The sequence below is a fragment of the Pelophylax lessonae genome (assembly GCF_965119305.1).
Source record: "Pelophylax lessonae genome assembly, chromosome: 2".
NCBI lineage: Eukaryota > Metazoa > Chordata > Amphibia > Anura > Ranidae > Pelophylax > Pelophylax lessonae.
In genome coordinates, this window is record NC_138769.1 from 363,451,640 (window position 1) to 363,595,818 (window position 144,179).

Here is a 144,179-nt window from a genome sequence, read left to right on the forward strand (position 1 = left end):
ATGTGAAAGAGGCCTTAGACTGGTGCTAAAGCTTTGTGAATTTGTGCCTCTTGGGTGGAGCTTTTCACAAAACCAACTTTTGCGATATGAGGGCAACACTTGTCTTTGGCACCACATAACCACCACAAGATACAAACTAAATACATAAAGTTGAATTTTTGCAGGAATGCAGAAAAAAATTAATTGGGGCATTAATAACAACACAAAGGACAGCATGAAAATACAAAGAAGCAAACAAAAAACAGACAACATACAAGCAGGAAAATACAAACTATAAGCACAGCATACATAAGGAAAAGCGCAAACCATAAAAAGTGTGTGGATAACTATAAATCATCTGGTATTTGCACCAAATTGATTGCATCATCTACACACAAGATACAGTATGTTTAACAAGGAAAAACAAGACACATTTAACAGGGACGTGACACACAGTATAACAAAATAAACAGAACAGACAACACATACTACACCCTAAACACACAAGACTGTTATTTTAAGCATAGGCAGACAGTATGTTAATGCTTTTACTACTAACAGGATATACAAAACACAACACAGAAACATAAGGGGCATGTACAATACAACAGGATCTTATTTAATAAGGGCATGTACAATACAACAGGATCTTATTTAATAATACAGAGCAAAGGGATATAATACACTGTAAGCTATAGCAAACAACCAGATGTTAACGTTCAATAGTTGAACTGTACAATACTGATAAATACAGATATCTGATTGGTTGCTAATTTTCTGCCCACTATAGCTCTGTGTTATCAAATATAGACATGTGCAGCTCAAGAACAAAAAAATGTAATACATACTTTACAAACAGGACATACTGTACATTTCAAGATGGAGATGGCAAGAACACACATCAGCCAAGAAATGGTAATACTTAAGTGTAAGGTTGACATGAACGCATATCACATTACATGGTAACAAAATAAGCACAAACCTCTGACTATAAAGTAAAAGGGCCAAACATAACACAAAAAATGAAGTTGCTACCATACACTTAGAACAGAAATGCATACAAGTAAAATGTGTATGTTATTACAGGGACATGGATAAAGCATCATTGATAAAATATATCATTGAAAAATTTTAAAACCTAATAGCTTGGGATTAACCTCTCCCTTGCTTGAAACAGATTGGCTCGGTCCAGATATACTAAAGTGCAAAGGGAGGTGATGTGTGTGAAGTTAAGTGTTCACGCCAACCATCCAATCACGTGCATAAGATTTATACAAAAAAATTGTGCATCCCCGAGTGGATGCTTGAAGTGCACCCATATGTACTTCGCTACAGTGTACTTCAATTCACTTTGCTAATTAGGCCTATTAATTTCAATTTGCAGTAAATTAGACATTTGACAAGGTACTGAGCTATTAAAATATTCCTGTATAGCGAAGGATGGAAAGTGCACATGCAAACAAGAAGCTCAGACAACACTAATCAAAGCAATATGATCACCTGTCTGTTATAGGTTTAAATATCTAGAAAAGCAAAGAAGCACAGTGATGAGGGACAAGACAACATGACATCAAGAACAGATAGAACTCACACATAGCACTAGCAGGATAGAAGGCAATAGTGACACATGTCAATCTCCTCTGGGAATATATATTTTTGATTCACAGTTTGGCAAATATACAAAGCATCCTCTGCTAAAGACATGAAAGAGAAAAATAATTCAATTCATATCCACCAATTAGACAAGTATTGGTTTCATTTTCAAACCTGCACTAGGAAAATGTCAATTTCTGATTACTTGTAGAATGATAAAAGCTCTTGTTGTTCTAAATTCTAATAATACTGATGACACATTATGCCCATCACCAAATATATTATTTGATAATGTAGTACAAATAGCATTGATGCATAATAACTTTTAGCAACTTATCAGAAATTGTCTTTCAGCATTTTTTTGTAGTTGAACAAATGAAAAATGAATTCTGCCTGGTTGCTGTGGGTTCTGCTCTTTATATTGATAATATAAAAACATATTAGTTTGTTCAGGATCTGTGCAAAATGCAAACAAGTATATCTATTGTCATCTTTTTTTAAGATTGTGGGTCCCTTAAAAGGAGCTTTAAACCTTGGTCGATGGTTTATACATTATTAAAGACAAAATATGTCCTGTGTGTGTTAGCACTGTCAATGATTGTTACAGACTAGGTCATCACCAACAACAAATATTGCATAGTAATTATGGTTATCCAGATGCCAAGATTTGCTACAAAGTATCTGGAATCATAATACATCATAGGACAGATCTTTATTACTCTATGTGGACCCAAACCTGTATTTACAAAAAGCAAGATTGACCCAACAGTCAATATTTTAGGTTTGTAACTTAGCCACCCAGAATCAAATTACACAGAATTTATCTTTTTCTGACAACTATCTTTCTGGTCTTCCGTGACAGTTCCAGGACTTTTTGTAGATATTTTGACAATCTATAATATGACTGTGTAGAATATGGCTTCACATGTCAGACATGGGTTCTGATTTTTGGACAATATATTCTTCCAGGGCGATCAGGTGATTTTGCCAAAATTAAGTATATGAGAAAGGATGGTGTTAAGGTCAGTGTTTAGGAGGAGAGTGGTTGATTGCACACTGCCGACAATTTATGATGGCTTTTCTGAGTGTAAGAACATTTATATTTTGTTCCTCCATTGGTCATGCCAAAGTTGATGGTTATATAATTCCCAATAACTTCCTTTGTATCAGAAGGACCCTTAGAATGGTGTACTTGGGGTGTGGGCCCTTACAGCAAGGAATAGGTTCCTTTTGATGTTGTTTTTCATTATTCAGTCTTTTTGTCCTAGAAGTATTTGATGGGATCAGTGGGATTTTTAACCTTTGATGGCACCGGGTTCAGTCAGAGAAGCTGGAGCATAAGCAGATGCTGCCAAACATGCTGCTGCCTCACAAAATCCCGGGAGACCTGCTGGACCAGGCAACCCAGGTCTGCCAGCCTCTCCTGCTGATCCCTCTGGACCTCTTTCTCCATCTTTTCCCTCAATGGCTTGACCAGGAATACCAGGGAGACCTGATGACAAAACACATATATTAGTTGACATTACAGATAATGACGTGGTTAGCTTAAACGCTCCTAGTTTTACAATTTGTATATTTGTAAGTGAGTACAGTATGACAGTTGACTCATGGGGGGATTTACTAAAACTGAGGAATGGAAAATTTGGTGCAGCTTTGCATAGAAACCAATCAGCTTCTAGGTTTTATTGTGAAAGCTTAATTGAAGAAACTGAAGTTAGAAGCCGATTGGCTACTATGCACAGCTGCACCAAATTCTGAGTGTTCCAGTTTTAGTAAATCTCCCCTATGCGGTCAGCCAGAAAGGTGTATGGTTTAATGAATAGGTAACAATGTAAATTATACTAAAAGGCTGCTTGATTACTCTGAAGGTCAAATGCAAACAGTGCTATAATCTGGAAAGAATGAAGACCCTACAAGCCATCCAAAGCTTTTTATAGAGTTGTAGGAGTAACTAAAACTTTCAGTAACAAAAATAATATCTTGACTATAGCCCAGTGTCTTTATTAAACTCACCTGTAATACCAGGGGGTCCAGGCATACCCTGGTGGCCACGTCCTGTCTCGCCACGATCTCCCTTTTCTCCTCGTCTTCCTGTTAATAAGAAAGAATCACATACAGTATAAAATTGTACACTAGAGATACTCAGAATGCTTTTGTTTAATGCCATTCCTCTAAACCATAAAGCTGAACCCCTGGCAGATATACTTTAAATGACACAGATGTTTGCACTTCGGTATTTTGTAATACATCGTCGTTACATTTATTTATTTTTTAGTGCTACTAGGGGAAGTACCTCAATTTGACTTGGAATTAGCCCCTTGCAGTCCCTGTACAGCAGAGCATGACTAGAAAAGAGATAAGTAGCAGAATTCATCTGTATTGCAGTCCTCATGTGTTAACAAATAGCATATTGATAGAAGAGAGCAAAGTGACAGAAAAAAAAATCCCATCATTCTGCTGCTTCTCCTTCCACTGTCTGGTCACAAACTGGGGGAGGGACGGAACCTGTAGGTGTTACTCAAATGCAGCTAAAAAAGTAGCGTCTTCTGCTCTACCAGACAAGATTTTCTGTGTGACAGAGCTGTGCAAATCTTAGAACTGGATGGAAAAGTACAGATCCTTTGGCATGTAAAAGAACTCTCTTATAAGTATTTCATCTGTGTATTTCGCTCTTGTCTGGAGTTCAAGTGTATATAGAGCTAATATTTATGTGTACATCTAAAAAAGTGACTGAAACGTACCATGTTTTTGATGGTGGTATCTACATTAGGTGCAAATGATGCAACTCCTCCCAGCCTAGGAGGTAACTTATTTTCTCCTTTTCAATCTGCATAGTAAAGCATCTTTTGTTTCCTTAAAAGCATTTAAAGCATTCTGTTTTTTGCCCACCAAGCCAGTTCTAATAAAATCTATTGGGCCGGTGGTCCTGAATAGAGATACTTCACTATCCAGATATGGACTAGAGAGGGATCTGCAGTCAGTAACACATGCTGGGCGAAATATAGATACCTTATTCTGACCTGAAATCACAGTTCCAGCACCAACTTTCTTTGTGGCTCTAATATACCATGTGTTTAAATGCCGAGAGCTGCAAAGGAGGCTAGAAGGTGAAAAGGTGTGTCACAATAAACCACATAATTTAGGACCACCCATTTTTTACCATACCCACTAACCAATAAGGCATAATTGTAAACTCCACTTAGGCCAAAAAAGCTGTCCCTATCATGAAATAGCCCCAGGCTCCCAGGTTCCCAGTCTGCCTCTGCATCTCTTTAATGGAGATACTAGCCCCCTAGTCTGGTGTGCAGGGCAAGGAGTGGAGTAAAAGCCATATTTAAAACTTACTGTAAATGTGATATTCCAGCTTTTTACCAACTGTCACATACGCCTAAATAGGGTAAATGTGGTTGTAGAATTTCAGTTTAATATCAGAGGGGTGAAATGCCAAAAAGCATTTCTGGCAAAGCTTTTATAAATATACCCCATTGATTTTGTTACCTGGAATTTCCCAATTCCACTTTATGTCTTTAGAGGGACACTCGGGTACTAATATATTGGTAATGCAATGTTAATGCAATGTTAATGCCTTCTGAACTGTCAATGAATCCTTATAGTGTGCTGAAAATGCCTGTACAAATCACATGATGTTCAATTAACCAGTTCCGGACTGCCCACCACATATATACTGCGGCAGGGCGGCTCGGCTGTGCAGTCATCAGGGCCGTTTGAAGGAATTTGGGGGCCCCAAGCAAAATGGACATAGAGGCCCCCCCGCACACACGCAAAGCCAGTCAGAGGCTGTGCGGACATGGTACAGGACATGTCAGAGGCTGTGCGGACATGGTACAGGACATGTCAGAGGCTGTGCGGACATGGTACAGGACATGTCAGGGGCTGTGCGGACATGGTACAGGAGATGTCAGAGGCTGTGCGGACATGGTACAGGAGATGTCAGAGGCTGTGCGGACATGGTACAGGAGATGTCAGAGGCTGTGCGGACATGGTACAGGAGATGTCAGGGGCTGTGCGGACATGGTACAGGAGATGTCAGAGGCTGTGCGGACATGGTACAGGAGATGTCAGAGGCTGTGCGGACATGGTACTGGAGATGTCAGAGGCTGTGCGGACATGGTACTGGAGATGTCAGAGGCTGTGCGCACATGGTACAGGAGATGTCAGGTGCTGTGCGGACATGGTACAGGAGATATTCCAAAAAAGATAAGTGCTGGACAGCACTCCCTTTTCCTGCGCTCGGAACCTGGTCCTCAGGCTGTTACAATCCTGGAACTCGTACTGGTATTAGGCATCCATGATGGCTAGGCTTTGCTGCCCCTTACGACCAGGGTGGTCGACCAGACACTGAAAATACAAAGCAAAAAAGGGCGCACCAGCCTAGCGCATTATCCTTGGCAAGTTTATTTGGATAAAATTGTTTAAAATCAAATACTCACAAACAAACAAGAAGTTTCAGGCACATCAATTCCATACACCTGCCTCCTACCAGAGGATCAACGTCTTTACTGGAAGCAGAGGGCTGACGCGTTTCGAGGCTGTGCCTCTTCCTCAGAGCCTGGAGGCCATGGTCAAGTCCATAGTTTAAATATAGTATGTAGGGCCAGGCCTCCATATGACCCCTGGGAGATGTGGGAGGAGATATCGCCCAAATGGGCGTGGCTACACAGCCATTTACCCAAAAGCTATTGCAAGTCACAAGTGTAGTCACATTTACATTTTGGTTGGCAAAGCCCCACGTGACCATTTGTTCCATTGGTGAGCTATCCAAAACACTTCCCAGCTCATCGTGGACTCCATTTCACAGAAAATAATAATAATAATCATAATCATATAAAATAATAATAATATAAGAATAATAACTGATATGGTAGACTGACCTGTACGTGTCGTGGTCCTGAACCAAGTAGGGCATCGTGCTGAGACCATCGTGTTGGTTGATAGTCCACTAACTCATACTGGGCATATTGGGCATATTCCCTGGTGGTCCAATGGTGTTCACTGTAAGATAGGCTACCAGGATATTTGGGATGGTATAATATGGCAGCAGGGTGGCGGTGGAACGCACGCCGCTCATCCCGGAACTAGCGTGCGCACCACCGCATAGCGTCACTTCCGCCCATCCAGGTCGTGACGGCTTCCGGTTTCCATATACATGGGCGGCGGGACAGCGGTGGAACGCACGCCGCTCGACCCGGAACTGGCGTGCGCATCACCGCGTAACGTCACTTCCGCCCATCCAAACAACAACAACCTCCGTCCTCAGCAAGCCGTTCCTATGGAGACCGCAAAGGGGAGGACACAAGTATGCCCCGCTGATGTGATATATACACCGGACCAAGTCCAGGGGCACTACATTAAGATGCACCATACGGAGTCGACTCTGGTGGGAGTTGATTGGAGCGCCCACCAAGTTTGGAAAAAGATGGTCGCACATATTTAAAAAAAAACAGTGAAATATTGTACATCAGATAGAACAACCCAAACCAATAAAATTAAATTAAAATTGACATTAACACTAATAATATTAATGATGGGTACCTGTGTACTAATAATGTAACTTGCTAAGCCTGAATGAGAATCACATGTATAAAAGAATGAATCAATGGATAAAAGATTATTCAATTTTCAATTAAATTATATAACTGTGAATAAGTATATACACATATATAAAAAATTAATTAAAAAAATTATACATACCATGCACATATAAATATACATGTATATACAGACACCTATATATACATGCTGAACCATAATGATTCATTATATAAAATCCATATTAAAACCATCTAAAAATATGTGTACATATAGTGTGACTCGTTAGATATGGCATGTAGAACTTCGGACACCAATTTGCGCGTGCCATACCTCCTCTATAAACATACCTTGGAGAGCTTGAAAAACTAAACTCGGTAAGCCAAATGCAAAATGCAAAAAACTATAGGTGTGGGACCTATACTAAGGAACTATACGCTTCAAATTAAATTGAGGGGAAGGAAAAGGGAAAGGGAGGATGGTGTACAAGCAGTGTGTGTATATGTGCGTGCATAGGCTACGCTCACACATATCCACACAATTGAGGAGACGGGGAGGGGGGAGGGGCACACACATGCACATACGTCAGCCTGAACATATACACCAGCGTATGCGTGTAGACCCCAAAAAGAAAATAGAAAGTGGTGTGGTACTAGGATGGGCCAGGGGGGACAGAGACACATACGGAAGGGGGGAGAAAACAGAAATGCACTGCAGAAACTACAGTACACTCTGGATTTCAAGATCTTCATTCAAACCCCCAGGGGCCATAGACCCTAGGGTGAAGATCCAGTAAGACTCCCTTCTGCACAGCCTCTGGAATCTAGCCCCCTCGTCAGGGTCCTTAGCTATTTGCTCAATGCCAAAGACCCGTAGGCCCGTTGGATCCCCATTATGGTGCTGCTCAAAGTGGCGAGGTATGGAGTAGCTGTTGCGGTCCTTAACTCAAGCCTTCGTTTTCCTGTTCAATATGCTGCACTTATGTTCACTGAACCTTACTCTAAGGGGCCGTATTGGCAGGTGTATGGAATTGATGTGCCTGAAACTTCTTGTTTGTTTGTGAGTATTTGATTTTAAACAATTTTATCCAAATAAACTTGCCAAGGATAATGCGCTAGGCTGGTGCGCCCTTTTTTGCTTTGTATTTTCAGTTCATGGTACAGGAGATGTCAGGGGCTGTGCGGACATGGTACAGGAGATGTCAGGTGCTGTGCGGACATGGTACAAGAGATGTCAGAGGCTGTGCAGACATGGTACAGGAGATGTCAGGGGCTGTGCGGACATGGTACAGGAGATGTCAGGGGCTGTGCGGACATGGTACAGGAGATGTCAGGGGCTGTGCGGACATGGTACAGGACATGTCAGGGGCTGTGCGGGCATGGCACAGGAAATGTCAGGGGCTGTGAGGACATGGTACAGGACATGTCAGGGGCTGTGCGGACATAGTACAGGAGATGTCAGGGGCTGTGCGGACATGGTACAGGAAATGTCAGGGGCTCTGCGGACATGGTACAGGAGATGTCGGCGGCTGTGCGGACATGGTACAGGAAGTGCCAGAGGCCGTGTGGACATGGTACAGGAGATGCCAGAATTATCAGGGGCCCTAATACAATGCTGATCCCCCCTCCCCCTAATACAATGCTGCTCCCCTCCTCCTAATACAGTGCTAACCCCCCTCCCCCTAATACAATGCTGTTTCTCCTCCCTCCCCCTAAAATTTGGGGGGGGGGATCAGCATTGTATTAGGAGGAGGGGGCCCCAGGGGGGATGGCATTGGCAGATAAGCATTGTATGAGGGGGGGGCGGGTCAGCATTGTATTAGGGGGAGGGGGGGGTTAGCATTGTAGTACTAGTAGGGGCCCTAAAATATGCTGATCCCCCCAAATGCAAGAGGTCCAGGTCCCCCAGGCCCCAGCCCATTAACTCTTGCCTGGCTCAGCTGGCTGTCTCGGGCTCTGCTCTGCTCCGCTCCTTCAGACTGAAAGCTTCAGTCAGTCTCAGTCAGACAGACTCCTGCGAATCGATCATGCTGCTGCTGGCTTCTGTGTGCTGTGGAAGGGATCGGCGCCGACGCGCCGTGACCGTCTTGCGGAGTTGCAGCCAGTCAGACTGTCAGATGAATGAACAACCGCCGCACAGCTGCTCCCGCTGGATGTGACATCATGCCGCTCATAGCGGCTGACGTAGCAGGAAAGATCCATCACTGTCACTGGAGCACAGCGGGGGCCGGGGCTGCAGCCGGCCCTGATGATAATGTCAGTCGTCTGTGTCGGGTCTTGGGGCCCCAGGCCAGCTCGGGGCCCCAAGCAATTGCTTCGTTTGCCTGCCTTGACGCGACGGCCCTGGCAGTCATGTATAGGTACGTAATGCGCGCTCATGGGTCAGGGGCGTGCGCGCCGTTACCGCAGTGACCTGATTCAGTTCAGATCAGTCATCGGGTGCAGGTCATTAATTTGTGGCCTGGACCTTGTGATCAGTTTTGACCAATTGCAGAACGTCCTGTGTCTGTGTAATGTAAACACAGGCACAGGAAATTATGCAATATTCTCTGCTGGAGCCCTTTTCGGTTCCAGCATGAGAGAAGAAAGCATCACAGTGAGTACACAAGCACTACACTGATACCAGTACATATAAGCACACATTTAACCCCCTGATCACCCCTAGTTAACCCTTTCACTCCCTGTCACAGTGTCACTATATACAGTATACAGATAATTTACTTATCACTGTATTAGTGTCACTGGTGACACCAGTTAGCACCAGTGGAAGTCCCAGACAGGTTTAGGGTACCCGCCATATATCCTCTACTAAAGGTTTAACCCCTTGATCACCCCCAGTTAATCCCTTCACTGCCCTGTCACAGTGTCACTGCATACAGTATACAGATAAGTTACGGATCACTGTATTAGTGTCACGGGTAACGCTAGTAAGCTAGCATCAGTGTCAGTCTTAGTATAGCGTCAGGGTCCCACAACATTTTTTATAATAAAGTTTTAACCCCCTGATCCCCCCCCCAGTTAACCCTTTTACTCCCTTTCACAGTGTTACTAGTAAAGTGTACAGATCTTTTTTTCTGATCACTGTATTAGTGTCACCGGTGACACCAGTTAGATAGCGTCAACATTAGCGTCAGTTAGGGTCAATCCCAGATAGCATCAGATTTTAACCCTTTGATTGCCAGTAACACTAACACACACACACTATACAGTATACCTCCATTACTAGTATAGTGTCTGAACGGATCAATATCTTTGATCTGATCAGAACTATGCTAGCATCTACAATAGTTTAGTGTTCCCAAAAATGCAGCATTAGCAGGAACAGCCCTGACACCTGCCAGCTCTTGCGTTTAGCCCCAGACCCCAAGAAGTGCAGTATCAATAGATCACTGTCACTTCCAAAACACAGCACACAAAACCAGAGCATTAGCAGAGTCAGGCCTGATCTCTACTAGCACTAGCAGTTATTTATTTTTTTTGTAGTGGTTCAAACAGTCCTTGACAACCAGGTGCTTTCTTACCTGTGAGTCACCTGTAAATTTATTGGCCAAAATGTCAAACAAAAGGTACACTAGTGAAGTGGCCTACAGGATACTGAGCATGACAGATGAGAGCGGTAGGGAATCCTCACTGTCAGAATCAGACTCAGTATACGAATCTGTAGAGGGCAGTGGCACCCTGACAGATAGCTCTGACGATGGAGTAGAGTTCCCTGCTATGGTCAGGCTTACCCAACCCCGTTCTACTGTCGCTGAGGTGCAACAACCGCATGATTCTCATATGCAGCAGAGTGTCGGTAGTAGTGCCTCTCAACCTTCTGGTGAACTGGCAAGCACCTGCGGCCTAGTACACCCTGGTTGTAGACAAACCAGCACTGCAGTATCACTTGGTGAAGTGGCAAGTCCCATAAGTGCAGTTCAAGCTGGTGGGGTGGCTAGGACAAGTAGTGGCCCGCAACCACCAAGAATAAAACGTAGGCCCGTAGAGCCCATAGTGCCCTTCCTGATGCGTTTGCAAATCCTGATTGGCATCCCACAGATTCTGCAGTGCCCATACTTCCCCCATTTACTGGCCAACCCGGATTTTGGTGGGAACAGCCAGCTTTAGTGCCTTTGATTATTTTTAGCTGTTTTTCACTGAAGATCTGTACGGATCTATTGTGGACTAAAGCAGTTTGCATGCTAATCAATTTATTGCCACAAATCCAAATTTGACCCTTCCCAGACAATTTGGCTGGAAACCTATAAAGGTTCCTGAGTTTAAAACTTTTCTTGGTTAATCCCTCAACATGGGCATTACTAAAAAGAGTGAGTTGCGGTCATATTTGTCCACTGACCCCATTCCTCATATGCCCGTGTTCTCTGCTGCCATGGCCAGGGCTTGATATGAGCAAATATTGTGATTCATGCACTTCAGTGACAATGAACTCTCGTCCTCGGGGTGACCCTGGATATTACTGGCTCCACAAAATTCGGCCCCTCGTAAACCACTTCAATCAAAGATTTGCAGGTCACCTTGCTTTCAAACAGTTTCTCCCCAGCAAGCATGCCAGATATGGGGTCAAGATGTATAATCTCTGTGATAGGGCAACAGGCTATACATGTAGTTTTATGGTTTACAAGGAAAAAGATAGCAGTGTGGAGCCCCCCCCCCCCCCCAACTGCCCAGACTACATAGGGAGCAGTGGCAAGATTGTTTGGGACTTTGTGTCACCCTTATTCGGAAAGGGGTATCTTTATACGTCAACAACTTTTATACAAGCGTGACACTTTTTAGACACCTCTTTAAATTAGGAATTGGCACATGTGGCACTGTGGAATCTAATCGCCGGGGCTTCCCCCAATGGCTTGTAAATGCTGCACTTAGTCAGGGGGAGAGAGCCTGCTTGAGGTGCAATGAATTGCAGTGAAGTGGAGGGACAAACTCCATTCACGCAGTCACAGCAATCCAAATTACAACGGCGACTGGTGTTGTTGAGAATCCCCTCTGTGTCCACGACTACAACCATAGTGGACTTCAACGACCAGATGATGGGCCATACATAATTGCCTGTAAGGCCAGACGCTGGTACAAGAAAGTGTCTGTATATTTATTCCAATTGGCTCTTTTCAATGCTTATGTACTATACAAAGCATCTGGAAGAAGTGGATCCTTCCTAAAATTCCACAAAGAGATTATCACAGCCCCGACGTCCCCCCCCCCCCCCACCTTCCATGGTTTTCTTGGGCTCTCCTGTCCCACTGGGGAACTGGAGAATATAGCCCGTGGTTTCGCCAGCTGACCACATGGACTCTTCACCATGGAGTCCTTTTTGTTTGCATGATGCACTTGAGTCCAGCATTTTGACTTCAAGCATTAGAGGAGGACGGCTCATCCCTGGTTGGATGCATTCAGAGGGCATCTATCCTAATCCTGTCTCATAAAGGCTCTTACTGACCCCCTATAATTTGAGGGTCTACCTTCTCTGGTAAGAGGCTTGACCCACCGGGTGATCTGTGTGTATGGTGAAGGTGTCTTTACTTCAACAAGTCCAGATCAGGATCCCTCTGATTTTCCATTCATTGGATGGTGTTTTATGGACTATCTTTGTCTCATTCAATATTGCTGTTGGGACTTTATACACACAATTTATCTGCACAATTTTTGATATTTTGCACAATTTATATTATATTGGTGTATCACTGCATAATTTATTTTTAATTAATTCATTTATTATTCGATATATTTAATTTTGATCCGTTAGAAGCCACTTATTGAGGCCTAATTTTTTGATAATTTATCTGCATTTAATTTAAGGTGGCACTTAGAGATAAGTGAAAAAATTACACATTGGGAATTGAATTATCCACCAAATTCACTTGATTGTTATTAGTTTAATAAGATTTAGGGCTTTAATTTATTTATGAGAATTATTCACAGGAGAGTGCGGCTATTATATATTTATATATAATTTATGCATTGTTTGCGTATTTCTCACATTTACGCTGCGGCTCCCATTCCTTTTGATTTCCACTCACTGGGGATCATTTGGATTAATTTTGCTCTAATTTTCATTGCGCATAACGGTTGGTGCTTAACACCAATCACCATTCTTTCACATTCAATGGGCTAAACATGCCTCTCAGCAAATTCCTTGAGGTGTCTACTTTCCAAAAACAGGGTTATTTTTGGGGGGGTTGTACTGCCCTGACATTTTAGCACCTCAAGAAATGAGATAGGCAGTCATAAACTAAAAGCTGCGTTCATTCTAGTAAATGTACCATAGTTTGTAGACACTATAACTTTTGTGCAAACCAATAAATATACGCTTTTTTAATTTTTTTTTTACCCGAAACATGTGGCTGAATAGTGAAAAAATAAAACTAGTGCACTCAAAATGAATAACATGGAAGTGAACACATCCAATGAATAATAAGAACAAAACAAACTAAGAAAAGTGTAAAAAAAAATATATGTGCAATTTCTCAGTGCTGGAGAGTGATGACATGCACTATAATAAAAAAAAAAAACAATATATGCAATCCCAGTTGACGCCTTCTGAGGGGAAACGCATCAGACAGTAGAAGCCGCACCGTCACATCAGGCGGCCGTGATCATCGATATTCCTACAAGCGATTTCTATCCTAAGGAATGTAAGTGTTCATTTTAATTTTAATAAACGGTTCTATTGGGGCAATGCAATCGGCTCTTCCTTTCTTTGTGTGGAGCATAACATCTAGCGCCTCTGAAACTTTCTTTGTGGAGCAGCATTTGTTTTTGTGAAAGAGTCCCTGTGATACCTCCTATGTGGATAGTAACAGTTTCACACAACCATCCATCCCTACGGTTCTACTGTGGTCCTTCTATGGGCATATCATTCCAAGCCTTCTTATACTGATTTCTGGTAAGAGGGAAATTCAATTATTAACACGTGGTGTTACACTTTGTGTGGGGATGACACGGTGGCTCGTGGACCTTTTTTCCAGTGATCTGATGTCGTTTTATATGCTACTTTTCTATGGAAAGTCGGTAAGGGGCCATCTTATTGCAGTGTTGGGGTCACGATTATGTCACATGGGATGATTGGAAACTTTTGACCTTTGAGAAAGGACATTCACAATATCCGGAGCACCTCAGTGAAGATTCACGTGTTATATATAATCTATTTTTGGACTCATTCACGTTATATATTATATTTCATTATAGTGCATGTCATCACTTGGCCAAAATGTATGACAAAAATTTTTTTCATTTTTATTGCAAAAAAATAAAAATCCCAGTGGTGATCAAATACCACCAGAAAAAATCTCTATTTGCGGGGAAATAGGGATGCAAATTTTGTTTGGGTACAGCGTTGCATGAACGCACAATTACCAGTTAAATCAGCACAGTGCCAAATTGCAAAAAGTGCTCTGGTCAGGAAGGGGGTAAAACCTTCTGGAGCTAAAGTGTGTAAACAATTTCTGTTTTGCTCTGAACTATCAAAAAGATTATTGCAACTTTGATGCTGCTCAGTGGATGATGGTATCCAGCTAACTTTTTCTGTCTTTAAATAGAATTTAAAGTAAAGCTAGAATTAATTCAATAAGGCTTATTAAATTGGTAGCTCATATCATAGAGGGTACACTTTCATCGTTTTATAATAAATAGGAGTATTGGAAACATATAGAAATATCAGCATGACTTGGTTCTTATTGTTTTACTTCAATGTATCTGATGGATTTACTCCCTATATTACATCTTATTGCTAACCCCTGGTTGTACAATGATTTGAAACATTGTGCTACTACAGATATTTGTCTTTGTTTGCCCTTATATTGGATTTCTACTGTATAATGAAGCATTATTTGTTGGCAATCTCTGTAGATTATCCCTGTATTATTATTGTAATTATTTTTATAGCGCAAAATTACACAGCACTTTTATATCAGTCCCTGTTACTAAGATTCCTATCTCGTACACACCCGATATAAGAATTCATTGGCAGTTCAGAGCATGCAAACTTCATGCAGATATGGTCCTAACCAGGATTTGAACTGGGAACCCCAGTGTTGCAAGGTATCTGTGCTAACCATTAAGCTGCCCCTTGTGCTGTTTTAATATTAGCTACAGCAAGAAAACATGTTGCATTGCATTATATTGTATGGGGGACTGGCTAAGCTGGTAGTAGCAATGGTAAACTATGCATGTCAGAGGGGCACTCAGAAACTATTTAAATAGGTTTGTCCTGCAATTTTTTTCAGCAAGGAAATAAATATAGTTTAGTGCAGGAGGATGTTGTACAGCAAGTAGAGAGCATAAAGCAAACAAAACATCTGCTCGACGGAGCCAATAAATAAACTTATGACAGTTCCTGACTAACAGAGTGCCTCTCTAATAACAGGTAGCACATGTACCTGTTAGTGTTCTGTCAGCATTCACCTTATCACTTAACAGCAGGCGCTCACAGCATATAGCAAGAGAGCCCTGGAGCCTCAGTCACAGATTAAAGAAATTAAAAGGTCTGGATTAATAGGTAAAATGTGAACCTAGCACTAAAGGCTTAAACCCACCCAAAGCCTTCAGGCTCCAGGACCTAGAATAAAACTTATTAAGATCTGAAAAAACAAAAAGTTTGTTTGCTCCATAAAAGATGCAAGAAGAAGAAATGATGTAAAGTAGAAATTCTTTCAAAAATGTATATTTACATTTTTGTTTATTTTTATCAATTTTACATTGCACAGTGAGGGAACCTAAGAAAAATCTAAATCAAATCAATATTTGGTGTGATTACCCTTTTGCTTCATGCCAGTATCAACTTTTTCATTGCACACTTTGTTCACTTGCACAAAGTCATGGAATTTGTAGGAGTCAGGTGTATGATTAATCTATTGTACTAAGCAGGTGCTAATGATCATCAATTTCATATGTAGGTTGAAACAGCCATTAAATAAAACCGAAACAGCTGTGTAAGATGTTCAAAACTGAATAAGGAACAGCCAAACTCTTATACTAAGGTGAGGTTGTAGAAGTTTAATGTCACAGGTCAAACACCATGGCAAGGCTGAGCACAGCAACAAGGCCCATGGTAGTTCTACTGCATCAAAAAGGTCTCTCCCAGGCAATGATTTCCAATCAGACTGGGGTTTCAAGATGTGCTGTTCAAGCTCTATTGAAGAAGCACAACAAAATGGGCAACATTGAGGACCGTAGACCCTGTGGTCGGTCAAGGACACTTAATGCTGCAGATGAAAGACACATCCTGCTTACTTCCTTTCAACATCAGAAGATGTCCAGCAGTGCCATCAGCAACGGGACCCAGGTACACCCATCTACTGTCTGGAGAAGTGTGGCCAGAATTGTCTTTCAAGGAAAAATTGTGGCCAAAAGCCATACCTCCTATGTGGAAACAAAGCTAAGCAACTCAACTATGCATAAAAACATAAGAACTGAAGTGCAGAAAAATGGCAGCAGGTGCTCTAAACTGGTGAGTCAAAATTTTAAATATTTTGTCAGGATCAATGATGTCCTCAATGCTGAAAAATGTAGACAGATACTTATCCATCATGCCATACCATCAGGAAGGCATGTGATTGGCATGCCATACCATCAGGAAGGCATGTGATTGGACCCAAATTTATTCTGTAACCAGACAATGACCCCAAACATACAGCCAATGTCATTAAGAACTATCTTCCCACCCACCACCACCACCACCCACCAAAACCCCCCCAAAAAAAGAACTATCTTTAGTATAAAGAAGAACAAGGAGTCCTAGAAGTGATGGTTTGGCCCCCACAGAGCCCTGATCTCCCCATCATTGAGTCTGTCTGGGTATACATGAACAGACAGAAATATTTGAGGCAGCCTACATCCACAGAGGATCTGTGGTTAGTTCTCCAATATGTTTGGAACAAGCTAAGTTCCTTCAAAAACTATGTGCAAGTGTACCTAGAAGACTTGATGCTGTTTTAAAGGCAAAGGGTGGTCACACATAATATTGATTTGAATTCGATTTATTTTATGTCATTTGCTTTCCATTTTGTTAATTGATAAAAAAAAAAACAACTTTTAACACTTCTAGTTCTGAAAGCATTCTTATTGTACACCATTTTTTTCACACATGCCTAAAACGTTTGCCCAGTAGTGTATATATATATATATATATATATATATATATATATATATATATATACAGTATATATTCAGCCATAACTACAATGGCATATCATCTATGTGTGAAGTGTGTGCTAGGGACACGGGCCCTGAGGGAAGAAGGGCCCACTGTGCCCTGATACCCACTGCACACATGGAGTAAATAAAGTACTGTATGTTGATAATATACCCCTGTGCCCCATTATTTCATTAGATGTACCCAAGAGGAGGTAGCAGTCATGACACTCTTTTCCTATTTTTGCCTGGCAGCGAAAGCCAAAAGCCATTCTAGATCTGGCTCCCCACTGCCACTGGCTGTCTGGTAGAGTGATATAGTGATAAAGCTGCCTCACTCCGTCCTGCTTCCTCAGTAACTCCTGAGGGTGGGGTTCTGTCTGAGAGCAGCAAAGTGAGCTTGCCTGAGAGTCGGGCTGTATCTGCTCTGGCTCCCATCCTAAGTATACACTTGGATTACAGAATTTTGTGGAAAAGCTAATTTAAATAAAAACCTGATATGGCTCAACCACCTTTGAAAAAGATAAATCAATATATGCATCAACTCACTGGGCCAAGTAGAATAATAATTTTATTGCTTGTATCAAATGTGTAAATATGTATACTTTCAAAATGACACCTTACCAGACTTCTATACACACCTAAAAACATACATCCACCTCACTCGCATAGATATAACTATAAATTGTACCCATACTAGTAAATATGCCCACATGACAATATAATTTATAGCAAGTAGATAAAGTGTATATGGACCAGTGATTCCAGAATTGGTCAGAAACGGTCTCTAAGTTCCCCAGGGATAAAGCCTGTATTGACATTTGACACAGATGATAAAAACATGCATGAGCGCATGTCCATCAGATTTAAGTAGACAAACATTCCAAGGGTTGTGGTGGTAGGTATGGAAAGAGTCTTAAACTGTAATGTACTGGTTGTGCCTCCAAGGTAACACTCAAGGGGCACTGTGGTCCAAGTACTACAAGTACTGTGGTACTTGTTCAAGGCTTACATCTATCTCTTAGCTTCATAAGCAGGGATCCATACCCATATTGAATAGCCAAAATGTATACATGAACATTATAAAGACCTCCCTCGCACATCAATGAAGTCCAATCCACATGTAGTGAGCACATTCAGCCTACCACCCTGAAGACTGATACTCAGTGCCCTTAGTTACATAGAGTGCAATGTCCATACATTTCATATAGCCAAATGAGGTTGTTAATGCATTCCATGAGTGAGCTCCCAGCTCATGGTGTGAAGAAAAGATAGGTACATGGTATACTTATTGGTCCTCGATGCATATATGGGCTTAGATCCAAGTCCCAGTTGGAAGGGAAGCATGTTTCTGTATATTAGGCATCCTAATCCCTATTGGGTCACCACCAAGCAAAAAAGTGAGGAGGTGGACTGTTTAATAGGCCTGACCAGTTTTGCAGGATACAGACTTGCTGCTTTGGAGGAAAATGGAGGCCACCCAGGTCACCATGTGCCTAAATGGTGTTTGTAAATGGCCACTAAACCACTCTAGGCTCTATGTTTTGTCAGTAAAAAATGTTGTAGGGGGTTGGCAACCCTGCTCACTGCCCACTGCAGCATTCCAGCCTGTCTGGTGTTGGCGGGTCTTGGAATTAGACGGGGCATGATCTCATGACTACACTTTATAAGTCATCTCAAACTCTATTAAACCACACAACTTTAAGCTACGCCCAATATTCAGTTCAATTTAAACTATACCCACTTTTTTCCGTTATACGCATCACACTTACTTTTCCTCCAAGTCTAGGGCCCAATTTATGTTCTTGCACGCAGGCCCACTGATTTCATAAAACCCCTGCATAACTAATAGAATTGTTGTAGGTAAAATGTTCTGACTTTGCCATCTGCATGCTTGTTCCAAATCAGGGATTGGGAAAATATTGATAACAAAGACAGCCAAACAACTAGCCTTTTCAGAAGAAGGTCAGAGATAGCAGCTGTCGCATTTTTAACAGGACCTAATAATATCTACCAAGATTCACTATTGACTCATGTGTAGTTGACTTCTGACCTCACAAACTTGTCTGAGAATGAGAAGGTTTATAGAAAAATAAGGCCCGATCTCATCCATTTAGACTTCACTATAAGTGTTGTCAAAATTAACATTTATTTTACTGTTGACTGTGGGTAGCGAGCTTACATTTTTCCCTCAATAGCAATCATCAAAAAAAGACCTAAACCTGTAGCTGTATACAAGGCCAATTGATATATCTGTGTACATTTTATATAACCAAGTTCACCAACCTTTGGGTCCTGTGTTTCCAATTTGACCCATTACTCCAATAATTCCAGGGATGCCACGTGGTCCATGGTGTCCATGGGGTCCTTGCTCTCCAGGAGGTCCTGGTGGTCCTGGAGGTCCTGGAGGTCCCACAACGCCAGCTCCTCCTAGGGCAGCTCTCTTAGCACTGACAGCCACCTCTGCTAGTTGCTCTTTTGTAGAAATTAGTAGCAAATTGTAAAAGATATACATGAAAAAGAAATATGACAATAAACCAAATTAAACCAGTAATGCATTCTACTTATAATATAAAAATTGGTAAAATTCTCAAAGCATGAAATACGCTAGTATACATAGATGTAGGCTGTTTGCTTCTGACACTTTTTTATATAGCAGAATATTCATCAGTCTCCTACTTTAGTGATTTTGGCACGCAGCTGTCATTTGCAGCTATGTGTAATGCTAAATTCAACATATACTGTGAAGTAACAAAGCTTTAATAACTCTTCTTTACAGTGATATCCATTTTTGTAATTACTTATGTTGCAATCATGCAATATAGTATAAACTGCTAAAAGTGATCATTAAAGCTACAAAAGCACCTATATGCCAGAACAGCCGATTTCTGGTTTATATGCAAGAAGCAATTTACAGTAAATTATTATTAATATTATCATACACGATTTATATAGCCCCAACAGTTTGAGCAGTGCTTTACAACGTTAGGGTAGACAGTACAGTTACAATAGCAACTGCATTTTGCTGAGTGCAATAACACTTGTAAAGTGCACAGTCTATTTGCCTTTGGTAAATCACCCCTTTAATGTCTGTGCCATGCAGAGTTTATTTTTTATGTTATAGAACCACTTCTTTCCAGAGTTGAGGTGTGTTTAAATTTTAAGATGCAGATGCATAACCTGTCATTGGCCACCAATGTTAAGTACTATATACAGTCTATATCCAAGTCTAATATTCAGGTGACCACTTATCTTTCCAGGTTATTTTAATAGTCTTCAGTCAAATTTGCTGTAGAGCTGTGATTAGTAACTCCTAAAAGTCTTGTCTAGCATGAAGTATAACATCCAAAACTTCATGTACTGACAGAGGTAAAAAAAACATGATGCTGCTTCTATTCTCTGGAAATGAATACTTGCCAACTGATTAGAGTCTCTGGCAGTAATAAAAATACAATCCAAACACCAAAACAGAAATAGAAGGGGGTACATTACATCTGATACAACCCTTTGGGGTACAAATGTAGTCTAAAAATGTTTTTTGCCATACCTTTTTTATTTCTTTGCAAGAGTCTGCAAAAAAAAAATTGTTCACTTATCTACGCCACTAAGAAAGTGGCCATTGTAAATGACCCACTGCTTCACTTGGCTGTCAAAGTAGACAAGCACATTATTCCAATCCCATGCCTAAAAGAAAAGCTCCTCACTTTTCTACAATAAAAAAAACTGCTCAAGATAATACAGTAATATTTCCTGTTAACTGTATATGTTCATTTAGGATTTCTCACCTTGCAACATTTTCAGAACCACCTCAATAATGTGTTGATCTCCAGGATCTCTGCCCTGCAAATAAAAAACATTGTCATGTGTCACTGTGCATGAATCATAAATACTTTAAGGTTAATGCTGAATTCACTTTTTGGAACATATATTACATTGTGCTAGCAAAAATGCATTCCTTTATTATTTAAACTGATTCGGTAAACTTGCTAATGCATTCAAATATTACATACTGGAACTCCTGGTCGTCCTGGCATTCCAGGGACTCCCCTCTCTCCATTATGACCTCTTGGTCCAGGTAGCCCTGCTAGTCCTTGTACTCCAGGCTGGCCAGGATCTCCGGTTGGGCCTGTGTAGCCCAGTTCTCCATGCACGCCTTGCTATGAATGAAAGAAGAAGCTTTGTTAATAAAAACATACAGATAAAAAGTTGTATATGAATCTTCACATAAAATAATATTAATCTTACCTGTCCTTTAGGACCTGGCTCACCAGAATCCCCCTGTAGAATAGAAAATATATTTTTTTAGCATTATGCACTTTTCTTTGTAACCTCTAAGCCGAAACTAAACACAATTTCCTTTCTTTTTTTTTTTTTCTATAAAAATGGTAAACCTTTTTAGTACTTCACTTTTCATTGCTATTTGTGCCCCTGTAAGAGAAATTTCCTCTTATTTTCACAGTGTCACAGAGGCCAAAAGTAATAAGAAAATTCTCTAAGGAACACAGAGACTTAGAATAGAGATTATTTTTGCCCATCCATAAAATTCATCAGATATAGTAACTAAGAGGGTAAGGGTAGAGGTGCCAAACTCAAATAGGAATCATATCAATGCCAATGATTTTATAATGGGATAGCTAACAAGCTAACACAGGTGTGATGGTCAAGTTGTCTGTAAAGTTTTGTAAAGTATGTGTATTGGTTCTTTATTTGAGATCCTGGTAATTTTTTAAAACAATTAAAATAAAGACTACACATTTTACCAACACTATTGCTAAACCTCTAACAAATTACAAAAAAGCCATTGGGCAATCCTAAAACTTTAAACATATGCTGACCCTTAAAATCTAAATTCCGAGTTTCATGTTCAGAATTCTGAGATTTAAAAGGTCAGAATTCTGAGATTCAAAGTCGATTTCTAAGATTCAAAGTCAGAATTATGAGTTTTAAAGTCAGAATTCTGTGATCAAAAATTAGAATTCTTAGCTCATAAATCAGAATTATGTGATCAAAACTTAGAAGTCTAAGATTAAAAATGAAAATTTTGAGTTTCCAAGTCAGACATTTAGGGCCTGATTCATAGTACGGAGAATTGGCGTTTCGGCTGGATTTTGCGAACCGGTGAATTTTTAAGTCTGAAATTGGTATTCAAAGAACGGCGGGCGGAAAATAAAGCCAACTGTGAGATTCATTAAGATCAACTAATGTCAGGACTGGACTTAAAAACAGTCCAGGTAAAAGGTGGACTAATTTTTTCAAAATCACAAAATATGGCAGGAAAAAAATAAAAAATGTGTGGGAAAGATGTGTTATATGATTTTGAGCTAAACTGCTTTTAAACTGTGTGAAAATGTTAAGTAGAAAAAAAGATATTAATAAAAGTGTAAATTGCAAAAATAGCTCCAGAGTCAATTTCTGGCAGATAGCTCATGTGAGCATGCTCCAAACCAAAAACTAGGCTGAAAATAACGTTTTTGAAAACGTTAGTGGGAGTTTTATTGAATTTGCGGCAAATACCGCCGCAAATTCGCGGTAAAACGGCGCTATTCCGGCGCTAATAAATTTTTTTTTTTTTTTTTTTTTTTTATTTTTTTTTTTTATTTTTATTTTTTATTTTTTTTTGCACATATCTATGTATGTCTATATATATATATATGAATCACAAAAATAAATATATATATATATATATATAGATATATATGTGTGTGTGTGTATGTGTATATATATATGTATATATATATATATATATATATATATATATATATATATATACCCAAAAAATAATTATATGTGTATGTATATATATATATATATATATATATATATATGTTTTTTATTTATTGATTTGCCTATGTGTATGTATGTGTATATATATATATATATATATATATATATATATATATATATGAAAAGGAACACTAACACGGCTCCTCCCCGAAAATTAAACATTGTATATGTGTGAAATTAATATATTTTTGGGTTGGTTAGATATAGAAAGTAACAATAATATATGTTTTTTTGCATATGTATATATATATATATATGTATATATATATATATATATATATATGCAAAAAACAATATATTATTGTTACTTCCTATATCTAACCAACCCCAAAAATATATTAATTTCACACATATACAATATTTCATTTTTGGGGAGAAGCCGTATTAGTGTTGCTTGTCATATATAACAACATACAGTTGTAGGTAGTTCAGGGATTCGAACACCCAAATACACTGTTGCAAGGCAGCGGTGCTAACCACTTAACTACCTAAAGCTAATGACATTTTTTTTCAAAGCATGTGTGATTTGTACTTTAAAAAAAAAAATAATGATATATATATATATATAAATATATATATATATATATATTCTATTTAGACCCAATTCAAGCTCAAATAATTTTTATTTATTAAAATTTTTTGATGGACTAATTTAATCAAACTATATTAATTTTTAGAGCCCATTCACATTAGCGCGACTTGTCAGGCGACTTGTCAGCCTGACAAGTCGCGGTATGTCACGGTCCATTGAGTAGTACAGGACCCGTTCTAATAGGAGCGACACAAGTCACTCCGACTTAGAAAAAGGGTCCTGTACTACTTTGGGGCGACCTCGGAGCGACTTGCATAGACTTCCAGTATGTGAAGTCTCTGCAAGTCGCGGTGCACAGCGGTGCACGCGACTTCACAGGTCACCCCCCGAAGTCGTGTCGCCTCAATGTGAATGGGCTCTTAAGGTGCCAGTGCATGTATGCTCGGTATAAAGATAACAAGAAACAAAAAAAAAACAAAAAACCTCAGAGACCACAATTCCCAAATAATTAACCTAGTTTGGTAAAACTGTATATAATCAACAAATTTTTAAAAATAATCCTGCATGCTGGAAATTATATATAGGTGTTTAAAACATTTATTTCTGTGAAAAATTAGTATTTTAAACTTAAATTGATAGGCTAAGAAACTATCAGTGGCATATATTATGAAATAAATGTAACAAAGTGATTATGTTTGTGTAAATTGTGTTTTGCAAAAATGTTGCAAATATGTATTGAGCTTGAGCTTGATTAAATAAACTGACCAAAATATCCAAGTGGTTAGCACAGCTGCCATGCAACAATGTATTTGGGTGTTCAAATCCCTGAACTACCTACAACTGTCTGTTGTTATATATGACAAGCAACGCCCCAAAAATAAAACATTGTATATGTGTGAAATTATTATATTTGTTGAGTGGGGGGCCATATTACTGTTGCTTCCTATATAGAGCCACATTACACTCTGAAAAATAGCAGTGTTTGAGCTTGCAAATCTGAGAATTTGCAAATTGATTGAACATATGCAGTGCAACCCCAGAACTCAGAATTCAACAACCCAAAAAAAGATATATAGATATATATATAAAAAAATTACTACATCAAGTCAACACACATAGGAAATGCTTTCAGTAATCTCAGAATGAGCACAAAGTGGCTTTTTCATTTAGACTAATGGGCCATACACACTATAAGATTTTCTGAAGATTTTCTCCTTTAGATTTACCAAAACCAGATAATATGAGGTCAAACCTAAACACTTTCAATTTGTATGCAATCTGGCAGGCCCTTGCACTACATAGAAAAGGTAAATCTGAAGGAAAAAGTCTTCAGAAAACCTTATAGTGTGTATGGCCATACATGATCCAATTTTCTTACAATTTTCTGTCCAATTTTCTTGAAATTTACCTTCAAGTATGTAGTACAAAGGCCTGCCTAATTGGATAAGTGAAAGTGTTGTTTAGCTTTGACATCACATTATGTGGTTTGTGGTTAATCTATCAGAAAATTGTACAACAAAAATTGAACATGTATGGCCATACACACTATAAGATTTTCCGTAGACTTTTTCCTTCAGATTTACCTTTTCTATGTAGTGCAAGGGCCTGCCAGATTGCATACAAATTGAAAGTGTTTAGGTTTGACCTCATATTATCTGGTTTTGGTAAATCTAAAGGAAAAAGTCTTCAGAAAATCTTAAGCCCCGTACACACGTACTGATCGTCGGCCGAACGATCGGCTGTCTTTTGTCCAGGGCTGTCCTGTCTGTTGAAAACTGCAAAAGACTGCACACGAATTTTGTTGGCCAACAACAGACGACTGCAGAAGTGATGTCATGTGATGGTTAACTTTCCCTGTGTTTTTTCTTTTCTGAGCATGCCCAGTCTTGCAAATCAGCCGATTGTCGGCCGAATTCTGTACTGACTGGCGAACAATCGGCCGTTCTGGTGTTGGCCAACAAAAATTTTAATGCCTGCACGACAGATTCTGTTCGGCCGAAAATGCGCTGTCGGCTGTCGGAAGCATCATACTAACAAGCCTACAATCGGCCGATCGGTCGTCGGCTGAATATTTACGGCCGAAGATCGGTACGTGTGTACGAGGCATTATAGTGTGTATGGCCCATTAAGCTGGCCATACATGTTCAACTTTTGTTGTACAATTTTCTGGTAGATCTACCACAAACCACATAATGTGAGGTCAAAGCTAAAAAAACACATTCACTTGTATCTAATTAGGCAGGCCTTTGTACTACATACTTGAAGGTAAATTTCAAGAAAATTGGACAGAAAATTGTAAGAAAATTGGAACATGTATGGCCAGCCTTAAGCCTCGTACACACGTACCGATTGTCGGCCGTAAATATTCGGCCGACGACCGATCGGCCGATTGTAGGCTTGTTAGTATGATGCTTTCGACAGCCGACATTGCATTTTCGGCCGAACAGAATCTGTCGTGCAGGCATTAAAATTTTTGTTGGCCAACACCAGAACGGCCGATTGTTCGCCAGTCAGTACAGAATTCGGCCGACAATCAGCAGATTTGCAAGACTGAGCATGCTCAGAAAAGAAAAAACACACGGAAAGTTAACCATCACATGACATCACTTCTGCAGTCGTCTGTTGTTGGCCGACAAAATTCGTGTGCAGTCTTTTGCAGTTTTCAACAGACAGGACAGCCCTGGACAAAAGACGGCCGATCGGTCGGCCGACGATCAGTACGTGTGTACGAGGCATTAGTCTAAATGAAAAAGCCACTTTGTGCTCATGCTGAGATTATTGAAAGCATTTCTTATGTGTGTTGACTTGTAAGAAACTTTGATCATGGATGGCCAGCCAAACACTCATTCATTAGTGAACTGGTGATTTTGGTTTAGGAACCAACAGACCCAATTAATTACTTTGCTGGGCGTTTCCTATACTGGGTGGGTGTAGTTTAACCAAGGTTATATAAAGGGATGTATGAGATCATATCATTTGGCCTGTGGAAGGGCCACAGGTCTTTATGTCCGAATTTGCTTTTGGTGGGGGGGTTTGCTGGCATGCCTAAAGATCCATATTGCAGTAAGTGTATTCTGTTGGATGAATACTTTTCATGCTCTAACTGTTTGGTATAGTTTTTGCAAAGTGTGTCTTTATGTACTCTATACATGTTTTTTTTTTATTTTCATGCCTCTGTGTAGCTGTATGTTCTACTGATTTGATGGTATTTAAATGAAAAGGCAGGCTCATGCAAACAATTAACATAAAAGTATGTTGGGTATGTTTTATGCTTAATACTAAGGTGTCTACAACTTATTTTGCTTGACTTTTGGATATTGTAAGCTCTATCTATCCATCATATGTTGTATCTTTGCACTGTAATTTGAATAAAAATTACTTGATTTGGGGGTTTTGGGGGGGGGGGGGGGACATTTCACATTTCACATTTCACATGCTTGCTTGAGTGATTACTGATGTTTTATACATGTTTAATAAAGCTTATTCATTTGTACACAGCTCCTGGTTTTTTGTTTTCCTTTCTTCATATTTGTCTAGATGTAATTCAGATATCTTTTGTGTCTGTTGAATGTAATCCATTTCTTGTATTTTTTGTGTGTGTGCAATGGCAGTACAGTATGAACTTGGGTAGGGTTTCTCCATTTACTCCAGCGAAGTGTGTGTGTGTGTGTGGTGTGTGTGTGTGTGTGGGGGGGGGGTGGTGTGTGTGTGGGGGGGGGGGGTGGTGTGTGTGTGGTGTGTGTGTGTGTGTGGGGGGGGGGGTGGTGTGTGTGTGGGGGGGGGGTGGTGTGTGTGTGGGGGGGGGGGTGTGTGTGTGTGTGGTGTGTGTGTGGGGGGGGGGTGGTGTGTGTGTGGTGTGTGTGTGGGGGGGGGGGGTGGTGTGTGTGTGGTGTGTGTGTGGGGGGGGGGGGGGTGGTGTGTGTGTGTGTGTGGGGGGGGGGGGTGGTGTGTGTGTGTGTGTGTGGGGGGGGGGGGGTGGTGTGTGTGTGTGTGTGTGTGTGTGTGTGTGTGGGGTGGTGTGTGTGTGTGTGTGGGGGGGGGGGTTGTGTGTGTGTGTGTGTGTGTGTGTGTGTGTGTGTGTGTGTGTGTGTGTGTGTGTGTGTGTGTGTGGGGGGGGGGGTGGTGTGTGTGTGGGCTAAATTGTAAGAAAAAATTAAAGTGTTTATGTATATATTTAGCTAAAAATAAATAAATTAAGGAATAATACAAAATTTCCATTCAGTCGCTGTGGATGAATGTAACCAAAACATTTAATAAAAAAATCACTAAAAATGATTACTAAATAAAAGATTGCTACAGCGCTCACTCACCTTTTTAGTTGGCTTAGGTCAGTGATGAACCTTGGCAACACAGGTGTTTTGTAACATTTCCCATGATGCTCACCTACACTGCAGAGTACATGAGCATTTTGGGAAATGTAGGGCAAAAACATCTTGGGGGGGGGGGGGGGTTAAGGGTTACCATCACTGGCCTAGGTAAAACATTTCCAATACATTTTAGTTGTCTGTGTGCGCCATTTTTAAAATAAAGCAAAATCTCTTTACAATAAATTGCAAATGGCACATTGGCGTTCGCCCAGGACCAGAAATGACACCAAATTGGCTTGCACACATTCCAGCAAGTGGTCACAATCAACTGGCTAATCATGGTGAGGGCCACTTTCAGCTGTGAAGAAATGGCATTCATATGCAAAGTAAGTGTGTGTGTGTGGGGGGGGGGGGGGGTCTGTGCTTGTAATCAGAGCATTGATTACCAGTGCAGACCCTTGGGGGATGCCACTAGAGCCACCAGGGATGCCCACCCATGCCACCATTGATGCCAATCAGTGCTCAGGGAACCTGTTAGTGCCCTCCTCATCAGTGCTGCCCATCATTACCATCTTTCAGTGCTGCCCACCAGTGCCAATCATTGCCCATCAGTGCCACCTATCAATGCTGCATATCAGTGCCACCTATCTATCTATCTATCAGTGCTGCATATTAGTGTCTCATCAGTGCCTGCCAGCGCAGCCTCATCAATGCTCGTCAGTGCAACAAAAAACATATTGATTTACCAAATTTTATTACATAAACAAAAACACATTATTTTAGGGGTCAAACATTTAGGTCTTCTTTTTGCCAATAGAAAAAAAACCTTGCAGTGATCAAATACCACCAAAAGAAAGCACTATTTTTTATGAAAATACTGTCATACATTTGTGTTAGGTACAGGGTTGCATGACCGCACAATTGTCATTCAAAATGCAACAGTATAAAAAGCTGAAAATTGGCCTGGGCAGGAAGGGGTGTAACTGCCCTGTAAGGAAGTGGTTAACTATTGAAACATGGGAATAAATATTCCAGGGGTAATCATGCTCAGCTCAATGGTTTAGTGGTTAGTGTTCCTGGCTATAAACACTGAGAGCATGAGTTCAAATCCCAAGTGTGCCATCACCTTCTTAAATTTTAGACAGCTATAAATAAATACTGAAACTTGGCAAATGCATAATTGCACATATGCATGTTTGTTTCTTGAATATACAAGGCCATTGACATGCAATTTTAGGTGATGTAGCCAATGTATTACTATGTGGCCAAAAAATAATTATGGCACACAGGGTGTTATCATGGTTGGGCCTTGAACTCATGACCTAGCAATCTTTAGCTGTGAGCTTAGCCCACTACACCAAAGTGCTGAATACAATCAGATATGCCTGAAAGTTTCAGATGAATAAAGAATGAAGACTGCTAATTAGACAGCTGTGTAGTCTGCTATTAGAAAATCTAAAGGTTAAAACACATAAGATACATAACTATACCTTAAAATTAAAATAAACCATAATAAATGACATTGCTGTGTAATAGTGATTCAGAATAGACAAATTTCCTTTTATGAAAAACACAAAGGGAATTTGGCTAACTCCAAACTCAAATTCAGCCTAAGTTAACTCCAAACCCGAATTCAGTCTAAGTTAACTCCAACTCCGAATTCATTAAAGCATCTAGTTGATGGTTTAACTCCAGCCACTTACCTAATTAGGATGCAATGAGTTTAGGCTGGAGTTATTTCTGGAGAAGTGAGCAGCTCTACTCCAAACTTATACTGAATTAGGCCCTTAATCTCAGAGTTCTGACTTAGATCTCAGAATTTTGTTTCAAAAAATTATTTTAGGATGGTCCCAGGCCTCTTCCATAACTAAATAACTTCCCCCTACAGCAATAAAAGCCTATTAGAGTTTCCTCCCTTCCCCACTACAGCCATATAAAAAAAATCATGATTAACTTTGATGCATAATTATAAAAATGTGTCAGATACATGTATGTGATGACTTGATGACTGTGTAATTGTTAAGAACTAATTTAATTTTTTTCTTATTATTTACTTATTGCATTTTCCTAAAGTGAACCTGTAGTCAGGCTTTGAATATATTTGAATATTCTTAGTAGTAAGTGAGCTTTGAAACCTAATTTACCTCTGGAGCTACAGGCACTTTGGATCAATTCATTCTCAAAAATTACAGCAGAAGCACGGAAATTATGGATTAGGATTATGAAAAGTCATTCTTTCAGCAGCTCAGCTCACCCAGCTTTCCCCTCCAAGCAGAAAATTAACAGCTGTCTAATCTCTGTTAAGACAGAGGGAGCCAGTTTAACCACTTGCCTACTGGGCACTTTCACCCCCTCCCTGACTTTGAATGGCAATTGTGCCCTCATGCAACTCTGTACCCATATTAAATTGTCTTTTGGTGGTATTTAATCACCACTTGTTTTTTGTTTTTTTTTTCTGCTAAACAGGTTGAGTGGAAGAGGACTCCAGTGGCAACCTGTGAAGCTCTGGTTAACTCCATGCCCAAGGGGGTAAAGGCAGTGATGGAAAATAATAGTCGCCACACAAAATATTGACACTTTGGGCCCAATTTGGACATTGTCACTTAGGGCTGTGCTCACTTTTGTTGCCGGCGGTTTAGACATTAATGACTGTGTGTTGAGTTATTTTGAGGGGACAGCAAATGTACACTGTTATACAAGCTGTACACTCACTACTTTACATTGTAGCAAAGTGTAATTTCTTCAGTGTTTTCACATAAAAAGATATAATAAAACAATTTTCAAAAATGTGAGGGGTGTACTCACTTTTGTGAGATACTGTATATCTTTATTTACATTTTGGTTCTTCCTAACTAAAAGCAAATCTAGTCCTGCAGCTACTCTCTGAGAAACTAGACAGTGTCTCTCCCTCAAACAGATCTAGCCCTGATGAAAAGAAGCCTCAGCCCTCTAGTACTAGGAAGAAGCTTGAACCTGCTGAAAGATATGATTTGCAACTGTGCTAGACTAGTGCTGGACTAGCAAGGTTTCGTGAATAGGTTAAATTCCAGGACTGAAACTATTTACTGACAGTGAACAAGAACAAAACACATTAATTGATAAAAATGCCACTGTAAATGTAACACAAGACAGGATGACACCAATACCCCACAAGAAATGTATGAAACCTTTTCTGAGAGAACGAAATATATTCTGTAAGGACTTTGATGAAGATCTACCAACCTTTTCTCCTTTCTCCCCAGCCAAACCTTCAACTCCTGGGTCACCCTGAAAAAGAGACAATGCATTGTCAGTAGGTGTGTTTAGGTAAAGATAAAAAAAGGATATAGTGATTTAAGAAAGGTGTAAACCCCTTACCACGTCACCTTTTCCTCCAACCTTGCCTGGGAAACCCTGTAAAGAGAAGAGGGATATATGAGTAAGTCTAGTGTAGGTGAAAAAAGCATCCATATGCTGCATAAGATAAAAAAGTATCAACCAAAGCTTACATTTCAGCAAATGTTATACATTATGAGCTATAGCAACATTTGGTATGGTTTACATGTGCTGTTTCATCAATGCATTGATTCAGTTTACAGCTGATGACAGAGACTACAGCAGTGAACTATTGTGCTAGAACGTATGGCCAATAGTCAGGTCCAATCCTGGTTTCCTATAAATTGCACATAAACTGAAAAATGGCAACACCCATGTTACCCAGGCCAGGAACTCAGACTAGAGCCTCGTTTCCACTGAGTAGTACGGTACGGTTCGGTTCAATACGGTACGGTTCGGAACGGTACACATTGCGTTTCCACTGCCAATAGTACCCATTCATGATAGGCGTGGTCTAGCAGGAAAGCTGTGATAGACGATTCTCTGTCAACCAATCAAAGTTCTGCAGAGTGTAGCTCCACCCTGTTGGTACGGTACTAATGTGTTGGTACCCCAACGAAAGGGTACCAAAAAGTGGTACGGTACGGTTCGGTTAGGAATTAGGGTACCATTCATAATGGAAACGGCATAAATAGCGTACCGTACCAAACCTAACCGTACCAGAAAGCTCAGTGGAAACGAGCCATAAAGAGACCATCTTCTGTTCAACCTACTGAGAAGTTTGTGACTGAACAATCTTTTCAGATGCAATGATACTTTAATTCGTACCATTATATTTAAGGTACACTTTGGTCTACTGAGCAATAAAACAATAGTTGTACTGGGGTCCTAGTGCTATTGTTTAGAATAGCTGATAAATAAAGCAGATACAAAAAGAGTCTTTTCCGTATTTGCACAGCTACCCAAAAGTTTGAGTCAAATGACTCATTGAAAACAATGCATTACTTATGTAGCTGTTAAAAGATAAGTAGAGTATTTGCATACTGTCACTTAGTGCTCCCTGTAGTTATTAATCTATCCTCTATATTTATGACAAAACAAAACTGTGAAAGAACACACTTAAAAAAAAAAGCTACAAACTATGTTAAAACACACTAAAACACTGCAATAATAATTTAAAGGGCACATAACCCCTTGTATAATAATTTAAAGAGTGTATAATCCCAAGGACAAAAATGAAGTAATGATAATTTGCAGTTTTCCAGTTCTAAGATGTGGTGCTGCAATGGTTTCCTTTTTTGCAGACCTTTTTTCCTTTATTTTCACCTAGTAATCCTGCTGGTAACACACTTCCTGTCTCATGGTGACAACACTCATCGTACTTTATCTATAGAAAAGTTGTATTGCCACCTTGAGACAGGATCGCAGAACACCTTACCCTCTTCTCTTACATATCATAAGCAATAGGTGTTTTGTAGTCCACGGAGGGATCTGTGAATAATGCCAATAAAAGCACAGTACAAGCAAAGAACACAGGAAATGATTAGCTCACAAGAATTGGGCAGGATCAAAAAACATTTTTTCTTACACTAATCAAGGGGATACAAAAAAAAAAAAATCAAAATTTCAATAACCTATTTAACAGACCAAAAGAAAGCATATAAAAGAAGTTGTATGAATTTTCATACAGTTTAAAATATGTGCTCCCTGAAATACTCAATTCTTTCCCTTCAAATAAATTTTGACTACATAACAATACAATAAAATATGATTCTGAATAATACCAAATTATCATGACATTACCTTGTCTCCTTTTACTCCAGGAATACCCTGTGGTCCTGGTACTCCAGGAGGTCCTTGCTCACCCTTTACTCCCTATATGAGAGAAAAATAGTTTTCATGTGAAATCTAATAAGTTATACTGATTTTAATTATCCTTTAAAGCACAATATTTCCAATCCACTGAACAGTGAAAAATCAGTAATCTATAAAATGAATACAAAAAAACCTGTCTCCACTTCTCTTCTAGATGTTCTCTAGTCTGTTTGGCAACACATATACATCTTTAGAGATTCAGTCATTTTGAGCACCTATGAAGACTATGACGTAAATAATAAAATACTTAAAATACTGGGAAAAGCATGTCCAATGCTAAAAATATTAAAAAGAAACAAAAAATATGCAGAGAGTAAAATACAAAAAATATAGGCATATGGTTTAAAAAGGGAAGTGTTCACTGTACTTGTCAGGGTACTGAATATACTAATACATGCTATGTTATTTATGTAGGGAAATGTGACAAAAGGAATTAAAAGAAATAAACTGAATAAACTAAATTAAAGGTTTGGGGCACAAATTGTGAATTGTCACAATCATTTAAGCAGGATACACACTATACAATTCTCTTTAGATTTTTTTTCCTTTATATTTACCAAAACCATACAGTATAATATGAGGTCAAACCTAAACAAATTCAATTTGTATGTAATCAGGCAGGCCCTTCCACTAACTATATAGTGGAATGTAAATCTAAAGGAAATCGAACAACAAAAGTTGTATAGTGTGTATCCAGCTTTAGGTGGAGTTCTGGATGTTTATCAGTCTGGAAGAGTGACAGAAGCTCAGCAGTCCAGAGTAAGTTTTGTGAGAGTGGTCACCAGCCAGGAAGGAGTTATCAGTTTACCTCAGTCTGCAGATTTCATCAACATAGGGATTAGGGGGCTGGAAACAGTGGCGGAGCCAGAGGGCTAGCTGGGGTGGCATTTGCCACCCCAGGCAAAGTCCTCGCCACCCCTGTTGCCACCCCGCTCGCTCGCGCTGCGCTCCTAAATAACGAGTGGGCGGCAGCCCGGCTGCACCTAGCTTTCTCGAGAGGAGATGGATGACTCAGATGAGGAGACTGACTGTGAATCAGAGGCAGAGCGCGCAGCGCGGTGAGCAGCAGCAGCAGCGGGCGCCGCCGGGAGCCACTGCACAGCTAACCAATCAAGCGTGCCTGCACACCGGGCCGGCATGTTACGTGGTGGGTGGACACTGACTGGACCATGGATTTCTTCTTCACCCTGACCTCGAGTCTTGTCTTCTACCAGCAGCTGCAGTACCACCTAAGCCTGACCTCCTGCTGCTGTAATCGTCCATTAGGTAAGTCTCTCTGGTGGTCTCAGGTCTCTGGATTCTGGAATGGATGTACTAGTCTTCTTCTAATTAATACTATAGCTCATGATGGATGGGCCAATTTGAAATGATAAAGTCACTGAGTGTCACTGTCAGATCAAATGTCAGAGTGAGAAATGACTGCCAGTCATTTCTCACTCTGACATTTGATATATCTGACACTCAGTGACTTTATCATTTCAAATTGGCCCATCCATCATGAGCTATAGTATTAATTAGCAGACTATCATCCATTCCAGGGACCACCTGACCAGTGACCACCAGTCATTGACTGGTGGTCAGGTGGTCTCTGGAATGGATGATAGTCTTCTAATTAATACTATAGCTCATGATGGGCGGCTGGGCCAATGTGAAATGATAAAGTCACTGAGTGTCAGATATATCACATGTCAGAGTGAGAAATGACTGGTGGTGGTCACTGGAATGGACGAACTCTTCTAATTAATACTATAGCTCATGATTTGCCAATTTGAAATTATAAAGTCAGATATATCAAATGTCAGAGTGAGAAATGTGTATTTGCAGACTGACTGAGGAGCTTCTTCTGTTTGAATGAAAGTTCATGCAGACTTGATAGCAAAGCCTACTAGCCTAGAAGAAAATCAAGCATTGACCTGATCCTGCCATAGCTGCACACTTCTGCTTAACATGATAAGTCAAAAGGAGATTTTACTTTTGAAGGCCTATTTTTAAAGTGACACTAAACTCGGTGTAAAAAAAAGATTACATTCTATTCAAGGGTGTTTTCAGAAAAAGTACATTTTCTCTGCCCCCTCCAAATCTCCAGGCTCCATTTTTTTTCTTTTCCTGTGGGTTGCAATGTTCATTCTCCATCATGGCCCCATATTGTATGCAGGAACATAGCCACAGTCTCTCCTGCTTGCTCCCAAGATGGACAATGGACGATGACATCTGTAGTGAATGTAGAGCAGTGCACAAGACTGCAACTAATGCGTCCTGCTTGTTCCAAACAAATGGAAGTGGGGGGGGGGGGGGGGTTGTAATCTGAGAGAGGTGGCAAAAAAACCCATAGTAAAACCAATTTCATGAAAAAATAGAATAAACGGCCATTAAGAAGTGGATATGTTTGATATTTTTGGAGAATAAAGATCCCCTCCCTCCACAGCCTCTGTAACATTTAAAATAGGTGTGGCACCCAGCCGTGCCTTTTATTTATAGAGGTCTGTGAATGAAACTACAAGTCCCATTTCCACCACGACAGATGGACTTGTAGTTCCAATGGACTGTGAGTGTGCTGATCAGCAACGTTCTCATATTCCATTCCCACTTCCAACAGCTCTGAAGCTGAAAGCCCGTACAGAAGTACGAGCACAGAGCTGTAGGCAGTGTCTGCAAGAGCCCCCAAAATAATACCTTGCCACCCCTTTGCCACCCCTGTTTTAAAAGTCTAGCTCCGCCACTGGCTGGAAAGTCATCAGTCCAATTGAAATAATTAGGTAACCATTAAGCACGCTATACACCAGGAGAAATGTGGTTGAAAATGTTTGTTTTTATAATGTTCATTTGAATTTCGAATGGTTGGTGGGGTCAAACTGACGCTCATTTTCAACTATAGTGACAAGAAATTTCGAATTTTTCTCCAAAGAGCTTTTAAATCCTATGTTTTTATAGACCAGCATATGCTAGCAAAAACATGCTTGTAAAGAATAGAGATGGGTTTTAGGTTCGGGCTGAGAGTGAGTTTGGTCCAAACTCTAGCTGTTCAAGGTTCAGCAGCAGGCAAACAAACACAGTATATACCACCAATAAATGAATAACTTTCTGCCTGCTTTCTGTTTTACAAGGATAACAAGCTGGTGTGTGCAGGCATACTGACTGATGCCATTGACCAAATATTGTCATGGTCATACTTGGTAAATAACATCAGCCAGCAACCCAGCTGGTTTGCTTACATTTAGCAGCTGGGTGGGGAGCTGTCATTCGGGGGCCAGAATACTATTGGGAGAGGATCATCATGGGACATTGAAACATTATATCTCTGACATTGAGGGACATTGTTTTTTAGACATTAGGGGATATCTCTGTGTGTGTCTATATATTTACTATGTATCTTTTGTGTATCTAAGGGTACTAAGTACCCCTTAATCATTTACATGGGTGGGCTGGATATCTGAGGGCCCCCTTATTCTAACAGAAGCTTCAAGATTCCAATAGGCCCCCCAAAGATGCCCACGTCCACAAGGCCAGGGATGTGGGGAAGAGGCCCTTGTCCCCATTAACATGGGAACAACGTGCTAAGAGCATGTGGCCTGATAAGGTTCTAGATAGAGAGGCATACGTTCACTGCCCCTCCTTTTCTGGCCACCAGGCAACATGTTCCCAACATGGCAAGGGTACCTTCTCAGGGGTTGCCCTGGCAAAGCACCTTATCCCCATGTCACAGATTTCAGAGGGGGTTTGGTGAACGTCCAGCAAATCGAACCCAGGCCAGTACACTCATCACTAGTAAAGTATCCTACAGAGGTCTCCTAACATCTTATGTTGGTTTAAGGCATTTTTGTTTTTAAATGTGCCCTCTAGTGCTATCAACAGCATCAAGTACTTCAATAATCCAATTTGAACTTTACTGTCTGTTAGTAAAGTTTTGTTGTTGTGGTTTTTTTTTTTGTTTTTATTTTTTTCTTTTTATAATTAAGTCTTTGTTAAAGTAATACAGGAAAAGAGGATCATCTTTAAATTTTGTCACGATCTAAAAATGTCATCCTGTTCTATTTCTACTCACCGCTCTTCCTTCAACACCACCTGGTCCAACCTGTCCTCTTTCACCACGATCCCCCTATAATAAAAAAAATACATTATTACCTTTTGTATCAGTAATTATAAAGAATACTGAAAAGTTTAAAGGATAAAACTTAGCATATCAGCTATGTTTCATACACTCATAGTATAATGCTAGGAAGCACAGATCAACATGGAAATTCTTAATTATAAGAAATATTATACAGAGTCAAATGAAAAACATACTTACTTTTATACCTACAATACCCCTGGGGCCAATTTCTCCTGGTGGACCCCTCTCTCCCTGAAAGACAACAATATTACTTACAGGAAGAGAAAAATACCATATGAAAACAGCATTGAGACATGCTTGTATATTTTGCCTCCTTCCTATTTTAGTTGTAGCAGTTTTAGTAAAGCAAATAATGTAATACAGATAATTCCGAATTTTGTAGCCAATCTAATCCAATAAAAACAGTGAACATAGTCACGCTAAATTTAAGTTTTTTTCAATTAATTTTTCAAGCTATTTTCATAGTGACTAACATGTTGTATACAGTGTGATTCACTTTTCAAGCATAACATACCATATGTTCTACCTTTATAGAAAATAACTTTGGTGCACTCGTACATATATATATACATATAGTTTCATCCCAACAGTCAGTATAAATAAACAGCTAAAGCCTGGTTCATTTTTTTCGCAGGGTAGAATGATAAAAAAAACTGTCAGCTCCGGACAGGGCCACTATACTACCTATGCGAAGTTCAGCGCTTTTTGCCATTGGTTATAAGCGCTGATCGGTAGTTGATTGGCTGCTGGTTTCAAACCATGCATGTCCATCACAAGCTGGCCAAATAGCCAGACCAACATACACATGGGCCGAACTGGCAAATGTCTCCTGACATTTGGCCCATGTGTACCCAGCTTAAAGCTCTTAGGTCAGAATTATCATACTAAGTTTAACAATACAGAAGTTACTTAAATCAACTCCATCTTCAACATTGAACTTTAATAGGCTGAATACACAACTAGGCTAGCTTCTCATATCACTTAGTGTTGTGAGCCCTGGTTCACACTGGTGCGGCTTTGAAATTATGCCACTTCAGCGCCATTTCAAAGCCGCACATCAGTGAAATTTGCAATGCCAATTTCATTGCATCTTGCAACTTAATTTAATGGAAGTCTACAAAAGTCACAATGAAATCGGTAAAAAGTAGAGTAGAATTGTTTTTTATGTTCGCAGTGACATGTCGCAGCGATATGAACGGTTCCTTTGCTCGCAATAGGTGCGACTTGTCATGTGTTTTGGAACTGTCAACTCGCATGACAAGTCATACCGGTGTGAATGGGGGCTAAAGGTTAAATTTTCTCACAGTAGTTTATATATTCACATCCTCTCACAAGACCATAATGAATGTGTCACTGAAACTGGATTCCCAACAATTTTATTTTATGTTATGAAGAATCCACTGGAGGAACAATAGACACGTTTCTGGCTCTGTAAAGGCAGCATGTCATGTTTCAAAAGTTGAAATATTGATTTTAGATGTGGATGGCCTTTAAGCTGTACTGGTGCAAAAATATGTATAATAAGAATATTTTTGTAAAAGACTTACTTGTTTTCCTGGAGCTCCAGAGAATCCTGGCTCTCCACGTGAACCTGGTTCACCCTAAAAGAAGATGACAAGATAATTATTGAAATGTTGATAGTTCAAATATGCAAGTATGTTGTCATATATTACCTGTATTTAAAATAAGTGTCTTAAGGTCCTAAGTTTCTAAGCTGCAGTGTATGTGGGTATTGTACATGCATAGGTATGGATAGACCCACAGAGTTTCTCCTTATAAAATGAAGTGCAGTGCATGGATGTGAATCAGCTACATAGGAAAGAATGAGATTGCTACTTGAATCACTTTTACATGCAGTAAAATTATTGTCCTTTATTGCAGGAAAAATTTAGGTGGAAACTGGCTCAAAGCAGTCACAGTTCTAAGATTAAAGTAATAATAAACCCTTACATATACCCACTGAAGTGACTAGTCTCCGGTGATAGTGATGCACAGTGAGGAATTAAATCCTCCTGAAAAAGCTGTATCTGTTTATCTTCAGCCCTCTCTTCTCTACAGTTTCTTAAAGTACAGAATTTGGACAGCATCTCTTAGCTCCAGGAGGCAGGGGGCACATACTGCACAGCACAAAACTAAGTATAATCTGAGACCTGAGTGGACATAAAAGACACGCCCCTATCTACATGTCTCATGGCGAAACATGCAGAGACGAGGCTTTGGACCTGGCACCTGATGTGTGCTGGAGGGGGAAGGGGCCACCTCCTGGGATTGCCTAGATCAGGAGTGTCCAACCTTTTGACCTTCCTGGGTCACATTGGAAGAGGAATTGTCTTGGGCCATACATAAAATAAACTAACAATAAGGATAACTAATATGCAGAATATGTCAGGCAGATCACAAGTTAATGAGCACTGATATAGGTAATGTACCTATCTGAGTAAAATAACTTTATTGTTTTGTAATTTTTTTATTATAAAAGTAAAAGAGGCCAACATAAAACTATTGCGATGTTTGACACATCAAAATCTGGTTGGATTAATGTAGTAGCAATTCTCAATGAATTCTCAAGTTGCTCATCAGACAAATTGGAACTAATTTTGCCCTTCGTGTGCTTCACCTTGAAAGTAGTTGCTCACAAATATAGGTGCTGTTGAAAACTGATGACATAAATAAGGCGTGATTGTGAAAAGTGCACACAAATTTTGTCGGCCAACAACAGCCGACTGCAAAAGTGATGTCATGTTATGGTTAACTTTCCGTGTCTTTTTTCTTTTCTGAGCATGCCCAGTCTTGCAAATCTGCTGATTGTCGACCGAATTCTGTACTGACTGGCGAACAATCGCCGTTCTGGTGACGGCCAACAAAAATTTTAAAGTCTGCACGCCAGATTCTGTTCGGCCTAAAATTCACTGTCGGTTGTCGGAAGCATCATACTAACAAGCCGACAATCGGCCGATCGGATGGCAGCCGAATATTTACGGCCGACAATCGCTACGTGTGTACGGGGCTTTAGTTTTGGATATATTGTAGGATAAAAACCCCTGGCAGGATTTAACTGTTTGTGTCTCTGCTAGAAAAATTCACCTTCTTCATTGTCACCAGGACAGAGAGAGATGGAAAATCCAAATTGTAGAGTTGTCACAAGAACAAAAGGTGAGGAAAAATCTTCCAATGGGGACACCTATTGTAGTGATAGCTTTTTAGAAAGGGAGTTCTCTACACTTTTTGAAAATGTCTTCTCTTCCCATTGTCTCTGGACAGGAGGTGAAGGGAAATCTTCCAAACAGGAAACAGACAGAAAAAAAAATTGATCTGACAGGAGTTTTATTTTTTCCCTACTCTATCCAAAACTCAAAGATTGGGTTATTCATATATATACACTTTATCTTCATTTATAAGGACACACAAGGTATTTAGGAAATGTTTATATTATATGGAAACATTCATTTTTTTTTTTTTTATGTGACTAACTACATATACGTGTTGATGTAGGCCTGGCTGCACATGTGCATTCTGGTTAAGGTCACGTCACCACTGCCTTCCAAGGAAACCTCACCTGATCCTGCTCATACACCATTTGAGATCGGGGCGGCTTGTTATAAAAGAATACCAAGCTGTGCCAGATCACATACACAGTATATGCCATATGTATTTTGGGTCGGCTTGGTATTGAACAATATCATGCTATGCCAGATCACGCACAGTGTATGCGCCACATCTTCTATGGCACATGCACCGTACATGAACTGGCACGGCTTGTTATTCTTTGATAACAGGCTGTCCCAATCTTATAAAATACATGTGTAAGAGCAGGGTCAACATCATGAGTTGGCTGGCAAAGAGCAAGGTAGAAGAAACGGCCATTGATGACGTTATTTTTTAAAATGGCGACATGGGATATGAGGAGGAGGAAGATCCTTTCTTTTTATGATTTAGTTTTCCAAAAATGTTTTATTTTTTAAGAAATCCATAGACAAAATACCTAGCATAACTAAAAAGCACACTATTTTCTACACTGATCAGTGTTAAAAAAATAGTGTTACTTTAAATAAAAGCATAAATTTTAATTTTTATTTGTCCTATTTAAAATTACACTAAAAGTATGGTTTTAATACAAAGCATTGCAAAGTTATTTACAATTATAATAAACACTTTCTTTTTCTTTAAATTTTGCATTTTTTAATGTAACACTAGAAAAATGGACAAAAGTAAGAAAAGTAAAACTAAAAATATTTTTTTTTTTGTTTGTGTTAGATAGAGTAGAGAGGGTTATACCCCTGTCAGAGTTTTTTTTTCCATCTGCCTTCCATTGCCAAAACAGGAAGTGATAGGGAATCCCAACAAACTAAGGAAAACCCTTTTGGGCCCCCTAGGTCACCAGAACTAGTGTCCCCATTGGAAGATTTCCCCTCTATTACTTTTCTGGGAACAACACAAAATCTGGGATTTTCTTTTACCTTCACTCAAAATGATAATGAAAACAGGACAAATAGCGAGGGTAAATCTCCCTTACACAGTCAAAGACAACAATAAAAACGTAATAGGTGTTCTAATCCATCTCCACTCTGTCCACCAGTAAATAAAACGTTTTGCCTTTGGTTATAGATTATTATTAAAGTTATAAATATAGAAATAAAAAAAATATCAGCATGTAAATAATAGTTAAATTGGTTGTAAAGTTGAAACATTTTTTACCCTAATACATTTCCTGCATTAAAGTAAAAGTAAAGTCCACTTTTTACCTTGTACATACAGGTAAGCCTATTATAAGAACACACACAGCCAAGCTCGGCATGTGTTCCCCCATAGCAAGAGGCTTGCTATAGGGACACATGCAGGAAAGGAGAAGCAGACCGGCGGTGGGACCCCACAAAAGAAGGTGAGGGACCACTCTGTGCAATACTATTGCACAGAACAGGTAAGTATAACGTGTATAATTTTAATTACAATAAAAATAGGCTTTACAACCTCTTTAAAGGAGGTGTAAAGGAAGAAGGTTTTTTTTATTTAATGGATTCTATGCATTAAGATAAAATGCAATGTGTGCAGCAGCCCCCCTCAGCCCCCCTAACAGTTAACTGAGGTCCCTCTCTGTCCAGCGATGTCCACAATTGTCTCAGCCATCCGAGATTCTCCCATTGGCTGCAGCTGCTGTCAATCAAAGTCAGCGAGCCATTTAGAGGAGAGAGGAGGCGGGGCTGGGTCAGGGCTCGGTGTCTGAATGGATACAAAGAGCTGTGACTCGGCTCGGGTGACCCCATAGCAAGCTGCTTTCTGTGGTGGAACTCAACAGGAGGGAGGGGCCAGGATCACAGAAGAGGGACCCGAGTAGAGGAGGATCCAGGATGCTCTGTGCAAAACCAAATGCATAGAGCAGATAAGTATAACATGTTTGTTATTTTTATAGGGAAACGAAAAAAGAACAGGCTGCTTGTACTGAAGTTGATTGATAGATCATCTTCAGTACAACCAGCCTGCCCATAGATCAAAATTTGTCCAGTTCAGCAGGAACTGGCCAAATTTCAGTTCATCCATAGCCAGCTTTAGAAGCACCCCCTTCCTTATATCTTTCATTCTTGTTACCTATAACTCAAGAGGGGGACCTTGATGTAAGGGGGGGGGGCTATAGGGACCTGATGTAACTAGGGAAACACTGGGGACTCTCCTTTAAGGGAGTGACTCTAGGGACCCTGATTTATGGAGGGGGGGACTCTGGGGACCCTGGTGTAAGAAAAGTTGACTCTGGGGACCCTGACATAAGGGGGAGGGGTGACTCTAGGGACCCTGATGTTAGTGGAGTGACTCTGGGGATCCTGATGTAAGGTGGCTGGTTTTTGGGACCCTAATGTAAGAGGATGACTTATATCAGGGGGGACCCTGATATAAGAGGGGGCTCTAGGGACCCTGAGGTAAGGCTGAGGCACCCTGGAGACCCTGGCGTATGGGGGGACTCTAAGTGCTCTGATGTTGGGAGGGACTCTAAGTACTCTGATGTTAGAAGGGTGACTTTGGGGACTCTGACATAAAGTGGTGACTCTAGGGACTCACATATTAGGGGGAGGACTCTGGCCACCCTGATGTAAGGGGAGGGGGACTCTGTTTGAGGAGGAACTCTGATGGGAATTCTTGAATGTAAGTGGGGAATCTGGTATGAACAGTTGGGCTTGTCCTGATGCTGCACTCTATATGTTGTTTTGATGTTACTTTCTCCTGACCCCTGCACTCTATATCAAAGAGTTCATTATCCCAACAGTTGCTGGCTTTAATCTTCTTCTTTAAGGTAGACTCAGACAGGCAAGGTAATCACTTTTAGATTGCAGAAAAGCACATGTAATAGACATGTTTAAATGATCCTTTGTTCTGAGGTGTATGTGTATCTGTGAGACTATCACTTGTGATATAGTAAGTAGTATTTTGTGGGTACAAGGCCTGTTGTATATGTGTGCAAACTATACAGTGACTAGTCACAGATTCTGTTTAATCATTCCCATTAAAGCTCCTTCCACTGTTAGGCAAAATCTGTCATCTGTGTCACTTGCTACTGACCCTAAACTCTGCCTTACTACTGACCTCTGAACTTTGCCTCAGTTACTACTGACGTCTGTCTCATATACTACTGACCTTTAAACTTTGCATCACTTACTACTGACCCCTGTCCTCTGCCATGGTTACCCCATTCACTGCCCTACTGACCCTCTGTACACTGCTCTGGTGACCTCCCATCCTTTGCTCCCCTGACATTTTTTACTGCACCCCCACATTAGACAGGCTACATTTGGCCCTGGCTGTATCCATCTGCAACTCTTCTCTCCCCTCACTTCCCAGTCTCACAGGCTTCCCTGGGGCAGCCATTGGCTCTCTCTGCTGTCAATTGAAGCCAGTGATGAGGGAGCAGGGGGTGGGGCCAAGTCCTTCTGTCTGTGTCTAATAATGCAGACAGTGAGGCTTGGAAATAAGCCCACACAAGTGCCCCCCTAGAAATCGATTTCTATGGTGGCACTTGCCAGAGAGGAGGATCCAGGAGCAGAGGCGGGGGACACAAGAAAAGAAGGTTCAGGGCAGCTCTGTGCAATTCCATGGCACAAAGCAGGTAATTATAAAACTGTTTGTTTTTTTTTTGTTTTGTTTTTTTTAGAGCCGGTCCACACTAGCGCGACTTGTCAGGTGACTTTTCAGCCGACGTAGAAAAAGGGTCCTGTACTACTTCGGGGTGACCTCGTAGCGACTTGCATAGACTTCCATTATGTGAAGTCCCTGCAAGTCGCTCCGAAGTCATGGTGCATGCCAATGCACAAGTTGCCCCCGAAGTAGTACAGAGTCGTGTCGCCTTAGTGTGAACCGACTCTTAATATATGAATGAAAAAGAGTATATACAAAAGTAACTGTGATTTTGTATCCCTTGATCTAACATCTGAGCAGTGTTTACAAACAGGGTGGCAGATTTGACAGTAAAAGCTTCTACAACTGCTGTATTTACACAGCAATTCCAGGCTACTATTTTCACAGTCAGGATCTGTCAGCAATTGCAAGGGGTGAGCGATAGTGGGGCTGAAGGCTACAGACAAGGTTTTTTTGGGCATGTGTAGTTTGCCCTGTGCTCACAAGGGGTTAAACATTTTTGTGTGTATTACTTGTAATAATACATATGTAAATGTGGTTAGCAATATTTTCTGGTTACTTTATCTAACAGCCAAACAACCAGCTTTTCCAAAAGGAAAGCTTTGTAATAGCAATTTATCTGCTTTTCAGAATCTTTCCTTTTAGATGGCCACACGAGTTACAGTGGAGTTCAATATACAGTATGTGAAGTCATAAAAGATCCAATTCATTAAGAAAAACTGGACGAGGGTGAATGAAAGTGTTCGGATGGCCTGGATTTTTTTTCATTAGATCATTAGATTGTAATATGTGTGAGAAGATAGTACAAAATGTTTTTTTAGAGCAGTAAGTGGGACTGCTCAATCAGAATATTTGTTTGTGTGGAAAGTAACCCTGCAAATTCTTTCTTACCATTTCTTACCATCAACTGATTAATGTTGTGTTTCTTACACTGTTTAATTAATATGTACAACGTCTGAGACTTACTGTGTTGGAAGCAATTTCACACTTCCCTTCAAGCAGCATAAAAGCTATAAACACCTCTGAGAATACATCTGGTTACATTAAGAATTATCAAAAAATCCATGATTACTAGCATTGGAATATCTATATGGTCAAGTTAAATATTTTCATCAAATACATACCTTTTGACCAATACCTCCTTTGGTGCCTGGTTGTCCAGGTAACCCCTAAAAAAGAATAAGAAAGTCAGGATTTGTAGATGACATTTAAAATAGATTGCAAATAAATGCATCCTCATTAATGCATCAGCGAGTACTGGGGAAAGATTCCATTAGTGGCCAAACATTATTTTCAACAGAAATAGATGATTAAAGAAATACTCCACTAAGCTTTTGTGTATTTAAACTGAATACATGAGTTAGACCTAGGGATCTTAACAACTATTTGACGCTATGCATACATTTTTACTTACGAGTTATAGAATAACCTGCATTTTCTATATAGAAGATATTGCAAACATTTTATTATGTCGACATTTGATAAAAAAGTAAATAAGTTAAATAGACTCTACGTAATACCCTTAGAAGTTTAACAACTATTGTAAGTTTTGCTTTCAAACAATTCACATAAATCTGCAAAGTCAAGATATGAAAGAGAATCTGTGATCTGCCACTTATACAGTGTGTCTAGAAGGACAACTTATAGAGATACCCATGATAGTAAAATGTTGAAGTATACCTATTTAAATAGTCCCCAAAACTTAATTATGTTAAATAAAAAAAATAATTATCCCAAAACCTAATTATGTTACATTTGAAAAAAAAAAATATTCTTTAATTATTACAGAACTTCCAGGTCCTTAGCAGCCTTAGCAGCCTCTAAATGCAGCACTATAGTAATCAATGAGCCCATACACTCAGCTGCATCTACAAACAAAAATGTGCACTGCGTCCAGTCACGCACAAAAAAAGTAGGACACAGCTGCAGATTTTAGGCACGTGGATCTGAAGATCTCACTCACATATGCACATAGATGTGTATAAATGCGCATAAATGTGAGTAGTTTAGACGAGTACTTTATGCAGGATATTTCTTTCATGCAGAAAATATGCACCTAAATGCAGCACTTGATCTGCCTGTTTGCATGAGCTTTAGCTCTGCCATCAAGAACCTTTCTTTCATTACGAAAATACGAGTCTAAATGCAGTGTTTTTTTTCTAGCCGTTTGAATAACCCCTTAAAGTGAACAGTATATCCAAAATGATTATAAATGCACTTGATCCAACTCTATCCACCTGTCATGTCTATTATCTCACTGCCTCTTCAATACTGGATTTTGCATTAAGGTTACACAAATGAAAATGCTGCAGGAAAACCTTAGACTTATCCTACAGAAAGAAGAAGGGTGGGGTTCCAAGGTTGTGGACAAAGCTGACTTCTCCAGTGATTAAATCCCATCAATATCGCCTCAACAGTTGATGCAAGGTTAACCGGTAGCTTATCAAATCTTTAGCACCCATCCCTTACCAAAAATCAGTATCAGGTTAACTTTTTCCAACTAGAGTCATTTGAAAGCACTTGACTTGACAAGACCTCTATGTTTTCTATTTTCTACATTTATTAATTTAGCAGTTAAATACTTACAGCTAAGCCTTGATGACCAGGTGAACCAGGGATGCCATTTTGCCCAGGACTACCCTAGACAAGACAAAAACATAAATTTAGATGCAAGCATGGAAATAAACAGGCTGTAGGGCATAGAATAGGAGAACGATTGAAGTACTTACCTTTACACCGTTAACACCAGGAGTTCCATCTTTTCCGTCAATGCCAGGGAGACCCTAAATGACCAAAAAAAATTAAGATTATACAAAGGAAATTACGCTTTTTCAAAATTCTAAAAATGATGATAAAGAAGATGTTCAATGGTAGATATTACTACTTATCACCAATTGGTCTATACATTTGCAAAGTCAGAAATATGATTATGAATGTGGGCCAAGCCTATTTACACAAGGAAACTATGTAAGACCTATTTCACACGATCAGACCGATCAACCACCCATTGTCCTCTATGAGTAGCGGATGTCAGCAGACAGGCTGTCTGTAATTATCCAATCTCCCCATAAAGGAGAGGGACCTGTCATCTGCCTGCTCAGCGGGGATCAGCGGAGTGATCCCTGCTGAGCAACCGGAGTCTGTCAAAACAGATCCACCCATGTAAAAGGGGCCTAATGGTGAAAAACTAATGGCTCTGAACACAATAAACACTTTGCTCACACTAAATAAAAATTAACAAATGAACATTCATTTAGATGAGAAAGAGTGATGATTATTTATTGTCAAGGTTAGAATTAATACTAAAACAAGGCATGCAAGTACTATAACTCTTTGTAGGAACACAAATATAAGGAGAAAGTATTTTACACATTAAGTGATGGCATCTAAAGCAGATGGAAACCATCTAGCTTTAGCCTGTTCACAATCCTGTGAGCAGTTGAGGCTACCTTTCTTAACAAGTGTTTTACTGATTGGGCAAACAGGAAACATTATATACAAATATTTTCCCGGGATAATGTGTCAATGCCTCCAGGGCCAGCTAAAATGAATTCTATATTGGGAACTGCCCAAAGTTTATGGAAGGCTGTGTGTAATCCATAGTAAAATGTAGGCTATAAACAAAATAAAAAAGATTATAGTTCACCTCTTATTTAAAAATAAAATAAATTTATAACCGAACCAAGGAGCTACAAAAGACAGAAGAAGACATCTATGGTATTTCAGGGCCTTCTGCTCCCAACCAAGAAAATGTCATTGATGCTTGGTTTCATCATTTAGCACATAATTTAATTTTTGAGTGAAGTTAGAGTTTTGAGTAAAAAAAACATCTTTTCTTCCATTGCAGCTATATTAGTCTCCCCGTTTCCCATTTCCCACTAACACTTTCCTACTTTGGCTTTCATTTCTATTTCTTGCCTCTTACCATTTTTTTAGTAGCTGTTACTTTGTAAAAATCCATACATTCATTTGTATATATAATTAAAAACACAAAATTAAAACTTACATTGTTTCCCTTAGGACCCATTGCTCCCATTTGTCCAATGACACCTCTGGACCCCTGAAACAATATTTTGTTGGTTAGAAAATTAGAAAATTATCGAAAATGAATAACACAGTGTACATATAATGTTGGCTCAACTGGAGATACACATTCTACATGTCACACCTTTAAAAAAACTTATGTTATTTTACCCCTACATTATGGATAAATAATATGGTCCTTTCTATCAGAATGCTGGGAGCATTTTACACAAGAAGCGCTTATGTTTAGAGGGACCCATTGAGACCTTTGGAGACTGAATCTTTAAATATACTGTACGTTGGTGCTTGTAATCAGCAAAGACAATGGGATTTTCCTTGGTGCTTTAAACACAGATACACTGTTTGCCGGTTTCAATAGACTTCATTAACCACAGTTCTATTTAACAGTGGCATGGCAATATAATGCAATTTTAGAGACATCATTAATGACTGGGCACTAATGGATTCCACACCACCATTAATGCTACTTTCTTACCTTTTGTTCCCTGCTAGTTGCCAGAATGCCCCCAGTGGTTAGGTTACTTAATTATGAAATAATCTACTGTTAAGAGGCCTTTATAGCTCTATGTATTTTTTTGGTAAGAGACATGTTTATTACCAATATTATTGATAATTCATATATGGCAAAATGCATTTATATTGCCAATATTATTAATATTAAATATAAGGGAAAAGGTGAAACATATTAATGTCTTGCCCACACAAGTATAAGACCCATAACCTTGGATCTAACTAACTGAACTTATTTGACTAACGCATCTACTTTATATCAATGGAAGAGTTTCCATTCCTCTATTTGATCTGAGGAATAAGAAGCTCTGTTGGTTAAGGGTATGGGCTAAGCTTAAGGTAAACGTGGGACTTTGCCTTCCCTCATATGAACTGATGTTTTCTGTCCCTAAAATAAGCTTGGAAACAAGATCTTTTGACAAAATTGAAAATAGGTTTCCAATAGGACAAAGCCCTTAAATACATTCCTCTTTTAAGAAAATGTAAGTTAGATGCAATGCTCTTAAAAGGCTTAGGTTGTTTAGCCTGAAAGGAGGTCAAAGCACTGACATAGACTGAAAAGTATTGCTATCAGCGTACATATTAGGGTGTGAGAATAAGAACACAGTATGTGTAGAACATAGTATACAAACAAACACACTGGCATGTATGAGAAATATATGTAAATAGAATTCTTCTAATTAATCGCACTAGAGACAAATTTCACATTTATAGAATACAATGCAGAGCAAACATACCTTTTAATGCATGTCACATTTAGTCATTTTATTTGAATATTAAATAGGAAAAAAATATGACTCACCTTATCTCCTTTCTCTCCTGGTTCTCCTGGGGGCCCCTTTGGCCCCTCCTCACCCTGAAAAAGACATAGAGAAGTCAAAGCTCTGCGAGGCTGTGCTCATTAGTGATAATAACCACCCTAAGTGCAGTTTAATTAAATGTTCCTGCTCCCTAGGGGATTCTGTAATGAGGACTGAGAAATCTGTACTAAGTCTATGGGGAATTTCACCTCTATCACTTCCAACTGCAAAAAAATATAATTTTGCTCAAATGAACTCACTTCTGAATAGGGTCACAGAGTACAACAAAATGTGCATGTCTCAAAAACTAATTTGTAAAGTCCATAACAATGTTATTCACATTAAACCAAAAGGAAACAAAAACAAGTGTAAAAGAAGTGTAAGCCTCTGTATTCAACATATTTTTTTTTCTTTTTTTTGTCATGCGCAAAAACCAACACTTTATTTACATTTGCTTTTGTTTCCTTTTGGTTCAATATGAAAAGCGCTACCTTGGACTTTACAAATTTACTTTTTCAATGTGCAAATTTTTCCATGTTGTTATCATTGTTTAAAACATAGCTGCTATACATAAGTATTATTTATAGTTTTAATAGACTTTAGTTTTGAGTTGGCACAGCACAGAGTTCTCTTTAAAGTATAACTAAAGGCAAAACTTTTTTTTTTTTTTGTTTTGGATAGAGTAGCGATGGATTAGAATTCTTGTCAGTTTTGAATTGCTGTCTGTGCCCCAGTGAAGGAGATTTCCCCCTGTTTACCATCATCATTAAAAGTAAAAGTAAAAGTAAATCCCAAATTTTGGGCTGTCTCCGGAAAAGTAATAGAGGGGAAATTTGCCAATGGGGACACTAGTTCTGGTGACCTGGGGGTTCCCAAAAAATTCCCCTAATGTGCAGAGATTTCTTTTCACTTCCTGTTTGGCTATGGGACAGGAAGTGAAGAGAAATGTCCCATAGCCTTGCTCTATTCAAAATGAAAAAAAAAAAGTTTGCCTATAGTTCTACTTTAACCTCCCTGGCAGTATTCCCGAGTGTGGCTCGGGGTAAATATTCAGTACCAAAAGCGGTAACCTCGAGCCACACTTGGGATTACTTCAGAATGTTACTCACCTTGCGTACGATCCCTCCCTATCCTCCCCGCTGTCCTCCCCATTGTCCTCACTCTCTCTCCCCGCTCTGTGCTGGACAGGTGGTGGCACTTGCCTTACGGTTCCCTTCCCTGCGACGCAGGGGTGTGGAACCGGCGGCAAATTCAAAAATGTAAATACACTAAATGACATGATACTAAGTTGCAATCCTAACGGATTACACTGTATTATGCCATTTCGCCACAGGATTGCACCTGGTGACTTTTCCTGTGCCCTGCCAGCATTTTTTAAATTGCTGCCCGGTTCCACCCCCCTGCGTCGCAACGCTCGCAGGGAAGGGAACCGGAAGGCAAGTGCCGGCATCGGCCAAGCACACAGCAGCAGGACAGCGGGAGGACAGCGGGAGGACAGCGGGGGAGGATGGCGGGGGATCACAGAGGAAGGTGAGTTTTAAAATATAATACAACAGATTTCCATGCAAAACCATGTACCGCTTTTAGCACAGAAATCTGGACATAATCAGACTGACAGGGAGGTTAAGAAAAGTCATTTGTTTTCAGAGGATAATAAGTCCAATACACCAAACCTACCACTGCAGAATTACTGTGCTACTCCCTGACAGACAGAATGAACAGTGCAACACTGACTGACAAACGAGATAGGGTTAAGGTTTTAAGACAGATTGAGGAAAAATCATTCATAAACCTACTATATATATATATATTCTTTTAGATTGTGCTATTAACACACCTTTCCAACATAACAAAGAAAATGTTTAGTTTTATATTAACTTACAGGTTTCCCGGCTGCACCAACTGATCCAATCATCCCTTTATATCCTGTTGGTCCCTGTGAAATTCAGACAACATCTTTTAGAATAACAGTTAAAGAGGAGTATGATAAAGTACATATTGTTACACTGCTTACTTATTTACCTGGGATCCTTCCTTTTACATATAGATTAATATTATTGTTATTATTAATATTATTATTATTGTTATTATACAGGATTTATATAGTGCAAAATGAGGGCAGGCAATACAGTTACAATACAATTCAATACAGGATTAGAACAAGCAAGTGAATTGCAAAAGGTAATAGCTTATTGTAAAAAGCATGCACTGTCTTTACACACGCACACTTTCTCTCTCTCTACTAATATCAAACACAAGGGGATATCAAACACATAGCTGATATATGACTATATGGGGAAAATCCTAAGGTATATAAGAGGCCTTTCTGTGACCCAAGGTCATAACATTTCATTATACTTTGTTCTGTACAAGCCTCTCCTGTTGTGCATGCCTTAGTGAGAATTGTCTCTAGAATGTGCTATTGGAGTCAGCATGTGGTCTCTGCTTACTGCTTAGACCACCAAACAAGAGAAGATAGTTTGATGTGTCCTAAAATATAAAAAGCTTTCCGAATCCTATCAAAAATCCCTCTACCCATTCCCCCTATAGTGTGTATATATATATATATATATATATATATATATATATATATATATATATATTATAGTATAGATAAGGAATCTATTTTGTAAATCTAAGCCTTGGTGCATCCTATCCCCCACTGTACTACCTGGGATCTTCCTGCATTTTAGATATATCTTCATGTACAGCAGATGCTGAGAATCATGATGGATTAGCATGTAAGTTCTTATTTTATTGGTAATTACGGTATGTTATTTTTAATGCTTATACATATATAGTCCTTATGCTGCACACATTCACTCTCTCTATTAAATTATAATATCGAATGTAATAATAAAAATACATATTTTTCAAGCTGACCACACAATTTCAAAGATCTATCTCAAATGTCCACTTTTATAGATACTTACAGTTTCTCCTTTGGGTCCAGCGAGCCCTGGGTAACCACGGACTCCCTGAGGGCCCTGTATCATAAATAATGATAGAATTTTTTGAATTATTATCAGCACTTTAAAATGGTAAAAATAAATAATAGGCAGTGTCTAATAATACTATAAGCTTGTTCTACTTGTTCTAAACAAGAGATCTGTGTTTCGGAGTTCCCCGAGATGGCATCTTGTGGACTGAATTGGAGAAAAGAGCCAGGAACCTTATGAGTACATTCTAGGAACAAATAGAATTCTCTGGTTTAAAGAAAAAACACAATGATATATTGTTTCTTCAGATATTGTGGCCCTAGGCTATTCAGTACTTAAGATCAACTGACTAATATTACATTTAATTCTACATTTTATTTGCAGCTGCTGGATGAATATTGGGAGCTATAACTTTAGTTATTGTTAGTCTAGCGCAGACCTGGGCATTTTACATACCCCTTTGGCCTGCCTGCATGAGGTCAATCAGAAATTGGAAGCCAAATGTAAATAAGAGTATGTCATGCACGCAAAACAACTGCATTGTCTAGGCGACTGCTTTTTTCTTTTTAAATTTACGTATGTACATGCAAGTCTATGTACCTTCACAGTAATGTGTTGAAGAATAGATGTCTACAAGGGATGGCAGCTGGTGAATTTCCCCCCCTCCCCCCCAGGGCGCATGACACTGCTTTATGGCTCTGGGAGAGAAGTGTGGGTTCCCTGAGTCTAGGCTGGCCAGTCATCAAGATGGCAGCAGTTATGTTTCCACCCTCATTGGTTTTCCAGTAGCCAAAATGGCAGCAGTCGCACTATTGCCTTTTTTGAGTGGCTTTGGCTGTGTAGGAGGGGTGGTGGTGCCCCTCAAACAATTAGGGTAGACCATAGGAGGTAGGCAACAGGGATATGATGCAGGTAAGGGCATGTGGGAAGGGGTTGTCAAATCCCACTCTCCACAGTTAAGAGGCGGAACTTATAGCAATGAAGAGAATATAAAAACACTCTCATGAGGCTCCTATAGACAGGCTGCTCTGCTAACTCTATGTATGTATGGCCCAAGGAGGTGCTAGTTTACCATATTAGATAATGTTGGTTCCCTATATGGATTTATATTTTATATTTATTTTAGGAGAATTTTGTGTCTAGTTATGTGCACCCATATACAGTACTTGGGATATTAGTTAAGCAGAATTAAGATCAGCCTATTTGTTTGGTCCTCCAAAACAGTCCCAGTTTTTCATGTGGCCTCTTAAATGCATACCACTGGTCTAGCAGTAGACAACCCTGGTCTAGCACCAGTACTAAGTGTAATGGCTGCAGGTTATTTTGGTTGTTATTATTTAAAATAGTTAAGTGTCTTTGGGAGAATAGACTACCTAACAATTGCTATAATTCTCAGGTGCAAGAATGAAGATTTGACCACAGGTGCTGCTTGCAAATTACGTGTTACACTTAAATCAAGCTCCACCCCTCCATTTAAAAAGATGTATAGTCTTAAAACTAAAACTGCATACTATAAATATACAGTATATTACAGGACATGATATAAATAAAAGTGTGTTAAACTTTGAAAATGAAAAAGTTAAACACCTTTTATAAACTATTTTTTGAGGATTCCCAATGCCACCCCATATACAGTATACTATACAGTACATCTTTTTTGCTTGGCAGATAGCAAGTTATTTTTGTGAGATCAGTGAAGGCTAAATGAAGCTACTGTCTGTTCTCATTCCAATGCAGATGGCAGGGAAGGGAATAATACCTTTTTACCACTACATATTACATTTCAAAATTGAAAGTAAATGTTACTATTTCCATAACAACTTTTTTGATTGCAGCATTTTATAATAAATTAACTATCAAACACGTTGCTAATATAGGATTATACAGGTAATTCAAGGCATACAAAAATATGTTCTGTGACTAAATTTTTATTGTCTTTATTTTTTGTAAAAGCTCTGCTTGTCGTGATAAACTTACTTTAGTAACAACTGCTGATAGGATGTACTATTGCAGGCAGCATGCAGTTTTTTTTATAGCCAGGGCTACTATTTAAAGTGGTTGTAAACCCGGGACATGAAATATGAACAAAGCATATCCTTCTATACAGGGCAGCCATCAGACATTTTTGGGCCCCTTACCCACTTTTAGGCCTGGGCCCCCCTAGGGCCTGTCCAATGGCCGTCACACTGAATCCGCCCACACTGAATTCCTTTAAGAAAATGAATCCAATCCATCAAAGAGACATCCCCATAGAATCAGCAAAGAGATGGCCCAAGCCAGGAAGAGACGACCCTTTATATTCTGCAAAGAGACATCCTAATCCAGCACAGAGACATACCCATATATTCAGCAAAGAGACATTCTCGATTATTGAGCAAATACACATCCCAATACAGAAAAAAACATCCCACTGGCTCACTCTGTAGCTGTCCTATTATAGAAATTGCTAGTTACTACAGCAGCACCAACTCAGTATCTTTAGTTGGGGTCTGGACGGCTGGGCCCCTCGGGACATCCGGACCCCCTACATCTGTATGGCCTGTACCCCCCCCCCCCCCCTGATGGCAGCCCTGCTTCTATACCGTGTTCTTGTCTCTTTCCAAAGCAGTGAGTGTGGTTTCTCCTTGCTGCCTTTTTCCTCTGCTATCAGTATGTGTCACTTCTGAAAGGTTTTGATGAGATAAAAAGGTGACGTGGGGAGGGAGTTCCAGCACAGAGCCTGGGACTGATATCCTTAGCTCTGCATGTTCTCTGTGTACAGTGAGGGGTAGGGGTCCCTTCTGTCCAAATAGGGCTCAGACGTGTCTTTGCAGATCTGCACTGTGAGACTTCAGCTCTCCGCCCCCTGCTGCTAGAGAAAAATTATGTGTAAATTCTGGACTTTGAACTGATGTAGAGGACAGATGACTGCAGATAAACAGATACAACCTATGTAGGAGGATTTGTTTTAAACCTGTGTATAGCCTGATGCTATTTCCTTCACTGGGTATATGAGAGGGTTTTCAACCACTTTAACTAGTCAGACTATCAAGCAAGAGAAAATGGCTTGATATTTCCTGGACTACAAAGAGCTGAGTCCAGTCAACATTTCCTGTATACTCTTTTTCCTACATGTAGGTAGCGAGAATCGGAAAACAGAGGAAGGAAGCAGTCATCACAGTTTGTAAATGTGAATCTTAGTGCTGGCTATTTCCCATTGTGTGCTACAACACTGAAAGAAGGGGAAACATAAGAATGAGATGCTACTATTACATGTAGCCTTCTCTATAGTGATATCAGCTATGCTGACATTTATTTGTAAGAACAGGTGGTTGTACATTACCGGAGGTCCTGGAATTCCTTGTTCCCCTGAAATGCCTACATCTCCCTTTGTGCCCTGTAATTGGAAAAAAGGTCTACTGAACCAAGATATATACAATAATGCTTTAATTTTACTGGAAAATTTCATTGTTTTTAATAATGAGATACAAATTTTCTGAAGTTACGAGAAAAGAAAACAAGAAATTAATATTGCAGCACACAGAAACAATAACTTTCTTCACATGTCCAGGGGTGATCTGTACCTTTGTTAGTGGAGACTAAGATCCCTATTGCAAGGCTTTATACCATTTTATTTTTGTAGCCGACTGTGCCCCTTGACAGAAAGGAACAGAGGGAGGCTGATTTCTGGGTAAGCAGTGTTTAGGAAATACTGCTTATTCACTTAATTACAGTCAAATGCTTATAATCGCCAGGCAGGCATCGGTATGTTCAGCTCCCAGACCCTTCACTTTGAGCTACTAGCTGAGTTGTACTGATAGCTGCAGTACTATGATAGCCTTGTCACAGGTACAGTACATTACATTAAAATGCATGTTTATGTGCATATTCATGTATTAATCAGTGCAAGTTTACATGCGAGTACTTTTATGAATGTATGTGCATGTGCAGGTATACAGAGAATGAATAGTAGACAGTAACTAGAACAGATCTAAATCCTAGTGCAATACAATTTGGATGCATCCAGTTAGTACTACACTGCCTGTGTGTCTGATTGGCTTTATCTTGGCATGGTATAATTAGGTAAGATGTTATTTAAGAAGATTTAAGATATTATTTAAGTGCTCAGTTGAAGGGATCGAAACAATGACGTGGCTTAGATTAGGCACAATCGTATGGTGTCACCAAAAAGTAGTGTAATTTGGTGCCTTTAACAACAATTGTATTTATAGAGAAAGTGACACTGGCCCTTCATTTGAGCATTTAGCAAGGGGTTGTTTTGTGCATATTCAAATGACAGACTGCATGAGAGATGTTGCTTTTCTTCATGTGCATGATACATAATAGGGGAGGGTTATTTCCGCTAAACCTATTGTTCTTTAGGAAGTTCTACTTATTTAAAAAAAAATCATAATCAATTTTAGGATATACATACAGTTTTGCCTTGTGGTCCTGGCTCACCAAGGGGACCTGGACGCCCTTTATGGCCCTTAAAAGAAAAGAATATTGTATTATAATGCAATTTCTATCCAACCCCTATGGTTTAGCATGTACAATAGTAAACAATTAACCGAGGAAACAAAGGTATAAGAAGATACCATCAATCTATCTTTGAGATTATAAACCCAGTTAAGCACTATTCAAAAAGTCTCTGTAAATTAGTGTGTATCCATCCTTAGCATTATTCAAAAATATTTGCAGAGAATACTGCTACATGGCAATATCACCTTCTGTGACCGGGTCTTGACCACTGCCATTTTATTAATTTATTGTTGGTAACCAGGCACACTAGTTGGTGAGTTCACTTACCACAGCTGGCAAGCAAAGAAGACAAATTGGCTGTGTGCCGATATTTTGCCCTTGTGCACAAAATGAGCTATCTATTAGAAACACTTTGACACTTTGTAACTTTTTATTAATAAGAGGCCTAAAAATAACTGCACAATGCAACCTTTGACAATGCAATGCTGAAACATAGAGAGTATACCTTTTTACTAAACAAATAGATCATTAAACAAGCACACTTTTATGAAAAAATATATATTTTACAGAAATACTAACCTTTACTCCCTGCAGTCCTTGGGGTCCTTTAGGGCCAGCTGGACAGTTTGTTGGACACTAAAAAAATATAATTAAATTGCACTGATTTATAGTGTAGAAAAAAACTACTAAACTGAAACATCAAAATAGTTAATGGTGGTGTCAGAACTTTGCCTTCATGAGGTTTTTATCTTTCTCAACCTTCATAGTATTGTCAGATAAAAATAACATTTACATTCCCTTTACAGCCCTCCCATTTGTCTCAATCAATGGCCCTATTGAAAGAATTAAAAAAAAGCGCACCCTGCCACTGTTTATAGCATAGACCACTAAGAATTCCTTTACTCGATGTTGGCTCATGTTTACCATTTAAATTTGTATCATCGTTGTCTGCATCGTCGTTGCCTGCCCACCCGCCCCCTTGTGCTACTCCATAATAGCAACTTTTTTTCAAATTTGTCTGTCATATATGTACTGTATGTAATCAGATTTCAATTAAAAAAAGTACATATATTTATGGCATGTAAAGTTGTGTCTATTTAAATATCTCTGAGGAGCTGTCAGTTTTGTAAAGGGGTCAGTTGCTCAAAAAAGTTTCAGAACCACTGCTCCAACTTTATACTAAATAAGCAATGAAAAAGCACACCAGTGGCATGTGCTTAAAATCTACCCTGCTACATACTCAAACCTCAGATTATATTCCATCCAGCTTAGATGTTGCCGTACTGAAAATGGCTGAACCCAACTTTCAATCGTCCTCCTGATTTCTGTATTGTTTACTGTTATCATTTTTATCTCTGTCTGTATATTGATACTTGCCGGTGTGAGCGGTCTCAAGAACTGCAATGGTTGTGAGAATCGTATACTACCCCTCTACCTTCCCCTACTTCCCCCTCTCCTTTTTCTTTTTCTTGGAGTGTTGTTTATTTTTCTTGCACATGTGAGATATTTGATGTTGGGGAACCAATGCTTACTTTGTGGAAGGTATTCCTAGGCGGCTGCTTAGGTGTCCCCTGGCTCACGATGGACTATATCATGGACACCAGGTTAACCCTCCCGTGTGGTGTCCCCTTCTAATGGTCCACCAAATATCTCCCTGAAAAATATGGTGGTCAATATGGTCTCCCTTCTCTGTCATTTACAATATCGTTGACTTCTGGTTTGTCTCATAGGCTAGTCTGCGGGACATCTTGGAGTCTGCATTGTTCCTTACTTGCCGTTTATTTTATGTTATATACTATTTTCCTTCTTTTTTTTTTTTTGGTTCTCTGTAAAACTGATTGGTGATGTAGAACACAATTTTATTGTTGGATTGCTATGAGTAGTGGACAACCCTGATCATTCTGTTTATATATGTTATGCATATGTTTGAAAACAAAATAAGGATTATATAAAAAAAAAAATAATAATCTACCCTGCTGTTTATGGACCAAATCCAGTGTTGTGAACCCTGCACCACTGGATATACTGTAGGTTATACCGGACAAAAACTGCAATGCTATCTTTCTGTGGATATAGCAGTTTGTATTAGGATTTTCAAATGAACTCAAGGATACCGAGTTACATATCAGCATACAGTTATATATATTTTACCTAGCTCTTGGCAGAACTTAAAATACCTACATGTTTCCGGCTCAGATTAAAACATAAATCACTCAGATTAAAACATAAATAAAAAGCAACACCCATTTAATAAATATTCGACACTGATTATAATAGAATGGGAATTTTAACCTACAGCTCTATTGAAGGCAAACCATGATAAGTACTTATACGGTTCTTTCTAAAGGGGTCCCCAGCAGCGGATAAATGTTTATATAGTTAAAAAACATTTGTAAAGCTTTATTTCCATAAAAACAAGACTTTTTCTGATTGGACGAGGTAGAGAGGAAGAGTGGTGACATCACAATCTCCACCACATCCAATCAGAGAATGCTTTGTGTTTATTAAGAAAAACAAGGCATTCTATAAATAGTGGAGGTGCGAGTGAACAATCCCCTGTGTTCAATGCACAAAGGGAAAGCTGCTAGCATAAAACCAAGAAGATCGTAGCTCTCACTTATATGGGGCAGGCTACTACAGGAATTTACAGCATGCCATGAGTTCAAATATATATACTAATATCAAGCCAAGCTGGCCCAATGTATGTATGCACAAAATTTAATTTATGGAGTCCAACTTTAAAGGGTAACTCCACTTTTGTGGGAAAAAAAATCAAACAAAAATAATAATATAGCGTATACAATTGCTTCACAAGTCACATTGCATTTAAATGTTATTAAAAGTACCTTTCCTTTTTAATCTGCAGCTCTGTAATTTTCTGTAAAATACAATGCAATATGGCAACCTGTATTGAAAGCCCACCAGAAATGTAATTTCCTGCTTGTGTGATTGACTTATAGATTTTCCCAGAAGTCTGCACTAAGCTACAGGTCAGAGTTTGGGCATTCTTTGCAACATTAATGTCATTTTTGATGAGATACTTCCAAAGGGAAATCTATAGGGTATTCATACCCTGCCACTTTCCTCATCAAAACACTGCAAGTGCAGCAGTTGATTGATAATTATAAAGTCCCTCCCATTCTCAGTCACATGGACACAGACACAGTAACTGCTGTTTTTTCAGAAAAACAAAAGGTAAGAATCTGCAACAAAGTTTGTTAAAATCCTTGCAATGTACACTGATTACCCAGAGGGGAATGTTTTTTTCTCAACAAAAGTGGAGTTACCCTATAAAGTACCCTGTAAGTTGTGTATTCCTTAATAAATCTAGATTTGCACATAGTATTACTTTTTGAAGTTCAGCAATATTTCTAAAATGTATTTAGCATCTAACTTAACTTTCACTCGCAACTCATTTAGAATTATCCATGTACCATCACTGAGAAAACAAATAGTGGAAGATATGTTCCACTTGGCTCTGCATATGAGGTAAGCAATCATTGCAATGCACTTCGATAGATGGAACTCTTTACAGAGTGATTAGACAGCTCTATGAGGTATTTTATTTTCTTGGTTGACTACCTTTCTTATGGAGATTTTAAGGTAATTTTTTTTCCTAAATAACATACAAATCATACTTACCTGCTATGTGCACTGGTTTTGCACAGAGCAGACCTGAACGTCCTCTTCTCTGGTCCCTCACCAGTGCTCCTGGCTCCTTCTCTTCTTGGTGGTACCTCATAGGAAGAAACTTCCCTTGAAGTACCACCTATGGGCTTGCTCCAGAGCTGTACGGGACTGCACTGCCTGCATCCATAGACACAGACAGCATGGCTCGGCCCCACCACCCCGCTCCCTCATTACAGGGTTTGACTGACAGCAGAGGGAGTCAATGGCTCCTGCTGAAGCAGCTAAGCCTGGGATAGGAGGAAGAACCCCTACAGGTGGACACAGCACTGGATCGAGTGATGGCTCAGGTAGGTATAAGGGGGTGAAGGGGCAATACTGTTATCTAAACATTTTTTACCTTATTGCATTTCCTGCAAAAGATGTTCAGGCTTTAGAACCACTTTAACCCTTGATGCTGACAGTACACAAATATGCAGCCTGACTGGACTGGGCTCTTTTCCATAGGGTGGCCACATATCTGTGTATCTGTCTTTGTGCTGGGACGGTGCCACACAGCCTGCTCCCAGCACAGAGACCAGGGTCTCACCGAGAGCCCTGAGTCCCGCATTGACAATCAGGACCCAGAACTCCTGATTCTGGGTCACCTGATTGCTGTGAAAGCTCTGATTGGCTACCACATTGATCAGACACTGTGAAGCCCACCCCTTTGTTTCTCACTCTGTAAATTGAGAGGAAAGATACCTTGTATCTTTCTCTCTCCTTGCAAAGAGAAAAAAAAAAAGAGTGTGTGTAAAAAAAAATAATAATCTGATCTAGGTCAGTGCCAGAGTTAGTGTTGGGTCAAAGTCAGGGTCAAAGGTCAAGGTCAGGGTCAAAGGTCATGTTCAGTATGTTTTGGACAGGATTTAAAGAAAAAAAAATGGCATTAGTATCAGTGTCAGTTATTGTCAGCATCAGTGTGTTTTAGGTAGGATGAAAAAAAAAAAAAAGCAAAATGCAAACTCTTGTTTTCGGGCTGTACTACGGGTGCAAACAACAATTAACATACACATGTGGTATCATTACAATCGTCCGCAGCAGAAAAAATTATTTTGGGTTGTTCTTTGGTAGTACGTTATGGTAGTTACAAGATATTTACAGCTACATTTAGAAAAAATGATTTAATTTCTAATTTGGGCTGGTTTTTCTTTGATAATAAAAAAAAAACCAGGAGATATCTATTACCGTTTACCACCAAATGAAAGCCAAATGTGTCCTGAAAGTTACAAGATATAATCCATCTAGATGCACAAAGTAGTTGTGATGATATGTACAGTTTTACTAACACATGTCAAGGTTGCACAATTGTGCTTAGGCATTAACATTTGTTTTACCTTTTGGCATGAATGGGGTTAAGATACAGATGGACATTAGATGATCATTGACTGCTCCATTTGATTAGAGATGTATCAGGAAATACAATTAGTATAAATAAATCCCTTCGCTGCTCTAATCCTCTAGAAAGTCTGATTGGCTACAAACAGCTGCTCACACCCGTGTTGAATCACCAACCATGGTTTTCCCAACCTGGGTTCCCTGGGTAAGGGTTCCTTGAGCAATGAGCAATTTTTGCCTCTCAGATAGGTTCTCACTGGCATCATTGATCTTATTAGCCATCTATAGGGGGGGAATTATTCCCAATGACCACAAGTGTAAGGGGTATTCTTCCCACTAACCATCACAACAATGTATCATGAGTTTTAATTATAGTAATTTTTAGCAGGGGTTCAGTGAGACCCCCTTGGGAGACCAGAGTGAAGCAAGCTACTTATGCTGTGGATGGAAATCTGTTTTAAGCCTTTCTGACCTCTTATAACAATGGAGGTCCATCAATACTAATACCATATGCACATGGTGGAATACATTCTGGAATCTTGGTGCACTTGCTACAGTTTAAGCTTTATTGTCAACTTTGGTGAATATTGAAATAAAAAGGTAAGTTTGGTTTTTGGCACAAAATACTTTTCATGGTGTTTTCTGTTGACGAAAACTCTTTTTGGATTGGCACATGAAATATGATTTACACATGGACTGAATTCTCTTATTATTTATGCTGAATATAATCAATTGTTAATCACTATAATTTGATGCTTAGGTCATTATAGAATTTATGTGGAATGTATAAATATTCACTTATGGTTGTTATAGATAATATTTGTATGCATCATGGTTGCCGCTAGATTGGGTAATTTTTACACTGTATATCCAAATTATGGTTACCAGCTCATTGTTAAATACTAATCAAAATATTTGGCTAATTTGATGCAATCAGTTCTTAAACTGTATATTATTAACTTGAAAACCTGCGTAGCACATTTTTTTTTTTTTTGGGGGGGGGGGTCATATAAAGTGTAGCATCCTTTAGTGCTAGAAGTGTAGATAGGTTTTGTTGGTAAATTTATGCACGCCTGGCTGGCAGCCAAGCCTGCTCTGTTTGTTTTGTGGGTTGGGCAGAAATCCAGGGAGGGCTGAATGACTCACAGGCAGCATCACTGAGACCCCCCCCCCTTTTCTAGAATGTGCTGGAACCTTCTAGAAAAATGGGAGGGGAAGTAAGGTGGAGCTGCCTGGAGTATTTTGAGGGCCCTGACTAATCCCCAACTTGGGTTGGCAGGGAGCAGGACCCCTCAAATACTCTGAGTCAGCCCAGCTGGGGAGGAGTTATTCGGGTGGAAGTTGGAGATGGAGTGTTAGGCTGTCGCTGGCCTTTGAGGGTCTCCCCAGTCTGGGGGGGTGACCTTGGGCCTGGGCTCAGGTGTGGACAGGACCCTCTCAAAACATACTGGGGTGTTATGGAAAGGAGGCACGGGAGCAAGTAGAGGACAGTGGTAGAACATTGCCAAGCAAGTCTCCAGGAGGAACCAGGAGCATACAAGAGGGCTTGTAAGTGACACACAGTCAGGAGGACTGGGAGAAACTCCAAATTTTAAAACATATCTCCTGCGCTCGAGTGGTGTATGATGGGGGAAAGAAATGTATATAGGTGTTCAAGTTGACTTAAGTTGGTATTGCTTGTGGTCTTGCTGCCCCCTCAGGACCAAGGGTATCCAAAACACACTAAAAGACAACAAGAGAAGGGCGCACCGACCTAGTGCCTTACCACTAAAAGTATTTATTAAAATTTTAAAAGGTATATATTATACTTGTAGCACTACTCCCAAGGGAGCTGCTGAGTGTGGGTCCCCCTGGGTTACCGCTAGCAACAACAGAACCTTTAAGCATGTTTTTCAAGTGTGAGCACCTCAGATGAGAACCAGTCCAGTTTCTTTGGTTTTTAGGGTTTATTTGAGAACTTGGATGGGAGAAGGGAGAAGTGGGATACTCCAACAACTGATCTTTGCACAATTAGGCAGGGACACTGAAAAATGCTGCTTGATGCTGATTAATGCTTCACTGATGCTGGTTAACACTGACTGATGCTGGCCTCAGTTAGACCAGTTACTAGAACTTCACCTCTGACTGTGGAAAAGTCCCTTTGAGCTCCCCAAAATACTCCTTACTAAGGTAGCTGACTTTAATGCAAACTGTATTGCTGAACACTTCAGAGCCCTTCCTGGTGCCCCTTTACTTTGCAAACTTCAGGGCTTAACTACTTGGCACCCCCTTTACTGTACACTCCTGGTTAGCTGGCTCCTGGATCCCCTTTGACCTCTCTGGAGTGGTCCCCTCTCCTAGGCAGACCCCTGGGCAGATCTTGTGTACTCACAACACTGTTTTTCCTGAAGATCTCTACCCAGCAGCTCCACTCGGTCAGCAACTCTGGATTCCTTGCAGCCCAGCTCAACCTCCGGTCCCTAGGCCAACTGCCTGGACCACCTTCTCACTTTTACAGGAAGAGAGACAGCCGTCACCTCCTCCTGGGACTGCTGCTCCCACCAAAAGACACCCTGTCACATGCTCCCCTCCAATTTATGTGCAATCCCAGGATCCATTGCAGGAATGCCCTCCCACTGGAACTGACATAAACCAGAGTGTGCCACTGGCTAGGTTTCCTCCACTGTCCAAAGAGCTCCCTCATTTGCTGCAGTGGGGACACTCCCTCAGACCCATTTTTTTGCTACGCCATAGGGGTCCGCGGTCCCTGCCTGCAGGGGGCATTTGCTTTGGGGTTGACTGAGCCAGTGCCAGATCCCCACATTAGTGCTAGCTTGTCCTGGGAGGGATTGTCTGCAAGCAAGTGTGTGCTGGAGGTAGAAGAGGAGAGATTGTATATATTGTATATAGTTGAGTCCCTACAAGTTTCCTTCAATCAAGTGGGCATCCCATATGCATCCTATCCCCATCCTTGTTCCTTTTCCCTAAAAAAAACAAAGCTGCAAGGACTGCTTCTTGACTCTAGAGTGACTAGAAATCCATGTGCCTGGCTTTGCAGGGTGAGAGATGACCACATTCACCAGTGGCCCCTTCCGGGGGTAGTGCTACAAAAGAATAAGCTGGTATACAAAGGGGTTGATCTACTAAAACTGAAGAGTGCAAAATCTGGTGCAGCTATCCATGATGGCAAATCAGCTTCTAACTTCAGCTTGTTCAGTTGAGCTTTCATAATAAAACCTGGAAGCTGACTGGTCTCTATGCACAGCTGCAACAGATTTTGCACTCTCCAGTTTTAGTAAACCACCCCATAGGCTATATTGTACAACATCTACAGCCTCCCCGGCTTAACAAATTCAATGAGAAGAATCAGAAGCACAGGATGGATTTTTCCCAGTGGACTGCTTCTGTTCCTTGCAGATAAGGCTGGTGTTAGTTTTGTCTGTCTGCATAAACATTAGAGTGGGAGTAAACTTCCATGGTTGATATTTACCTATTGGTAAGCCTATAATAAGGCTTAACTATAGGTACAGTAAATACTTCCTAAACATGCAACATTGCGGAGATATTTACTTCTGAATGGGCCAGTGACGTTACCGGCGCATGCACTCTGAAAGAACAGCATGCCTGTGCCATTCCTTTAGAGTCCTGTGCCATAATCAGACAGGCCAGAGGACGCGAACCCAGAAGGAAGACCAAGTGAAGATGAAAGCCTTGTCAGAGGTGACAGCCGTCACTGGAGGGCTTTGTTTTAAGGTACGTTTCACATATTGTGCTAGTTTGTGATGCATGCTAGCACATTATAACTTTACCTTGCAGGTTTAAAAAAAAAGTATGGCGGTTTTTTACCACTTTAAAGCACTGGGAACATATGTTTGCTTGTTTATGCCACGATCATCTAGTGGTCTACCTTCAACGTACCACCTGGCAGCTACGGGTATTTCTCTGTACTGTAGTAACTCTTCATTACCCTGTTTATTTTAGACTCAGGAAACATCTTCTTTACACAGAGCCAGTAATGGCATTAAGGTCCAACAGTCTTCTGCAAAAATCTCTCCTATAATGCTTTGAATATGCATGAATATACCAGACACAGGTAAGAGCAAACCATATGTAGATAGTTTAAACATTTTAGGATAAGACAATCAAATTCTTTAATAATACATTTTAGAAGGCAATAAACACAGTTCACAGATCTGTTACCACGATTGAAAAGTACTACCTTATCTCGGGTGGTTTTTAAAAAAAAATTTTGAAATATAATACATTTCACATGAATATACCTAAAACCTTACAGATTGTTGAGATGCATGGAAAAAGCCAATGGCTGACTTGGACTGCAAATATAGATGGTGGCCCTAATTCAGATACAGTTGACTAACTTGCCCCAGATGTGCACTTACCAGAAAGTCAGCACTGCCTTCTAGTCCTTGGATGTTCCCAGAGGGGCCCTGAAATACAAAAGAATGAGACCTCACACTACATTTAATTTATTCTGTCTGCTGACTGAATCCACAATACTATCTTAGAAGCTATTTGTGCAGCTTGCTTATATATTCCCATAATTAGATAGACCCAGCATTTACTGTTCATTGTAAGATTTAAGAACTGTACAGGGACAGCATGTTACACAGACAATACAGTGTTACAGCTCAGAGGAGAGAAAAGAGAAAGTACATGATAATGCATTTCACATAATGTATGTCAATGCAAATAGCAAAATACAGTAGGGAAGACTTCAGACAGGAAACGAGAGTCTCTGGAACAAACTGATCATACCCTGGAGGTAAATGGGAAAAGTGACAGCTTCAGAGAAGTAAGCTAAAATAACTCTCTATGGAGGTCACACATTAATGGTGAATTCAGCAACTAATTTCCCCCACACATACAGTGAATTACAATGGCAGTCAGGCAAAACCAAAACACACTGATGAATAGTTAAAGAGGAGAAGTTCAGATTGTGAAAATGTTGAAAGTATAGTAAAGGAAAATGCAGAGGATATAATATATTTATATATAAAAATCTGAAAACACTGAAACGCAACAAATTATATTTTTATTAGGTTGACATAAGGTGCATTCCAAATATACTGTATAAGCATTGTTAGCTAATGCTCATTTGCATATGATAGTGAAAAATATACAAAACAGTCCCATATTTTCAATTTTGCAAACGCAGCACCATTGTATTTCTACTGTTTATGAGACAGTAAAAAGTTTATTATTCTACATGTGACTGCAGCTTTGGTTGGAGAGTTCTTCTATCATACTTGTAAATATCTTAATGGCATCAAGTACAGGATCATCAAATACATTCAGCTTCATGCCATGGTACAGCAATTTTCTACTGTTATGTGACCTGACAGTTATAGAACACCTTCCAAGCTCGACAAAGCTATGCCTTTGTGGTTGTCAAAGTGTGTAGAATTGCAGAGGCACGCTGTTTTTATTTGACAAAATCAATTCAACATAGAAGGTAAATGGTAGTCCGTCCATGCCTGTCTATGTACATAAATGCACTAATCATTGGCATAAAGGTGCATGTGTTTGGCATGGGTCTTTACAATTGATACTTGTTCCAAAAGAAATGGAACAATTCTTACGCCATGCATATTTAAGAAAAAATGTATATCAATACTGAAATGTGCATGTGTACAGATGTATGTTCAAAAGCTCCTGTATATTTTAACTTTTCCATTTTTAATAAAGGACCTTGTGCACCAATAGGAAACAATTCCACCTGATTAAGCTGCTTAAGAGATAATATTATACCAAAGTCACCAGGAGCAAATAATACATTTGACACATTCTTTTATTTGTGCAGGATCCAGGGTCTTAACACTAAAAAGTGAAACCTATAGGTTATGTATAGTGCTTTTATGCATAATTGAATGAATTTACTTTTAGGGTAAATATTCACCTACTTTAATGACTACAGTGAAACAAAGTGAGAATTCCCTTTATCAAGAATACTCAGTTAAGGGGAAAAAAAAAATAGGATTTTTGCTCACAGGGTGGGATGATTGAAGTCAGCACAACTTCACCTCATTCACTGCACTTAGTGAAAATTCACTTTTCAAAAGAAAAAAAAAATGAATCGAGCTTAGGTAATGAGGTGACTTCAAAAACCCAATCATGTACAAGCAATAAATGCTATTTTTTTTATTTTTTTTATTATTTTTTTTATTATTTTTTATATTTACATTATAGTGTATTTCTTTATGCATATTGGGTTTTTACTTAGTTTCACCTCATTTATCAAGATAAGTGAAACTTTACTTTGCAAAGTAATTAGCTTTCAAAGTAAAAACACTTTTTTAATAAATCAGATCCAATTTATTTATTTATTTATTTATAATGGTTATGGATGAGTTGTTCTTTTTTTTATCCATATAAATATTAACATGCAGTTTTCCATCTAGCCATCAGGCGGAGCCATAGTTTTGCCATTAACATTGTTGATATGATTAATTTTCAGCTGTGCTGAAAGAAGTCCACTGTAATGGGTCAAAGATCAGGCTGCTCCATCTGAAATTCCTATCAGACAAAGGGAGCTACAAGGCAAGTTGCTGTGCTGTGTAGTCTTTTTAAAAAAAAAAACATAGTTACCGGTAGGCAGTACAATTTTAACAATGTGCCCAAATGTAATCTGGGCTCCGTAATTTGTAACTTGTTTGTAATTTGTTCAAATGTTAAATTAGCAATACCCATAAGAGGAAATTTAATTTTTATGTAACTAGAGGACTTCATATTCTGATTGTCCACATTTTCTTATGGAATGCAGATACACAATTTAACCACTTAAGCCCCGGAAGATTTTACCCCCATTCCGACCAGGGGGTATTTTGCGATTCGGCACTGCGTGACTTTAATGGACAATTGCGCGGTCGTGCGACGCTGTACCTAAACGAATTTGGCGTCCTTTTTTTCCCACAAACAGAGCTTTCTTTTGGTGGTATTTGATCACCTGTGCGATTTTTTGATCACGCGCTATAAACAAAAAAAGAGCGTCAATTTTGCAAAAATAGCAATATTTTTCACATTTTTTTATATGAAATTCCCCCAAAAAAAAATTTAAAAATCAAAATTTTTTTACTTTTTCGGCCAATTTGTTTTATGCTACCTATGTTTGGTAAAAAAAATCGCAAAAAGCGTATTTTGATTGGTTTGCGCAAAAGTTATCGCGTTTACTAACAAAGGGAAAGATTTCTGTCATTTTTGTTGTTTTTTTTTTTTAACGTGTAATGGCGGCGATCTGCGATTTTTTTTGCGGTACTGCGACATTGGGGCGGACAGATCGGACCCTTGACTGACATTTTTGACACTTTTGGGGTTACCAGTGACATTTCTACAGTAATCAGTGCTATATATATGCACTGTTACTGTAAAAATACACTGGTAGTGAAGGGGTTAACTTTATTTGGGAGGGAGGGGCTGTGTGTATCCCTAGGGGCGTGCTTTCTACTGTGATTGGCTGGGGCTTGAGCTGTATGGACACTGATCAACGGATCTACATACTAGATCCGAGTGATCAGTATCCTAACAGCAAGGAGAATGACAGGTGGCTTGTTTACACAAGCTGCCTGACATTCTCCCTCTCCCCCGCCGATCGCCGAGTGACCGGCGGACATCGGGTCCGCCGGTCACACGCGCGGGGGGGTCCGTGACCACGCGGGAGCGGGAGCGCGCCTCCGGGGGCGCGCGCTCGCTCCCTAGACCCTCACAAGCTAGTGACGTAGCCCTACGTCACTTTGCCTGTGAGGGGCTGACTGCCGACGTAGATCGGCGTTAGGCAGTCGGCAAGTGGTTAATTAAAAATATTTAAAAAATTGTAAAGATACATACCGGTTTTCCAGGTGGTCCTGGTGGTCCAGAAGGCCCAACAGGTCCTCTCTCACCCTTCAAAAAAGGAAACAATGTCAACATTGGGTACCAAGATCAAGGTACAATTTAATATTTTCAAATGATACTGTTATGATATTAACACTGTATTACAGTACCTACTGATTATCTCATCAGGATACCATGGCACTGCTCACATATATAAAAAAGTAAGGGATATAGTGCATGACATTCGTCTAATTAGCTTGGGATTGTGCTGTGTTAATTGTAACTGTGGGGAGAGTTGCTATGCAATAACCAGCAGAAGGTTCTAGTGGCACATTGCCATTAAATACAAAATACCATGTACAGCAAACAAAAATCTATCATAAAAGCAAAACAGAAGGGTCACTATTGCAATTAAAATGGCTTAACTGTGCTTATAGACCATGTGCTTATTTGTAATTATAATTACTACTTCAGTCAAACAGAGAAATGCTGCATTTGAAAGGGGCAACTAACTAGTTGGCATTTACATACTGAAATTATGCCTTCTGCAACAGGTTGCCTAGTTAGCTAACACCATTTAGTTAGCAACGTTTTCTGAAAGCACGGTATAGATCTATAACATGACAGTCTGTTTTATTGTTTAAACAATAGTCTATCTTTGTGACCGTGCCCGTACATTGGAATATGAGAGGGAGGGTACATGCATAAAATTGTGTGAGAGAGGCTGCAGTCTCCCCCATAATCCTTGCAGAAGGCCTGCTAAATGTGGCTGTACTAAATTATTTACAACACAGAATAAAAAAAATTGAGTTTACTTTCTATAATGGTATAATAATGGATATGTTCCCAAATACATTTTATTCTTTTGCTTGGATCTGTTCGTGAGCATGACATAACGATTGAGGTGGCAGTTAAAGTAGAGCTAGTGGCAACACATTTTTTTTTAATTTGCATAGAGCAGGGGGGGGGGGGTTATAACCCCTGTCACCATCTGTGTCCCATTGCAGAGATTTATCTTCACTTCCTGTCCCATAGCCAAACAGGAAGTGAGAAGGAATACCTGCAAATTAAGGGAATTCTTTGGGGACCCCAGGTCACTGGAACTAGTATCCCCATTGGAAGAGTTCCCCTTTATAACTTTTCTGAGGACAACCCAAAATTTGGGATTTTCTTTTACTTTCACTTTCAATGATAATGGTAAACAGGACAAATAGAGAGGGGGAATCTCGATAACAGGGGCACAGACAGGAATAAAAACCTGACAGGTGTTATAATCCCTCTCCACTCTATACAAAAAACGTTTGCCTTTAGTTATAATTGAAGAAACATAGTTACATACAGTGCCTTGCGAAAGTATTCGGCCCCCTTGACTTTGCAAACTTTTGCCACATTTCAGACTTCAAACATAAAGATATAAAACTGTAATTTTTTGTGAAGAATCAACAACAAGTGGGACACAATCATGAAGTGGAACGAAAATTATTGGATATTTCAAACTTTTTTAACAAATAAAAAACTGAAAAATCGGGCATGCAAAATGATTCAGCCCCCTTAAGTTAATACTTTGTAGTGCCACCTTTTGCTGCGATTACAGCTGTAAGTCGCTTGGGGTATGTCTCTATCAGTTTTGCACATCGAGAGACTGAAATTTTTGCCCATTCCTCCTTGCAAAACAGCTCGAGCTCAGTGAGGTTGGATGGAGAGCGTTTGTGAACAGCAGTTTTCAGTTCTTTCCACAGATTCTCATTTGGATCCAGGTCTGGACTTTGACTTGGCCATTCTAACACCTGGATATGTTTATTTGTGAACCATTCCATTGTAGATTTTGCTTTATGTTTTGGATCATTATCTTGTTGGAAGACAAATCTCCGTCCCAGTCCCAGGTCTTTTGCAGACTCCATCAGGCTTTCTTCCAGAATGGTCCTGTATTTGGCTCCATCCATCTTCCCATCAATTTTAACCATCTTCCCTGTCCCTGCTGAAGAAAAGCAGGCCCAAACCATGATGCTGCCACCACCATGTTTGACAGTGGGGATGGTGTGTTCAGGGTGATGAGCTGTGTTGCTTGTACGCCAAACATAATGTTTTGCATTGTTGCCAAAAAGTTCGATTTTGGTTTCATCTGACCAGAGCACCTTCTTCCACATGTTTGGTGTGTCTCCCAGGTGGCTTGTGGCAAACTTTAAACAACACTTTCTTCTTGCCACTCTTCCATAAAGGCCAGATTTGTGCAGTATACAACTGATTGTTGTCCTATGGACAGAGTCTCCCACCTCAGCTGTAGATCTCTGCAGTTCATCCAGAGTGATCATGGGCCTCTTGGCTGCATCTCTGATCAGTCTTCTCCTTGTATGAGCTGAAAGTTTAGAGCCAGGTCTTCGTAGATTTGCAGTGGTGGGATGTTTAAAACTTGGGAAATCTTTTTGTATCCAAATCCGGCTTTAAACTTCTCCACAACAGTATCTCGGACCTGCCTGGTGTGTTCCTTGTTCTTCATCTCTGCGCTTTAAACGGACCTCTGAGACTATCACAGTGCAGGTGCATTTATACGGAGACTTGATTACACACAGGTGGATTCTAGTTATCATCATTAGTCATTTAGGTCAACATTGGATCATTCAGAGATCCTCACTGAACATCTGGAGAGAGTTTGCTGCACTGAAAGTAAAGGGGCTGAATAATTTTGCACGCCCATTTTTTCAGTTTTATATTTGTTAACAAAGTTTGAAATATCCAATAAATTTCGTTCCACTTCATGATTGTGTCCCACTTGTTGTTGATTCTTCACAAAAAATTACAGTTTTATATCTTTATGTTTGAAGCCTGGAATGTGGCAAAAGGTCGCAAAGTTCAAGGGGGCCGAATATTTTCGCAAGGCACTGTAGTTAGTCAGGTCGATAAAAGACACAAGTCCATCTGGTTCAACCAAAAAAACAACAGTATTGAAAACCCAACCATACAATCCCATGTACACAATCCTATACCCGCAGTTGATCCAGAGGAAGGCAAAAAAAAAAAAAAATAGATAGGGATATAGTATGGATGCTGTTCATATAAAACAAGCGTTATTTTTGTGGTAAGACCCTCTGCACTAATAATGCTCTTTTGCTTCCATGTATGTTCAATTTTAATGTGGCCTCCAAGCATTCATAATGCATGGGAAGCACCATACCAGTTCACCAATTTAAGTAGGTCATAACAAGCTTGTCCTGAAATGCATGTTTGCAAGCCAAACCTCTTTCTCTGGTGTGATAAAAATGTTTCTTTGATTTAGCAAAACTCAACCATAATTACCTGAACTGGAATAATTTATTGTAATTAGAATGACTATAAAGTGGTTCTAAAATCAAAATGTTTTTTTTTTTTTTTTTAACCTGATGGCATTCTTTAAATTAGGGTAAAAAAAAAAAAAAAAAACACCCTACTATCTCTTCTATCCACACCCATCTCTAAATACTTATTTGACTCCTGTATCAGCTCCAGCGACATGTTGGCTGCAACACCACTCCCTTCACTTCCTGGTCTCACAGGAGACACTGAGGACAGTGTGAGCCATAAGGTTCCTTCTGCTGTCAGACTACCTCCTGTGTTGAGGGAGTGGGGGCCTGGCTTACTGGCGCTGTGTGCCTATGGATGCACACAGCATTACTCATAAGTGCGTTCACACAGGTGCCTCCTTAGCACCCAGCTTGTTAAGGAGGAAGGTGAGGTGGACAGTGCTGGCAGGAGACTTCAAGAAGAAGAGGTAAGGGAACTCTCTCTGCAATACTGTTGCACAAAAAGAATGGCTGTACAACCAACTGGACTGGCAGTCTTAGTAAGACTCTATGTACACCACTCAAACGAGTTACAGTCAGCTGTGGGGAAAATCTGTGGTCCTGCTGTATGGAGGTAACTTTTCTGACCTATACCTAGAACAATTCTAATGAGGCTTGAGCACTCCCGGATAGGCACCCATAGAGCCGGGACAAGGGGTGGTGGCTGCCCTGGGAGCAATGGTTTATTGCAGGGATGGGGGAACCCTGACCCTAACCCTAAAGGTGCAGTTTGGCATCTTTGCCCTGGGTGCTGGATGACCTTGCCCTGGCACTAGGCACCCATGAGCATTAACCTTTTAAAGGAGTTACATTTATTATCATGTGCATGTGCAAGAAACAATGTCAACATACAATTCCCTACCTTTGATCCTGTGGCGCCAATTTCTCCAGGAAGTCCAACTGGTCCTGGGTTACCCTGCATGAAATATATTATTTATTATGTATTTCATAATATATGACTAATTGATAAATACAGCAGAACACAAATGGTTAAAGCAATAACCCACTTACAGGAAGTCCAGCGACACCAGGACCCTATTAGGAAAAAGAAACAAATGTTTATAATAATACTAACAAGCAGACAAAAGGTGAGTGATATAAAGCAATATTACTCACTGGCTTTCCTGGAGGCCCTGGCAGCCCGAGCTGACCCTATAAAATAATAAAACCAGTTATATATTTAAAAAAATAAATTAAAAACAAACTTGTAGTTATGCCTTTTTCTAAACAGACATATTTATTACATTAGGTGGGCTGAAGAGTTAAACTCTATAAAACCTGAATTAAAAGTCACAGGATAATCTCTTTTTAATACATGTTGCTGATCCTACAGCACAGTTTTTGGATAAAATAGGAAAGGATAAGACCCCTCTGAGAGTAGTGATAGTTCTGGCCAATTTCCCTTTCGGTTTGGTATGGATTTTACTGGGGAAATCAAGAAGAAAAGCACAGGGTCCCCCCAGGCTTCCCTGCTGACAGCTGAATGAAAAGAAAAAAACATTTTCGGCAACCCAAAGCATCTTGTCCCCATGTTGATGGAGACAAGGCCTCTTTCCCACAACCCTGGGCTGTGGTCGTGGGGAGTCTGCAGGCAGGGGGCTAATCAGAATCTGGAAGCCCCCTTTAACAAGGGGGCCTCCAGATACCACCTCATCCCTATGTGAATGAATAGGGGTGCATTGTACCCCTACTCATTCACCAAAAAAAAGTGTCAAAAAGAAATAAAAACACACACACAGTTTTTGACAATTCCTTTATTAAAAATCAAAAACAAAGTCCCCTGATGTAGATTCATCGTCAATCATGATGCTCCCCGCACCGCCAGACCCACAAAAAAGAAAAGATGCTCCTCCCACGACGAAGGCTAACCGCTGACTACCTGCTTTGCTTACTAACTGCTCTGCCGTTTGACAGATCTTATGTAGGTAAGGGGTGGGGCCATCTGTCAATGTTACCTGGTGGCACCTCCCCCTTGTGGCGTCACCGATCCCGCATGCGTGGTCGGTGACGTCACATGGGGGTGGTGGGTGCCACCAGGTGACATTGCCAGGTGGCCCTGCCCCTTACCTATTTAAGAACTGTCCAATGGCGGGGCAGGTAGACAGCGGTTAGCCTTCATTGCAGGCACAGCAATTCTTTAAAGCTTTTTTTGGGTCTAGCCGTGGCAGCAGGCATCGTGATTGATGATGGATCAACATCTACATCAGTTGTGTGTGTTATTATTTATTTTTGACACTTTTTTTGGTGAATGAGTAGGGGTACTATGTACCCCTACTCATTCACATGGGGGGTGGGATTGGGGGCTTCTAGATTCTGAAAAGCCCCCTGCCTGCAGACCCCCTCAACCAAAGCCTAGGGTAGTCAGAAAGAGGCCCTTGTCTCCATCAACATGGAGACAAGGTGCTTTGGGGTGGGGGGGGGCAGAGCCTGGTATGGTTCAGGAGGGGGGACTCTCGCTCCTCCCCCCCCCCCCCTTTCCTAACCTGCCAGGCTGCATGCGCAGAAAAGGGTCTGGTATGGATTTTAGGGGGAACCCCATGCCATTTTTTAAAACATTTTGGTATGGTGTTCCCCTTAAAATCTATACCAGACCCAAATTGTTTTGTATTGCCGGCAAATTGAATGTAATTTTTTTCTTTATAAATGTCAGTTTTGCTGCAGCAGATTTATACATTGTACAGATGTGACACTTTACAGGCGGGCTAAGGGGACCTCCCATGCACTATATTTAAAGAATTATTTCATTTTTATTGTTTCACTTTAAGTATCATTAAAATCACTGCTCCTGTAAAAAAGATATTTTAAAAAAAAGAAAGATGTTTGCACTGATACATGTCCCCCTAGAGCAGTACCTGGGCCCTCATACCCTTTTTGTGGCCAATAACTTGCATATAAGCCTTCAAAATGGGCACTTTTGATTTTTCAAGTTCGGGCCCAATAGACTTTAATAGGGTTCCCGGTTCGGGTCCGAACTTTTGTGATTTTAAAGAGTTCTGGTGCGAACCGAACTGGGGGGGGGGGGTGTTCAGCCCAACTCTAATATACAGTATATACTTGATGGTCTAGTATATAGAAACTATGACTATAAAATAGGAGATCCAGTTTACCCCATGTGCCCAATGCCCGATGAATAAGGTATTTAGCATGGCATGATTGTAAGAGGTAAAGTAAGAAAGATAAAAAGTAGCATTTAAAGAATTTAGTGACACTTACTTTGGCACCTGGTCGTCCTGGAGGTCCAGGATCTCCCTTGGCTCCTTCTAATCCCTGGAAAGAGATGACAATTAATGGTCAGCACACAATACTTGTCTTTTTTGTTGGCTGTAAATAGGGCATACATATTGCAGGGTGTTCTAACAGGTAACACTTCTTAACCCTTCCTTAGTCTTGAGCAGGCCCATTCTTTAAGCCCCTATTTGTCTAAAGGCAGCTGGGAAGCAGAAAAGGCTGGGAAAGCAAGAAGTGTTGAAGAGTGAAATTGAAATATGCTACAGCGCACCTTGGGATTCTGCATACATTAGGCACTCACAGAAATGTATTTGGGTATGCACAGGCAACTCTTGTTATTTGCAGTTTAAAAGTAATAGCTTTTAAAACTGACAGATGCATTTTAAGACCCTGCAGGAATGGGCTCAGCACTAGAATAGCACCCCCTGCATCAGACCTATACCCTATGACTGGGGTAGTCATAAAAAATACTTCCCTCTTTGTCTAGATGCTCTCATCCCCAACTTGAAAAAATGTTCATAAGTGGCCTGCCACTGACAGCATCTTGATGATATCGACAGCTCTCTAATGATATGTTTTTAAATATATTTCACTTTCTCAAAGATCCCAGATAGCAAGCAATTGAGATGCAAGTTTGAAAATGACTTGCTAAGCTATTGCTAGGCTTGCCAGGCTTCACAAGTTTTGTGTACAATTGCAGCAAGTCTGCATTGCATGGCAACAGATCAACTTTCTTTGCTAACATTCTGTAAGTCTGCTGCAAGTTCTGGTTCTGTTATGTTGTTCAATAGTCATCCCACCCCAGGGGTCACTGTGACTCGCAGAGCTCTTGCTATAGACTCACCATTGCAACTGTGCTCTTGCTAGAGACTTGGCAAGCAAATTTGCTACAAATTGGTGAAGTGTCAACTAGAACTTGTGCTTCAATTGCTCTACAATTGTACAACTTGCCAGTGAAAATGTGCAGCAAGTTAACTTACAATTCAGCACTGTCACAAATTTGTGGCAAGTAATCCTTGCTATCTGGGATGGAGTAACTGCTCACTGTCAGTTTCTGAATGATTGCCTATGCAGACTTTGACTATGGCTCTACTCAGTCACTCCCACTTTGAAAGTACGTAGTAAAGATATGTTGGAGAAAAAATTGGAAGCGCGCTGCCTGCAATATCCTAAAGTGCTTTTAGCAACAAGTGTCTTTTAACCAGTTGCCGACCGCCGCAAGTACATATACTGCGGCGGTCAGCCCCGGCCAGTAAAAGTGACATACCGGTACGTCACTAGCCTGTCACTTGCTTGTGAGCCAATAGCGGGCGAGCGCGCGCCTGCAGAGGCACGCTCCCGCCCCGGCTCGTTCCCTGGGAAGTCCGTGCGTGTGACCGGCGGACCCGATGTCTGCCGGTCACTCACGATCGTCCGCTGTGAAGGGAGAAAGGCAGGCGGCTAATGTAAACAAGCCGCCTGTCATTCTCCCCTGTGTATGAATAGAGATCATACGGTTCTACTATGTAGGACTGTTGATCACTGTTCCTACACCAGTAGCCATGTCCAATCACAGTTAGAATCACGCCCCTAGGGACACACTTAACCCCTCCTTCCCCAATAAAGTTAACCCCTTCCCTGCCAGTGTCATTTTGCAGTAACAGTGCATATGTATAGCACTGATTACTGTAGTAATGTCACTGGTAACCCCAAAAGTGTCAAAAATGTCGGTCAAGGGTCCGATCTGTCCGCCGCAATGTCGCAGTACCGCAAAAAAAATCGCAAATTGCCGCCATTACGCGTTAAAAAAAAACACCAAAAATGACAAAAATCATTCCCTTAGTTAGTAAACGCAATAAATTTTGCGCAAACCAATCAAAATACACTTTTTGCGATTTTTTTTACCAAACATATGTAGCATAAAACAAATTGGCCTAAAATGTTAAAAAAATTAGATTTTTACATTTTTTTTGGGGAATTTCATATAAAAAAAATGTGAAAAATATTGTTATTTTTGCAAAATTGATGCTCTTTTTTTGTTTATAGCGCAAAAAGTAAAAATTGCACAGGTGATCAAATACCACCAAAAGAAAGCTCTGTTTGTGGGAAAAAAAGGACGGCAAATTTGTTTAGGTACAGCGTCGCATGACCGCGCAATTGTCCGTTAAAGTCACGCAGTGCCAAATCGCAAAATAGGCCCTGGTCAGGAAGGGGGTAAAATCTTCCGGGGCTTAAGTGGTTAAGACGTATTTCCAGGTTACAGACTGGGCTAAAATGAGAATTTAGGGAGGAGACTGTCAGGCACAGAGAGGAAAGCATTGGATTTTGCTACTTGCTCAATAATAGGATGTGTGGCCAACTTTCCCTTCAGTTAACAGAGCAGGAGCACAGACATTTTTAGGCGATCACTGATTGCAAGTAAAAATTACTAAGGATCCTTTCATGCGGACCATTCTCTGCTCAGCGGGGATCGATCCGCCGATCCCCGCTGTGCAGGCGGATGACAGCTCCGTTTCCGTTCTGTGTGCGGAGAAGGAGGTGTCAGAGCCCCGCTGCTCTCTATGGGTGAATCGGATGAGAGCGGACCACCTGTCCGCTCTCATCCAATCCCATTTCATCCAATCCCCTGGAGGGATGGAAAATAGGGTTTCCATCTGTGCGGATTTCATGGACAGGATCGGATGTGGATGGCAGCGGGTGTCAGTGGACATGTCTCCGCTGACATCCGCTGCTCCATAGGGGTGCATGGAGGATCCGATCAGATCTGCCTAAAAAACTGACAGGCGGATATGATCGGAGCGCTTGTGTGAAAGGGGCCTTGTGCTCCATGCACACTGGGCAAAAAAAAAAAATGTCAGTTTTCTTTGCAGAAAAAAAAAAAACATTTATATTGAGCGTTTTTTAAACAGGTTAGGAGAGTTTAGGAGAGTTTAGCGTTTCTTCTGCCAGAAAGCTCCAATCAAAAACGCAAACCAGAAGGGTTTATTTTCTGCCTCTAATGGCTGAGCTCAAAATATGCCTCTAATCATTCTAATGTGCTTAGACACATAGGATAACATTGATCTGCTTCTACAGGCAAAGCACAAAACTCCTGTAGAAGCAGCAATTTGTAATCCAGTGTGCATGGAGCCTATGTATGGGCAGCCTAATGGCATGTAATACCTGAAAGGTAGAGGAGGCCATACATAGAAGACACTGTCATTCAATCTCAGTACAGTCTCATGGAGAGTGATAAAGGTAAACCAGCATTGTGAGTTACTGCTTTATAGACTGCCTGACATGTGCTAAATGGTGTGTATGCATTCGGAGCAATTAGCAAATCATTGAATGTATGATAATTCATTTCCAAATAATCATGCTTCCTACATCGAATGGTTAAATGGCTTTGGACCTTCACTATTATTTTTATTTGCAAGAACAGACTGGATGCTTCAACCTTTTTTAATAGAGTACATGTATACTATTAACAATTTAAGCTATACTTTTTTTGTGAATGTGAAATTTGGAGTTAGGACTCACAACGGAACTATGTCTAAAAATGGTTTGTAACATTTCCAGATTTTGCCAGAGTTAAAGATAATTGAAGTTGAATTTGTTCAGCGAGGTAAGCAATATTCCAGCATACTCCTGATTTCCTGTTACACAGAACAATGCAAGGCTATTAAAGGACACAGCAAGCAGTCATCCAAGACTGGGAAGCAGAGAACAAAATAAAATTACTTTCACTCAGCTTGTGTAACTAAAGTTCATAAAATGTAATTACAGAAAATATTTTAAGCATCAATGTTTTTCCCACATACAGTATATTTCTGCATCATGTTTTCATTAAAGCTTTCTTTTCCTTTATGCCTGAGCGACACAGGTGAATTTTATAGAACAGCTTTATGTTCTTGTGTAAGAGACTCAAGCACCATCTCCATATAAATTTATTTAGCATGATGCTATCACCTTTGATCTGCATAACTAATTGGGTTCTAATCTCTACATACCATTGCAAATGAGTGATGACATTTGTTCTTTACATACATCAGTGTTGCTGGGTTTGTGATACAACAGCAATTCTCCAAAGCAACCATTCTCAAGCATTTTACCATGGAGGAGTCCTTGAAATAATTTTCAGGTCTCAGGGAAGGCCTAGTAAAAATTATTATATCCATAGCTTACAGTACATTAGCAAGATAAGTAAATTGTAGATATAATAATAAGTACAATAAAAAATAATTTGACAGCCAGGTTGAATAATTTTTCAACTCCCTTCTCCTCTAAACAACAAAATTATTGTCAGTGCTAATCATGAAACACATAATATTAATGGCCAACAAAGTAGTACAGACAGTGTAGTTGCTTCACTTCACACCAATAGTTGGTTTAAATCTTTGTGGCAATTTCAAAAAGTTCTATTACACTATGTTTTGTACCTTCAATTTTTTCAATAAAAATCTATTGAAAGTGAAAATGCCCCTTATACTGCTATTCAGTGGAGAAATTGTCTCCTACATTGGTAGTCAGTGTAATGCCCCCTTACCTTGGTGATTATTGGAGAAGAGCTCCCCGACATAAAGTATAAGTCAAAAAATATCCCCCTACATTGGTGATCAGTGTAAGAGGACACTATCATTTACACAGTCTGTACTTCTTTCTGGCTATTATTATTTGTCATTTTATGAATATTATGGAGTGTTGTAAAATAATCTGCAATGGGTGTGAAACCCTTTAGGTTTGACATATTCTTTTACTTTTATTTAAAACTTTCTAAAAACTCACTGATCATTAAAGTGTTTAGTGTACTGTAATGATCATCAATTTTAACAACTGTTCCCTGGAGTGTGACATTTTTATAAAGGGGTTCTTTCAGGGTAAATATAATTGTGGAGTTACATCAGTGCAAATATATATGTGCATGGATGTGGATAAAAATATATATATATATTTTTTATTTTTTTTATTTTGTATATCACACAGTAATATCACTGTCTACTTAAAAATGTATGCATTGGTATTCATTTATTTTTATTTTTTATCTGCAATATCTAGTATGTATTGGGGTTGATTTACTAAAACTGGAGCCCTGAGAATCTGGTGCAGCTGTGCATTGTAGCCAATGGGCTTCTAACTTCAGCTTGTTCAATTAAGCTTTGACAATAAAGCCTGGAAGCTACACCGGATTTTGCACTCTCCAGTCTTAGTAAATCTCCCCTATTGAGTTGCACATTCATGAATTGAAGGTTATATCACTGGTTAGTTGTATACTGTATATGTATTGGGATTTATTAATTTATTTATCTTTTACTTGAATATGTACTGGAGGGTATCTAGCATATATTGAGTTGAAGCATTATATATATTATATATATATTTTTTTTTTTTTTATATTTGCATATTCACAAGAGGGCACTAGGTATATATTAAGTTGTACATATTTTAATTGAAACACTGTGAATCATTTATTATAGTAGATAATTTTTTCACATTGCGCAACACCATTTTTACACATATACTCCTCCAGGGCAAAGCTGGCCATAGACGGTTTGAATCTCGTCCAGTTCAGAAGGGACTTCAAACCATGTATGGCCAAGCTGAGTGTACCCAAGTTGATCAATCAATCAACTTGGGTACAACCAGCCTGTCGGATTTTACATGTGATTCTTGCTAATGGCTATTACAGCCACTAGCAATAATCACTATGTTCTCCTGGAGGGGACGGCTCCCCCTTCCGGGAGAACACAATGACTCCACGGGAGGTATTTCCCCATCAACACTGACTGAGGGAAAAATGTTCTATCTATGGGTAAAAGGGTAGAGAGAGGCTGTTTTTTTCTGTCATTACATGCACAAGGTAAATGACCTTCCGCTAATGCAGGCATTTCCCTTTACACACATATATCTATGCAGTAAAACATTTATAAACATCAATCAGTGCTTTTCACTATCCCGCACTTTGCACTTTATATAGCAATTAAAGTTTACAATCACAGTTACACATATTCTAATATGTACATAATTAAAATTTTAATTAGGTAGTTAGCCTAGATTTTGTATATAATTAAAGCCCAATTCCAGGCACAATACAAAAAGCCTAATGATTTTGAATTAGCTGAATCCTGTGTTTCCCCTAAAGCCACCTTCCAAAAAAATACACTTACTTCTTTACCCTGTAAATGTTCTTGTTTACGTGTGGGTGGTAGTACAGCTTCCAATGTACCCCCATGCCTGCTCCAGAGACCCCAAGCTATGGTCACATCTCAATTTCCCTCTCCTTCTGGCCATTCACAAACTGAAGTAAGGAGCGTGTGTTTTGTGAATGGTAAGGAGGGGAAGAAGGAAGAGATGCAAATGTGGCATTAGGGTCCAGTGAGTGAGTATAGCGCAAGCTGTACTTCCACCCACATGTAAACAACTAAATTTGCAGGCATACATTTATAGTAAGTCTTGAAAGAAAAGGAGTGCTCAACTAGTTTAATTCCAGTTACCTTATTATAGGGGCATCAAGGGGTGAAGGCAAAGAACAGGCCCTTCCTACGCTTAAAAAACATGTAGGCGTTTCCGGCGTTTTTGGGGAGTTTTTCTGCTCTAGGATCAGCTCTCAAAACACCCAACAAGACAAATCCTATTCATTTCAATGGCCCCTGTTCACATCTGAGCATTTTGACGCTGTGAGCAAAACGCCCAACGCTCAAAAAAGTACATGAGCTTCTTTTTGGGCAGATTACAGGTGTTTTCCATTGGTCTCTATTCAATCTAAAAACGCCTGCACAAAAACGCCTGTAAATCGCGGTAAAAATCGCGGTAAAATCGTGGTTAAAAAACATGCGAAAACGCTACGCTCAGGTGTGAATGTAGCCTTAAAGAAAATGTATGGTGTTTTTTATTTATTTTCTTTATTTATTGTCTTAAAGGCTACAAAAAAAAAAAAAGGAAGAGTAATCTTTCACCCAGATAAACATTTCCAGCACATTTTTACCAGCTGAAGAAAGTAACTCCAGGCTGCTTTTTCCTTTCTTGCTTGCAATCACAATCGAAAAAAAATACCATTAAAGGTCTAGTTCAGTTCTAGTCTATTCACATTTTTGTAAATCAAGCCCTGTTGAAGGAGCGCTCTTGGATCCCCAAAACTATACTTGAATTGTCCCTCTGTTTTATTGGAATAAAGTTGTATTTGGACCTCTTAGCAGTGGTGTGGCTCTTCAATTTCAAATTTTTGTTATATATTTTGCTAGTGGCCCTTAGGGTGTACAACTCTACATATAATCAACAAGTGACAAAAGAAAGTTAACTTTTTTCCCTCATTCTACTTTTTCTGTATAACATTGTGCAAACTTTGTATAGCAGATATTCATAAATACTGTAATGAGAAAGTGAGCTCTATAACTAATAATGCTTTGGACATCACCTATCTTTATCTACTCACATCAATTCCAGATTCACCATTAGGACCATCAGGTCCAGGGGGGCCTGGTTCTCCTTTTGCACCCTGAAAGAATAAGACAAGGATCAAATATGTGGCATGATATTAAAACAATATACTATTTTAACAGATTTTAAATGGATTGTAACCCTAAAAAGAAAAATGATTGCTCCTGTTCCTTTAAATCATGATCAATACCACAATGCAGTCAAATTCTATGTTGTAAAATACCTGGTTGATCCTGCCTGTTCCTTTGTCCATAAAAGTGTACTGACCAAGCTAATGATGGCTGATGATCCATGTTACCATGATCAGTTTATGTGCCTCCATCATCCCGCTGCTCTCCCTCCCCCCCCCTGCCTGTCATTTCCTATTCTGTATTGAGAGCCAATCTCCTCCTCACCCACCCCTCCCCTACTGCCTCTATTCACCTGTGGCTGTAACATATATAAATCACTTGCTTCCCCTCTGTTTTATAAAGATATTAAGTAGAGTGTGTCAGTTTTTCTAAAATTGTAATCCTAAATACCTTCTTGCACATCGCCACTCTGTGTTTATATGACCTCCCTCTGCTGGCTGGTATACGTCAGAGGGGAATCTGAGCCCCTCCCACTGCTCTCCTTAGATCGGGGAAGAAGAGCAGAAGCAGGTCATGTGACCGCACAGAATGGGATGCAAGTGATTTAGGAATCTGAATTCACAACCATTTTAAAGTCTGATATCTATAACAAAAAAATGTGCCATTGTAATATTTACTACAAGGTCAGAAATTGAGGTTGAGAAAAATTTGCATGATAGTATTATACAGGTCTACATGGGAAACTAAACGATTCAAAAGATGAAATGTTTTGTAAGCTATAAAAATATTTATTAACTTAAGACCAGGAACGAAAAACAAAACAATGAAAAATACAGTATCCGTTCTATATAAAGTAATATTAAAGTGGTATTAAGCCTAAAAGCAATAATGTGTAATATTTCAGTTTACTAAGTCCTTAGATATGGTGGCTGCATTATTTTTCTTTTTGGGCTTTTTTTTCTCTATTTACATCTGGTGATCTGGCCAGTGAGACTGTTTTTTTTTTTTCAACTTCCTTTAATTGGCCAAGCTGTCCAGCAGACGTAGAGTGTTAAGGAAAACAATATAACACTAACAGGGGTGATACAATGCTTTGTTTTTATTCATGTAAAATATCCCAAAAGGGGAAACATGTAGCTACAACTGCTTGAAAATGTTTGCTGGAGTTCAGCTTTAATTTTTTTAGTTAAGTGCACCTAAATTTGCTAGTGTATCTAACACTGCGCCCTCCACAGACTGCTGCTGTCCAAAGGTGGTTGTGTTGTTCCTCTATAGAGTAAAGCCACTCTAAAACAGGTAGTGTGTTACTGCCCAGATCACCAGGTGAAAGTAAAGGGAAAAAAGCCTAAACGAAGTAACTAATTCAGATGTAGATAATCTAAAACATGGTAAGCTGCAATGTTACATTTTTGTTTTAGTGTTTGAATACGACTTTAAAGATATCAAACTCATTAAAAAGATGGGCAAAAAGCATGACTCTTTAGGAAAAAAAAACATAACTCTCACATAAGTCATGCTCTATTAGATTTGTACAGTGATACAAATTTTAGACTCATTTAACTAATCAGGTAAAATTGGTTGATAATAGAAACATAGAATGTGTCGGCAGATAAGAACCATTTGGCCCATCTAGTCTGCCCAATATATCTGAATCCTATGAATAGTCCCTGGCCCTATCTTATATGAAGGATAGCCTTATGCCTATCCCATGCATGCTTAAACTCCTTCACTGTATTTGCAGCTACCACTTCTGCAGGAAGGTTATTCCAAGGTTATTCTACAATAGTAGTTGTAGAAACAGGAGCTTCCAGATCCATTGGCACTATATCTCAAACAGTAAAGATAAGTCATAAAGGCATGGACATATGTTGGTCTGCACTACCAATGCACACCCACAGTGAAAAAAAACAATACACCAGCTCTACATATAAGTCAAATTTCAATGGGCAATGTAATCAGTATGATCTGTAGTGTCAGTTTTTGTGCTTAGGGATCCTCACGTGACCCCCATCAGTCCCATAGTAGCTGGTACTGTAGTAGTTTAGTTAAATTTCACTGGTAACTATATTACCTGATTATTCAAAGCATAACTGTAGTACTATGCTAATGTTTTAAATATGCCCCAACTACAGCCTATAGAATATATATAGGGGTTGATTTACTAAAACTGGAGAGTGCAAACTCTGGTGCAGCTATGCATGGTGGCCTATCAACTTCTAACTTCAGCTTGTTCTGTTAAGCTTTGACAAATAAAAACCTCCAGGGCAAAGCTGGCCATAGACGGTTTGAATCTGATTGGTTTCTATGCAGAGCCTCACCAGATTTTGCACTCTGCAGTTTTAGTAATCAACCCTATAGTGCTTTCACACATTTTCTTTGTTTATTTACGTCAGGACTACAAAATAAATGTATCAATTATTTATTTTTATTTTTTTACGGTAGTCAGGTAAATATGAAATACTACATGTGAATATGATGCATTCTTATGCCCAGCCAGCAGGTGGAGCTTCAGGCTCCTGTTCATGTTTTCCTATCTCTCCATACATTCTTTTGTAAAATATCTGTTACCATGGTTAAAACCACAATTTGCACATACAAGTATATATATACAGAATATATATATATATATATATATATATATATATATATATATATATATATATATATATATATATATATAGTGAGGGAAAAAGTATTTGATTTCCTGCTGATTTTGTATGTTTGCCCACTGACAAAAAAATAATCAGTCTATAATTTTAATGGTAGGTTTATTTTAACAGTGAGAGACAGAATAACAACAAAAATATCCAGGAAAACGCATTTAAAAAAAATGTATAAATTGATTTGCATTTTATTGAGTGAAATAAGTATTTGATCTCCTATCAATCAGTAAGATTTCTGGCTCCCAGGTGTCCTCTTTACAGGTAACAAGCTGAGATTAGGAGCACTCTCTTAAAGGGAATGCTCCTTATCTCAGCTTGTTACCTGTATAAAAGACACCTGTTCACAAAAGCAATCAATCAATCAGATTCCAATGTCTCCACCATGGCCAAGACCAAAAAGCTGTCCAAGGATGTCAGGGACAAGATTGTAGATCTACACAAGGCTGGAATGGGCTACAAGACCATCGCCAATCAGCTTGGTGAGAAGGTGACAACAGTTGGTGTGATTATTCGCAAATGGAAAAAAAGTAAAAAATAACTGTCAATCTCCCTCGGTCTGGGGCTCCATGCAAGGTCTCCCTTCTTGGAGTTTCAATGATGATGAGAACGGTGAGGAATCAGCCCAGAGCAACACGGGAGAATCTTGTTAATGATCTCAAGGCAGCTGGGACCATAGTCACCAAGAAAACATTTGGTAACACACTACGCTATAAAGGACTGAAATCCTGGAGCGCCCGCAAGCTCCCCTGCTCAAGAAAGCACATGTACAGGCCCGTCTGAAGTTTGCTAAATAACATCTGAATGATTCAGATGAGATCTGGGTGAAAGTGTTGTGGGCAGATGAGACCAAATTCAAGCTCTTTGGCATCAACTCAACTTGCCGTGTTTGGAGGAGGAGGAATGGTGCCTATGACCCCATGAATACCATCCCCACAGTCAAACATGGAGGTGGAAACATTATGCTTTGGGGGTGTTTTTCTGCTAAGGGGACAGGACAACCTCACTGCATCAGAGGGACGATGAACGGAACCATGTACCATCAAATCCTCCTTCCCTCCGCCAGGGCATTAAAAATTGGTCGTGGATGGGTATTCCAGCATGACATTGATCTAAAACACACGGTCAAGGCAACAAAGGAGTGGCTCAAGAAGAAGCACGTTAGGGTCCTGGAGTGACCTAGCCAGTCTCCAGACCCTAATCCCATAGAAAATATGTGGAGGGAGCTGAAGGTTTGAGTTACCAAATGTCAGCCTTGAAACCTTAATGACTTGGAAAGGATCTACAAAGAGGAGTGGGACAAAATCCCTCCTGAGATGTGTGCAAACCTGGTGGCCAACTACAAGAAACGTCTTACCTTTGTTATTGCCAACAAGGGTTTTGCCACCAAGTACTAAGTCATGTTTTGCGAAGGGGTCAAATAGGGGGGTCAAATACTTATTTCACTCATTAAAATGCAAATCAATTGATAACTTTTTTTAAATGAATTTTTCCTGGATTTTTTTGGTATTCTGTCTCTCGCTGTTAAAATAAATCTACCAAAATATAGTCAGTGGGAAAATGTACAAAATCAGCAGGGGATCAAATACTTTTTTCCCTCACTGTATTCATAGCTATACTTTATATTTACTGTATAAACATATCAGTTGAAAGGTCTACATCTTCAAACATATTTATTTTAATTTGACTCAAATCTGTTATGGTTTTCCATTAATACAAGGTCTAAAAAGTATATTGTATTTTAGATAGACTACCTATTAAGCAAATAATTAAACTTTAAAAATAAAAGAATTCCCAGGTATAACAAAGAAATATTTATGAACAGACAGGATTTAATGAATGGGTTTCCTTTCTGTGTACTAAAGGATTAGACCCTTAATTGGTACTCACCGCAGGACCAATTCCTGGAGGCCCTCTGTCACCCTGCAGAAACAGAAAGAGTTCAATTAACAAATGATCTACTAATTCATCCTGATGGTTCTCACGTTAGAAAAAAAAATCCTTACTTATACAAAAGGGGATGAACATTTTCTGCTGTGAAATGATGAATTCAAAAGAACATGTAGCAAATTGTAACAGCAATTCCAAAACCTGAAACTCTACGAAAAAAAAGTCTTATTTACATTTTATAATGCTTGATGTTTAAACCAATCGTTGTTTCCCTAAAGGGTTATTTTAGTCTATCAAAGCAATATTTTCAAAGAAAACACATTTTCTTTTTTCGACAGCTGTCGTAAATTAATGTCAACTTTAGAAAGTTCTCTCAACTTGATGCTACAGTGAAAGATCAGTTTACCTTTGGGATTACCAGTTTGTTAAGTCTGAATGTCATTAGGATGCATGATTTCTGTTTATACTCCATGTTTGTACGTCCATACACCATGTGTCAGGTTGGTAGCATATATAAACAAGGCCCATGAAGTAAACAGTATACCCTATTACTCTAAGATTAAAGGAAATACATTAAAGACTTCTACATCTCATTAGCTGATAAAGAGGAACCATCTGTGCAATCAGTGCTTATATTTCTGTCCTACGTATTTCAATTATTACATTGTACGGGGCCCTGGGAAGCAAAGGATGCTCTAATCAAGAAATGCATTTATGTTAGCAAGCTGTATTAACACTTATTTTATCTGGCTGTTTTAAAATTAGGTTACTTTTAATTATTGTGCTGCATGCCAAAAAATGTCATTTTGATGTCATTTTGACAGACAAATATTGGATTGCAGATTTTATTCCTACCCAACTTTTCATCCTGCTAGTGTTCTTGATGTGACGTCATCCAGCAGGTGCCATCAGGCTCCATAATGTGATTATGTGATTCTATTGTACACAATCACCCTCAGTGAGTGAGTCTGAGTAGGTGCTAATGGGATGAGTATAATCTGTCAAAAGTCTGGACAGTCCAACTCTGCACCTAATGTTTGTAAGGTGAAAAAATGTTATTGTGATTTTGAGGATTTAAAAATATATAATTAATCTGACAAATTAATTTGTTCTCACTTTCTATTTCCTTTTTCTCCTTCTATGTTATTTTATGGATATACGGTGCGTAAAATGAAAAACTGTATGCAATAACATTTTGTAAAATACTTAATATGGGGAATGTAGTGGAACACGAGGAATTTTTTATTACCTGTCTATACTGCTATCAGCACTGTGGACAAGTCATTGACCCATAGTGCTTCTTGCAGTTCATTTTAAACTGTACATATGCTTTGCTTATTCAAGGCCAAGGAATGGGTATACTCAAACACAAAGCATGGCCCGCACTCTGATATAAATGAAAATAGTAGAATTTATTCAACACTGTAAATCCAGCAACAGACTTGAAAACATCATGGACAGGGAGCAAAGGTTGACGCGTTTCACAAGATTACACTTGCCTACTCATAACCACATCAAGGATTGGGTATACTTAATTTAGCCCTTCCCAGCAGCATATATTTCCCTTCCTTTTGTTGTACAGGTCTATGGACTTCACGTGTGATAGCTCTGATTGGCCTAATGCTGTTACCACATGTGAACCACATGTGCCCCAAGCCAAGTGTTCTTTGGCTCAGGGCCCTGGATGGAGCAGGAGGGAATAAAAAAGGAGATATATACAGGGGAGGGGGATTCAAGCAAACCTATTGCTTTACCCTAAATGGACAAATCACAGGTTTGCTTTAGGGCCTATTCATACTTGTCTGATTTTGACAGATGTATTTCACTTTAGAATCTATCAATAGAAACACACGCATTGATGCAGAAATCATGCATGTTTGTGCATGCTGACACGTGTTATAAGTGCATTTTGATGCTTTTCCATCACAACACATGATATGAGCTTTGAAGTGTTTCCAATTATTTTAAAAACACATAGGTGTTTTTACATAGGCCAAAAGTAGTTGAGTGTGCTCGAGTCCCCAAAAATGGGGAATTAAGATTTATATATTGCTGTTTTTCAAAGAAAAAAACATTCGAAAGCAAATGAACGAACTGGAAAAGCATCGCAGACCATACAATTATTGTATACAATTGCTTATATTTCAGAACTGCATGCATTGGGCCTTTATGTTATGACCAGATTTTCATAACTACTGGTATGTAAGTAATACATTTTGTATACAACTCTAAGGATATCATCAAATCATATTAGCATGTGCAATTTTTCTATTAAACTAATTTGGCACACTGTGTAATTATAAACTCCCATACTGTGTTTTACAGCAGGATTGCACGATACTTATTTTCAAAAGCCATGTTCACACAACTGAAGAGCCTCAAACTCTTTGCTGAGTTCTGATCTACAATATAGTATAGTGAAATGTTAACAGTGAATCAATATTATATTTGAACATCAAGATCTGGGTTATTCGGAATACTCAATAGCAGTAACCGTGGCAGTATTTTAAACAGAATTTTCTTGTTAAGCTGCATTGTGTGCCTGCTATGTTCCTTTAATGCCCAGAATGTCCACCACCCTGGTTTTAGAATGGGACGAGGGGTGCAAAATGTGCTGCAAAATGCCATAGATGATAGCAAAATGGTTTTCAATGAAACCTGTCCAGTGAGAAATGGTTGCCTGTGAGCCCCTGTCTTCATTACTTTTTGATTCACTGATTTAGAACATGAGCACAGCAAGGTAAAGAGGAAGTAAAGTCTTCTTTTTAAATTGTACCTACAGGTAAGCCTATAATAAGTATGTTGGCTTTAAAAGGAGAGTTCAAGGTTACACCTATCACCCTGGCATGCGGGGACGGACTGATAGTTCTGCCATCAACCCCGACAGAGAAGTCAGAGGAATGGGCACGAGTGGAGGGAAATATTATGAGCTTGGTTTTGGATAGATTGAGTTTAAGGAAGTGGTGTGACATCTAGACTGAGATGTCTGTTAGTAAACTACTGATGCATGAGAAGACGGATGGGGTGAACTGATGGGTAGAAAGATATGTTTGGGTGTCATCAGCATAGAAATGGTATTGGGACAACAGGAGTTCATGCAGTTTTATTTCTAACCTGTGTGTGGTGCCAAGTGTCTATGATTTCAAGGCAAAGGCTTTACTATATTTTTAAGTTTTTCCCTTACTCATTGTGTGAAAATGATGGTCCTTTTCTCCATATGATAATGTCAGTCAAACTGTCAGACGGTCAGATAGACATCGACATGTGGAGAACAGGACCATTGTTTCCACACAATGAGTAAGGGCAAAACGTATAAAACTGGTAAAGTCTCTGCCTGAATATCATAGATACCAGGCACTGGAAGTTAGAAATTAAACTGTAGCCATGAATCCATGTATCAGGTCTGGGTCTGATTGACATCAACATATGGAGGACAGAATTGTCATTTCCAGAATAAGGCAAAATTTATAAACCTGGTAAATTCTCTGAAAATCATAGAAAATTGGCACTGTTGGTTAGAAATTAAGCTGCAGCCGTGAACTGTATTCGGTTTGAGTCAGACCTGATACAGTAAATTGGCTGATGTTTCATTTCTTATCCACATTGCCAAGTGTCTATGCTGGACTTTACCAGGTTTATAAGTTTTGCCCGTACTCATTGTGGAAATCAACGATGGTCCTGTTCCCCATATGTTGAAGTCAGTCAGACCTGATATAGATTATGGCTGCAGTTTCATGTCTAGCCCACAGTGTCAAGTGTCTATGAGTTCCAGGCAGAGTCTTTTATGAATTTTTATGAAATGATGGTCCTGTTCTGTTCAGATTCTTCATGTGTTGATGTCAGTGTGTCAGACAGCTGGCTGCGAGAGACAAATCGCCAGAGAATAGCTGCGGCAGAATGGCTAAGAGGCTGCCCAGTGGCAGGCTGTGTCTGTCCTGTCTCTGGATGCCCTTCCTCCATTGGATGCCTGAAGGCATCGCACCCTTGGCCCCACTTTCTTCACACCACTGAAATCAATAGATATACACTTCAGCTTTTAGGTCTCTTGCACACAGGGTGTTTTTACAGCTGCTTTTAGGAGCGTCAGACGTTTTTTTTTTTTTTTTGCTGCTTAAAAACGCCCCTCTATGTTATTCTATGGCCTCATGCTCACATAGGCTTTTTGGAGCTGTAAGTTGCATAGGCGTTTTTAAGCTTTAAAATTTCTTCCCATCCGCGCTACAGCCTATATACGGCTGCAGCGCGGACTCAAATTTTCGGGAGGCCGTTTTTAAACGGCCTCCCAGTGACACGCCCCCAGCGCGCTCCCGCGAGCGCGCTGCGGGGAAAATCTGTGTTGGCCGTGTCCCTTGGACACGGCCGATCACAGATCGTGGTGAATGGCCAATCACAGCGGCCATTCACCACGTGATCGGGCCGTCCAATGAGCGATGATCTCATATGTAAACATATGAGATCATCTCTCATCGCCGGCGCTCCTTCCTCACACGGAGCCTGCAGTGTGAGGAAGGAGGGGGAGCCTCACAGCGCCGGGAACACAGGAGAATGTAATCAGGGCACCGATCACCAGTGCCCTAATTACTGAAGGTAAAAACACACACACAGTGCCCCCCCATCAGTGCCCACAGTGCCCGCCATCAGTGCCCCCATCAATGCCCACAATCAGTGCCCATAGTGCTGCTAGTCAGTGCCCATCAGTGCCTGCTCATCTAGGCACTGATGAGCACTGACTGGCAGCACTATGGGCACTGAGTGTGGGCACTGATGGTGCTGCCCATCAGTGCCGCTCATCAGTGCCACCCATCAGTGTCCAGTGCCATCCGCCAGTGCCCATCAGTGCCGCCTATCAGTGCCCATCAGTGCCGCCCGTCAGTGCCGCCTCTCAGTGTCGCCTCTCAGTGCCCAGCAGTGCCACCTCTCAGTGCCCAGCAGTGCCACCTCTCAGTGCCCAGCAGTGCCACCTCTCAGTGCTCATCAGTGCCGCCTATCAGTGCTCATCAGTGCCGCCTCTCAGTGCCGCCTATCAGTGCCGCCTATCAATGCCGCCTATCAGTGCTCATCAGTGCGGCATATTAGTACCTCCTCATCAGTGCCCATAAGTGCCACCTCATCAGTGCCCATAAGTGCCACCTCATCAGTGCCCATCAGTGCATCCTATCAGTGCCCATCAGTGCCGCCTCACCAGCGCACATCAGTGAAGGAGAAAAATTTATTTTCAAAATTTACTCGCAGAAAATAAGAAAAACTTTTTTTTTTTTCAAAATTTTCTGTCTTTATTCTTTTTTTTTTGTAAAAAATAAAAAACCCAGAGGTGATTACATACCACCAAAAGAAAGCTCTATTTGTGTGAAAAAAATGATAAAAATTTCATATGGGTACAGTGTAGCATGACCGCGCAATTGTCAGTCAAAGTGTGACAGCGCTGAAAGCTGAAAATTGGCCTGGATGGGAAGGGTGTTTAAGTGCACAGTAGGCAAGTGGTTAAAAAAATCTAGGGCCAGAGCGTTCTGGAGCAGCAGCGTTAGGCAGTAAAAACGCCTGACGCTGCTAAAGGCTGCATACAGTGCTAGGCCACGTCAGATGTTTTTAAGCTGTAGTAGTTGGATTTGAGGTTGCAAAATAGAAGAGGGCAGAGAAAGGCTGCTAAACACTAACGCTGCTAAACGTGGCTAAAACGTGCAATAACGCCAATACAAAACGCAATAACTCCAATTCTAAAAGCACGTTTTTACAGCTGCTTTTTCCTGGCGTCAGAACTGGCTTTGCAGCTCATTTTTTCAAACTCCCCGTGTGCATGAGGTCTCAAGGTATCAGGACTTAGTGCCTAGCTTCCAGAAATATTCTGCACAGGTACTCTTTGGTTTAGTTAAACACAATGGATCTGATTTACTTATCCAAAATTTCCAAACATCAATTCAATTCAGTATCCGGCAAATATTGCATCTGTGCTAAATTTCAGTTCAGTTTTCTCTGAGTTCTCTGTAGAAGTGCCAGAACCTCAGGGCAATGCACAGTGTCTTTGGGAGTGTATTTCCTGAAGCCTGTGCTATGTAAACTCTCCCTGCTTTTGTATCACCAGTCAAACTTGAATGTCTGACATTGGTTTGAATCAAATTAATGGTGAAATTGTTTTTCACATTGTTTTTTGTCAGAGACAATAGCAGATGTTCTCAGATTAATTACCAAAAAGGACTGCAATGGTTTAATTAAACATAGCAATGCCAAGTACTGAGCAGGTGATTCCTCCAGTATGTATTGCAATTTGATCGGCCAATTTAAGTTATAGAGTGAAGAATAGCTGGTTGTTAAGGAGCGGGCTGGGAAGCTGGGAAGCTGACTGCCCCATCCTTGACAACCAATGACTCTGAGCTGAAAAGTAAACCAAAGAATGCTGGCAATAGAAAATTAATTAAAACAGTGTGGGGTCCCCCCCACAAAGCACCTTGTCCCTATGTTGATGGGGACAAGGGCCTCTTCCCCACAACCCTGTGTGGTGGCTGTGGGCGTCTGCAGGTGGAGGGCTTATTGGAATCTGTAAGCCTCTCTAATAAGGGGGGCCCCAGATCCTGCCCCCCATGTGAATGAGTATAGAGTACATAGTACAGTAAAGACCCAACAGAAGTTTTTGATAAGTGTCCAATTTGTCTGCCGCAATATCGCAGTCCCGCTATAAGTTGCTGATCATCGCCATTACTAGTAATAATAAATAAATAAATAAAAATTCCGGTATATATACCATAGTTTGTAGATACTATAACTTTTGTGCAAACCAATCAATATATGCTTATTGGTATTTTTAGCAGAATACATATTGGCCTAAATTGATGAACAAATTTGATATTTTACATTTTGTTTTATTGGATATGTTTTATAGCAGAATGTATATTTTCAAAATTGTCAGTCTTTTTTTGTTTGCAGCGCAAAAAAGAAAAAAAGAAAAAAAACGCAGAGGTGATCAAATACCACCAAAAAAAAGGTCTATTTATGGGGGAAAAAAATTACATAAATTGTGTTTGGGCACAGTGTCCCACGACTGCGCAATTGTTAGTTAAAGTAACGAAGTGCCGTATCGCAAAAAATGGCCTGGTCATGAAGGGGGTAAATCTTTGGAAGCTGAAGTGGTGAACAAATGTTTTAATACCACTTTAAATTTAAAGCAATAGATCTTAGCCACCCGAGAAACCACTGCATTCTGTTTCAGTCTACAAAAGCACAAATTCTGCAGAAAGGCAGTTAGCTGCAGATACATAAGGTACAACTTACTAACTGCAAACATGTGGGAAAAAACACAATTTTAAAATAGTGTCCTTTTTAGCCCCCGTTCACATGCACGCGATCCGACTTCGGGTGGCGACCTCCGGGGTCACGGTGCGAGCAGCGCGCCGCGACCTCGGAGCGGCCGCCACGGGCTTCATAACATTGAAGTCTATGGCGGTCGCCTCCTGGTCGCCCCAAAGAAGCTCCAGACCCTTTTTCTAGGTCGGAGCGACTTGTGTCGCTCCTATTAGAACGGGTCCGCAGCTTCCCTATGGGAGGCGACCTGCGGCGACCTGTGAGGCGACCAGGTAGCCTCACAGGTCGCCCTAGTGTGAACCGGGACTACACTACATCATCATAAGCTTGAATAAAAGATACAATTGTTTTACAACCAGGCTTACAATGGTGAAAGCTAATACAGACAAGTTAAAGTGTATCAACTTTTTGCTTTAGTTTTGGGCAGAGTAGGGAATGGTGAATGCTACATTCACCCTGGTGCTTTTTTTGGTTCGATAGACTTTAACTGGTTGCCGACCACCCACCGCAGTTTACTGCGGCAGGCTGGCTCTCCTACGCAAACAGACGTAGCTCTACATCGATCACACACAGGGTGCTGGGGGGCAAGCGCGCTCCTGACCCCCACTAGGCAGCGGGGATGCCGATCCATGGGGTTGGCGGCTGCGGCTGCCGCCAGGCACCTACGATCGCTACCCACTGAGAGAGAAGGACGGTCGGCTGTTGTAAACACCGTTCTTCTCTCTGAAATGATCACAGAGCACCTGTGATCCTTCTATATAGGATCACAGGTCTCTATGAACATTTCACAAGCCCATGCCCCATACAGTTAGTAAACACTCCCCTAGGCTCACAATTAACCATTTGATCACTCCTAGGTTAACCCCTTCCCTGCCAATATCATTATTACAGTAACAGTGCATATTTTTAGCACTGATTACTGTAGTAATGTCGCTGGTCCCCCCAAAAATGTCAAAAATAATAAAATAAATAGAAATGACATAAATCTTTCTCCTAGTTAGTAGACGGGATAACTTTTGTGCAAACCAATCAATTTTACGCTTATTGTGATTTTTACTTACCAAAACATGTAGCAGAATACAAATTGGCCTAAAAGGATGAAAAAATGTGATTTTTAATTTTTTTTTTTTTGGGGGGGGGGGGGGAGAATGTTATATAGCAGAATGTGAAAAATATAGTTTTTTTTTTTTCAGAAATGTCGCTCTTTTTTTTATAGCGCAAAAAAAAAATAAAAACCGCACAGGTGATCAAATACCACCAAAAGAAAGCTCTATTTGTGGGAAAGGACATCAATTTTATTTGGGTACAGTGTTGCACGACTGCGCAAAAGTAACGCAGTGCTGAATCGCAAAAAAAATGGCTGATCGTTAAGGGGGCAAATCCTTCCGGTCCAGAAGTGGTTAATGGAGAACCTGCAGAAAAGCATGTAGTGCGTTTTAATGCGTTTTTACTGCGATTTTGCTGTGATTTGTGTTTTGCCTTTTTTTAATCTGCTTAATAACAAATTTGCCATAAGAAAAGGCATAAAAGATGCAAATCGCATACAAATTGCGGTCAAATTGGAGTTAAAAACCAGCAAAAAGCACAGCAAAAAGCACTGCAAAAAAGCAAACTGCATAGGTGTGATTGGAGCCTTAGGAACATGTTCACATCAATGCATTTTTGGAAAGGTTCAGGGACTTTTTTAAATGCAAAATGCTGCTTTTTTTGTTCAATAAACTTCAATGGAGAAGCTGTGGAAAAGCATGTAGTGCTTTTTTAACTGCATTTTTACCAGTAAAAATGCAATAAAATTGCGGTACAAAAACGCAAAAAGCACTTCAGAAACGTTCAAAAGCAACAAGCATAGATGTGAATCGAGCCTTAGCCAGGGAGAATAAATTAACAGCTATTGGACTTTTAATTATGTTACAAAACCCTCTATTGGAGCTCTTGTGGCAGATCATCGCAAGCACAATGGTTCCATATTGTGCTTACAGTTAAAGTGAGGGGAAATGTAAAATGATGTCTGTAGGTGGGTGCAGCGTGGTTCGGCGGTAATAGGTCACACAGTCAGGTGCAGTATAAAACTTGTATTGAAGAAATACAGCAACAGTTCACAACAATCCGGGTGGGCAGAAAAACCAACTGGGTGCACTCTGTTGAGAGGGGCAGAATTCGGCCTGGCCAATCTTGAAGGTATCCAGAAGAGTTGCGACCCTATGCTTTCCCTGCTCATCAGGAACCTTTCCCTATCAATAGTGTTGTCCCTAGCAAGCGGGATATCTTTCCGTACACTACCCACTCGCATAAAGCATGCCAAATCGAGAAGCCAAGGCCTTAAATAGGCTCTGCGTGACCCAAGATGGCCACCAGAGTCACGTGGGGGGGCAGCATCTAATAGGATAGCTTCCCCAGTCACCCAGGAGACCATAGAGGAACGCTGTTTCTCTTGACTTTCTTTTCAACAACAATGCCGCTGCAGAGAGCGCCACCTGCAGTGGAGAAAGTAGACTGCACCTGCCTACACATCATGGAACTTGCTCTTGTAAGGAGGCCCAGGGAGAGCTGAAGCAGCCTTTACCTTCCCCTCCCTACAACATTACATCACTCCAATTGTGATCTAGTGATTAGAAGTGATCTGTTGCTGCACAGCTGCGTGGGGAGCCTAGAACAGGTCACCAAAAATAAAAGTATAAAAACAATGATTAAATAAGGATATATAACATTTTTTTTATTTATTTAAGACATTGAACCTAACTATTTGGTTATGTTACAGAAAAAATCACACTCATGTGATATTCACAATCAGCATACTTTTGCGGTTATGCTTTGTGGTACATATCTGGAGTTACACTAACCACTTGAATGTTGTGTTAGGAAGAATAATAGGAAAATAGATTTTTTTCAAATGTTTCACTATTTCTTACCTAACCTCACCTAATTAAAACCTAAAAAATAAAAATATATGTATTAAAATTTGCCCCCCATAAAATGTAAGATATGTTAGAGATAGAAACTGAAAGGATAGGAGACAAGAGCGCACGCCGACCTCGGGTAATAACATTTTAATAAGGGACACACAATACACTGTACGATAATTGCACTCACATTTCTTCTCTTCATAATGGGCACATCTGCAAGGGCCTTCTTCTCATCCCTCTCCTGGATGGCTTATGATGCACCCATCAGCCAAGGACGCCACCGCCGCCTACTGTTTCTCTTGCTTCTCCCCGCCGAGCGTCTATGGGAAGGGCCGTAGTGCGCCTGCGCACCGGCCCGCTGGCTATCTTAGTAGCGTGAGTGCGCCTGGAGACTCGTCCGACGCAATATTTTTCACATTTTTTTATATGAAATTCCCCCCAAAAAAAAAAAAAGTAAAAATCAAAATTTTTTTACATTTTCGGCCAATTTGTTTTATGCTACATATGTTTGGTAAAAAAAAAATCGCAAAAAGCGTATTTTGATTGGTTTGCGCAAAAGTTATCGCGTTTACTAACAAAGGGAAAGATTTTTGTCATTTTTGTTGTTTTTTTTAATCGCGTAATGGCGGCAATCTGCGATTTTTTTTGTGGTACTGCGACATTGCGGCGGACAGATCGGACCCTTAAATGACATTTTTGACACGTTTGGGGTTACCAGTGACATTTCTACAGTAATCAGTGCTATACATATGCACTGTTACTGTAAAATTACACTGGTAGTGAAGGGGTTAACTTTATTTGAGAGGGAGGGGCTGTGTGTGTCCCTAGGGGCGTGATTCTAACTGTGATTGGCTGTGACTTGAGCTGTAGGAACAATGATCAACGGTCCTACATAGTAGAATCGTATGATCATTGTTTCTACACAGGGGAGAATGACAGGCGGCTTGTTTACACTAGCCGCCTGCCTTTCTCCCTCTCCCCCGACGATCACAGAGTGACCGGCGGACATCGGGTCATGGAACCCCCACCCCCACCCGGGTGGGAGCGCGCCGCCGGCGGCGCGCGCTCGCTCCCCAGAGCCTCACAGGCTAGTGACGTATATACAGTATACCTCGCTTTGCCTGTGAGGGGCTGACCGCCGCAGTATATGTACTTGCGGCGGTTGGCAAGTTGTTAAGAAAACCTAAAAATACAGGGCGCTGAAGCACACAGACAGTGATAAAAACTAGTGATCGACCGAGATTTTTCGTTGCCGATACCGATATTTTGCCCATTGCATATCGGTATCGGCCGATATTGGCCGATATTTTCGTACATTTAAAAATTTTACTTGACAGGTACTATTATGGAGGGATCTAGGGGTCTAAAAGACTCCAAACCCCTCCTCTTCAAGTTTGGCTGTTTTGAATGCTGTCAGTTTTTTTAATTTGGCGCCGAGTACCCGGAAGTGATGTCATGACATGGAGACCCGATCAGAGCCGAATGCGGCTTTGATCGGGTCTTCGGCGGGGTTCAGGCTCATTGCCCGGGGTCTCCCGGTGGCACGGGAGACCCGAGCGAGCCGCGGAAGCCAGCGGGACGGGGGGACGTCCTCTCCCGCTCCTTGTAATGACAGCCGAGTGGCTTCTCAGCCGCATCGGTTGTCATTACAAGACAGCAGACCGTCGGCTATGGATGCCGGTACCAGGGTGATGCATCTAGCTGCAGGCATTACTCCGGTACAAGAACTTTCCCGAAATACTGGCAATATCTGTAGCCTCAGGGGCTGATTCCGATATATCGGGGAAAGTGCATATCGGCCCTCGATATATAGGCTTTGCAGATAATCCGTAGATCGCTAATAAAAACGTTAATGCTAAAAAGTTTAGAATCTCTGTCTGGTTCTGCTGCTATCTGATTCCTCCTCACTTCCTGTTCTGGGGACTGTCTTTTATCAGACAGGAAGTGGGGAAAATATCTGTAACAGGGACACAGACAACAGGTCAGGTTCGAAGATGTGTATCTACTGTTGCATTGTGTGGGGCCAGCTGTCTCTTCCTGGCACATGGAAATCAACAGAGGGCTGGCTGTGAGAACCAGGAATACACAGCCAGCTCCCAATGGGGTTATAGAGCAGGGGTCTCCAAACTTTTTAAACAAAGGGCCAATTTATTGTCCTCCATACTTAAAGGGGGCCAGGACTGTGGCCAGCGGGAGTGGAAATTCTCCTGGCATCAGCGGGAGTAAACAAACCTCACCACATTTGGTATTAGGGAGAAGAATTGTTAATGTTAATGTCAGTTGGTAGAATAGTGTCTGAATTAGTGGGAGGAAAAGTGCCTCAAGGACTAGATAAAGTCAAACAAAGGGCCACATCTGTCCCCTGGGCCGCAGTTTGGAGCCCACTGTTATAGAGCAAGATAGCTAGGCAATTCAAATGTATTGGGTGAGAGCAGCAGATTTTTATAGGATGCCACTGAAATTGATGAGAGTGTATGCTAAGGCTCTATTCACACCTATGCATGTTGCTTTTTAGCGTTTCTGCAGTGCTTTCTGCTGTGCTTTTTGTAGTATTTTAACACAATTTTTCAGCGATTTACATTTTGCATTCTTTCTTTTCTAGGCAAATTTGTTGTTGAGCAGAATTAAAAAGGTAAAATCACACTACATGCTTTTCTACAGCTTCTCCATTGAAGTCTATTGAACCAAAAAAGCAGCGTTTTGCTTTAACCCTACATTCACACCTATGCACTTTTTTGTGCGTTTTTCATTTTGCAGAAACGCACAACAGTTGATTTAACATGGTTTCTTATAGTACACGTTCACATCTATTGCTATTTGGGTATTTCTGGCAGAAAAGTGAACAAATCCAAACAAATAAAAAAAAAAAAAAAATGTATAAATATTTTAGATCTGCTGCTGTATGATTGGTTAAAAAACCTGTAATATAAATTGGTAGAACTACAGCTTTGCCACTATCTACCTAATCTGTGTATAAAATATAGCATATGTACTTAGTACCTCCTATCTAATCGTGATTTATAGGAATTCATCATATAATCAGATGATACATTCTTCATTTTTAATAAATGACTTGTCAAAAACTGTCTCTTTTTTTTTTTTTTGTAACACATTTGTTTTTTGCAATACTACACTGTTTTTTTGTTTTTTTTTTTTTGGCGAATGGGTACAATGGTACAATTTGGTACAATGTACCCCATACTCATTCACATGGGATCCTGTGGCCCCCTATCTTAAAGGGGGCTTCCAGTTTCTGATAAGTTCCCTGCCCGCAGACATCCACAACCACAAGCCAGGGTTGTGGGGAAAAGGCCTTTGTCCCGATCAACATGGGGACAAAGTGCTTTGGGGTGAGGGGGGCTAAGCACCCACCCCCCATGTTGAGGGCACGATATGGTTCAGGAGAGAGGGGGGCTCGCTTGTTCCCTCCTTTTCCTGACCTGCCGGGCTGCATGCTCGAAAAAGGGTGTGGTATGGATTTGGGGGGGCTCCACACCATTTGTTTTTTAATTTTAGTGTGAGGGTCCCCTCCAAATCCATACCAGACCCAAAGGGCCTGGTACGCATTTAGGACGGAGAACCCTATATCATTTTTATCTTGAATTTCTTAGCCGTCAATTCTTTTTTTAAGTTCAGCTGTCAGCGGGGAACCCCGTTGACAGTGGACGACTCATCAGTTGTTAAAGACGTGGCGGCTGGCTTCCCAGCCTGCTCCTTAGCAACCAGCTATATGCAGTGTTTTTAAAGGGACATAAGAAAAAAACTAAGAAAAACGTAAAATGCAAGAAAAATGCATGCAAAAAAAAACGTGGGTTTAAAAATGCAAAACGCACCTGAAAACATGCCTGAAAAACGCATTGACCACAACCGCTTAGATGTGAACCTAGACTAAAAAGTCCCTGACCCTTTTAAAAAAAAACGCAGTGGCACAAAATTGCATTGATGTAAAGGTGTTCTATTGGAACCCATGTTAAAAATATTGTCCAGTGTTTCTGCAAAAAGCATAAAAAAATGCATTAGTGTGAATGGAGTCTTACTGAGTGTAACCCTGCAAACCAGATTAGAGGTAAGTGGAAAAAAAGAGGGAGTAAAGTTCCCCTTTAACAACTTTGCAGAGATAGGATATCACCACCAAGAATAGATTGTAGGCAGGTACAGTCTGCTTTCTCCACTGCGGGTGGTGGTGAACCACAGCAGCATTGTAAGGGAAGAGGAAGTCAAGAGGAACAATGTTTCCTTATGGTTTCCTGGGTCAGTGGGGAAGCTATCTGGTTGGATGCCGCTGCCCCTTGTGATTTAGGCAACCATCTTGGGTCAGGCAGAGTCTGTTTAGGACCTGCTGTGCATTTTGTGAGTGGGTAGTGTAGGGACAGGTCATCCGTCTAACAGGGACAGTGCTTAGCGGCAGAGAGAGGTTCCAGATGAGTAGGTAAAAGATAGGGACATGTCATCTTCCTGAAAACCTTCCCATTTGGGTACGAACCAGCCAGGCCGCCTTCTACCCCTTAAGACAAACTCTGTCGGCACATCTGAGACTTGCTCTGCTACACACTGCTGTTATATGCCATATGTCTCCGGTCTGGTAACTTCCTGCCAGGTTTGTTGTGAATTACTGGATTCTGTATTAATACAAGTTCTGTTCTCTGCAACCGGACTCTGAGTGTTTACTGTCGCTGCACGATGCTGCACCTCCCTACAGGCTCACTAAACATCTCAAAGGACCTCATGCTTACCATCACCCACCTCGTTTTTACCATGCCCCAAAATTCAGTGCTATTGTAACACAAAGAAAATGAATGCAACCATTTTCATGAATTTACTTTTTACATACAGATTAAAGCTAAACTCCAGAGATAGTATATTGTACCTTCTTACATTAGGCCAGCTTGGCACAATGTAAGTAAGCATACCTGATACCTGATTGCCTATAGAAACCTCAGGAAGTCATTTTCTTGGCGTGGCCAACATTTAGAGAACACCTTGCATTTTTCTCAATGAATGCAAATCATTCTCTGATTGGTCAAGATGGAGAGGAGGGTTGGTGATATCAAGATACCAACCTTGTCCATTCACTTTCCATTCATTGAGAAAAATGCAAGGCTTTCTCTGAATGGGGACTGTGCCAAGCGAGTTAACCCCCTGTGTTTATTATGCAGAAGGGCAGCTACTCGGCACATCACCTGGAATATAACTGTGCAATACAACCTTAAAAGATTTGGAACAAAACGTGATTGGTAAACTAGCAAATAACAGACAGTAGTGAAAATTCTGCATGTGGTGTGTTTTTACGAATTGACACTCTTGGGCGTGTGGATGAGGGTTTGGCAATTTTAGGCACCAAGCCTGGCCATGTTAGCAATCTGGAGGCAATTATTTTTAGTGAATTATTTGCTACATTGTAATTGTATTTTTCAACAAGATCTTGCCAAAGGCAAACAGCACTTACACAGGGACTTCATTAGAAATCTGTGCCTTTTTCTGTAATTCTAGTACTGTAGCTATTTAAACTGAGGGAAGAACACACTTTGGTATGGTTTCATTGTAACAAAACCTATCAGAAAACAATAAAAACCGCTCTAGAAGGCTGATCTTACAGGATTCAGCTTTTGTTGAACACACTAACTTAGAACAAAGGTACCAAATAGTATATACTGTACCGCATGTGGATAACTATTCACGTGTGGTTAATCACAGAAAATGTGCTTTGGGACAATAGAGATTATGGTAATGATTTTGCTTAATGCAACTTATGACTTTCTTCTTTTCCTGAGAAACTAAATCTAAAATATTTTCATTCTATTTTGGTGTCATTCATTTGTTCTGGTCAAGGGTAGGAGTTCCAATGAAAACAAGGTATGCATAGGTGATGGGGTGGCCCTGTTCATCTTGGGGGGAATCTGTTCTGATCAGCAGGGAATCAGCTCACAGATCCCCAATTGAATGGAGCAAAGCAGAAGGATGACACATCCATGTCCGTTCAGTTTATGCACAATGGACATGTGTAGATGGGGTGCCGCGGCAATAATTCACACAGTCCATTGCATTGATAAACTTGTATTAAAGCAATGCACCAACAGTTCACAACAATCCTGTTGGGAAGACTGCCCAACCAGGTGCACTCATGGTTACAGCAATGTAGACAGAGAGGGTTCCAGCCAGAATGACAGCATCTGCAGAGAGGGGCAGAATGCAGCCTGGCCGTTTCATGCCCAATCTGAAAGAAGTCCAAAGAATGCATCCGTACACTTTCCCTCCTCGTCAGGAACCTTTCCCTATCACTAGCACTGCCCCTAACAGACGAGGTACCTTTCCCTACTCTACCTACTTGCATAAAAGCATGCCAAACTTGGGGGTCAGGGCCTTAATTAGGCTCTGGCTGACCCAAGATGACTGCCAGAGTCACATGGGGCAACAGCATCCAACTGGATTGCTTCCTCAGTGACCCAGGAAACCATAGAGGAACCGGGTTTTCTCCTGACTCCCTCTCGAACTGCAAAGCCACTGTGGTGAAATATGCATAGAAAAGCATAGACCTTCTGATCAGGTCTGCCTAAAAAAACTGACAAGAGGACTTAATCCGATCGCCCATGTGAAAGAATCCTAAAGGGTTCAAGTTACTGAAGAGACAATTAAATGTATCCAAATTAAACTTTTTTAATTGTGGACGGAGTTGGGAAGGTTGTCATGTTTTTATTGCTGCCTAAGTGTTCACTGAGGAGATTCATCCCTGGTAAATGTCCTGGTGACCACTACCACAGGGACTGAAAGTCAGGGAAAATCTTAAATTTTGAGTTGTCACCAGAAGAGCATTAGAGGGTAAATCTGTTAATTGGGACATGTGCTTCAGTTACAACTAGAGGGGGTTTAACTTCTTTTGGAGAAGGTTAATATACATGTAGGAGGAATTCCAGTTATGGTATAGCTTTACATAGTCACATTGGTCTAGTTTTAACCAATGTAACTATGTTTGTACCATGACGGGCCAATGTTCCTTGAAGCTGGAAATCACTGGAGTAGACACTGCTTCTCCAGTGATCTCCACTTGCTTCTGAGTCTCAAGCCTAGCGGTGGTCCTGCGGCATTGTGAACACAGGAGATCGGCTGCTCAGCAGTGCCACCATTCAGAGAATGCTTTGTATTTTCTTAAGGAATGCAAAGCCTTCTCTGATTAGATGAGGCAGAGAAGCAGGACGGTGACATCATGCTCTCCACCTCATCCAATCAAAGATTGCATAGCATTCATTTAGCATTTAGCATTCATTCAATTCCAAGCATTCTTTAAGTGGCGCTGGTGCTAAGCAGCCGACCTCCTGTATTCACAATGCATCAGGCCAGCTGCTCAGCACTGGACCTGGCAGCAAGATGAGATCACTGGAGTAGTGCTATCTACTCCAGTGATTTCAAGTTTCCAGGGACATCGACCATATATGGTATATACATAGTTACATTAATCCAAGCTGAAACTTGTAAATATGTATAATATAGCCATGCCTGGAATTCACCTTTAAGATAATTTGCCATTCAATTGCTTTCCTGTCACACTGACATATGCCAGGAGACTGGGCAAGGGTGTCTAGGTATGAACACATGCCACCTATCCTGCTTAACAAAAATATGGCTGCAGTTGGCAGGTGTCCAGGAGGTAATTCTGCTGCCTTCTGAAATTATGCCTTTTTTTTTTCAATTCACCGAAGAGGGGTTTGTAGTGAAAAAAAATTGCACCGCAACTGTGAGCTGTTGTGTGCACACCCGCTGAACTCAATGAGTAAAACAGGCATTGCTGCCTGTCAAATTCTGTAGCCCAAGTTGAAAAAGCAATGGTATTTGTGCAGCTCTGGCAGGTTAGCATTTGGGTGGACAGCTTGGGAAGTAGAACTACAGCTCAGCTGCCTGTTTTACCACCCCCAACCACCCATGTGAAAGAGTCCTACCGGATGTCCGTGCAGGCAGTCACTGTGCCCAATCGCTATCACATGGAAAGATGGAGAACATACTTAGCCATGATAAGATTCAACTAAAGCAAAACACAGGACAGCAAGGTAGTGATGTACTCTGTCAGTGGACAAGGGTGAGGGGGAAAGATTAAATGAACTTACAGCAAGTTGAACTTGTTGCCACTGGGTTCACTTAAAGAATTCCCAGCAAGGTATAAATATATCTATATATAGATATATATTTATATACCAGGCTTTTTTTCTCATAAAATAGGAACAGGAACTTCAACCGCCCCCCACCCAAATATGCCCTCCAAACTGCATCAAATATTGGGTGTGGTCAAATCTTACTAACAGTGGGAGGGTCTGAAAGGGGCTCTAGTACGTCTCTGCACACTGTTGGTGGCTCTGCCTCCTACAGTGTGATCATCCAGTGGGAGCATCTGCACTGCACCCCAGGCATCTCCCTTGTCCCCATCCTGCACTTAGTGGGAGCCGCTCAGCAGATTAGATCAGTGAGAACCTTTGGAAGACAAGCTGTCACTTGTAAACACAGAAGCTGGACTTTTGTGTTTACAAGTGATAGCGGTGAGAAGGGAGCAGAGGGCCTGAACCAGAGGTGGTGGAACTGAGTTCCCCCAAGTTCCAGCTAAAAAAAGCACTAGCTAGCTTGGATCAATGTACACTATATTACCAAAAGTATTGGGATGCCTGCCTTTACACGCACATGAACTTTAATGGCATCCATGTCTTAGTCCGTGGGGTTCAATATTGAGTTAGCCCACCCTTTGGAGCTATAACAGCTTCAACTCTTCTAGGAAGGCTATCCTCAAGGTTTAGGAGTGTGTCTATGGGAATGTTTGACCATTCTTCCAGAAGCACATTTGTGAGGTTAGGCACTGATGTGGACGAGAGGCCTGCATCACAGTCTCTGCTCTAATTCATCCCAAAGGTGTTCCTATCAGGTTGAGGTCAAGACTCTGTGCAGGTTAGTCAAGTTTCTCCACCCCAAACCTGCTTATCCATGTCTTTATGGACCTTGCTTTGTGCACTGGTGCGCAGTCATGTTGGAACAGGAAGGGCCATCCTCAAACTGTTCCCACAAAGTTGGGAGCAAGAAATTGTTCGCTTCGTAGTTCCCTTCGCTGGAACTAAGGGGCCAAGCCCAACGCCTTAAAAACAACCCCACACCATAATCCCCCCTCTCCCAAATTATTTAGACCAGTGCACAAAGCAAGGTCTTTAAACACGTGGATTAGCAAGTTTTGGGTGGAGGAACTTGACTGGTCTGCAGAGAGTCCTGACCTCAACCAAACAGAACACCTTTGGGATGAATTGGAGTGGAGACTGCAAGCCAGGCCCTCTCTCCAACATCAGTGTCTGACCCCACTGAAACGGTCAAACATTCCCATAGACACACTCCTAAACCTTGTGGACAGCCTTCCTAGAAGAGTTGAAGCTGTTAGAGCTGCAAAGGGTGGGCCAACACAATATTGAACCCTACAGACTAAGACTGGAATGCCAAATAAAGTTCATTTGAAAAGGCAGGCATCCCAATAGTTTTTGTAATATAGTGTAACTATGCATTTACCATACCAGGTTAATATTCATGGAAGCTGGAAATCACTAAACTAGTCATCACCACTCCAGGGATCTCCACTAGGGATGATCGAACGGTTCGGGTCCACCATCGGTTCGACCCGAACATTGGGTGTTCGAGGTTTGGCCGAATTTAGAACTTTTTGCCCAAAAAGTTCGGAATTCGGCAACCAGAACCGCCCAAAATGCAATGCTTCAGGAAATGGGCTTTAAAAGCCCGTGATTGGACCAGAACCATTAGCAAAAGCCAATTGAGGGGGCAGGAGAATGCTAGGAATGTGATTGGAGTGACTAGGGGGTCCCTAGACCAATCATTAGTGAATACGCCCCCCAGTATATAAGATCGCCCCCGCCATATTCCTAGCATTGTTATACTGGACATGGAAGAGAATGGAAGCAGTTCTGTTAATTTTACTTTAAAATTGTCATTTAGCTATTTATTAGTGTGAGGAAAGGGATATCTAGTGTAGTTAGAGTGCTCCTTTACACTTAAGTTAGCTTCAAAAATTGAGTTTCTGTAGGGAAAGTGTTAAGTGTAAGGGGACCGTAGTGTAGTGTAGGGTTAACTGGCAGTGACTGCTATGGCAGGGTGACAAAACCCTTCCATAGCAGGGTGACCGCTATAGAGAAATGATCATTTCTCTGAATAGCTTCGTAACTGGAATATGGCTTCTCACCAGCCAAGCATTTTTTATGCTGCAGGGGCTACCACTGCCAGTGCTTTTTTGAGGACATGTCTGATGTCAGACATGACATCTGAACATGTGTATAGGGGGTATATATAGACATATATGTCTGTATATATACCCCTAGACATATATAGGTGTGATAGTAGCAGAAATAAATGCTTGCGCTAATGAAATCATTTACAGGAATATATTTCTGCTACTATCACACCTATATATGTCTAGGGGTATATATTCAGACATATATGTCTATATATACCCCCTATACACATGTTCAGATGTTTTGCCTGCCTCAAAAGAACCCAAAAAAATGCCAAAAAAATGCCAAAAAAAACGCTAGCGTCAAAAAAAAAATGCCCAGGTGTATTTTTGCTGGCATTTTTTGGGGGGTTTTGGAGGCAGGCAAAACATCAGAACTTGTGCACAGTACCACTATACACATGTTCAGATGTTTTTCCTGACTGCAAAGAACCCCAAAAAATGCCTGCTATTAAACCGGAAGAGAAGCGAACTACCTGTGTTTAAAGTGTTCTAATACAAACAATCCTTTTTTTTTCTGGTTCTGGACATGCTACAGAGCTGAAACTTCACAGGTACACCTTTTAGACCCCCCAGACACAAAATCACCCAAAAAAAGTTCTTAAAAATTGTCATTTTTGATAAAAAAGCCAATTATTGAAAGAAAAAAAAAGATTTTTTGATTTTTACTTTGGATTTCGTATCTGGGGGGTCTAAAAGGTGTGCATGTGAAGTTTCAGCTCTGTATCATGTCCAGAACCAGACAAAAAAATATTGTTTGTATTAGAACACTTTCTTTCAGGACAGGTAGTTAGTTTCTCTCCCGGTTTAATAGAAGGCATTTTTTGGGGTTCTTTGCAGTCAGGAAAAACATCTGAACTTGTGTATAGTGGTACTGTGCACAAGTTCAGATGTTTTGCCTGCCTCCAAAAACCCCCAGAAAATGGCAGCAAAAACACACCTGGGCATTTTTTTTTTGGACGCTAGCGTTTTTTTGGCATTTTTTGGGGTTCTTTGCAGTCAGGAAAAACATCTGAACTTGTGTATAGTGGTACTGTGCACAAGTTCTGATGTTTTGCCTACCTCCAAAAACTCCCAAAAAATGCCAGCAAAAACACACCTGGGCATTTTTTTTTTGACGCTAGCGTTTTTTTGGCATTTTTTTGGGTTCTTTTGAGGCAGGCAAAACATCTGAACTTGTCTATAGTGGTGTATATACACACATACATATATTTATATACACACCTAGACATATATAGGTGTGATAGTAGCAGAAATATATGCTTGCGCTAATGAAATCATTTACACTAATATATTTCTGCTACTATCACACCTATATATGTCTAGGTGTGTATAAACATATAAGTATGTGTGTATATATACCACTATAGACAAGTTCAGATGTTTTGCCTGCCTCAAAAGAACCCAAAAAAATGCCAAAAAAAACGCTAGCGTCCAAAAAAAAATGCCCAGGTGTGTTTTTGCTGCCATTTTTTGGGGGTTTTTGGGGACAGGCAAAACATCTGAACTTGTGCACAGTACCACTATACACAAGTTCAGATGTTTTTCCTGACTGCAAAGAACCCAAAAAAATGCCAAAAAAAACGCTAGCGTCCAAAAAAAATGCCCAGGTGTGTTTTTGCTGCCATTTTTTGGGGGTTTTTGGGGACAGGCAAAACATCTGAACTTGTGCACAGTACCACTATACACAAGTTCAGATGTTTTTCCTGACTGCAAAGAACCCCAAAAAAATGCCAAAAAAAAACGCTAGCGTCCAAAAAAAAAATGCCCAGGTGTGTTTTTGCTGGCATTTTTTGGGGGTTTTTGGAGGCAGGCAAAACATCAGAACTTGTGCACAGTACCACTATACACAAGTTCAGATGTTTTTCCTGACTGCAAAGAACCCCAAAAAATGCCTGCTATTAAACCGGGAGAGAAGCTAACTACCTGTCCTGAAAGAAAGTGTTCTAATACAAACAATCTTTTTTTTTATGGTTCTGGACATGCTACAGAGCTGAAACTTCACATGTACACCTTTTAGACCCCCCAGATCTGAAATCCAAAGTAAAAATCAAAAAATCTCCTTTTTTTTTTTAATTTTTTCAATAATTGGCTTTTTTATCAAAAATGATATCAGCTCTGTAGCATTTTTATCAGCTCTGTAGCATGTCCAGAACCAGAACCAGAAAAAAAGATCATATAGGAGGGTCCCGACCCACATCCCTGTTCTACTGAAAAATTATCTTTTTTTTTCATGGTTCTGGACATGCTACAGAGCTGAAACTTCACATGCACACCCTTTAGACCCCCCAGATACTAAATCCAAAGTCAAAATCAAAAAATCTCTCTCTTTTTTTTTCAATAATTGGCTTTTTTATCAAAAATGACAATTTTTAAGAACTTTTTTTGTGTGATTAATAGTTAATGGGGCATGACCCAGAAACCTAGGCACTTTTTAGGGGCGTTTATTGGGTTTTAGGGCTTAAAAATTGTGTTTTTTGATTACCGAAGTTCGGGTCGGGAAGTTCGGATGTTCTGGCCGAACCGAACTTTTCAAAAGTTCGATCATCCCTAATCTCCACTAGCCTCCAGGTCCCATGCTAAACGGCCAGGCTGATGCATCGTAAACCCAGGAGGTCGGCTGCTCAGCAAGGGTGCCACTTAGAGAATGAATGCAAAGTGTTCTCTGATTGGACAAGGGGAAGAGGCTGGCATGACCACAGTTTTCATTTTGATAATTGTTATACTAAAAAGGTTAAGGCTAAAGTAGAACTTTAGAAGTATCTGTTCCTCTTTACATGCATGCAATGTAGCAGTGGTTGCATGGCATTTCTGAAGAGTGATTTTCTAATGGTGAGACCAGTGAGCCCTGGTTGTGCAAGTGTTGAAACAGCCAGTTAAAGCCTTCATTAGAAGGCCGCATGACAGAGTAGGACCACGATTAGGAAACAAGGACAGATCGTTGGCACCCTAGGCACTGGCCTGAACGAGATGGTTGCATGACAGAATAGTGTAGTACCACAATTGAGAGAGGGACAGATTGTTGACACCCTACAATTGGCATGCACAAGAACCTTCCTAGCAGGATTACCAGGTAGTATTTTAATAAAAGCAGCAGATTTAAAATAATATTGAAAATTATTTTTGACATTACTTTAACTTGTCACAGTGGCCTTGTGGTTAGCAGAAATACACAATGTTAACAGGCGCTTGATCACATATCGAACCAAAAGTCCATAGAGTTAAAAGTCATTAATGGCACAGGGGGAGAAAAAGTCCACCATGTAGGGCAGCCATCCAGAAACCAAAAGCCAGGGGTTTCACAGGGCTAAAACAAAGACAGACAGAGGCGCCTTTAAGTGTAGACTTTATGCAACAGGTTTAATTAATAAAATTATGCACTGGAGTCGAACCTGGATGATGTTATCTGAATGCGACGCGTTTCCGAGCGTGCTTGCTGCCTGGGGGATACTTGCCGTGAAGAAGGAGCGCAGCTGCCCTCCCCCAGACAGCAAGCATGCTCGGAAACGCGTCGCATGCAGATGACGTCATCCAGGTTCGACTATCCACCAAGCCTCGCTGTCAAGCAAATACACCGAGCCTGCTTCCTGGTTCTAACCTTGCCGTACAAGCCGGCCGTGGCGAAAGGATTTTGGCTCCAGCAGGACAGATGTCCATGACCAGATGATGTACACTTCTCCACACTGGAACTTTGTTTTATGGGCATGAATATATATTTACTAACGTGAGTGCATCATTTTATTCATTAAACCTGTTGCATAAAGTCTACACTTAGAGGCGCCTCTGTCTGTCTTTGTTTTAGCCTTGTGGTTAGCGCTGGGTTTTTAAGTTCAAATCTCAGCGAGGACACTCTCTGTATGGTGTTTGCATGTTCTCCCTGTGCTTGCATGGGTTTCCTCCCACACACCAAACACATGCTGAAAGGTCAATTGGTCCTAATACAGTACCTTGAAAATTTGTTCATACCTCTTGAAATTTTCCAGCTATTTTGCAAAGAAGAATGGGCAAAATGTCACTCTCTATATATGCAAAGCTGATAGAGACATACCCAAAATGACTTGCAGCTGTAATTGCAGCGAAAGGTGGTTCTACAAAGTATATGCCACACTTTTCAGATATTTATTTGTAAAAAATATTGAAAACCATTTATCATTTTCCTTCCACTTCACAATTATGTGCCACTTTGTGTTGGTCTATCACATAAAATCCTAATAAAATACATTTACATTTTTGGTTGTAACATGACAAAATGTGGAAAATTTCAAAGGGTATGAATACTTTTTCAAGGCACTGTATGTGCGTATGTGAGATTGGGACCTTAGATTGTAAGCTCATTGAGGGGAGGGTCTGATGTGAATGGAAACGTGTGTAAAGTGCTGTATGAATTGTTCAAACACACAGTAGTGTGGGGTTAAAGAAGAGCTCACAGAAAATGTTACAAGGAGGCAGAAAAACACAATAAGGAACAATTCCATAAAAAATAGAATACAGGACCATTAAGTAGTAAACATGTATGGATTATTTTTGCAGAATAAGGGTAGTGTCACTTTAAAAGCAGCTTAATGATGTTTTAGGTTTATGTTAGGTATTGGGTTAGCTTTAGGGTCATTGGCTAGCTTATAGTTAAGAGTATATTTGTAAGTTCATTTTACCTGTTCATTTAAAAAAAAAAAAAGAGTTGTGTTAATCCATTTTTTGCAAGTTTATTGTTTCTAAATGCACTAAAAAAAATATCCTGTTTAATTTATAATTCAAAACACCTGATTACCTGATTTGGATTGAATTGAACATTTTTGAAGCATATATGGTGTAAACTTTTATGATCCTATGCATAATATATTTGTACATGAAAAACCTTAACTATTTCTAGTACAGTTGTGGTGTGGCTTGTGCAATGAAAGAGTAAATGTATGTGGTATAATGACCTTTTATGCTATATGATTTCATGAAGAAAAAAAAAAAAAAAGTTGTAAGACTGAACCTTATTTTATAAAAAGTAGACTATGCGGTGAACAACAGCGAGAAGTTATGCCATGATCCTGCATTAGGTCGCCATCTAGTGTTTTTTTTGCAAAAGTGCTCAACCTCTCAGTCTGGTACACACAGACCCTCTTTGTTTCTGGATTGTGTACTCACATCTATGCCATCTGATCCTGGGATCCCTGGTGTGCCTGGTGGACCAGGAGGCCCTGCTGGACCCGGAGGACCTCTCTAAAAAAGAAATAAAATTAGATTAAATTAACATACTTTTTAAATAACAAATCCATCAACAGCTTGATATAGCTAGCAGCATAAGCTTATTAGGGTGTTTATCAATGTATATTTCATTGTATCTTAAAAAAAATACACAGGTTAATATGCTATAACTGCTCATAAATAAAAATTTATGAAATTGACAATAAACAATATAAACATTACTTAAATATAGGAATGGACAAAATAAGGACACTAGTAAATTAATTTATATACAAAGGTTTCTGTTATCTTCCATAAATGAGAAACAGGGTGCAAATGTCATAAATACATAATCTTCCCTCTCCATGACAGTGGCCTTTGGAAACCTATGTGGAAGCAGCTGATGGTGGATTGAAACTAAAGCTGGATACACACTATCCAACTTTTGGGGTTAGATTTTTTTCAGATTTACCTTTTCTATGTAGTGCAAGGGCCTACCAGATTGCATACAAAGTGTTTAGGTTTGACCTCATATTATATGGTTTTGGTAAGTCTTAAGGAAAAAGTCTTCAGGAAATCTTATAGTGTGTATGGCCCATAAGTTCTAATGCCATAAGTAGCTGATACCAATAAGACCTGCCTTGTATTAAATGTTTATCCATATCGAAAATGTAGTAACATGTTACACAAATATAGTATGTCTCATTTAAATTATATATAAATAAAAATCTCTTTTATGTTTGAAATGCTATTTGGCTGTTGGCCGGTCTATATATTTTACATTTAACTGAAATGTTTTTTCTCTGCTGGAAAAGTCTATAATTTAGCACATGATAGAAAAAAATACCAGCTTATAATATGTCGAAGAACAGTATACATGATGCAGTAATCCATGGCTTCCAATCATAATTCAACTTTGGGTTCACAGATAAAAGGTGAAAATTTATTGGCTGCTTTGCAATGTACTCCACATACTGCATATTTTGCAATGGCTTCCTTACAGAAGGAATGGAGCCTACTAATGAAGGCAGTCTGAATTTTATTATATTTTCTACACTTTATCCTATTTCTCTGCTAAAATACTTCAGTGTGCGACTGAATGGGCAGCATGAAAAGTGAAACATAAGTGAAGTGTTAACAAATTGTGAAAAATCTGCAGAGAATCTTGCTAAATGAGGCAAAAACAATTATGGCTCCTTTCAAATATGGCCCTAGTATGTGTATGTACGCATGTGAGATAGGGACCTTAGATTGTAAGCTGAGGGCAGGGACTGAATGTACAATATATAAAGAACTGCATAAATTGTTGGCACTATATAAACACTAGTAATAAATAAAAAGAAATACCACCTGGAACAGCCTCCTACAGCATCCAAGGACTATATTGGGTCATTTAAAGGCCAATAGTCTGTACGGATTGCGGAAATATACCAGAAAACAAGATATTGCCATCCTATTTTCACCTTTGTCGATTTATGGCAAAAATGAGTGCAGAAACTGCACCTTTAATAACAAACAAATCTATCAGAATTGATACAGATAGCAGTTTCCACCTCTTTTAATCAAGCTCCAAAGTGTTGTAGTAGAGAAACCTGCACAGACGAAGGCCTTGTTCAGGCAAAGAGGGTCCCCTTGACCTCCTTGGTCAATGTAGGCCCATTATACTAACACACATGCTTTTGTAAATATCCCATTTCCATCTGCCATATTTTGTCTTGATATGTGGACATTGCTTGGTTATCTATTCTGCATTGCCACTAATACTATGCCAATCTCCGTGGAGAAAGGCTAGAACATAACAGGCCCCAAGTACTCTAATCTAGAGCAAGGGGATAAAACACTACTCTGTGGACCCAAAGATTACATTATCACTAAATAACATTCAGTATGTATGGAAAAATAAAGACAAAGGACAACTCGGAAATAATGAAACCAGGGCATATCACAGACTGAAAGCCCCTTGGTTGATCCTGTGTTCTGTTAATACCACAGACTTGGTAAGTCTCTCCATGTTTGTACAGTATTTACAAACCAGGGTGTTCTGGTTTCCTCTCACACCCCATAAACTTTGCAAAAGAAAGTTTGTTTGGTATTGGAGAAAGTAGGCCCTAAGGGGCGAATGTTATTCAGTGATTATTCTGTGGATGGTAGATTGCCATCTTCACTGGGGCAAGGGTGACCAAATAATGGTTTAGTGCCCTCTGTTAAACACCATAGGATATGCCAATACTATTTAAAGTGAATAGTAATAATAATGATACATTGTACACTCATATTTTTTAACAAATTGCAAACAGTAATTGGCATAAAATACATAGCCCAGGCCTTGTGCACTGGGTGGGCCTAGTTTGAGATAAACCTCTGATGACTAGGCCATTGACAATATTCATTATTACTGCCCAAAAAAACATTGTATATAGGGGAAATAGCTGATATTCCATGCTTTTGAGCAATATATTGCTACAATTAATATTGTTATAGTGTGGATGGATCCCACTGTGTGAAAATCGAAAGTTATGCAATGAAAGTAAGCAGTCCAATCTTTTCAAAAACAGCTTTAAATATGTTTTAAGAGAAATGCTGCTACATGAAACCTCAAAGTTTAGCCAATTAAAAATATGCAGTGAAATTCTTCACAGTTTTTGTTGTTTGCATGCTAGCAAAAATGTATAAACAAGGCAATGCTTGTCTGAAAAGCTAACAATTAATGGTATGGGGCCTCCTCTGCAGGATAGTGTAAAAAAATGCCTAAACAAGCCGCAGGCACGGTGTCCTTTCATTTGTTTGTGTTCGGGGGCTCTGTGAGTGTGTGGGGAACAGGATCAGACTCCAGACTCCTGAATGGCAAACTTTGTTCTCACATATGAATGCCAAATGTCTCAGGACGCTGCATTCCTCCAGCCTCCTCACCTACAGACACCATCCCTCTCCATTCCAAAACGTCTACTGCATCCTGATTATAGACAAGAATTACCTTTACTTAATTATCTATCTCTTTTTTAGTGCTTCTTTACCCTATTGTTATTGTGGTATTATAGATTCAGTATTTTATTTATAGTAGATGGGAAGAAGCTCATTTTTATACCACTTTTTAAAGAAAGAAAAATCCAGGCATTTAGGGCCTTTTTATGTGTGATATGAATTTTGGAAATAAAATACAACCTTGTGAATCATATTGTGTAGAAATCTGAGCCATATGATTGAACCAAAATAACATTTTTTGTAAAGACTGTAAGGTTTCTGCCTGAATAGTGTGCTAGCAAAAAAAAAAGTCTAGTTGCTCATAGCAAATAGTCAGCTTCCAGCTGTCATTCCTAAAGTGCAGTGTTAAAAAGCAAAAAAGGGTTTCTGATTGGATGGGCAACATAGCATTTTTTTTACATAAGCCCATAAAATGTATCAAATGAGTTATATATAAAGCATGTCATACCATCCTCATCATATTTATCATCTAAATTCTGCCATTTAGGAACACATTAACAGTATATATAGAGATTTATATATCTATTTATATATATGTAGATATATAGATATAAATATCTATATAGATATATATTTCTGTCCACCCAGTAGAGTGGCAGTGGCATATATATATATATAGATATATATATATCTATTTATATACAGATATATATATATATATATATATATATATATATATATATATATATATATATTTATGCCACTGCCACTCTACTGGGTGGACAGAAAGCTCCATTGAAATGTTGACTTAAAATTCTGATGCTTTGACTTATCTCCGCTACAAGACCCATGACTTTTTTGGATTTGTGTACATATATATATATATATATATATATATATATATACACACTGTATTTTCTGGCGTATAAGACTACTTTTGAACCTCAAAAAAATCCCCCAAAAATTGGGGGTCGTCTTATACGCCGAGTATAATATCTCCAAGGTAACCTAAGTATAAGTATTACCGGTAGATGAAAATTAGGGGGGGTCGTCTAATACGCCCAGTCGTCTTATACGCCGGAAAATACGGTATATATATATATATATATATATATATATATATATATATATATATATATATATATTATTAAATTCATTAAATGAAATGGTGTAAAAAATACCATGTAACCCCGATACTAGACTGGTTACTATTGGTCACACGTTTTTTTACCTACAGTGACAGCACATCCACTACCTGTACCTAGGATGCTTTACGCAACCCTGGACCACAGTTCTGTGCTGTGGTTCCTGAAAGACAAACAGTCTATCCCTGGGTCATTCTAGTCCTTGCATACAAACTTTCTACCAAACCTATTATAAAAAAAAAAAAAAAAAAAAAAAAAAAACACCTTGAGTAAATCCAAAAGCACATCAACCTGTTAGACAAAAAAGATTACTTTAAACAAAACCATCACCAAAAACAAACGATATTAACAGGAAAATGATTTACACATCAAAAAAAAACATCTGCCGAAAGTTTACTTTTGACACTTTGGAAACATTCACAAAACAAAGAAGCAAGAAAGTAAAAGTGACTTACAAACTGTGCCAGGGACAAGCAGATGAGCTGTAGGATCACAGAGAGCTGCAGGCTGACCATGGTGCCAGGTCTTGGTTGCCAGAGGACCTACAGGGAGGGGAGGGGGAAGCTGCACAGGGCTTGTGCACAAATCCTACTAGCTAGGTAAGAGCTCCAGCTAGCCCTGTGTTACCAGACCCCAAATATAGGATGATGTGGGATGCAGCTCCCTGACACACTGAGACTGAGCTAAGGTTGGAGAAGGGAGGAGAGGCCATGAATATGTAATTAGCTGCCATTTGCAGAGTCTATGTCATTGGCTCATGGGATAGGAAGGAGCCAGCCCCTTACTGACTATTTAAATGAAAATTCCAGGTATGACAACCTAATTCCCACAGCCCCCTCCTGGCTTCCTAATATAAATATGGATTCATAATTAGAATTTCAATTGTATGAGAACCAAGAATAAAAAATGTACTTTACAATGGCATTTAAATCGGGGCCAGCTTTCCTGTAACACAAGTATATGCCTATTAAACATTTTTAATCCTTATTTATAAATATGCCCTTTAATTTATAGACATCAAAATAATAAGGGTTAGAAAAGATTATCCAATTAAGTAATTTTCCCTCTGTTTTTTTTTTGTTTTTTTTATTACACACAGAAATTAAAATTTAATGCAGGACATTTGAAATGATTTTGCACAAGTTTCAAGCGGCCATCCTCAGCAGGAGTCACAGAGCAGTGAATAGGCTGTTGTTCAGAGCAGACAGATATTCCTCTATCCATAACATGCTCTTTCCCTCATGCTGCTCAAAGATTTCCTGTTTTATTAACACCGGCTTGCTTTCATAATAAGCTCCATTGTAAGCTTTCACTAGAAAAGCGTGGCTAGGAGAAAAAAAAGAACTAGTAACCATGTCTTTGCTGGAAGAGAGCATGAGAGAATGTGAAGTTGAACAAGATCTTAGAAATAGAAAAAGATCCTGTTAGGTGAGTCTTGTAGTTTGTGTAAGGGAGCAGTAGAGGGCAGTAACACACCCTACAACTGCATGTTAATTTGCTCTGATAATGCAACTATAAATAGAGCTGGCACCTGAAGGGCAGAGGGCACTATATTTGAAATGGGTGGGCACCCTTACTATGAAAGAAATAATAGGAACTGATATATGAAGGATATGTAAGGTAAGCACATACAGGCATTTATTTATTTATTATTATTATTATTATTATTATTTATTTATTTATTTATTTTTTTTTGGGGGGGGGGGTAATCTAAATAACTGATTTTAATGTTACTATGCACCTTTTTCATTTTAATGTTTTTTTTTTTCTCCTGTTTATGAAAGCTGCAATGCTGATGTGGAATTGAAAAAACAAAATAGGAAAGTTGGAAAAATAAATTGGGAAAATAGGATGAAATAGAAAAAGGAGCTATTTTATAAATATATATATATATTTTTTTTTTTTTCTTTCTTTATCAGCTCCCATATGGCGGTAGCTGCTCTTTCCTTTGAAATTTTCATTCTTCTGCCCCTGAATATTGACCCCTGCAGCACCTTAAAATCACCACTAGCACAAGGGAGCAGCTTCACCTGTGATAGATACTCATTAAAAAGTACTGACTTTGCATGCCCTTTCTGCCCCCTCCTTCATTCATAGAAGCTGTACTATCACTTCCCACAATTAAAATTGCTGTATGAAGGGAGGATGGAGGGATGAATGAAAGGTCTGCCTCCTTCATTCAGCAAAGGAAGTTTACAACTGCAAGGGTTCCTGGGGGGGGCAGAAGATTTCAAAGAAAATATCAACCAACAGCACAATGGACAGTTGTCATTAATGTAAATATCATCCTTGGTGCTAAGTTAAAAAAAAAAAAAAAAAAAAAAAACATTACTAAACTGTAAAGAAGTTCATTCCCCAATTTCCCTCCTGTAAAAATCAGTGCCATAGGAACTAGTGTCATAAATGTGACCAGGGAGCACCAGGTTGGCTCCTATGTTCCTTTATTGCCCTGCTGTGTTCTTACACTAAGTAAGGCATGCAGAGTGTGAGAGTGTTTCTCAATGCATCCTTCGCACTTGGTCAAGTGATCTGATTCATAGCTTCCAGCTGTCTCCTTTTTGGAAAGACCAGGTTTTTCGCTTTCTGGCACCATGTGTGTGGGGAGTTGCAACATGGTGCGTCAGTCAAGTCTGGTTGTGACTCTGGGGCCACAGGTGGAAGGCGCTCGACTAGGTCCCCGATACCCTCCTCACCTGGGCCCCAGAATCATTCTTCAGACAAGTATGGACAGTCTGCTATGTTCACAGTGTCCGAAGCCACTGACTGTACTGAGGCTTTCTGCTTCTGAGTCTGTAGAGACCAGAGGCTTGAGCACAATTGGAGGCAGGTGCCATTCATTGGGAACCTCCTGTACTGGTGGGACATCCACAGGGTCAAGTACTTCTCTGTCTCTGGCTGGTTTGGTGTAGCAGTGGCAACTTAGCACACAGAGTCTCACCAGATTGTGATGGAGACATCTCTTAAAGAGAATGGGTCCCTTTGAGATTATGTTGTATACTGGAGTTGGAGGAAAGGGCTGTTCTCAACCCGATTAGGCGTACCCTCCCACTTGGGCTCCAGTTTACTGCTCCTTTCATTTTTGCTATTCTTCACCAACACCTGGTCTAAGTGCTTAACATGGTCCTTGAAGGTTTTGGAGAAAATGATGATATGTCCAAGTAGACTAGCACAGTCTCAAAGCTGAAGTCTGACAGGCATCCCTCCATTAGGGCTCTGTAGCATGTTACAGAAAAAGTCCTTGAGCTCCTGAGATAGGTGGAGCATCCCCCATGTGGATCGGGTGGCCGATGTTCTCTGTATAGCCTTAGTCTTCCGGGCTGGTGGCAAAGACAAGTTGATGTTTCTCTAGCAGTTGGAGAAGCAGCTGTTGTTGTGATAAAGGATATCCCCGGAAGGCGATGCCTGTTCCAGCAGTAGCTCGTATTGTGACTTGTTTACCAAGGTCATGGCTGCCTGTGGAGTGGTACATACAGCTTCTACTCTGGGTCGGGCCTCCGAGATACAGTGACGGGACAATACGTAAAGGTCTGCTGTGGTGGCATGGTTTGGGAGTGAAATCGGGGTTGTCCCCAGGTTAATGAGCTGCACCAGGTCCTTCCCCTATTGGACCTTGGATAAGGTGCGAGCAACTAGCCACTCCCCTGATGCCACTAAGGCATTGTGGGGTTCCACCATTACCGTGACCTCTTGAAGCTTCTTGTGAGTCCTAAAGGTTAGAGACCAGACTACCCTTGGAGCGGTTCCAGGAGTCATTTTTGTGTGAGAGGCATGTGGACAACCCCCACCTGTTCAGGCTTTTTCCCTGCTGCCCTCTGGTGAGCCTCATAGGCCAGAATCATGTTGAGACACACAGCATTCAGCCCCTTGTACGCCATCTGAAATGCCCACATTTGGCCAGCAAGTGGGGTAAGTCCAAGTCCTTCAGCACTTTCATGCCCAGAACAATAGGTACCGCTGAACTTATTGGGCCATGTGTCACCACTACCCCTACTCGTTCCACCACCTGGTTGTCTATCTGAATCTTCACCCCGGTTACACCTTCTACCAAGATAGGCAAGTTATGGCCACCTTGAGGGATAGTCAAGAGGGATATAGCTGGTCACATGTCCCATAGAGCTGGGAGCAGAAGTTATACTCCATGACAGTGACCTAGGAACCTTTGTCAATCAGGCATAGGACATTTTGTCCATTACCTAGGGTATTCACTACTGAATTTGCCACAACCATGGACTTTGGTTTCCTAGGATCTTCTGCTGACTGTCCTGGGGTCGTCCCTCTGCCCTGGGAGCCATGGCAGCCTGCATGCACTTTTGAATTCAGGCCCAAAGCAGCCACACCACCAGTACTTCTAGTTCTTCTCCGGGTCCCTCCATAACAGATTCTGGCCCTTAGAGGGAGGGGCTGAATCTCATTAGAACAATTGTTCGCTTGCTGAGAACACCGAGGGTTGTCTGGCTTGATCCAGGCTGATTATCATCTTTAAAAGCTGATCGGCCACCATTTGGGATCCAGTTGTTCTTACTTGGTGTCTTCCAAGGACTATCCACATAGACTGGCACAATTGTCTTTCCCCACAATATTTATATGTGAGGCTTTATTATTTGAATTATACCATCAATACAGCCAACTTGTGGATTCAGCAGAGCGTATATAGCACCTGTTTTTAAACACATACCGGCAGGTACATAGTGCCATTCATCACTGCATAGAATACCACCACCCAGGGTCTCCTCTCTCCCCCTTTAAGAAGGAGTATTTGTTTAACTCCGAAACTAGTCGGGTCTGGAGTCTTCACCCTGAATTGGTGTGATTTATTCCAAATGCACATGTGATGTATTTTACTTTACTTGCCTTTTATACAACTTTGTTAATTTTGTTTTTCCAATAAAAGATATAAACTTTTTTAAAAAAACTTTGTGTATATGTGAGTGCCTCAAAAGTCCCACCAATAGGGGAATTCTTTTTCTTAAGACTTTATTGGGATGTGGCACCACGAATAGCACCCAACACAGGTACTTTTTTGATCTCATTAGAACAAGGACATTTATTGCTTCTGAGGCCACTTCCTGGGCAAGTTCTCTTAATGCTGTACGTATTGCTGACATGGGTGAAGGAGCCAATGCCTCCTCTTTCAGGTGCAATGGGCCATACCTTCTTACCACTGTCACAGTTGCTTCTGCATCTTCCTGTTCCTATGCATCTGCATCCACTACCGTAACATGGAAAGAGATGGCGGGTTGCACTCAAATTCACTCCTGCAGGGCTCTCCTGACTGGGCCAACCTTCATTACTACCTCAAACTGGTCCCTCAGTAGATGGTCTAAGACCGTAATATTGGATCAGCTGTGCATATCCCTCTTCTCCAGGTGTTTCCAGAGATTCTGCAGTGCTACTACAAAGTGAGTAAGGTTCCTGTCCTCCTGCTGCTTCCAGACAAAGTACCTCCCCCTCAACTCTGGGACTGTCTCATTGTGACAAACTGCCATTTGCCACTGGGCATTGGAGAGGACTCATTGCTAGCCTCTTGCCCTGCGACTATGGCCCTGGAATGTATTGCCCGTTAAGAACTGCATTTTGGGTATAATGGATTGTCATAACGCTGCTCCTGGCCCTTTAAATACTTTGGGGAAGGATTGGTACTTTTTATGGTTCATTAATTTTTATTAAGTTTGACATATATAACAGAATAAACAGCCAAGTGAGCAATCAAACAATGCATTACAAATGGGTCCAAAAGATATAAAAGGCATAGTAGTGAGATAACCAATCACTGATAACATGGCAGCATAACAAACAACCGCTGGTAAGCATAACACCTTTAACATCACCCCTCAATCTTACAACCATTAATAATAACAACATGCCCGGGGCGAACAGCGAGGCACAGGAGGGTGACCCAGATACCTAGGAAGAGCACTTGGAGGAGGCATGGGTTAGAAAGGCAGAACGGAGGGGAGGCTAAAGGAGGGGACAGGAATGAAGGGGCGGGAATAGCAGAGAGAGGAGTGGGAAGGATGGGGAAGACATGACAGGGAGAGGTCCAGCGGGGTCCAAGTAGAGAACCACTATATCAGTCTAAGACTGTGCACTTGGGGTGAGATAGCCAAACTCCCCACTTCCTCCGGAAGGAGGGAGCGGCAAGGTTGACCACTGCAAGTGTTCTCTCCATCATGCAATGGTGGTTGAGTGCAAGGACAACTTCGGTGCAAGAAGGCGGTGTTGGGGATTTCCATTGTTTAGCTATGGCAGTTTTCGCTGCAAGAAGCAGATGTATGATAATCGTCCTATGACAGGGCTTAAAGTCATGTACATTGATATGGAGGATGGCCAAAGCCGGTGATGGAAGGACCTTATCTTGTGTTATGTCCGAAATGAGTGCAAATAAAGCGTTCCAGAAGGACCGCAGCGATTTACAGGACCACATTGTGTGATATAGAGTACCTATTTCTCCGCATTGCCTCCAGCAGAGGGAGGAGTGGGTTGGGTAGAACTTAGAAAGTTTGAATGGGGTGAGGTACCAGGAGTGTAACACCTTCTGGTACTGTTCCCAATGAGTAACACATTTTGTGGCTGAGTAAGTGGAGGCAAATGTTCTAAGCCAGGTGGATTCAGAGAACGAGAACTCCAGGGTACGTTCCCATCGGAGGACTGAAGGGGTTTTAGCAAAAGAATTGTGTTTGTTGTAAATGGCATAAAATAGCGTGATACCTTTCATGTGAGGTGCTGCGTTATGAAGGAAAAGGTATACCAAATTGGGTATCTCAATATAAGTGGGGAGCAGTTGTTTGTGGAGAAAGGATCTAATCTGGAGGTATGAGAGGAATGCCCCCTGCGGGAGGCCGTAGCGGGCTTGTAGGCTAGCAAATGTACATATGCGAGAGTCGAGATACAGGTCACTGAGGAGAAGCACTCCATGTCGCAACCATGGTTGTACATCTAGGTGTGGGAGGATGTAGCCCAGGACCTTCAACGGGACATGTAGTTTGTGCATGGAGGTGGCAGGTAGTTTTAGATGACAAAACTCCCTCCACAGGGAGAGGGAGGCCTGCACCATCGGGTTCTCGGACGTCCCAGGCCAGTCTCCCAATGCAGTAGCTACAAGAGCCAGCCGTAAGTCAAGACCCGAGACGTCAGAGGACTCAACGGAAGTCCACGACTTGTGTGGGGATGGCACCCACCAATATCTAAGTTGGTCTAAAACACATGCCTTGTGGTAGGTGGCCAAATTAGGGACCCCCATACCGCCGTGCCTTCTGTGTAGGACCATAGTTTTAAGGGGGCATCTCGGAGGCTTTGCGTTCCACACAAAACAGGTCAGTTGTTTTTGGAGAGCCGAGAGGAAGGACACCGGCAAGGGTATGGCAAGGGTTCGGAATAGATAAAGTAGCTTCGGGAGGACAAGCATTTTAAAGGAAGCTATCCGACCCATAGTGGATAGTTCCTGCGTTCTCAGCTGTTGCAGAAGGGAGGGCAGGGAATCTAGGAAGGGTTTAAAATTTTGAGCATACAATTGTGACGTGTGAGGCGTAAGGTGAATACCGAGAAAGGGGATTGAATGAGGAGACCAGATGAAAGGAAACCTCCCGGCCAAGGAACTCTGCAGGGTGGGTGGCACGTTAAGGCCCAATATTTGGGATTTGTTAGCATTGAGTTTATAGTATGACACCCTACTGAACTCAGTCAGGAGGGAGTATGCTTCCGGTAGGGAGGAGGCAGGGTCTGTGAGCATAAGCATAACATCATCGGCAAAAAGGCTTATCTTGTGGTCCAAGCCGGCCACCGACAAGCCTTTGATGCCCGGGTGAGAACGAAACTGTTCCGCCAGGGGCTCCATGAGAAGGGCGAAGATAATGGGGGACAGAGGACAGCCCTGTCTAGTGCCATTAGATATCTGGATGGGTTTCGATTTCAGTCCCGAGGTGAGGACAGTGGCTGATGGGTTGGAGTACAGAGACAGGACGGCTGACTGCATCCATCCTCCAATCCCAAAGGCCTCAAGAACCGCCCGTAGATACCCCCAGTGGACCCGGTCGAACGCCTTCTCCGCGTCCAAAGAGAGAAGCAGAGAAGGCGTTCGAGCGGCCCCAGCCCTGGAGATCAAACCGACAAGTCGCCTCGTTCCATCCGGAGCCTGACGGCCAGGAACAAAGCCAACCTGATCCGGATGAACCAAAATAGGCAGAACCTTTTGGATCCTGAGGGCCAGCAGTTTAGCGAATACTTTAACATCGGTGTTTAGAAGGGAAATCGGCCTATAATTGGCCGTAACCTCAGGGTCCTTGCCTGGCTTAGGAATAGTCACTATCACAGCCCTCAGCATTTCCGGAGGGAACATAGACGAGGAGGAAGCAAGTTCAAAAACAGGCTGCAGGTGCGGAGTAATGTCATTAACCAATGCCTTATAATATTCGTTGGGAAGACCGTCTTCCCCCGGGGATTTATGGTTGGGGAGTTTGCTGATGGCCGATGAAATTTCAAGAGAGGTAAAGGGTTGAGATATAGACTGGAGTTGATCCGCCGAAAGAGCGGGAAGCTGGACCTTGCTAAGAAAGTCCGCAATCAGTTCAGGGCTGGGCTGAGGAGTGGCAGGGTCCGACCGCAGGTCATAAAGCGATTGATAGTAATCCGCAAAGGCGTCAGCTATATCTTTCGGATTAGTCTTAGGGACTTTCGTGTCAGGGTGCACAATGGAAGCAATTTTGCGTTTGGCTTGTTGCGTTTTGACTCGCCTGGCTAGCCACGCCCCAGCCCTGTCCCGAAGACCATAGAATTTGGCCTTGGTATATTTTAGGTGGTTCTCATACTTATAGAGAAGTAGTGAGCGCAGTTTTTGCCTCTCAAGCACCAATTCCTGAGTAAGAGTAGGAGTCGGATTAGATTTGTTGGTTGCCTCCTTGGTAGCTATGGCAGCTAAAAGTTCCTCAACCTGCTTCCTCCTTTGTTTCTTAAGACCTGAAGCCAGTTGTAGCAAAATACCCCTCATATACACCTTATACGTAAGCCACAGGGTGAAACGGGAAATATCAGCTTTATCATTAAATTCAAAGAAATCTTTATGTGCCTGCACGATCTTTTGGTACGAAAGCTTGTCCTCCAACAAGGAGGTATTCATCCTCCAAATGGGGGGAGGCGAATTGCTAAGATTATTGTCAAATTCCAATGTAATCGGAGCGTGGTCGGACCAAGATATCGTACCAATCTCAGCGTGCAGAACATTTTGTAAGGACCTCTTATCCGTCAAAAAATAATCAATACGAGAATAAGAAGAGTGGGCAGCTGACAGAAAGGTGAAGTCCTTCTCGTTACCATGGAAGCATCTCCATACATCATACAAGTCATATTTCTCAAGCAGGGATGAGAGAGAGCAAGTCGGTCTCCTAGACGGGGCAGTAGAGTCCATGCTTGGATGCACAACAGTATTAAAGTCCCCACCAACAATAAGTGTGCCTTGCACAGACCCTTCTAGCAATTTAAAGAGGCGGGTAAGAAAGTGTCTCTGTCGGACGTTGGGAGCGTACAAGTTCACCAGGGTGAAAAGGGAGCCGTTAATATCACACACCAGAACAATATATCTCCCCATCGGATCCTCGATGGTGCGTTTGTGCAGGAAGGTAGCTGAGGCGTTTATGGCTATAAAAACCCCGCATGCCTTTTTGGGAGCATTAGCCATATACAGGTGAGGAAAGTTAGGGAAGGAGAACTTCGGACACTTTTCCTTGGCGAAGTGGGATTCCTGCACAAACAGAACGTCTGCGCGAAGGGACTTCGCTTCTCTCAGCAATGAGGACCGTTTAGCTGGACAGTTCAGGCCTTTAGCATTCAATGACACGAACTTCAGCGGCATAACATCATAGGAGGGCTGCGTAGTTTAGTGGCAATGAAATACAATAAGAGAAGAATTAATACCACAACTTGCCGATATAATGTCCTGCACCGGAATTGGGTAGACGCCACGAAGTCCAAGCAACCTGGGGAGTAATCATCACGACATCTTCGGAGCATCAGTGCACTTCGACAGCCAAATATGAGGGCGATGGTGAGCACAATGAGCCACGGTGGACACTGGACCAGGAGGGAGAAAGCCAGAAAAGGGGATAGCAGGGGAAAAAAAATCAAACCAAAAAAGTACACAGTTACACATAAAAAGAGCCTGAGCATGAAGGCGCAATGGGCGGCCGAGGCCGCTACAGCACAGCGGGGGAGATGACAGAGAAGCATCACTGAGAGACAAAAAATCAACCAATGTGAGAGGTTCCCTGTCCTAACCCTCCAATAGTGGCCTAGTGAAGCGGAGAAGCGTAGTAATTCAAGTATCCATCCCAGACCCGGCTTGGTTCAGATGCTCAGGGTTGGACCTCCCAGGCGGCTCAGAGTCAGCTGGCAGCAGGTTCCATTGTTTGAACAGTTGGATGCCCTTCTCCACGCTGTGAATAGGAAACATTTTACCATTCCACGTGACAAGCAGTTTAGTGGGGAAGCCCCATTTGTAGATAATACTGTTGTTACGGAGGATTTTTGTAAGCGGGGACAATTTCTTTCTGTTGAGAGCCGTTTGTTGGGATATATCAGTGTAAAGGGATATACCCGTAAATTCATCAGGCACAACCGGGTCGTGTTTGGCTGCCGCCATAAAACTCTCCTTAACATGATAGTAGTGGATACGGGCCAAAGTGTCTCTAGGTGCGGTATCTGGCAGGAAGCTAGGCTTAGGGATGCGGTGGGCCCTATCCACACACAACTCAATGTCACTGAGAGAGGGGATAAGTGACTTCATAAGGCGCTGAACAAAGTTGGTCAAATCTTTATGCGGCACAGATTCAGGGATGCCTCTGAATTTGATGTTATTGCACCTAGAGCGGTCCTCCAAGTCCGCAATTTTGTACTGGAGGCGCTGCATCTCACTTTCCTGGTCAGCATAGGCATCAACAAGGTCATTGTGGGCAGTGTACAAATCCGCCATTTTAGACTCTAGATGCTGTATCCTGTCATCATGTACTTGTACAGTGTCTTGGAGTGGAGAGAACATGGTGGCAAGTTCATTAAACAGGGTGCTTTTCATGGAGAGGAGCATCCGTTTCATGGTGGCCTCCGAGATTGCCTGATCTGAGGCAGGGAATGCCTCTATATTTATGCCCGGATTCTGCAGCAGTAGTGTCTGACATGCCGCAGCACGAGCTCCAGGAGGGTCCTCTCCCTCGTGCCTGCGGTATTTAGTCTTGGTGGGGCTGCTGGTAGTAGGAGACAGGGGTGGAGAAGGCACATCCAGGGCTCTCTGGGGGGATCCAGAGGCTTGAGGGGACAAAACTGAAGCCGGGCTGGTACCTGTATCTGAGCGCGGGAGACTAGGTCCGGAGCCGGCGCCATCTTGCCGGCTTCTGTGAGGAGCCGCCGGGTAAAAGTCCGTCAGCCGCTGCGGCGGCTTGTTAGTCTTGCGCCGCTTAGACATGATCGGGACCTGTCTGCGGGAGTCTCGGGAGGCTGTAGGGAGATTACTGGCCCGAAATTCCGCTACGATCCGCCGCTGTGAGCCGCTATGTGGAGAGGTACCAGGGAGTGCTCACACTATGCGGCCATACTCAGCGCCGGCCGGACACGACCCGGATTGGTACTTTTTATATGGCACATCGGACACAGTTGAAGTTGTCGAAATGTTGAAGTTGTCGAGGTCGTCAAAGTGGCCGCCATTTCGGGACTTCGACACGTGTTCGTGGCCATCTTGGTTCATTCCATGCGGTCAGCGGTATGTGTAGCCAAATTCATGGAACTGTTTTGGGCAGGAAAATGTGCTTGCGGTCGTTCATAAAGGACATCCATCTAACTTTTTAACGGTTACGGCGGTTGTGGAGTCTGCGGTGGTTGTGGTGTCCGGTGTGGTGCTTTGGATCCTCGGCGCAAGCTAGGAAGCGTCCATCAACGGAGGGTACTCGGTCGGAGTACGGGGAGTTGCGTTACACTCATTCTCTCCTAACTGGCCATCCAGGCGCACCACAATCTGTTCCAGGCTGGCCCAGTCCTCTCCCAGCAGCACCATCACCACTTAGCGGGCATCATCCTCCAAGTTGATAGCCAGCTCCGCAATCACCCGGGCGAGAACCTGAAACAGGCGGGTAGCACTTTCTAGTCTCTTCTACCCTCAGGCAGAGGATTATTGGAGCCATTAAACTTGGGCACCAAAGCCAGGGCCAGTCCTAACGGTGCCATGATGGCTCCCATTCCTCCTTCTGCATCCGCTAAAGGGACATATCCTGATGACTGTCTACATGTGTGGGGAGGGGTAGTGCGGTGCCATGGCAGTAAACACTGTCCAGTTGCAGAAACAGAACTGTATTGAATATAAAGTTCAAAAAAGCACAACTACTCTGTGGGAAGACATCCCAACTGGGCGCACTAACAGAATGTTGCAGTGAAGAGTATAGCAGTAGGTCTCATATGCACTTACAGCGTCTGTCTTAAGGGGCATAATGCAGCCTGCCAGTCCGTAACCAAACAGGAAGGCTTCCAGGAATAACGGCATGCACCTGAACTTTCCCTACTCATCTGGAACCTCCCCCTGCTGAAAATTACTGTCCCTGACAGACGGGTGACCTGTACTACCCACATGCAAAATGCACGCCAAGCCTGGGAACCCGGGTCTTAGAGCAGAACTTCACCCAAAAGAGGGAAGTTCCACTTGTTTGCATCCTTCCAACCTCCACTGCCACATTTGGCACTTTTTATTTGGGGGGGGGGTTCCTGGGTTTGACAGGTATCTGCTTTGGTCAGATTCACCGCAGTGATCTGAGCCAGAAGTTGCCCCCCCTCCTTCCCCTGCAGTCTTCTGTGACAAATCACAGGTCCCAGAAGACTACGGGGTGATTCACAAGGTACAGAGTGGCTCACTGCTGGTTTCCCTTACTTGAGATGCTGGCGCCTGCACCCGGAGCCAATTGAAGAACCAACTGGGGTGAGGACATTATTGGATCCCTGGACAGGTAAGTGTCCTTATATTAAAAGTCAGTAGCTACATTATTTGTAGCTGCTGACTTTTAATTTATTGGGGGGAGCCTGGAGCTCCTCTTTAAAAAGACTCTGCCCAGCCCAAGATGGCCATCAGAGTCAACCAGACATCCAGCATCCAATCATGTATCTCCCCAAGTTATCCAGGAAACAATAGAGGAACCACGTTCCTCTTATATTTCTTTCCCTCTGCAATACCGCTACGGTTGAGCGCCACCTGCCATGGCAAAAGAGGACTGCACCTGCCTATGCAGAGGCAAAATAGCCATGTTTTAAAGCTGGCTGGGCAGAGCCTAATAGAGACCCTTGTGATTGACAGTAGGCAGTGGGTGCATCTTTAACCAACAGACAGCCTGGTATCGACTATAAAATCTATCCACTGCTTGCTGTCAGTTACAAGGAGATACTGCTCCTCATGGTAAACTGTTAGTGTTGCTAATTACTAGGAGCCTGTCGGCTGTGAAGCCGACCATCATTGACAACCACTGACAGGTGGGGAGTGGGTAGCTACCCAGCATACAGAGAAAGGCACTATTTCTGTCTCTGTACACAAACTTATAGTTTGTCATACTTACCTCCAGTTTTGTTATCGATTACTTTTTCTTCTGCTGCATGTGTCAGTACAGTCATTGAAACTGGCAGTAGGGATTTTTTTAATTTTGTGCAGGAGAAAGTGCCATAATGCCGGAAAGTATTGTCGGTGCTTTAATACATTTTCTCTTTATGCATTAATTACTGTGCCACATGCAAAAGTCTTACAGACACATACAACACTGAGCACGATAATTTTTTCTTAAATGGCACAGGGATCAGCAGTGCATATCACACATGGTGCAGAGCTTAGAAGTGTTTTTTGCAAAGACCAAGGCTTGAGGACTTGATATTGCAAAGGACGCTAGGCACAGGACTGGATATAATGCAGGGCTCAGGACTATGAGTTACACAGAGTGCATTATTGGGTCTCTGTGACATAAGGGGGCGGGGTCTCCTGATGACATCATCAGGCGGCCACGCCCCCTAATGACTGTATAATAAGCTGCAGAGACCGGAGACCGGCATAATCACCGGAGACATCGTCTGAGGAGGATCGGAGAAAGAAGAAGAGCCAAGGGCAAAAGAGCAGAAGAGCGGACAGCAAAAGAGCAGAAGCGCGGAGGGGGAGAAGAGCAGAGTAGAGAAGACCGGAGTGGAGAAGACCGGATGAAGATTTTAAATAAACTTTCCAAAACGTCTCCTGTCGTTATTTACATACACTGCCTTTTATGGGGTGAATGGGTAGGGGTACAGTGTACCCCATATCCATTTACATAGGGAGGGGGTCCGGGATCTGGGGGGTCCCCTTGTTCACGGGGTCTTCCAGATACCGAGAAGCCCCCCTGCCCGCAGACCCCCACAACCACCGGCCGGGGTTGTGGGGATGAGGCCCTTGTCCTCATCAACATGGGGGCAAGGTGCTTTGGGGTGGGGGGTGCAGAGCTCCCCCTGCCCCAAAGCACCAACACCCCCCGTGTTGAGGGCATGTGGCCTGGTGTGGTCCAGGGGGGGTGGGGATGCTCGCTCGTCCCCTCCCCCTTCCTGGCCTGCTGGGCTGCATGCTCGGATAAGGGTCTGGTATGGATTTTGGGGGGGACCCCACACCGTTTTTTCGGTGTGGGGCTACCCTCAAATTCCATACCAGACCCGAAGGGCCTGGTTTGGAACCTGGGGGGACCCCCACGCCATTTTTTCCCATTTTTGGCTTGGAAACCCCCTCAAGATTCTCACAGCGCCTTCCATTCAAATCCATAGACTTCCATAGGGAACCATTGATTTTGAATGGAGGCAGAAAAAACGCTGCTAAAAGCGACGTGGCAAAACGTGCAATAACGCAAATGGAAAAAGCTACTGAAAGCACGTCTTTACAGCTGCTTTTTCCCGGCATCAGAACTAGCTTTGCAGCACGTTTTTTCTAACGCCCCGTGTGCATGAGGCCTAAAAGATGCATTATGCCTTATAGAATATACATTGGGGTGTTTTCTTTCCAAAATGGGGTCATTTTGTGGGTGTTTCGACTGTCCTGGTGCTCCAGGGCCTTTAAAAGTGTAATAATTAGTCAAGAAATTTGATGTGTAATTTATGTCCCTATGAACACACCTCTCTATTTGGCTATAAAAAGTCTCACACATGTACTCAGGAGGAGTATCAGGATGTGTTTTTGGGTGTAGTTGCAAATATGCCATGTGAGAGAAATAACCTGTTAATCTGACAATTTTGTGAAACAATTTTTTTGCAAAGAATTGTGGGAAAAAATTGGAACTTCAAAAAACTCACCATGCCTCTTACTAAATACCTTGGATTGTCTACTTTCCAAAATGGGGTAATTTGGGGGGTATTTGTACTGTCCTTGCTTGTTAGTGTTTCAAGAGATGAGATGGCCGTCGGTACATCAGGTGTGATCAGTTTTCAATGATTAGCACCATAGCTTGTAGACTCTATAACCTTCACAAAGACCAAATAATATACACTGATTTGGCTTATTTGTAGCAGTATTAATTGCAAAGAAGAAAAATTGTCTTTTTTTAAATTAATAGCGCAAAAAGAAAAAAACCCAGTGGTGATTAAATACCATCAAAAGAAAGCTCTGTTTGTGTGGAAAAAGGATAAAAATTTCATATGAGTACAGTGTTGCATGAAGAGTAATTGTCATTCAAATAGTGGCAGCTGGTGTGTTGGGGGCGCAGGGGCGCCGGACGCATGGAGTTCAATGGGGCTTTTTTTTTTGCATCACCTGATTAGAGCCAGAGGCTCTAAAAGGGCGATGCAAAGGGTGGACCCGGGGCGCAGAGCAGTGCGCCCTGACTCCACCCATTGTGTGACAATAGCGAATGGAAATTTGCTATTGTCACACGGATCCTCCTCCGGCCAATCAGGGAGCGGATCTAATACCTGATTCCTGAGGAGGCGGGAGCGGGAGGACCCGAGGAGACCCGCCGGGGGACTGAGGAGAAGCCGAGCCACCGCCGGCGCCGCTGCTGCTGATGATCCAGGTAAGTGCACTGGATTGAAGGGGGCACGCACGCTGGTCTCTGCATTGAAGGGGGCATGTACGCTGGTCTCTGCATTGAAGGGGGCATGTACGCTGGTCACTGCATTGAAGGGGGCTTGTACGCTAATCACTGCATTTGAAGGGGGCATGTACGCTGGTCACTGCATTGAAGGGGGCATGTACGCTGGTCACTGCATTGAAGGGGGCATGTATGCTGGTCACTGCATTGAAGGGGGCATGTACACTGGTCACTACATTGAAGGGGGCATGTATGCTGGTCACTACATTGAAGGGGGCATGTACGCTGGTCACTACATTGAAGGGGGCATGTACGCTGGTCACTGCATTGAAGGGAGCATGTATGCTGGTCACTGCATTGAAGGGGGAATGTACACTGGTCACTACATTGAAGGGGGCATGTATGCTGGTCACTGCATTGAAGGGGGCATGTACGCTGCTCACTGCATTGAAGGGGGCATGTACGCTGGTCACTACATTGAAGGGGCATGTACACTGGTCACTACATTGAAGGGGGCATGTACGCTGGTAACTACATTGAAGGGGGCATGAACGCTGGTCACTGCATTGAAGAGGGCATGTATGCTGGTCACTGCATTGAAGGGGGCATGTACGCTGGTCCCTGCATTGAAGGGGGCATGTACGCTGGTCACTGCATTGAAGGGGGCATGTACGCTTGCCACTGCATTGAAGGGGGCATGTACGCTGGTCACTGCATTGAAGGGGGCATGTACCCTGGTCACTACATTGAAGGGGGCATGTACGCTGGTCTCTGCATTGAAGGGGGCATGTATGCTGGTCACTGCATTGAAGTGGGCATGTACGCTGGTCTCTGCATTGAAGGGGGCATGTTCGCTGGTCACTGCATTGAAGGGGGCATGTACGCTTGCCACTGCATTGAAGGGGGCATGTAAGCTGGTCACTACATTTAAGTGGGCATGTACGCTGGTCTCTGCATTGAAGGGGGCATGTATGCTGGTCACTACATTTAAGGGGGCATGTACGCTGGTCTCTGCATTGAAGGGGGCATGTATGCTGGTCACTGCATTGAAGGGGGCATGTACGCTGGTCTCTGCATTGAAGGGGGCATGTACGCTGGTCACTGCATTGAAGGGGGCTTGTACGCTAATCACTGCATTTGAAGGGGGCATGTACGCTGGTCACTGCATTGAAGGGGGCATGTACGCTGGTCACTGCATTGAAGGGGGCATGTATGCTGGTCACTGCATTGAAGGGGGCATGTACACTGGTCACTACATTGAAGGGGGCATGTACGCTGGTCACTACATTGAAGGGGGCATGTACGCTGGTCACTGCATTGAAGGGAGCATGTATGCTGGTCACTGCATTGAAGGGGGAATGTACACTGGTCACTACATTGAAGGGGGCATGTATGCTGGTCACTGCATTGAAGGGGGCATGTACGCTGCTCACTGCATTGAAGGGGGCATGTACGCTGGTCACTACATTGAAGGGGCATGTACACTGGTCACTACATTGAAGGGGGCATGTACGCTGGTAACTACATTGAAGGGGGCATGAACACTGGTCACTGCATTGAAGAGGGCATGTATGCTGGTCACTGCATTGAAGGGGGCATGTACGCTGGTCCCTGCATTGAAGGGGGCATGTACGCTGGTCACTGCATTGAAGGGGGCATGTACGCTTGCCACTGCATTGAAGGGGGCATGTACGCTGGTCACTGCATTGAAGGGGGCATGTACCCTGGTCACTACATTGAAGGGGGCATGTACGCTGGTCTCTGCATTGAAGGGGGCATGTATGCTGGTCACTGCATTGAAGTGGGCATGTACGCTGGTCTCTGCATTGAAGGGGGCATGTTCGCTGGTCACTGCATTGAAGGGGGCATGTACGCTTGCCACTGCATTGAAGGGGGCATGTAAGCTGGTCACTACATTTAAGTGGGCATGTACGCTGGTCTCTGCATTGAAGGGGGCATGTATGCTGGTCACTACATTTAAGGGGGCATGTACGCTGGTCTCTGCATTGAAGGGGGCATGTATGCTGGTCACTGCATTGAAGGGGGCATGTACGCTGGTCTCTGCATTGAAGGGGGCATGTACGCTAGTCACTGCATTGAAGGGGGCATGTACGCTGGTCACTGCATTGAAGGGGGCATGTACGCTGGTCTCTGCATTGAAGGGGGCATGTATGCTGGTCTCTGCATTGAAGGGGGCACGCTGGTCAGTGTTTTGAAGGGGGCACGCTGGTCACTGTGCATTGAAAGGGGGCACGCTGGTCACTGTGCATTGAAAGGGGGCACGCTGGTCACTGTGCATTGAAAGGGGGCACGCTGGTCTCTCTGCATTGAAAGGGGGCACGCTGGTCTCTCTGCATTGAAAGGGGGCACGCTGGTCTCTCTGCATTGAAAGGGGGCACACTATACCTTAATTACTGAAGGCCCCTTTCACACTTTTGCAACCTCAAAGTCACGCAATTTTTTATAGTGTTTTCTGCCGCAAAGCAATGCCTATTACATTTTTCTGTTTGCGCCCCCCCCCCCCCCCCCAAAAAAAAATTTTGAGCACCAGCCGCCACTGCATTCAAAGTGTGACAGCACTGAAAATTGGCCTGGTTAGGAAGGCGGTATAAGTGCCCAGTAGGCAAGTGGTTAAAGGTTGTCAGTGTAAATTCCCCCTTACACTGGTGGTCAATGTAATTGCTCCTATTACATTGGTGATCAGTGTAAATGCCCCTTACATTGGTGGTCAGTGTAGAAATTCCCTGTTATTTTGGGGATTATTTTAGAATCCCCCATTACAAACATGCAAAAGATTTCCAGCTTTGCAGTACATAATTCATAATTTTCCTTAGTGTAATGCCACCTACAACCCATCCATTAGCAATAAAAACAAGTGTTGCTGTACTTAGCGGAAAGGTCAGTATTCAAATGATGTTTCCTACATATTTTATGCCAAATTGTGCCAAAACTGTTTATCACGCGTTGGAATGTCACACTTTAAATACAACCCCAATTCCAAAAAGTTGGGATGCTGTGCAAAATCCACATAAAAACAGAATGCAATGGTTTGCAAATCTCATAAACCCATATGTTATTCCCTATAGAAAATAGAAAACATGCAACTGTTTAAACTGAGATGTACCAGTTTAAGAAAAAAATAATAATTTTGAAACTGATGGCAGCAACACATCTCAGTAAAGTTGGGACAGGGCCTCTACTACAATATAACATCTCCTCTTCTTTTAACAACACTTTGTAAATGTCTGTAAATTGAGGAGACTAATTGCTAGAATTTTGGGAGAGGAATGTTGTCCCATTCCTGTCTGATATATGATACTAACAACTCAATAGTCCTGGGTCTTCTTTGTTCTATTTTTCTTTTCAAGATGTGCCAATTTTTTTTAGTTGATTAAAGGTCTGGACTGCAGGCAGGCCAGTTAACCACTTTAAGACAGGAAGGATTTGCCCCGGTAATGACCAGGCCAAAAATTTAAAAATCTAGATTTTAACATTAACATTTTAGGCCAATTTGTTTTCTACTACATATTTTTGGTAAAAAAATAGCAATAAGCGTATTTTGATTGGTTTGCGCAAAAGTTATTGAGTCTACTAACTACTTGAAAGATTTATGTAATTTTTATTGTTTTTTTATTTTTTTTTACTAGTAATGGCGGCGAACTGCGATTTTTTCCGGGTCTGCGACATTGCGGCGGACAGATCGGACCCCTAACTGACACTTTTGACACTTTTGGGGGTACCAGTCACATTACTACAGTAATCAGTGCTAAAAATATGCACTATTACTTTAATAATGCCATTGGCAGGGAAGGGGTTAACCCTGTGGGTGATCAAGGGGTTTAATGTGAGCCTAGGGGAGTGATTCTAACTGTGGGGGTGCGTGGCTTCTGAAATGACCATAGAGACATGTGATCCTATATAGAAGGATCACATGGGCCCTATGATCATTTACAACAGCTGACCGTTCTTCTCTCTCAGCGGGGAATGATCGCGGGTGTCAGGCGGCAATCAGAGCCGCCTGCCCACTGCATCGGCTTCCCTGCTGACGAGCGGGGGTGGGATCCTCCTGCTCGCGACTGACGCATAGCTACATCGGTTTGCCCAGGCTCGGCTGCCTGTCTCAGTATAACTGCGTCGTAAAGCGGTTAAAGTGTTACTAAACTCAGGAGTCCACTATATCTGACTTCCCACAGTATATATAAACTGCTAAATACCCTTCCTTATCAGCAATATACATAGCAGTCTTATGACGTCTATCAGTGTCAGGTTAAAGCTTGCAGGAGGAGTTTTCATTCTCCTCTGACTGTCCTATGAGGCTGCAGGACCCCTGACTCCTTGTCTGGACAGTGCTGATTGGCCCTGTGCTGATCACATGCATCCTCCCAAGAAAAAAAAAAAACTCTCCAGCAATTCAAACCAAACTGAGCATGTGTAGTGTGCCACCAAAGCTCTGTAATATCAGTTGATGGATTGGGGACTGTGGAAGAAAGTGGGGGGGGGGGGGGGGAGTTTTAGAGAAGACAGGATCATACAGCCTTTTTATACAATGCACAGAATTAACCCCTTAGTGGACACAGCAGGTGACAGACCGGACTGCGGCACAGGGGGGCCTCGCAAAGTGTGTTCTCGGGAAGACGTCATATTTTACAATGACCCAGGTGGGAAGCAGTTAAGGTTTTTACAATTTTACATTGAGGAACATTATCATGAAATTGTTAAACATTTTTAAAATGCCGTTTTTCACAGATTGGTGAACCTCTGCTCATCTTTGGAGACACTTTGACTCTCTCTTTTTCAACCCAGTCATGTTACTGACCAGTTACCAATTCAATCAATTAGTTGCAAAATGTTTTTCCAGCTCTTCCTTGTAAGTGTCGGTTCACATTTGTGCGATGCGGGAACCCTGCGAATATACAGTGTGTTCCCGCATCGCATCTGCACCCCTGGCAGTTCACACTGCCATATGCAATACGCTGGGGGTGTCAATTAAAGGTTAACAACACCCCCAGATCAGATCGCATATCGCAGTGTGAACCACCATGCGATCCGATTCTGCTGCAGACCAAAAAAAGGGTCCTGTGCATGTTTTAGTGCGATTGCGGTGCGAATTCAGCCATACAAACTGTATGGCCGAATTTGCACCGCACAGAGATCGTATGTAATTTTAGGAGCAGTGCGCTCCTAATTACATGCAATCTCTGTGATCACACAAATGTGAACCGGCACTTTGTGCCACTTACTTTGCCAGCTTTTTTTCTTAAAATGGTACAATTTCTCAGTGTAAACATTTGATATGTTTTCTATTTTATATTGTGAGATTTGCAAATCATTCTGTTTTTATGTATGTAGCACCCCCTAGCTGTGTTGCTAGAGTTCAAGGGCTTTTGTTGTTAGAGTAGGCAAATTTTTCAGCCTCGCGCTGGCATCCAAGCCTGTGTGTTTTTCTGGGTCAGATTTTGAGTGACTCAAGGAGGGCTGGAAGACTCACAGGCAGTACTCTGAGACCACCCCCCCCCCTCCCCCACTTCTGGAAACTGTTAGAAGGTTCTAGAAGAATGGGAGTGGAGGGGAGTATTCTTAGGGCCCTGAACAATCCCTAAAGGATGGGTTTGGGAGGGGGCAGGCCCCCTCAAATACTCAGAGTCAATCCAGCTGGGGCAGTGGAGTGCGGGTGGAAAATGGAGATAGATTGTTAGGCTGTTGGTGGCTCTTGAGGCTGCCACCTAGTCTGGGCGGGGTGACCTCAGGCCTGGGCTTGGGTGTGGAAGGGACCCTCTTCATGACACACAGAGGTGTCCTGACCAGAAGCACAGGAGCAAGTGGAGGACAGCAGAATAACAGAATAACGCTGCCAGGCAAATCTCCAGGAAGGAAGACAGCCAGTTGGGCTGGTGAGTGTTGCAGTTAAAAAGACTGAGAGGCATGCCTCGGAGGACTGGGTGCAAGCAGTCTAGAATAGATGCAGAGTCAGTCTGAGAGGACTGTGGAGAGTCTTAGCCAGGAGGGCTAGAGAAAGAGAAAGCTGCAGCCAGGTGGGTTAGCAGTGCCTGAAGAGGTGGTGCTGGGATCAGCCACAGGAGGAGGACAGCTGGGTACAAGATCTTATTGTTACACTACTAAAGGAGCCCGCGGTCCCTGTCTGCAAACGGCATTTGATGCAGTCTAACTGAGCCTTTGTTGGATCATCCAATAGTGCCAGCTAGTCCTGGGAGATGTAGTTCCACAAGCAAGATTGTGCTGGAGGTAGAAGGGGAAGGAGAAGTGTATATACGGACTGTATATTGTTGTGTCCCTGAAAAGTTTTGCTTCCTTGATCAAGTGGGCATCCCATGATACCCTAATCCCTATCCAAGTTCAACACCCTAATAAAATACAAAAACAAAGCTGCAAGGACTGTTTCTTGTCTCTAGAGTGCTGTGGAAAAATATGTGTGCCTGGCTGTACAGGGTGGGAGATACCTTCATTCACTACCGCCTCCTGCGGGGGTAGCTCTACATTTGGGGGCGTCACCCGGGATATCTGTCCACAGTTAACCTGCCGGCCATTGCTCCTAGCAATCAGTTTCTCATTGAGCCAGGGCAGTGTGCCTAGTTCTAAGACCACCAGAGGGGTTGAACCAGTGCAGGACTTATCTGCTCTGCCTGTTTGTGACTGTTGCTATTAAAACCAAGTTCTGTTGTCCATAGCAACCAGCGGGAGCTACCATTAAAACTATTGCTGCCCTGTATACCCAGTTGCCCCAACCGCATGAACTCAGTGAACTTTACCATGTTCTGTTACCCGGGGCAACCACGGCAGGTGATCGTGCCCTTGGTTTACAAAGTGTGTGCTGTTACCCATGGCAACCTCAGCAGGCAACCACGCCTATGGATTACAAATACTTCCAGCGATCTGCCTAAAGCTGGAAAAAAATGACTTTATGCTCCAAAATCCTGCTAAATACAGCAAAGTATGCACAGAAATGACTACTGTTGCCCATAGTGATCGGGGTAAGCCAGCGAGTGCCTGCAGGGGGGAGTTTGCCAGTTGTCCAACCATGGCTGATGGGAAGGACTGTTCTAACCCTGCTAACTATAGGAAGACATGTGCCAGAGATTTTGCTATTACCAAAGGCAACCACATATGTCAGCTGCCACCTGCTCCCAGTTGTTCTGGCACAGTTGGTGCAGAGTGGCATGTCTAGGCAAGTTCTGCAAGTATCAGTGTGTCTGCAGACTTCAGTACAGTGAGCAAAGGGTTACAGCAGAGTGCACGAGAAAAGGCCTGCTTATCAGTGTTGCAGGCACCAGCCAGTTTGGAAGCTTGCGGGCGGAGCCACGCCCCGGAGGAGACACAGCGTTCTCTGCTAGCAGTGAGGGAGAGGAGCAAGATGGTGGAGGGTGCACGTGTGTACCCGGCTTTACTTGGTAGCCTGATCTGCAGGAGCGAACCCTGGTCAACACCGGTGTCCGTAAGGAGCATTGCGGGGGATTCGCACCCGGGATAATCAAGTGGACTGAGCGACTGTGCCTGCTGTTTGCAAAGTGCTAACAGTGGTGGTCAGTGTCTAGATCTGGTGCGGGCACTGTGACGAGCCATTCTTCCGGCTGACACAGAGTGAGCAGGGGCCATAGTACTACCAAGTGGGCCTGCAGTTAGGACTTTTCACATTGCAGCCACGGAAGTTCTGGAAGACCGGTGAGGGCCTTGGATCATCCAGACAAGGTGGGGTAGAGTCTGAGCCTGGAGACTCCCCTGCGAAAAACCAGCAACAACAGGGGAGAAGGATGGAGATCTGCCATGGCCTACAACCCTGTCGGGGACCTGGTAACTATGAGTACTTCCCAGCAGGAACCAGACACTGTCCCTGAAATTCCGGTTGTGCCTAAGTTCTGCCGACCCCACCTGGAACGAGCCAGTGCAGGAGGGAGATGTGCCCTCAGGTGAGCCAGTGGGGGAAGGCGGTGACAGGGCTGTGGACTAGGGGTTGCCCAGACTACAGGCAGAATTCGAGCCCCTTGGATGATGAATTAGTGGATTGGTCTTCACACAGTGGCTTGGAGGAGGAATGCGAGTGGGGATACTCTCAGTAAAATTAAGAAGTCCAGGCCGAGGTGTTGATAGTGCCAGATCCAGCTGAAGAGACCGGAGAAGCCGCAAAAACCCCAGTGAGCATCAGATAAACCTTCTTTGACAGACCTTCCACCACCAGGACCAGAGCAGCTGAATTCAAGCACTGGGTCACTCAACCCTTGTGTGCTTCCAGGAAAATGGAAGCACAGAGAAATGCCCAGGTTTTCCAGGTTCCAGAAGGAAGTTCAGCACAAAATAGCTCTTGAGTGGGGTCTGGACTACTCCTATGTTCCTCCCGCCATCATAGATGTCATTGAGAACTTCCGGGAGAGTGGGAGGATGACCTGGTGTGGGAGTATACAGTATGCATTTCCCCAAGCCTCTGAGGGTGCCAGATTGTGGGGAGACCTGGGCCTGGTTTCAGAACAAGGACAGAGTGGTAATTGCGAAAACAGGACAGCCTGCTAGGAGCCACTATGTCGCTGCAAGGAGAGCTGATGCTAGCATGAGAAGATTGCAAAACCCTGATTTTTATCTGTAAGGGACTGCTGGAGTGTGCAGCTTATAGGTGAAGATCTTCACACAGACAGCTGGAAGATTACTGCCTGTGCCTTGATTTTCTCTTCTTTTGAGGACTAGGCAGGCATGACATCCTAACCTATGCCAGCTCTGGATAAAAACTTCACACTGATGAACTCGAGTGAGGCCTAGATCCCGATACAAGCCTTTAAAAAGAGCCTGTTGGCCAAGGGAGGGGTACCTCCCACAAGGGACCCTAAAGAAAAAAAAACTTGTGCTTTAAAATGTTTTTTTTTTTGTCTGCCTGCAGGATCATAACCCCCTGCTAAGAGGAAAAAAAGAAAATGTGTGCTTTGCTGTTTATCTTTCTGTCAGTTGCATTAAACCCTCCTGCTGACTATGTGAATAGTTAGTTGCAGTTAGTGATAGGAATGTATACTTTTGTGTTCTCTCTGTTTGCAGGTTTCGTTGCGAACGGCTGTTTACCCTGCTCCGGATGGATTCAAGAATTCCAGCTGTTGGGAGGATTTCCCTCAAGGGTGAGGTGCTCCCACATGATACTGTATATATGTTTCTATGCTTGATATATTAGCTGCAGGGACCTGTACTAAGGATGTAAATACTGTGGATGAGCATTGTATATATTTGCTTTGAGGATATTATGTATATTTTTCTTTTCAATAGTTTTTATTGAATATTTTCAGGTATACAACAAATACGAACAATCCTCACCACAACAGTGAGTTGAGCATACAATGAGTAGGTATACATATAGTTAAGCATCTAACCATATCCAACAGGGATACATGTGACAACCAATAATGAATACATAAGATATACAGGGCTAAGAAACAGTGCTGTGCAGGCCAGAGTGCGGCGTCACCAGTCCCGGCACCCCTAAGGGAACACACTGTGCCAGGACCGGGCCCCCCTCACCCCGGCACCATCTAGAAACTCCGGTCTTGGAGCCACCGTATTCAGCATATCAACTAAGTCACATCCCACTAGTTCTGAACATATACCGCTACTTTTGCAATCAAAGTTCTAGTAGTGAGAAAGGGTTTAGATATAAACAATTGGACTATCAACAGGACAGTCCGAACATTACCTCCAAATTGATGTATCTGTCATCAATTATGTATATTTTTAATACTGTAACCTATTTGTGAATAGCCCCATCCAAGTTGCTTCCCTTTTTCCTCCTAAAACTGTATTTTTATCGGATGCCCCTGCACTTTTCTATATTCCTAGCCATGGGGACAGGCTAGATGTTGGGGGGGGGGGGGGTTAGCTGGTAGCCAAGCCTGTGTGGTTTTCTGGGTCAGGGTTTGAGTGACTAAGGAAGAGCTGGATGACTCACAGGCAGTATTTCTGAGACCTCCCCCTACTTCTAGAAACTGGTAAAAGATTCTAGAAGAATGAGAGTGGAGGTGAGGAGGAGCTGCCTGGAGTATTCTG

At 41.4% G+C, this 144,179-nt stretch overlaps 1 protein-coding gene across 1 annotated transcript; it reads right to left on the reverse strand.

Moving 5' to 3' along the window:
• Positions 1 to 2,122: 2,122 nt before the first annotated feature.
• On the reverse strand, positions 2,123 to 118,727 carry COL9A2 (collagen type IX alpha 2 chain). Its single transcript, XM_082247604.1, has 32 exons — positions 118,566 to 118,727; positions 114,005 to 114,079; positions 88,415 to 88,447; positions 83,789 to 83,851; positions 76,387 to 76,440; positions 74,290 to 74,325; positions 74,185 to 74,208; positions 74,036 to 74,089; positions 69,872 to 69,925; positions 66,430 to 66,477; positions 57,626 to 57,682; positions 57,000 to 57,053; positions 55,908 to 55,961; positions 52,580 to 52,633; positions 51,529 to 51,582; positions 49,649 to 49,702; positions 48,299 to 48,352; positions 47,022 to 47,075; positions 46,879 to 46,932; positions 45,417 to 45,461; positions 38,721 to 38,774; positions 37,351 to 37,404; positions 37,105 to 37,158; positions 32,991 to 33,062; positions 31,230 to 31,265; positions 31,095 to 31,139; positions 21,495 to 21,527; positions 21,260 to 21,406; positions 21,035 to 21,089; positions 19,536 to 19,724; positions 3,586 to 3,663; positions 2,123 to 3,064 (listed from the first exon to the last, which is right to left on the reverse strand). Exons 1-32 carry the CDS (start codon positions 118,623 to 118,625, stop codon positions 2,868 to 2,870), a joined length of 2,049 nt encoding a protein of 682 aa, XP_082103730.1. The 5' UTR covers positions 118,626 to 118,727; the 3' UTR covers positions 2,123 to 2,867.
• Positions 118,728 to 144,179: the final 25,452 nt, after the last annotated feature.

What these genes read in the sequence shown, in the direction of transcription:
- COL9A2 (XM_082247604.1), bottom strand. Translation starts at nt 118,625, where the DNA reads ATGGTCAGCCTGCAGCTCTCTGTGATCCTACAGCTCATCTGCTTGTCC. An exon ending in TTGGTGCAGCCGGGAAACCT is followed by an intron (nt 49,703 to 51,528) that starts GTAAGTTAATAT and finishes TGTCTTTTTCAG; the next exon opens with GGTGAGGAGGGGCCAAAGGG. An exon ending in CTGGTGTTAACGGTGTAAAG is followed by an intron (nt 46,933 to 47,021) that starts GTAAGTACTTCA and finishes TGTCTTGTCTAG; the next exon opens with GGTAGTCCTGGGCAAAATGG.